Here is a 144,179-nt window from a genome sequence, read left to right on the forward strand (position 1 = left end):
GCTAAAGCAGTTATGGTATTTGGAAAACTATGGTTATTCCCTGGACCATTATATTGTTACAAGTTAATTACAATCACATGCATTACACTAATAAACAATATGCAGTTAGTTTCAGTGTATTTATAAAGCCGCATCAGGAAAATAAGGTGTGACCACACAGGAAGAGTAGCATTGCTTTGACGCTGGGTGCCGCCAGTCTGCAAAACCGAGCGGAGAACTTGCATACGACAAGGTATGAGGTACCGTGGAAAAGTACGTGGCTTTACGCCAAGTGTAGGTTTTATACATCGCGATTTGAACGTGGAAAAGTTCTTACGCAACATTTCTGTGCATACGCACCATTTATACATGAGGCCCCTGGTCATTATGAGTATTTGTGAGCCATGTAACATTACCAATACTCTAGCAGTTTTGTAGTGATTTGTCAATGACATATTTCAAGAATTCTTCGGAGTATTTATACTGTTTTATATCAATAATATAATTTTTACATCAGCTACAAATATTTTTTATATTGCCAATGTTCAAAAGGTTCTCTCACGACTAAAAGCAAATACACACACACACATACACTGTGGCGAGTGGCTGGGGGCGGTACCCAGCCGGGATGCCCGGAAGGACCAGAGGAGGGCTTATGCCTCCTCCAGACCACAAGAGGTCGACTGCTCTGGTGGCTTTGGGGACCATGGGAACTGAGCTTGGAAGCTCAACCCTATAGGGGCCCAGGGTCACCGCCAGGAGGTGTCCCAATGCCTGAGGAGCCCTGGCCCTCAGCACTTCCGCCACACCCAGAAGTGCTGGGAGGAAGAAGACCTGGGACACCCGGAGTGCTTCCGAGTGTGCAGCTGGTACTTCCGCCACACTGGGGAGTGCCGGCGGAAGCTAATGGGGAGACACCTGGAGCACGTTCAGGTGGGGATAAAAGGGGCCGACTCCCTCCATTTGAGGGCTTGAGTAGGGAGGAAGATAGACGGAGCTCGGGAGGAGAGGAGTGGAGGCGGCCTGAAGAAAGAGAGGCATTGGAAGGGCCTGGACTTTGGGGTTGTGTGTGAGCACTAATTGCAAAGAGAAAATATGAATAAACGGGTGTTGGGTGAACCATCGCTGTCCACCTGTATGTGTCCGGGCCTGCTTCCATAATACACATACTGCATGTAGATTAAGTTAGAAAACTGTGAGTGTTCCACCAGTCCTATATTGTTTATTTTATGAGATTTTACTGATGAGGATTAAATTATGCATTCTGACAACATGCAAGCAGTTAAGAATTGGTCTGTGTCTAGAATTTACCAGATTCAATATTTTGTTATACTGTAATTGACTTTTAATAAATAAATTTAGAACCATTATAATTCAAATATTAATTTGACTAAAAGGTCGCAGTAAAGAAGCTCAGGAGGCCTTCAGGAACCATAGGATCTATTTACTGCTACACTCTCATTGTTCAAGATCTCAAGGTGCATTTTTCTATTAGCGTTGTGGGTACAGTCTAGTCTATCCTGAAACAGGAAAATTGTGCCCATGTGGATTATTTCCAGAATATTTACTTTAGCTGACTACAATTACAATGTCAGTGATTTGAAATGATTAGTTATAAAGTTCGCCCTTGAAAAATGGAACGGCTAGAGTGAACAGAGTTGCTCTTCTTTATCATAACAAACCAAAGTAAAAAAATATCCAATGTAAAAACAGTAAAAAGGTTTAAAAGCTTGGTAGGCTGTGTATTTTAGTTGTTTTAATATTGTAATCTCTCATTGATCAGACTGACCACTCTCCAAGGGTGGGAGTGGAGTTGCTAGATACCTAGGGCCTCACACTTTAAGGCACCCTGAGACAGCTAAACACCATCACACAACTCTACATGCACAGTACCTTTCCATATAATTGTTAAAATATGTATGATTTTATTTATTAAATACTGTACCTATTTTTACTCACTATGAAGCCTAAAAATTACTGGAATTATTTAAAAGTGGAGGTACCTCCACCCCATGCTAACTACATCATCAGTTGCAAGCTGAAAGTTATTACTGATTGCAGCATAACTCAATTAGCTTCAAAAGTAACAAGTTACCTGGTAAAAAGAAAAAAAAAAAAAAAAAAAAAGTTACCCAATAGAAAAAATGGCAAGCACAAGTAGAGATTTCAGAAAGGTTACTACAGTAGACGAAAGGAGAAAAAACAAAGCAGAATAAGAAATACAGACGTGTGGAATTTAGAGTGCCTTTTGAAAGATTTCTGTGAAAAGTGGAACAAAAGGTAAAGGTGCTTATTTTGACAACAAGGATGTTACTAAACCATTTCAAAGTACCAGCAAGTCTAAATCATTGTATTCCATACAAAAATCAGGAAAGCAAATGGTCAACAGACCAAAATCCAGGAAAAGAAGGAGAACACAGAAGGAGAACCAAAGAACACTGCCATAAGAGCTAATGACATCACAAGATAGCTTTTGCAGCAGGTATCTTAAATAGGGCTTATCAGGTAATTGCTCATTTACATTGGGATGAGTCACATGCTCTTGTAGTAATTGTTTTAATTATCTAATGAAGGCAACATCTGACAACTATACATGACCAGAACCAGGGTGAGGGAGTAAAGACAAGTGGCAAAACACCATAAAATGTAGACCAATATCAGATGAGGCAGCTGGAAAGAATTACAAAAATGACAAAAAATGAAAATAACAGAAAAACAGCTGCAATCCTGACACTCACCCATGCTTTAGGACAGTGCTTCCCAAACTCTGTCCTGGGGGAACACTGTGGCTGCAGGTTTTTGTACCAACCAGCTTCTCTTTTTAATTGAACTCCTGGGCTAATTAAGTGATGTGTTATTTCCCAAGTTCTGTGTTTTGGGATATAGAAATTAGAAAACTAAGTTTAGTAAAAATATATATATATATATATATATATATATATATATATATATATTAAAATATACCAAGAAGTTATATAGGAATAATGTATTTTTTTTCTTTTCAACAATATCTTCATTTTGATTTTCATTCTACTTTTCCAGGTGTTCTACCTGTTTAATTAATCCAATATTTACTCATTAGTGGGTCTGACGCTAAAGTAGTTGCAGCCTTTTATGATACAGTGTTGTTTGCTTGGGGGTGTGCTCTGGTAGTTTTTAATTGTCATTATTAAGATACAATGCAGAGAAAGGGCAAAATATGATGAAATCAACAAAAGAGAGTTAAGTATTTAAATCGATAGCAAAAGCAGAAATATTTCTAAATGTCTTATAAATGTAAAATCATGCTGCTGTGCTTTTCTGACTGTAGAATAAAAGAAAAATAATACCACCTAATTAAATGAAATCAGTGCTATCAGGTGTTGTCACTGATTAGAAATCTGGTTGGAACAAAAACCTGCAGCCACAGGGGGGCCACAAGACTAAGCTTAGGAACCACTGCTCTAGAAGAAGGATATCTTTTAGGATAATATAAATAATACTTAGTTTTTGTTTTATGTGAATCCTTATATTTTACTGTTTATTTGGTGATATCACAGTCTACACTGCTTTTTTATGGGAGTCACCATTATAGAGAGTTTGGTCACTATAACTTTGAAGGAACGTGGTGCATGTTATGTGACAAGTGACGTATTGCCAGACATATAAAACATAGCTGTATTGTTTTAGTTATCCAAAGATTATTGCAAATTAAAGTTAGTGACTCAAAAAATACTGTTTGAGCAATTATGTTGAAATAGTATTCACATTGGGTGGCACAGCCGCTGCCTCGCAGTTAGGAGACCTGGGTTCGCTTCCCGGGTCCTCCCTTTTGTGGTGTTTGTATGTTCTCCCTGTGTCTGCGTGGGTTTCCTTCCAAAGACATGCAGGTTAGGTGGACTGGTGATTCTAAATTGTGCTTGGTGTGTGTGTGTCCTGTGGTGGGTTGGCGCCCTGCCTGGAATTGGTTCCTGCCTTGCTCCCTGTGTTGGCTGGGATTGGCTCCAGCAGACCCCTGTGACCCAGTGTTCACATTATGACTTTTATTTTGTTTATGACTTGAAATCTAGCAGTGTCACTTGAACATTGTTGAATGATCTTTTGGCCTTTAGTGATTTTAACCTTGGCTACCTTTGACTTTAACGTTCCACTCTATCTATTGCTTATTTTCACTCAGACCTTTAAAGAAAGCTACCGGCAATCACAAGAGTTGGCCCCAGGGTCATCTTGATTATATTCTTGGATGACACACTGCCCAATTACTTGTTGGGATGAAAACCACAAGTTCCCATTCTTTGGCTGGAATGTGACTTCCAACTTAGCAGGAATTTACTGTTTATTAGTCAATGTTTCCTCATTAGTTATGTCATTTTCATTGTTTTCCTGTATTTTAGATATTTCCTGTTACATTTTCTTTTTAGGTTTAATTTTGTCCTGTCCTATTTTAGTCTGACCAAAGCAAGAATCAAATATGTAATCAAGTTCCTCATGCACAGTAAGACATTTTCTCATTGTGATAATGCATAATGAACTGTGAGCAAGGCCTCAAGAATGAAATATTTATAGATCAGAACTGTGAAAATAGACTTGTGTGGCTCTTAAAAATGTTGTGGTTATATCAGAGAAGCAAAATGTTCCCATAAGAAACAGATGCAATGTTTTTTTTAATGTGTGGGGCTTGGCATCCAAGTCAAAAATATACTGTGAGATGGGGTCATACTTACAACTGTAGCTTTATAGGTGTATATGTGTAAAATCCTGAATCTACATTTGATAGCCTGTTCTCTTTATCACACATGTTTCATATGGCAAGTCAGATGTGACAAGATAGAAACAACAGATGTACCAAAATTTGAATAAAGCAACTAGAACTGACTGAAACTAGTGTGATGAATGGCAGGCATGGGTCCTCACCTGGCCTAAAGGCCAATATAGTGAGTTGGCAGTAAGAAAGTCAGGATATTCCCTGACTTAACCAGAAGGTTCACAGGTGATGCTAACATAGAAGTGGATATGCTGGTATCCCAGAAGGGGTGGACCAAAGATCCTTACCCAGCCAGTAGGATATACAGTATAATGGAGTGATAGGGGGAGACCACCTGTCTGGATTATATGTTTCCCCCATCACGCTAAATGGCAGAATCCCTGGGTAACAGTATTCAAAAGCCCACCCACAGAACATGCTGGGAACTGTAGTCTTGTGGGGCAGCTCTGCTGGTTTTCATGGGGGTGCTGCAGAGCTTAGCAGTCCCTACTTTGTGGGGCATCCACCTGACCAAGAAGAGCTTCTTATATGCAATGTCCTTGCAATGGAAATACTCTCAGGTCTTACAAAAATTGAACCACTTTGCCTCACCCAAGCAAGTTCTCTGTAAAAGCAGGTTTACTAAACCACAGAAAGACGAAATTTCAGTAAAGACAGAATCCATTTTTACAGAGAGAGGGGATTTCTGCAGAAAACAGAGGAGCAGACAGACACCTTTTGAAAGGCAAGTAGGATCAGAGGAAGTTCAAAACCTTAAAATGGTAAATTTATATTTTAAGAAAGATAAAGTACTAATGGTTATTTTCTGGACTTACCCATTGCAAAAGATGTGAGGTCATTAAATCATTGGTACCTTTGTACATACACATGTGAACATGTTCCTGCAAAATGATATTAGGCAAAGAGGGGCTAATTGTGTTCATTTTGGCACTGACAAGCTTGAAAAAGTCAGCAGCTTCAAGCAGGAAGAAGAAGTAGGAAGAGTGAAGAACAAAAAACAGAAGATCCTTGTCACGAGTCATTTGAATGGCAGCAATATAACTTTTGGAAATATTGGGTGTATCAGCCAACATAGTTCTATAAGAGCTGCTGATCCAGGTTGTATGGTGATTTATTACATCATTTTGGTTCTGGTTTCTGTTATTGGCACATTAATGTTAAAGACTATAATGACTGAATAAACTAAACGTGCATGCTGCTTGGCTTTAGTCACCTGGGGCCTCATGTATAACACCGTGCGTAGAACTCGCACTATAACATGGCGTAAGCACAAAAGCCGAAATGTGCTTACGCACAGAAAAATCCAGATGCAGGAATCTGTGCGTACTCCAACTTCCACGTTCTTCCGCTACATAAATCCCGATCAGCGTGAAAACTAACGCTCGTGCACGCGCATTTTGTAACGCCCCAAATCCTCCCAGAATTACGCCTATTTGAATATGCAAATCAATATAAATCGCCCTTAAGCGCAGCCTTCTGTGAAAAGACAATGGGAAAAGCACGGGGAAAATATAAGAATTTCAGCAAATACCAAGTGGAGGCAAAGGAAAAACATACTATTTGTTCAAATAAACTGTGGTATAATCAACAAAAGGAAGTTGATCGAGTGACATAGCATGTTGGAGAAACTTGAAAGCTCACATTCACAAAATCGCACAGTGCCGGAAATAAAAAAGAAGTCACATATCAAAGTTGCCGTGAAAAGAAGAGTTGTAAGCCCACTGTCTGAGTGTCATATGAAAGCTTATTAGGGTACAGAGAGAAAAGGCACACGGTGGGGAAAAAGCACGAAATGTCAACTTTAATCTCGAATTTTCCACTTTAATCACGTAGTTTATTTTGTCATTTAGAAGAACATTATAAACTTCATCTTAAAATCGTTTAATTAACCAGTTTCTCAAAATTACATCGTAATTAAAGTAGCACGTTAAATGCTTTGTTTTGTATTTGATCTTCTACTCGTATGTGCTCTATGTGTGTGAATCACTACTTGCTTCTTAAACTGGCTCTCTTCCTCCAACTGGACACAGAGTCCATTACATTTGTAATATTACAGCTCTCTGAATAACTAAAATACTGAGATGTATACGTGATATCATTAAGAGTTAAAGCACGTTATTAAACATTGGTTTTACAGCGCAGTGATTGTGCACGACCATCGATGAAATTATTTATTGCAGCAATATCAGGGGCGGCTCTAGGTTTGTGGTGGCACTGGGCAGAAAAAGAATCGGTGGCTCCTTCGCCCGCCAATGTCAGTGAGGTAGCTTATGCACGGCGGATGGCCACATCCGTTGCAGACACTAGCCGCCTCGTGCTCATGACACAAGCATTTAACTTTTGTCGAAATTTGCCTCTGCATTTTTAGCCGTGTCATTATTTTCTCTTTCTGTTTTATATTCAATATGTATTGGCGTGGCCGCCCATGCAGTTCTTGCTTTTCTTTCTCCAAGTAACCGATTGCCACACAATCAGCTCTGTAATAGACGTTAAGCCATCTGTAAGCTTAGAACACTGATTCTTTAAAAAGTTTAAGGAACATTGAAATATCTTCGTAGTACATGTTTAATTATTCTATCCTTCACGCCAGTCCCAGTGAAGAATATAGATTATTTAAATGAAGTTAAAGTTTTATCTGTATAATATAATAAACATATTTTGCTGCATTTCATCCTAAAAATGATATTGTCATCATATGTAAATACGCACTTTATAAAGTGGCTCAGGTTGTGCAATATTATAACTGTAGTACAAGTTTACAGTGAGGTAATTGTACTTATAAGTACAAACAGTTCTACAAGGAGCAGTGATTGAGTGCGTTTATAGTTCTTGGGATGAAACTGTTTCTGAACCGCGAGGTCCGTACAGGAAAGGCTTTAAAACGTTTTGCCGTGGCTGAGGTAGCGTGTGCTTGATGATGTATACCGATAATTCTCTTTCCGATCAGCTGCTGCTGTGATTCACACTCAGATACAGTGATATAAATACTCCGAGTGCTGCAGTGAGAGTAATATGGAAAAAGATGATCCGCTGTGGCAACTCCTAACGGGAGCAGCTGAAAGAAGAAGGTGCAGTGAGAGTAACAACGCTAAAGCAGTTATGGTATTTGGAATACTATGGCTATTCCCTGGACCATTATATTGTTACAAGTTAATTACAATCATTTGCGTTACAATAATAAACAATATGCGGTTAGTTTCAGTGTATTTATAAAGCCGCGTCAGGAAAATAATGAGTAACCACACAGGAACAGTAGCACTGCTTTGACGCTGGGTGCCGCCAGTCTGCAAAACCGAGCGGAGAACTTGCGTACGACAAGGTATGAGGTACCGTGGAAAAGTGCGTGGATTTACGCCAAGTGTAGGTTTTATACTACGCGATTTGAATGTGGAAAAGTTCTTACGCAACATTTCTGTGCGTACGCACCGTTTATACATGAGGCCCCAGGGGTCTAGAAATTAGGTGAGAGAGGGATGTGAAGATGCAGTACCAGTCAGCTCTGGGCAAATTTAAACTGGAGTCCCAGGTATAAATTGTCTTCTTCCCAGCTAGGCGAGACAAGAGGACAAGAAATGATATGGAGGACATATCTGTAGGTCTACATGTCAAAGTTATGATGGAGTCACCACAAAACTCTTCAATAATTAAAAAAGTACTGACTAGAACAAGTTTATGCCAGATAACGTGGCATTGAGCCTGTCAGGTGATTAATTGGAGCTGAACATTTAACAGCTCAGAAAACAGGAACATCTAACATTCAGCCCTGCATGTTTGTATAGCTAAACCTATCTTCTGAAAAGTTGGACTTGCAGGCACCATTGTACGTTAGTGCAACCAATAATGTTTCTCTTTCTCTTGCTCACTGGTTTGCTGCTGCTTGTTCTTTCCTGCAAACAGTTTCCAGCACATTTCCAGCTTTCAAAGGTAAAAAAAAAAAATGTTTACCACCCCTTTAATCTAAAGGAGAATTTTGTTACTCTGATTTAGGATCGTAAGACAACTTATAAAGAAGCCTATATCTAGATGCAGAAAAAGCATTCAATATGGTTGAATGGGACTACCTGTTCACTACATTGCGCAAATTTGAGTCCAGCCTGAACATGTTATTGTTTACATCCCCCCTCGAGTGAACGCGGAGATAGCGAGTGACGTCATCCATTCCGCAGTTGCTAAGTTACAAACGCAGCACCCTGAGGCGCTTGTGATAATTGCTGGACACTTTAACCATGTAACGCTGGATAAAACATTACCTGCCTTCTCCCAGTATGTGGACTGTAATGACCTACTATATGCAAACGTTAAAAGACGCATTGTGCGCCACCCCGCTGCCTGCGCTTGGGAAAGCAGATCATAACCTGGTTCTGCTTCAGCCTCACTACAAACCAAGAGTGAAGGCGTTATCTACAACCACACGATCATTCAGGAAGTGGTCCCCTGAGGCAGAGCAGGCTCTGAGAGACTGCTTTGGAACTACAGACTGGGATATACTGCATTGGTCACATAGTAAGAACATTGAAGAGGCTGTTGACTGCATAACTGACTACATCAACTTCTGTATGGACATTGTAGTTCCAGTAAGAACAGTACGCTGCTATGCTAACAACAAGCCATGGATTACAAGTGACATCAAGGGCCTTTTGAACCAGGAAGAAAAGGGCTTTTAAAGGCAGTGATCAGCATGAGCTCAAGCACGTGCAGAAGGAACTCCGAGTCCAGCTCAGGGCGGCGAAGGAGCAGCACAGGAGAAAGCTGGAGCAGAAGTTGCAGAATAACAGCATGAAGGAAGTGTGGGATGGGATGAAGATCATCACTGGCTGCAGCTTGAAGCGGGTGCCACCATCGAGAGACGCGGAGAGAGCAAACCAAATGAACAACTTCTTTAACAGGTTTGACCACCCTAACCCACTCTCACCTCGGAGTACTGCATCCTCCAACCATCCTTCTGCTGATACCAGCATAGGTGAGACATCCCCACCCACAATTACAGCAGCACAGGTGAGCAGAGAGCTGAGGAGACTCTGTGCCAGCAAAGCAGCGGGTCCAGATGGAGTATCGCCATGACTGCTGAAGGCCTGTGCGTTGGAACTGGGGAGTCCTCTACAGCGCATCTTCAACCTGAGCCTGGAACAGGGGAGAGTCCTGAGGCTTTGGAAAACATCTTGTATCACCCTAGTCCCAAAGGTATCATGTCCTAATGAGCTGAATGACTTCCAGCCTGTTGCTCTGACGTCACATGTGATGAAGACCATGGAGCGGCTGCTGCTTCACCACCTGAGGCCACAGGTCCGCCACGCCTCGACCCTCTGCAGTTCGCATACCAGGAGAAGGTGGGAGCGGAGGATGCCATCATCTATATGCTACACGATCCCTCTCCCACCTGGACAGAGGCAGTGGTGCTGTAAGAATTATGTTTTGGACTTCTCTAGTGCCTTCAACACCATCCAACCTCTGCTCCTTAGAAACAAGCTGACTGAGATGAGAGTAGACTCACACCTGGTGGCATGGATCGTGGACTATCTTACAGACAGACCTCAGTATATGCGTCTTGGGAACTGCAGGTCTGACATTGTGGTCAGCAATACAGGAGCACCGCAGGGGACTGTACTTTCTCCGGTCCTGTTCAGCCTATATACATCAGACTTCCAATATGACTCGAGTCCTGCCACGTGCAAAAGTTCGCTGATGACACTGCTATTGTAGGCTGCATCAGCGGTGGGCAGGAGGAGGAGTACAGGAAGCTAATCAAAGACTTTGTTAAATGGTGTGACTCAAACCACTTACACCTGAACACCAGCAAGACCAAGGAACTGGTGGTGGATTTTAGGAGGCCCAGGCCCCTCATGGACCCCGTGATCATCAGACATGACTGTGTGCAGAGGGTACAGACCTATAAATACCTGGGAGTGCAGCTGGATGACAAATTGGACTGGTCTGCCAATACTGATGCTCTGTGTAAGAAAGGTCAGAGCCAACTATACTTCTTTAGAAGGTTGGCATCCTTCAACATCTGCAATAAGATGCTGCAGATGTTCTACCAGACGGTTGTGGCGAGTGCCCTCTTCTATCCGGTGGTGTGCTGGGGAGGCAGCATAAAGAAGAAGGACGTCTCACGCCTGGACAAACTTGTTAGAAGGCAGGCTCTGTTGTAGGATAAAGCTGGACAGTTTAACATCTGTAGCAGAGTGACGGGCACTAAGCAAACTCCTGTCAATCATGAAGAATCCACTGCATCCACTTAACAGTGTCATCTCCAGGCAGAGGACTTTTGTCACTGTCTTGCTCCACTGACAGACTGAGGAGATCGTTCCTCCCCCACACTATGCAACTCTTCAATTCCACCCGGGGGAGTAAATGATAACATTATTCAAAGTTATTGTCTGTTTTTACATGTATTTTTATTACTCTTTAATTTAATATTGTTTTTTGTATCAGTATACTGCTGCTGGATTATGTGAATTTCCCCTTGGGATTAATAAAGTATCTATCTATCTATCTATCTATCTATCTATCTATCTATCTATCTATCTATCTATCTATCTATCTATCTATCATATGTACATGGATCAGACTACTTCAACCTAGAATGTGGTACTAGACAAGGTTGCCCCCAGTCACCACTGCTATTTTTATGCCATTGAGCCATTGCTTGTTTACTTTTGAAATGCTTGAGAAGACACATTTGAATGTTTTCAAATAAATACATATTTTTTCATGCTAAACGTTGTTATTTCACTTACTGGTTTAATTGACAACCCTAATATGATTTTCCATTATGAAGTGCCATGCAAGAGCTTTGCATATAATATCTTTGGATACATACACTCAAACAAAATTGAATGACAGTTTATTGTGAAACACTCTAAGACCTAGGAGAATGCAAGATATAACCATGACACACTTAATAATCTGTCATGAACTCAGAGGGCAGGGCATGGCACTGAACCACATTCCTTTGATTTACTGTATTTTTAATTTCCAACACCAAACGCTAGTTTAGAACAGGCTGCATACCAGTAGGTTAACAACCAAGGTGATGCTTGTGTTTGGAATGACTACATAAGAATATTGATGCTAGTTGAACCTTGTGATAAGTGTCCATTAATCACATATATGTTCTACATAGATTTAAAGTTTAATTAAAATAATTAACATTATTTGATAAAATGTTTTAAGATTTAGAATGAGTTGAACTGTGGATAAGGCATGCATAACACTAGATCAGGGGTCTCTTACACGTCGCTTGCGGCAACCCCTTTCCAAGTAGCTCGCCAAAGGGTTAATGAATCCTACATAAATCTGAAAACTTGATTAGTCAAATTAGGGGTGGACGATAGTTCCAAAAAATCATATCGCAATCCTTTTAACACAACATCACGATCCACAATCTGAATTGCAATCTATCTTCTCAATGTGGCATACACTTAAAAGAATATCCGTACTCAAACTCATCAAGACCCAAGTAACTCTTTATTTTAAATATCAAACAAAGTTGAATTCAATTGTTCTCTCGTTCGCTAGTTAAGCAGAGTTAAGAAACACGCCCCGAAGCTGGGGAGTGAGTGAGGAAGGCTGAGGAAGGTGTTTCTTGGATTCACACAAATAAATCGGTACCACAAGCAAACTATGATACATGGCAAAATGAGAGAAGTCACAAATTAATAGAAATGTTCAAGCAAATTATAGAAAAAAACCAATCTAAATCCGTTAAGTATTTCTCCTGTGAAAAGCGGACAGATATACAGAAAGACAGACATTGGATTTTATATAGTATATATTTGTAAACCTTCAAAATAATGTGCAGTTAAAGTCTCAACAGCATTCTCAGCATTTCTGGAGCTTAGTAGAGCCACATAACTATAAGAATCTTCACCAAGCAGCTCTAAAAATGTCTGCTTTGTTTGGGTCAACATACCTCTGTGAGTCTGCCTTTCTGATATGAATGTCATGAAATCAAAGTTCAGAACAAGACTGAGAGATGAACATTTAAATGACTCCATAAGAGTGACCCTAAGTGGCTACACTCCACCATACACCTGCCTCTCTTGTTGACTCCATGCAGTGCCAGTCATCTGACTAACTAAAAATCACATCACAAATGCAACTGGACATGTGAATACTCTTGTGAAGTGAAACAGTGACATGGAACAAAATGACAAGTGAATAAGTCATATCTGTGTATTTGTATTTGTAATTCTATTGTTTTGTTTTGACAGCGTTCATGTTTTAATTCAATAGTGTGAGACTAGAAAATGCAAACAGACATACAAAATGCAAGGTGAACTAAATATGTTTTGTGATGCTTTAACGCAAAATTGTGGACACCAACATTTTGTAAATGTTCAGGCAAAACAAGCTTATTTAGTTTGTTTGGGTTGAAATAAGCTATGAAAATAAACGTCAGAAAACATGAGTAGCTCTCGTCCATTTTCATTTTGTAAAAGTAGCTATCAGGGGAAAAAAGGTTGGAGACCCCTGCACTAGACTGTCCATATGTGAGGCCAACTGCAAGAACAAAAATACCACTGAGCCCAATTCTGTTAATAACATTTTCATTCCCAACTCTAGACGTTTTTATTGCAAGTTATATCGTGGCAGGTTCAGCAGTTTTGAAGCAAATTCACAAACACATAGATGACTGCTGTGACATATAGCTGATTGGCAGAAATCATTCATTACTAAAAAGCTTTCATTCTGTACTGCTCTATCAAGTGAGCAGAGGTAGAGATGGATGAGAACATAAAGATGTAGTGAAGGCACAAAGCAAAGGTCAAAACAAACAAAAATAAAATCATTTCTAGCATGTGTCAAAGTCAAAAAGCAGCTTGTGATAGTTGTAAACCAGAGTTCTTTAAGAGGCAAACACACACACTGCAAAGGTTTAGAGAAGTATCTCCAATCATGGATAAAGAAATACATGCTTAGCTAACTAACACATCATTTATGATGTCCTGTGAAGCAACTTCTGGCGGGCATGACCTCACTACAGGGACCTAAAATGGCAGCACTCACAGAAAAACAAAATCTACATTATGTGAATTGTAAAACATAACACTAACATAAAACGGTAACCCTAAGAATAAGTTATTCCTAGAAAATAAAGGTATAGTTTGAATCTCCATGTTGCAAAATCAGAATAAAAAATAAGGAGAAAGAATAACTTATTTAGATCAAAATAAATTCAGTTCTAATTCACATAGCCTTTCTGGTTGTATGGTTGGCATACAAAGTATTAAACTTTTTAAAGTGGGTGCCTGTTATGAATCACCCCAAGCTGAAGGTAAACACTGTTTAAAAACACAGTGTTAGCCAAATGAAACTTTATTTGTAATTATTTATTTATTTTTTAGAATTTAAAAAAACAAAATCCAACACTCTAATCACAAACCCTAACATTCCAAAATAAAAGGCAAAATTAAGAAATGAAAACCAAAAAATGAATATACTAATTACAAAAATGTAAACTTGAAAAACAAATAAAGGAAATACACTGACTTTACTATAACTCTAAAAACAAAAAAGACAAAGCCACATTTTTAAAAATCCATAAAATATCAAACTTCGAAATCTAGATTCTGAAACTTATACATGGAGAGCACAAAGAGAACAGGAGAACATAATTGCTAAGAACTAATTACGCTGCAATGATGCATTGGCAACAGATTGCTTATATTGCCCTCAGGTAATTGAAGCCAAGCTGACTTCATGTTGCAGTTTTTTGCTCCAATGTAAATCCAACAAAAGGGAGGGAACCATAAAAAACTTTAGTTATACAGGTAAAATTCTGTTACAACGAACTTCCAAGGACCTAAAAAATATTTTGTTGTAATGAAAATTTTGTTGTAATGAGATTCTGTATTTGTTACTATAGTGCTTGCTTTTACTTGCGTCCAGGCATCTGTAATCATTTCAATAGCTTCTTTTGCATTAATTTTAATCTTCTCCTGTCTACAAATTATGCTGATGAGAATTTTGTTCAGCATTTCCTTGTGATAATACTTTCAGGGTGCGAATAATGCCCAAATCCAATGGCTGAATAACTGCTGTGCAGTTGGGTGGGAAGAATTCAACCCGAACATAATCTAAATGTGGAAGCATGTTGTAGGCAGCACAGTTACCAATCAGAAGCCGATTCATCATTTTCTTCTTATTCATATTGTGAGGTTTCTGAAATCTTTTGGGATCCCCCCCAATCCCTCCCACCACCCAAAGGGAACGTCACGCTGAAGTGTGTCCCGAGGCACGATTGCCACGTCTGTGTAAGATTGTTTGTCCGTTGCCAGGGCAGGGCAACAGCAGGCTCACAGTGGTTCAGTGAGGCGCCACAGAATCAAATCCTAAAAGATCACGGTTGCGCTATAAGTCCCTGTCTTACACCCCAAAACACGAGGCTGAGTCCCAGTACTTTAGCAAAATCAGCATTATTCAGCTTGTAACAGGAACAGCACGGTTATTTATTGTAGCAGGATCTGCCACTCTCCTATACACAGACATAGCAGTCAGGCAGGGTCATTGCCAGGTTAATGGGCAAGTAATTCTGTTCCCTGCATTACCCATCGAGTTTGCTTTGGCGGAGAGATTCAGCAGAGCTGTGAGCCTGCTGTTGCCCCAACAACATATAAACAGTCTTCCACAGATGTGGTGATCACAGTTCGGGACGCTCTTCGGCATGTTGTCTTGGGAGGTCCCAAGAGGGTTTAGAAACCTCACATTTTCTTAAATGAGTGCTGCATTAATAGGAATGTTTCTTGAACGAGCATCACTGAACCACATAAAAACTGCTTCTTCGATGTCTTCAAATGCAGCAGTTCGCATACATTTGCAACCCGAGATTTTTCTTCTTTTTTTGCTCGGTCTTTCAAGAAAGTTGACAGTGTCGATGGCAAAATTCCGAATTCACTGGCAACGTCTTTTTTCTTTTTGCTGCAATCGAGAGCTGCAAAAATGGAAAGTTTTTCTTCTAATATGAACTGTTATTGTTTTTTGTGTCTGCTGTTTCTATAGGAGGGTGACAATGAGTTAAATTCCAATGGATGTTTTTCAAATGTTGATGAGCAATAAGCAAAAGGTATCACTGAAAACCACCGAAAACAAAAACAGCAAAAAAAAAAAAAAAAAAAAAGCACAAGCAAAGTTTGAAGAAAGAAATTTTTTTTTACAATGTTTCTGTTTGGGGATCATTGTGCACAACTGAGCTGCGACCACAGAAAAAACTGCCCTATAGATGATTCATTCAGGCATTTCAAGGTCTTTTGGGCACTTCATTGTAATAAAAGTATCTGCTGAATGTACTTTGTAGTAACGACATTTCTATAGACTTGTGTCATATGGGGAAGCTGTCGAGACCATAAAAATACTTTGTTGTAATGAAACTTTCGTTGTAAAGATATTCGTTATAACTGAATTTTACCTGTATTACTTTTTAATTTAAATAAACAATATATTTAAAAAATTGAAGAAAAAAGATACAAAATATTAAAAAATACCATACATCAAAACGAAACATTGATTAAATAAAGTAAAAAGCAATAGAAAAATCAAACAGTCCAAAATCAACAAAACCAAGACCATTAGCCAAGATTCCAAAACAAAGAAACATAAGCTAAATTTAAAAGCCAAGAAGTTGAAATGAAATGGAACTAAGTGGGAAAATGTGTAGGAAGCTGAGGAACAGATCAGAATGGCAGTTTAATGTCTCAGCATTGAAAACCCTGAACACTTAAACTTGGGCAAAGGGACTAGAGTACAAATACAAATAATGCAAAAAAGCAAGATCAAGAAAAACAATAGACTAGTGCAAAATACAAAAAGGACAAAAGACCAAAAAATAAGAGTACAATCTCAACATTGCAGGACATACAGTAAGGTCTGTAACCTAATTTTAGGTCTTATCCCTCAATTAATGAATACAATTAAAGAACAAAGATCGACAGTACAATGGGAAAATCATAATGACAAGTAATCAAACATTAATGAGTAATAAATTAATTTAAGAAAAAGATAGAGAATAAGATAAAAGCAGCAAATTAAGTTAGAATGTCCAAACAATCAGAGAGTCTCAGGATTTATCAAATACTTTAATACAGTGGTTCTCAACCTGTGGGGTAGGCCCCCCTAGGGGGGCGTGAAGTAACAAAAAGGGGGGCACGAAGATGTGAAAAAAGAAAACAAGAATCAAAAATATGAAAAAAACACCTGTTGAAACCAAAACAAATGAACTTAAACTACATTCTGATACTAGAACAATAAACATAGAGTTAGATAAATGTCGATAAAAGTTAAGTAGGTATAATAAAATATGCATCTACATTTCAAAAAAATGTTAGGGGGGCACGATTAAAACTGTTATGAAAACTCAGGTCGCAAAACTTAAAGGTTGAGAAACGCTGCTTTAATAGTATATGACCATTAAACACAGAGACAGAACATATTGCATTACCTGTGCTTAAAAGTCACTGTTTCAAGCTGTTTAAAGAAAGGTGGATCATATACTGGAAGCAGTTACGTGATTCCCGGGATGATGAAGTATTAGGGGACACACATCAGAATACAAGAAAACAAAATCTTAATGCTCCATTGTTTTATCCTACCATGGACTTGCAGCCCTTAACAAACTGTTACTTTTCTCACCTTGATTCTTATTTCACTTATGACTGGTATTCCTTCTGCCCAAAAAAGATATTTTCCCCAAATCCTCCCCAGACTTTAAACTTACTAGGCACAGGCAATGTGACTTTGATTTCTGGTGATACAGGTCATTGAATTAGCTATTTCTAGAGGTGATTACCAGGATGCTGCAGGTGATCTACAGTAATGCAGATGCTAAACAATTTGTCATGTATCAGTGCAGAAATCACATAATGTGAAATAAGCTCTGTGTGATATTAAAAATACATTTAAACTTCAAGAGGAGTATAAAAGACTTTATTGCATGCAAATAAACATAATTTCAGATAATGTACAAGTGTATCAACAGTAGTCTACCAAAATATTGAAGCACATTCATGTTTTTCTCTTACACATACCATACAGGAAGAAAAGCCAAAACTATTTGTACAGTTATTACATTTGGAAAGTGCACTCAGTATAACATGATGGCAAAAGTTTTAGTAATCCTTAAGATGATGAAGTTTCTGTCTAATCCAAGAGTACAGTATTAAGTACAACATTTCAAGAGTTTCAAACAGCTTGGAAACAAAGACAAATCAGAAGGTTGAAAAAGAAGTCAAAACATTTGTTTTTTTAATAATCTTACAGTTATTTTAAAGTTATTTGATTTTATCATTAGCAAAAATATCTTCATCTGCGCATGGTTTTCACATTGAAAAATTATGTACATTTCATACTTGTGAATTAAATCTGTATACTCTGTTTACTGTGTGTGTTCATTAAAAGTACACACTGCTCTGTGCAAATAAACAAAATTTTTAATTTTTCACTTTTTACATTAGTTATGTACTTTTTGCTTTGTTTTACATTGTAACTGTTGATTATTATAGTGTACTTTTCAATGTAAATAAAATAACCATATAGGTAAGTACTCATTTTTCATTATGATTCCATACTCAATTCCATACTAAGGTACTGTAGGCCATTAAAGAATATCAACTTAATAAACTGAAAAATCAGTTACACCATGTCAGTAAGTTTACAAGAACAGTTTATACAGTTTATAGTAATTACTCTTCAAGCCACTTTAAAGATGTGACTAAACTGCTACCATTTTACGTGTTTTATGTTTAAATAAATTCACACACTATTATATTACGCAATCAGTACATAACATTTTCCATGGTGTGCTTTATGTTAAGAACTTAAGGACCCTAAATTAATTTTTAGGTTTATAATCAACCATTAAACAAGGGTTTACAGTACTTAAGCACGTTAAGGCAAAGTGCTCTGATTAACATTATCTTTGCAAACTGGAAACATTTTAATGAAAACAGATAAATAAAATGAACAACTATATATAAACATGCTTTCTTTAAATATCCTGCATTTTTGAAGATGGTTAAGGTTAGTAAATACGTTTTATATATAAAATCTTAAAAGTGATAATAAAAATAACAGTGTTATTGTTTATACAGTGCTAAAAACACTCAGGTTAGCCTCATTATCAATCCTTAAAGCACTGCTAATAAACTTTCCAAACCTACAAGTAGGCTCACTACATACCTCTAGTATTTAACCCTTTTATTACCTGTGCTATCCAAACAAAGTACAGTAGTTCCCAAACAAGATACAGGATGTGAGATGGGCAAAAACTATTCTTTTAACTCTGATTGGTGCAGAAAACCATGTTTTATAATAATGTTATGTAAATTATCTCAGCATTTATTAGCCCAAGCACATTCATATTTGTTAGCAATTATCAAAGTAATATCAGGCTGTTCATATGACAGGGATCTGATGAATAAAAGTCATCAATTGGAACCATCTCAACTGTTTTTTAAAAGAAAATCACCCAACAACTTATGACAAATTTTTTTTCATTAGCTTATTCTTGAGCTACCTACAGATCACCTACAGATCCTCAAAGAATGAACATTAGTAATTTCTACTCTTTACCTGAGGCTATAGACCAAAGTCAGTTTTACATGTTTCAACATTTTGGAAAACACATGAAGAAATTGACCCAGAGTCATATTCTGAATCAGTAGTAGGAACTTAACCTCCTTGTTCTCCTAGTTGGTAGGCTATCTGACAAAAAAGGATATCATTTTGCTCATTAAAAGTGAGCTAAATGACATTTAACATATTTTAGCAATTGTTAGTGTATCAGTATTTAAGCAGAACAAGGCTGACCCGCCTTTTAAGGCGACCGACTTTTAAGTTGACCACTTCTTAAGGCAATTCAATATGTAGATCAATTTGATATTTTATACAAACTCATTAATTTGGTTATATTGCATTTGAGTGGTATTACTTTAACACTCGTAGTTTCTGTTATTTTTGTGATGAAATTTAAACTTTTTTTCTATGTTGAGGTCGCCCTTTTGAACCCCCCTGATATTTACTACGCGGTGAGGCATTTGTACTCCATCAATATTAATTATTTCCAGAGACATAATTTTGTCTATTTTTCCAGCGCATCGCGCACAAAACCAAGGGAACGATGGGAGCACCAGAACTCTGCTCACATCATGTCGCTTCGTACCGCAAGCTGCAAGTAGTAAGTCTGTGATAAGCGGAATACCGCTACGCTTTCCACTCACGGGACGGAAGGACAATCCCGACCGCTTTTATATAGTAAGAAAGAAGAAGAAGATATCGCACAGTCTGGAGTAGAAAATCATCTGTTACCTGGAAAAACGAAACTACAAATCCCATCATGCATTGCAAAATGGACGGGGCGTGTGTGAAACTCCGCGCCTGCGTAGCACTCACGGGATGGAAGGACAATCCCGACCGCTTTTATATAGAAGGATTTTAGAAAAGGCAGCTATTAAGCAGCTAAATGATTATTTCAATAAACATTCTATTCTCGACAAGTTTCAGTCAGGTTTTAGAACACATCATAATGGTTAAAGTAGTAAATGATTGGTGGGTTAATGCGGACATTGGCCATATATCTGTTCTTGTTCTCTTAGACTCAAGTGCAGCATTTGACACCATAGACCACAGTATTCTTATAAATCACCTTAAGACAATGGGTGGGCCTCTCTGGCAGTGTCTTAGATTGGTTTCACTTTTACTTAACAGGTAGAAAATACTTTGCTAGTTTAGGTGATTGTGCTTCAGAGATACATGATATTATATATGGTGTACTAGAAGGATCTGGGTCCGTTACTGTATTCAATCTACATGCTTCCATTAAGTCAGATTATCTCAAAATACAAGTTACCACAGCTATGCAGACGGCACACACAACGTTTTACTTATTGATAACGCCTGATGACCCTGATGCTCTTGGCTCTCTAATACAGTGTCTTAGTATTTACGTTTGGATGAGTAGTAACTTTCTCAAACTAAATAAAGAAAAAACATAAATCTTAGTGATTTTCAAACATGGATATAATGAGGGCATTAGAAATAAGATTGATCCCTTATGTTTAAAAATCAAGGCAGAGATGCCTCTGACCTAAACTTTAAGTCACATATTAACCAGATTATGAGGATTACATTTTTTCACTTAAGGAATATAGCAGAAGTTAGACATCTTATAACTTTACAAGATGCTGAAATATTAGTGCACGCTTTTTTTTTAGTCAACTAGATTACTGTAATGGACTCCTAACAGGACTACCTAAGAAAGACATCAATCTGTGGCAATTAGTGCAGAATGCAGCAGCCAGAATCTTAACTAGAAAAAGAAAATTTGAGCACATCTCACCATTTTTAGCGTTGTTACATTGGTTACCTGTGGATGAACACGCCATACCTTGAAAGCACTTGTAAAGGCATTAGTGCTGTCCAGCAGCAAGTTAATTGGCTGTCAGAATGCAGCAAGCTCACAAATAAACAAAGTTCCAAGGATGATATTGTATGATTGTTTATTCAACATAATTTTGATCCAAAGTTTATATACAAATCTTCATTAGGAGAACTGACATTTTCTTAATAACCTAATACGTAATTACTACAAACAGATGCTTAAAACAAATAATATAATATAAATGAATAGGCCACTTCCATCCAGTTCAGACTGAGAGTACACTAATCCAGCACCCACAAACAGTACTTGAGGGTTGAAAACCGAGCATAGTATGGAAACCAATTTATTTAAAAAGAAAATATTTTGCAGAACGTGTTTGCTGAAGAAGGGTATTGTTTGAAGTTAATGGAGAACAGCATGTTACAGAGTTGTTGGGGCTGTGGGATTTTGTTAGATAAACATGCAGACCACTGATTTGCTACACTAGCATGAAGAGTCTTTTACAGAAGGTACGCATTCTAATAGAACCTAGCAACATTTACTTTATGAGCTCTTTAGAAATGTACCGATTAAAACAGCAACTAAAATATTAACTAGAAAATAAGTATAGCAGAGTCAAAACCTTTGGAAGAAAGTGAAGGACAAGAGAAAATCTCTGCCTACCTGTTTCAAACAAGGGCATTTTGTTTGTCCTGTCTCTTGATTATGCTTTATCCCAGATCATGGCACTGTTGTGAACAACTGAATTTTTGGAATCTGCAATGTTTCTTTATAATGCAACGTTCAAAATACACATTTATCAGTAAAACACAACAAAACACCATATTCAAAAACAAAACTAAGCTATACAAGAGTTTAATAACCCTTTTGAAAATGTACATTTTGAATTTTATAAATAAATGCTTCTTTTCAAAAAGACAAATCTATTAAGTTTCCAGTTCTTCACTTGAGATACAGAAGTCCATCAAAAATGAGCTTCCTTTTCAACTACTGTAGCTCATGCTTTCCATATTTCAATGCATTTACGTAAATCCCTCAATATGAATATCCATGTGAGTGTATATTGATTTTTTTTCTGATTTAATATTAAAGCTTATAAAGAATAAAAGCCAGAAATGTATTTTCCTCTTTGGTCCTGGTATGCAAAAATATTTCAAAGGAAAAAAATTACTCTACTTAGGTCAGGGTGCAGGCAATTTTCTTTATATTTCAGGATGTTTGCCATACAAATTGGTTCACTCATGTAGTTACTGATAAGACTTTGAAGGAAAATGTAGCATTGTTCAAAATAATTTTACAAAATATTTCAATCTGTATTGTTCCAAAAATACAGCTAGTTTCAAGGAGCCAAGTCAGTGCCAAACCAACAAATCAATGCTGAATGAACAGCATGAGCAGAAATTCAGTTAACACAGTGTATTGTTCATACTGTATAAGGCTAATTAGATTTATCATATATTTCTTTAGTTGAAAATCAACCACACTCCACAAGACAAGTTGTCGTAAAGATCCCAATCTTGCTGCAGCTTGTTTGCATTGAAATAGATTTTAAAAATGTAAAGTAAGCACAAGGGCAATGTTCACATTTGCAAACTGAAGGACATTAACAAAGCTGACAGCTGTTGACTTTATTTTTAGAAACCTGTAAAATTTGAACGGTAAATAGATATCTAAATATGGTATGTGTTGGCATCCATCATTTTTTTCTCAAGCTTCACCTTGAGTTCAGACACTAAAGCTGTGCTGATGTTGGGATTTTTGCTATGAAGTGACTGTGTATTAGTTTTGGAGGCCACCGCTCCTGAAACAGTGGGCAGATGCAACTCTATTTTGTTGGGGTTGACCAAGTACTTTGTTGGAGGGGGCAACACAGGGGCACAGGGTGGAGGTGGAGCTGGCAGTTCAACATTGTTATTGGAGTTAAGGTTTTCACAGTTCTGATCATGATCTGTAATTATAAACTTCTCTGAGAGGTTGCTGGCACGACGTAACTTGAACCACGCTGTTCTGGCTGTCCTTGGGTGTTGGTCTTTGGGTCTTTTCTTGATAATGCGACGGGCAGGAGTGATCCTGTTGGATTTTTTGTTGCGTAAGAACATGGCTGTCGAGATCAGGACTGTAATGATTACCATAAAGCAAATGACCCCAGCAAGCACACCTAGGGCTTTCAAAGGGTTATCTCTACTTTGCAATAAAAATGCTGCCATAGGGCCCCTGAGCCGAGTCTGTAAAAGAGCACAAAAAGATCACATGTAAAAGAGTCCATGGGACTGAGAGAAAAATAAAGTTAATTTGCTGTAATCTTGGTAAGAAGACACATCTCTTTTCAGATGGGGCTTTTGATTTTAAACATACAAAGTTAATATTTGATAGGGTGAAAAATACATTAAATACGTGTAAAACATATTTCTAACTCTCCATTGGGTCATTATATAATGGATTTTGTAAAATCAGTTTGATGACTCATATAATTCACACCTTAAAAACATCAAACCCCTCTACATTTTACTCCTACCCTTACTCTGCACAATGTCTTAGCTACATTTTCCCAAAAGTGTGCATCCTCACTCAAGACTGCTGGGCACAGAGTCCAAAGTATATCTGTGGGTTAGGGTATACTGTATATATAAATGGGTGCCTATTGGTGGCACAGATGTCATATCACTCCAACCCATCTTATAAAACGTGGCATTCAGGTAACCCATTCATTTGCTCTCTTCTATTGCTTCCAGAATCGGACAAGAGAAGTAACAATAGCAACATGTTATTTCATTGGAAAACATTTTCACATTTAATGTTTCTTTTTTGCATAGTTGAGAGATTCTGTCAATCTGTTATGACTATTTTCTCCAGTTAGCACTTGAGTGCCCACAGTGATTTTTAATCTAGGACACTTTCAAAAGCCTATTGAAAATCAAAGATAGATAATATCATAGGCGCCTCTCTGTTTCCTTATAGAATTCTAGCATTAATAACATATTAATATTAATATGTCCCCTGCTCCCTATCTGAAACCATGTGACTGTGCCTATAAAAATATTCACCCCCTTGAGAGTTTTCACATTTTATTACTTTGCAATAATGAATCACATTGAGTTTCAGTTTGCTTGTTTGGCATTGGTTAACAGAAAAATGTCTCTGCAAAGTGGTCAAAATTAATTACAGATATAAAATGCTAAGTAATTATCTGCATAAGTATTCTCCCCCCATTAACATGAATCATCCCTGCTGTAGCCAGAAGTCACATAATTAGTTCAATGGAGATCACTTGTCTGGGATGTCCGTTGATTGTTGTATAAATACACCTTATCTGGTAGGCCCAACTTGTGGTGAATCAGTATTATGGCCTAACCTACACAATGAAGACAAAAGAAAATTCCAGACTACTCTGTGAAAAACTAATTGAAATGCACAAGTAAGGAGATAAAAAAGAAAATGTCGAAGTCAACAAATACCCTTGGAGTCCATTTAAATCAATCATTAAGAAATGTTAAGCATATGGTAGAGATGGAAATCTGCCAAGAGCAGGACATCAACGAAAACTGTAAAATCATGCAAAAAGAAGACCAGTGAGGGAGGTTACCAAGAGAGATGTGATAACTCTGAAGGAGTTACAGGCTACAGTGGCTGAGACTAAAAAAACTATACATACAAATACTGTTGTTTGGATGCTTGACCAGTTGTAGCTTTATGGAGGAATGGCAGAGAGAAAGCCACTGTTAAAAAATGCTCATGACATCTCAGCTAAAGATTGCCAGAAAGCACATGGGAGATCCTGAAGTCGGCTGAAAGAAAGGTCTTTGATCTGCTGAGACCAAAATTGAGCTTTTTGGACATCAAACTAAATCCCTTATTTGGCATAAGCAAGAAACACTGTACATTATGAAAAAAACACCATCTCCACGATAAAGCATGTTGGTGGCAACTTCATGTTGCAAGGCTGCTTCTCCACAACAGGCAGCCAGAAAGCTTGTGAGGGTAGGGGGAAAAATAAAGGCAGCAAAATACAAGGATATCTTGTAGGAAACTTGACACAGTCTGCAAGATACCTGCACCTAGAAAGAACAACAACCTCAAGTATAAAACCAAGGCTACACCAGAATCAGATTCCAGATATCAGTGCAATTGAGAATGCTGGACATTAAAAAGGCTGTTCACTCACAATCCCCATGCAACCTGACAGAGCTTAAGCAGTTTTAAAAAGAAGGATGAGGAAAAACCCAAATGTGCAAAGCTGATGAAGACCTGTTTACATACACTCAAGGATGTCATGGCTGCAAAAGGTGCAACTGCTAAATACTGACTTGAAGGTTTGAATACTTAAGTGATCAATTATTTTGTTTTATATTTGTAAATAATTTAGTTCACTCTGCAGAGATTTGTTGTCACTTTGTCATTCGTTAAATACATAGATCTTTATTTGTCCCCAGGGGGAAATTTAACTTTTACAGGAGGCTTTACATAAATAAATACATAAATAGATTGATGAATATATACACAAACACAATGTCGTCCGAAAACACACCAGAATGACCAAACACTTAAAAACAAAGAAAAGAAAACTTCTGACTTGGCAGTGCCAGTCTCAGTGAGGCACTCTGCAGACAGATTGCTGTTGGTATAAAGGAGCCCCAGTAGTGTTTCTTGACACACATCTACTGAATAATTCACTGGCTGAAAGTCCTCCATGTTAGTGTGTCAGAGAGAGGATGTGTAACATTTTTCAAAATGGCACTCAGTTTTGATTTAATTCTATGTTTTGCTTCCATAAATAAGGTTCCCCTTTTAATTAACTTGTTAATTCAATGGGCCTCTCTTGAAGTGATGTTACTTAAAGTCTTTTTCTGTTAATCATTGTCCAAAAAACCAAAGTAAATGTTACATTACTGTTTATGCCAATAAAATGTGAGAACTTCCAAGGGGTGAATACTTATTTAAGGCACTGTAACTGTTCCCTAATACACATGAATTTGACATGTGTTACTTATTTTCCTTATTAATAATTGCTTCCATTAATTTACCCATGAAGGAAAACGTGATGCAGTCAGTCTAACTATAAGTAATAGATCGCCTGCCTTTTTAATAAGAAAAAATGCGCACTGGACCGAGGTCACAGGTCAAAGGCCTCAGGCTTTGGAGGAAAGCACAATAAAAATCAATAATCTAATAATCTACCTAAGAAAATTAAGTAGTTATTATTTAGATTGAGCTGCCCATAAACCCAGTAGTGAAAAAAGACACATATTAAATTTAATAATATATAATAAACACATGACCCCAGTTCAATTTCAGTAACATACATAAATATATTTTACAAACTAGGTCACAATCCCAGTTACATTTACTAAAAGTATTGGTAAATTACTATATAACACTTATCAATACATGCATATCTACAGTATTTTACATCCTTAAATTGCAAGTGACAAAAAATCCTCCTTGTATTCCAAACAAATAAAATAAGATATTTTAGATGTTTTAACTGAGGTCAAATTCTTTGTAACTCTTAACTGGAGTAACATTTATGTGGTTTGTTGGCCATATAGTTAAAATACAACTTTACCTTAATTTAATAATCTGTTGATAATCTAGCTAAATTGTCTAATTTGCTTAGTAAAAGTTATAATATAGAAATTGTACAAAGTGTTTCAATGCTATCTGAAATTCATTATCTTTCTTATGTAGTACTTTTCATAGAGGTTTGCAGCCCAGCATACAAATGTACTTTGAATAAACATCTGCTATAAGAAAGAATAAAGATCAGATAACAATTTCACTTATTATTACAAGAAAATGTTAATACTGAGATTAAGTGTTTATGCAACAATAATGTAACGTCAGTATATTAACTGATGTTCCTGTCCTCATCATATCAATTGTACATATTCACTGTGTACTTCTAGAAATTGAGCAAATCACGTATGGCTTTATATGTCTCTAAATTTTAGAAATCCATCCACAGAATTATGCCAGTTGTGATATTTCTTTTGCAGCTCTTCTATTGGCAAAAAGTGAACCCCAAAGTAATTTTAAATCACTATTAGTTTTAGGTAAACAATTAAAAACATGTGCTCCTGTACTCTTTTACAGACAACCGCATTGAAAGGGAAATGCAAACTGACAATCTAAAAGCCAACAATGAATGGGTAATCTGAATTTACGAGGCATTTTAAGGACAAGGTCTCTTGATAATTTTTCTGATTCTGCCGTTTGGATGAATTCGAGACCTTTTCACTGATTTCCAGTATATCAATGAAGAAATAAGAATGGTTAATGAAATGCTGATGATGACCAAACTCATGCAAAATCCAAACACCTTCCATGGCTGATTCCTGAGGCCCAGAAAAAATGTTCTTACCCTTGATTTGATCTAGAAACAACACAAAACAACAGGGCTGTGATACAATACATAAGGTAAGTGCTACGTTTCACTACATAAGAAGGATGCAATGTTTGTTTGACAATTGGCTTTTGTGAATTTCTTCGACCGTTGCAAATGTATTTTTCTTGTATTTTCTGTTTTGGTAATCATTAGTTTTAAGTTACATCTTGTTGTGTGTAAAGCTTGTGTTTAATATATCAGCATTTCCCTTGAAATAAATTAACAGAAACTTTAAATTGGAAGAGATGGTTTCCAGACTAACAGCATAACATGCAGTTTTTTTTTAAAAGGAACTCATGAGATGATACAGACAACAAATATAGCATGTGTTATATATTGTTGTAACATGCGTAATGAGGAATTACATAATAACAAACATAATGTTCATCCATCCATTATCCAACCCAGTATATCCTAACTACAGGGTCACGGGGGTCTGCTGGAGCCAATCCCAGCCAACACAGGGCGCAAGGCAGGAAACAAACCCTGGGCAGGATGCCCACCCACCGCAGCAAACATAATATTAACTGCTTAAATTCAAATTTCCAGGTAATTCTGTTTTTTCTATATAAAACGCCCCAAGAACAAATTTGTACAATGTCTTTAATTGTAATTGATATTTTAAAAATATGTTTAAAAATATTTTTAAAGAAGTATTATTTCAAGAGTAATACATGGCTAATTAGGTATTACAAACTTTGTATTTTGTACACAGACTCACTAAAAAAGTACTTAATATTAAAATTATCAGTTCGCTAGAAGCAAGGTGGTATTTTTAGAAAAAACAAAACTTACTAAGACAATATGCTTGAAATAAAATATATTTTTGATAACAATACATTCATTTTGTTTCATAATTGTGTCTGTGTAACATCAGCAGCTTTGAAAACTGCTTCACTTAATGACTCAACTAGTATATTTTAGCATTTATGTGAAAATACTTTACAGTATATGTACAAAATATTTACATTTGTTATTATAATAAAACGTTTCTAGACTAGGCTGCTTTAACTCTGTAACTTTTAAAATAACAATCTGTTTACTTTTCAGACGTTTAATAAAAAATTTTACCATCTTCCTTGCATGTCAATGAAGTGTTTCACTGATATGACATACTAGACTTACCTCTTCTGTGATATCGATCTTCACCACTGCTGTAGTACTAAAGGATGGTGACCCTCTGTCTTTAGCTTGAATCACTACAGACCATTTGCAGTCCTTTTGTTTTGTAATATTTTGGACAATATCCAGTGATTTAATGTAAGGCTTCAGCTTGATTTCCCCAGTTGCTGCATTTATGTCAAAAATATTATCCGGATCAGTTTGCATTATGGAATATTCAACAACATTATTTGGCTCCTCAGCATCATAATCTACAGCCTGCAAAAAATAAAAAAGGACAATTTTAAGGCTACTAATGACAATGTTAGCCCTATGCCAAGCCGTCCAGACTACACAGTTGCATGGTACAAGGAACTGTAGGTTAAAGATTGTTCTGGAACTAAATGGCCTCTGCTGGGCAGGAAGCAGTGTTAAGAACATTTAACAAAGATCTTCATTCTTAAAGCGAAAACTTTTCTAAATGTAATAGTAATCTTGTTTTTCACAACTGAAAAATTGGAGAAAACTTTAAAGGTGAGCCTGGGAACAGGGCAATAGGCTTTATGCTAACTAATTTAGAAAGGATTTCTGGGTAGGTGTGTACTGTAACTGATGAGGCGATCTAATATGAAGTAGTCCTCTAGATTTTTGGATTAAACTGTGATAATAGATATCAGAGTTGGACTGGACATGACTAATGACTGGCCACCTAAACTCTGTGGTCAGGATGACAGTTCAGATAAGGGCTCATTAGTGAAGAGGGATGTGAATTGGGAAAATAACAGCATGAAAGGACGAAACAGAGTTCAAAACATCTATCACAAATGCAGGCTATGTAGGAATTTACCAGGACTGAGTGCATATGAGAAAAAGGCCACGTCAAAAATCCCAGGAAAATCAACTTGGTAATTTCCAGGTCAAAACTTACTACAATTCTTGGAGATGTCTCTAGCTGGCAAATTAGTGAACAAAACAGTAAAGTTGCAGGGTAAAGCATGCAAAACATCCTTCCTTCTCATGTATATACACAGACATTTTGAAGTAAAAAAATCATGAGAGACTTGACTGGTTAGCTTTCTTTTCCTTGTGGGGGTTTAGTTTAAAAGTAAGAGATTTGGAAAGAATACATTTAAATGGTTTTAAAAAAGCAGAGCTACTCTTCATGTAAGCAATGAAGGAAAGTGTCAGTGTTGTATAGAGTAACTAACAGCCTTGCATGAGTAAAAGTTAAGATGTTTTAATGGAAAGTAACTTAAAAGTAAAAATTGTCCATGATAAAACTATTCAGGTATAAGTTTTAAAGTGTCTGATATTAAGTGTACTTAAGCATCAAACTACAATTAAATGTAAGATTTTCTCCCTTTTTGATATAGTCAAATGTACATTGATCAGCTACAACATGAAAACAATCTGCCTAATATTGTGTAGGTTCCCCTCATACATCCAAAACAGCACTGACCCACAGAGGCATGGGCTCTGCTCCGAAAGTGTCCTGTGCTATCTGGCACCAAGACATTAGTAACAGATCTCTTGAGTCCTGTGTAAATTATAAGGATCAGACTTGTTTTGTCAGTACATCCTGGAAATGTTCGATTGGATTGAGATCTAGGGAATTTTGAGGCCATGTCAATACATTGAACTCTTTCTCATGTTCCTCAGACCATTCCTGAACAATTTTTGCAGTGTGGCAGGGTGCATTATCCTATTAAAAGAGGCCATTGTTATCAGGGAATATTATAGTATAGTGTTCTGTTCTGTGTGTTGTATTGTATTGACCCCCTTCTTTTTGACACCCACTGCACGCCCAACCTACCTTTAAAGGGGTCTCTCTTTGAACTGCCTTTCCCAAGGTTTCTTCCATTTTTTCCCTACAAGGGTTTTTTGGGAGTTTTTCCTTGTCTTCTTAGAGAGTCAAGGCTGGGAGGCTGTCAAGAGGCAGGGCCTGTTAAAACCCATTGCAGCACTTCTTGTGTGATTTTAAACTATACAAAATTAAAATGTATTTTATTGTATTGTATTGTATTGTCATTAAGAGACATACATTGTCTGTAGCAATCTTTAGGAAAATGGTATGTGTTAAAGTAACATCCACATGAATATCAGGACCCAAGATTTCCCAGCAGAACATTGCCCAGAGCATCACATTGCCTGTACAGGCTTGCCTTCTTCCCATAGTGCATCCTGCTAACATCTCTTACCCAGGGAAACAACACACTCACACCAGGCTGTCCGCATGATCTAAAAGAAAATGTCGTTCATCAGACCTTGCCACCTTCTCCTATTGCTCCATGGTCTAGTTCTAATGCTCATGTGCCCAGTGTAGACACTTTTGGTGGTGGACAGGAGTCAGCATGGGCACTCTGACCAGTCTGCAGGTAAGTAGTCCCATGCACAACAAGTTGTGATGCGCTGTGTGTTCCGAGACATTTCTCTCATGTAAGGTATTAGATTTTTCAGCAATTTGTGCTACAGTAGCTCTTCTGTGGTATCAGGAATCAATGAGTCTTGGGCACCCATAACCCTGTTGCTAGTTCAGCGGTTGTCCTTCATTGAGTCACTTTCGGTAGTTACTAACCATTGCATACCAGGAAGAGCCCACAAGACCTGCCACTTTGGAGATGCTCTGACCCAGTCATGTAATTTTCAAAGTCACTAAGATACTTACACTTACCCATTTTTCATGCTTTTAACACATAACCCCCAAGAACTGACTGTTCACATGCAGCCTAATACGTTGCATCCTTGACAGTTGCTATTGTAACGTGTAACAAGATGATCAATGTTATTCAATTCACCTGTAAATGGTTTTAATGTTGTGGCTGTATATCTATATATCTATATATATATATATATATTTACAGTATATATATATATATATATATTGTCAGGGATCCAAGGGGCGATGCCCAACTTGGATCACGTGAGGGCCGCCACCCTGGTTGCTTTGGGGGCCACGGGTAGAGGGTTTGGAAGCCCAACCCTGTAGGGGCCCATGGTCACCACCAGGGGCCGCCCCAATGCCTTTGAAGACCTGGACCTCAGCACTTCCGCCACACCAGGAAGTGCTGGGGGGAAGAGAAGAATGGACACCCGGAGAGCTTCCGGGGATGCAGCCAGCACTTCCGCCACACAGGGGCGTGTCGGTGGGTGATTGCCGGAATTCACCTGGAGCACATCCGGGTGCTAATAAAAGGGGTCGCCTCCCTTCATTCGAGGCTGGAGTCGGGTGGAAGCAGGACAAGGCAGGAGAAGAGAGAGTAGAGGCGGCCTGAAGAAAGGTGTTGTGTGGCCAGGACTTTGGGGGGTTTGTGTGCACTTTTGGACTTTGTAAATAGGATTATTGTAAATAAACGTGTTTGTGGGTGAAAACAACATGTCCGCCTGTCTGTGTCCAGGCCACGTCCACAATATATATATAGTGATGGACCGCCGGCAGCCCAACCTGGCCAGGACACCAAAGGAATGGAAGGATGAGGGAAGGCATCCTATTTAGCGCAATGCCTCCCCCAGAACACTTGATGGCAGCCTCCCTGAGTTGCAGCAATGCCTCTGATTCCCTTTGTGCTCCATAGAATTTGGAGTTTGGCGTGGCCCTGTTCTGTGAGTGATCCCAGGGGGTATTGCAGGAATGGCTGAGCCCTTTGGTGCAGCACTTCTTCCACACCTGGGTGCCCTATAAAAGGAGCCAGCTGCTGCTACTCCAGGAGCCAGAGTTGAGTGGAAGAGGATGAAGCTTACCAGAGGAGAAGTGGAGGCAAAAGAGAGAGAAGAAAAAGAAAGTGCTGTGTGCTGTAGACTGCTTTGTACGGTGGTGTTGTGGAGAGCGAGGGAGAAGAGCTTCCCCACGTATGATAAAATGTGTGTGCCCTGGTATCTGTTGTGTCAAGTGTTTAGGGAGCTGTGTAGCCACTAGAGGTCACAATATATATATTAAAAACTTTAAAAAAAAATAAAATATAATTCATGTGAATCGTTTGTAATCGGTAATGTATGTTCGGCATAACTGTAATCTGAACGTGTGTCATTCAACATGAGTGGACATCTTGATGATTATGTCCTAATTCAGTAGATTAGGTGCTAATGGGAGAGGCATTCATACTTTCCTGCCTTAAGAGGGAACTAATTTGTTCCTGAAAAGTAAGTACATTTTATTTATATAGCACTTTTCAAGGACAAATGTTGCACAGTGCTTTACAAACAGTAATCACACACTCTCACTCATTCAAAAGTGAGACAACAAATTAACAAATTAAAACCAGGAATAAAATACATACACAATAAAAACTCTTTTGTAAAGTATATTTTCATATCATAAACGCCTAATTACAATACATTTAAGTGGAAAACATTTTCAAGCTCTCCCTGGCCCCATAGGAGATCACCATTTTTCTTCAAACAACGACGAACAATTTGGAAATTGATAAAGTTAGTTTAAAAACAACTACAGATATCAAAACAAATCCTAATAAGATGTTGCCCTTCATTAAATTATATTTACCTAGATGTTATGCCTTCTAGTTCCACATTCAAAGAAATGGTATTTTAGATTTTCCTGAACTTTTTTAACAAATTCACAATCTGTTTTGGAGCCATGATGCTAAGGATAATGTAAGAACCCATATAAGCATCACACATGACAAAGTGAATGAACCACAGCACATTAATTCATGAGTAGAATACATCTCACTGCAACCTGCAGATCTGTTCTGCCCTGTTTGCCATCCCAGATTCTCCATATATACAAATTTTCCTAAAGCCAGGGAAGCCTGTATTATACACAATTGACTGAGCAAAACATTGTGTGTATTTCCGTAGCCCTTTTGTTTTCTATTTTAAAAGTGCAGTGACAAAAGTATCAATTTAAACATAACCAATTGCGTTTGAAAATGTAGTGAAGTAAAAGTACATAGAAAATATTATAGGCAAGTAAAGTAGAGTCTCTTGCATTACTATACAACACTGAAAACTGTTTAGCCCAGTTTTTACAGAAGTAGTAGCAGTTGTAATATTCTCACATGTACAGAATACAGTGAAATTCTTACTGGCATGTCTAACCAACATGCAAAACATCGTAATTTTCTGTTTCCATTACAAACAAATAATACTCTAACTGAAGCTATTACTGTTATATTTATATCAACACATAAAACATCTGTTTTGTTTATCTTAATTTGTTATTTAGTGTTGTGTCAAATTTTCAGTCATTTACTGATCCTCTTGCCTTCAACTTATGCTGTCTTCTTTAATATACGACTCTTTATATTTAATTTCACACAAAATTTAAAAACATGCAGCTTTTTTCATAGAAATATACTTTAGATTATGTTTTGAACAGCCAAGGGTGTGACATGCTTTTGATCATCAGTGACACTGTAGGAAGCAGAGTACTTCTGGGGTGGAGACTGAGCTGTGTACAGCTTTCTGAAATACTAAAATGTTCAGATATGATCTTATATGGTGTTATTGTAACACTGTTTTCAAGGTAAGTAAGGTTTAAACCATCAGACAGTTAGGTTCAAGAAAAGTTACACTGTTCTCATTTTGGCAACAGGGTGTCTTTCAGGTATTGTGTTTGTTCACATTAATTGATTTGAATTTTTGAAATATTGTCCAAATCTATGCTATCACAATGAGTAATGGCTGAAAAGAAGACACAGAATGATATTCATTCAGCCAACTTCATTCTGATCCCTTACTTTCTATAACAGATTCATAAGAAACAAAAGAGTTTCCTGACAGCAGCTGCCACCAAGTAGCAATACCCAGGCTATTGAACTGATGCTGTGAGTGGAAATTGTGAACTTATCTCCATTGCACATATTATGATCTAATAGTAAGACACCAGCTATCATATGGCTTCGTAAATTAGATTCAACCATTACTAAAGAAATTGTAAAATCTTCACATTTTCTGTGAGAATCCTCCCAGCAATTTTCAGATAAAACATAGATTTACATAATTTAAATTTTCTCTGAATAATTATAACCTGAATATTTTGAACATACATTTGTAATTTAAATGCATCAATCTCCATTTGGTTTTTATTCATTAGTCTATTGATGCTGTATCAAAGACTTGTTTAAGCCAATAAAATGACATATTTCACTCCTATTTGGCATCACTACTGGTTGTTTGTTACAATATAAGCAATTTCCTTATACAATTTACCAGTATTTTATGACATTTTTATTGCTTAGTAAATTAGCTTTTTTAAATTGTCTAAATAAAATGTCTATTTTAGAATATGTGACTTAACAGTAATGAAAGCTATCTGAAAGTGTGTGTTTTACTGTAGAATTTTCTATTTTTCAGTGTTAGGGCAATGAGAACCTGTTGTCAATCTTCTTAGAGTGAAATTCAAGGACCAAGGCTGGTGAAAGAAAGAAAGAAAGAAATGTTCATACCTCTACTTTTACTGGTGCCCCAATAATCATTGTTTTTTCAAAAATATTGTCGTTAAACTCAGGACAGTGGTCATTCATATCCAGTACTGTGACAAACACCTCTGCCAAGCTATACTTCCCTTCTGTATCTTCTGCCTTCACATAGAAATTGTACTTTGATTTCACTTCAGCATCAAGTGAGGCCCATGGTTGTGTGTAAATGATACCTGTTGAGGGATGAATAAGAAATCTGTAAAAGAAAAAAGATGTGTAAAAAATTCTGAAAAATCTGTATTTTTTAAAAATTCTTACAGAAAACCTTGGTCATGTTGCTAGACTGACTGAAAACTCTAAGGTGTCCTTGTGAAGTTTGGTACCTTATCCTGAGCTGTATCCTCTGATATTCAGTACTGCAGGTGTAGACTTTTGATTCCTTCACACCTCTGATCAACAAAAACTAAGATCTGATAATGGATGGATGGGTGTCAGGATCTAAGTTAGGTATTTTATATACAATTTAAGTATCATAGACATTATCTAAATGTATTGTTTTGTTTGAAAGTGTGATTATGTTTCAACTAGTACGCAACAATTATCTTTCTAACTCCTAAAGCAGACTTTGTTTCTCCATAACCATAAAATTGTGTTAAGTGGGTTCTTAAAACAGACTGTTGGATTTGGACTGGTAGTTAATGCATGTTTGAGTCCCACTTTGCACCCAGTGTTCCTTGGTATAGACTGTGCTTCTCTGTAATTGTACACTTTATTAATTAATATTAAGAGACCACTTTTTTATTAAAAAACTAGATAGCCGACACCTGCCATAGCATACGGCGGTGTAAGAATAAACGGTGCGTTGCCTTCGTGAACCGTTTATGTCAAGAAATAACCCACTGATAGGAACAGGCAGTTACCAGATCCCGGAATAGAGATGACATTGTACAAAAAACCATTGACAGAGAAGATATTGTCGTTCATTTTATAACAAAGGCTTAGGAAACAACAGTCACAGTATAATGAAAATAGCAAGGTGTATGGGAGGCCGCAGGCAGCGTGGGGAAGTGTTTGGAAGAGGACGAATAGGAATCAAGAAATGCCATGTCCGCTGCGTGTGGGCGGGACCGGTTTTGAAGAGGAAGGAATGCGGTAGTCCAAAGGTGGAAAAGGAATCAAGAAAAGTGGTGTGGGGGTGTATGGGAGGCCGCAGGCAGCATGTGGAAGGGTTTGGAGGAGGATGAATAGGAATCGAGAAATGCCGCGTCGGCTGTGTGTTGGCTGGACTGGTTTTGAAGTGGAAGCAGGACGAACCAGAAGAGAAATATATATAAGAGATACATTCTTTAAGGAACTGTATATAAAAAAGATTTTATATAGTTCTAGCTTCATATTCTACAAAATCAGTTCATCATTTTCTAGCCTGTTTTGTTCTGAACAGGGTTGTGGAAGGTGCTGGAACCTGTCCCAGTTAACACAGGTTGCAATGCAGGAACACACCCTGGATAGGGTGCCAGTCCCTTGCAGCGTGAACAACCACACACTCACACACTAGGGGTCAATTTAATGTCGCCAATCCACCGAACCTGCATGTCTTTGGACTGTGGGATGAAACCAGAGCACCCAGAGGAAACAAACACAGGCATGGAGAAGATGTTAATGGTGCCTTTTCAAATACTAAGTTGGATTTATGTACAGTATATCATCACAGAACTAGGAATGATGAATATTGTATTACTGTAAACATTTTTGTTATTAAAAATGCACAGTGGGCAGCATACTGTATGCAAAGACTTGATTCACATAGTGCCATCTTTTTCATGAAAGGGGAAATGACAAGAATCCTGATTAGCTATGATAATTTTTTTTGCACCAAAAGATAGATAAATTGTAAGGCATTTTCTTTTTCAAAAATTAAGCTTTGTTGTGACACTGATAACTGAAATTTAAATTAGTTAAAGGTCATTTTTCTGTTTATTGCTTATTAGAAAATATTCTCATATATAGAAATAAATTACCTTCGATTTGCTAAATTTTAGTGTGAGATAAGGCTTCATCTGGTATCATTGCCTTAGTAAATGATGGAAAATAAGACTTTTTTTTTCTAAAAATAGCTATATGTTTAGCACCATTTGCATTTTCATCCGTCTGTTTTCCTTTCCTTTACAGTTTGTGTCTTGTGAGACTTAACACATTGCTTAGTAGCTGTAAGTTTTCACACACCAATAATTGCACTTCTCCTATGAGGTGCAGACAGTGCATAAATTTGCATATGACTGTCTTCCCATGGTTATCAAATTCTAGAATCTTCTTATCACCAGCTGTCAGATTTCAAGTTAATTGGCCCTGCTAGGTGAAGCAACTGCATTATTCTTTCTCAATCCAATTACCAGATTAGTCAAAGCTTCTAGTGTGAGCCTTAAAATAAGCTCCTTTAAGAAGCCACAGAAACTGGCTGGTGCAGCAGAAGAAAATCTGGCTTATATAGCACACTTTAGAAAGAAGCCCTAATCAAAAGTTAAAAACAACAGACCAATGTACCAGAAAGGCAGAAACAAGTACAGGGTTCAGACTCATAAGTCAAACCTAAGAAACAACAAAGGATGTGCAGAATTGTAAATGATTTGTATTTACCAAAAATCGAGAAGTATTATTAGTCATTGATATTCTGTCATCTAGTTTAAAACCAGTGTTACAGTAATAGGGAGGTGGACTCTGTCTCTACAGAATCAACCACGCAACAACAGACATTCGTACCAACCAAAGAAACACTAGCATTGAGCTAATGATACAGCGGAATGAAAGTGACAGGCTTTGTTTATTGAGTAGAATCAAGTCATTTCACATGGTATCATTGTTGTAAAATTCTTTTAACAGCCATTTAATCTGTAGTCTGTAGATGATACAAAGGCATCGCTAATTCATGTTGTGCTCAAAAGATAAACCACAAACACTAAAACTTAGAAGCAAATGTGTTATATAAAGAGAAAACCTTAAACTAGTTAGTGTTACAACATGTACAATGCTAGATAGACAATATCTTCACCATTATTTTAAAATCAGGCATATTTGCATCTTTTCTTAGTAGCTATATAATGTTTTTTGAATGGAGCAACATTAATTAGAATAATTTTTTCTTGCTGAAGAAAAAATTGCATCCCGTTTATTGAAATAACAAGTAGTCCACGGTACGTATTTGTAATTTGCTCTCTGCTTATTCTCACACTTATGTAAAACCCCATTCCTTTTGCTACAGTATATATTGTAGTAGACTCCTACTTTTTATTAGACTCCTCTTTAATTATTATCAATAGCCTGTTTCTTGAAAAGCTAGTCAGTATCAGATAGGCTATTGAGTAGTAGTATATAAAGTGCTTTCCAATATGAGTGCTCTTGTCATATGTTCAAACATGAGAACTTTTTCCAGCTCACTTTCTCACCAGGCAAGGAATGTGACAGCAAGATTTCTAGGTCTAATGCTGGAAGTGATATCCTAGTACTATTTTTGATAACAAAATGCAAGGAGCTGCAAGCTTAAAAGAAAGTGTGAGATTCCTAAGGGTGATTTTAGGACCACAATATTTGCTTTGATTAGTTTCTTCTCTTAGCTATTTATTTTTAAGGAATACTTTAATTAAGTCCCTTAACATCCTTTCAGTCAGTCATTGTAAATGCTTATTGTATAAAATACTCTCAACATACAAGTCTAGTTACTTTTTGCTTCTTATTATATAGATCATTATGTGACCTTGAAGGCCTAGAAAAGTGGTAAGTGGATGCATGATTATTTCTATCCTTTCTCTTATTGTAGACTAATTTTACTTCTGTTTTGCAATTTCATACCCTTCCTAATACCCCTATTTAAAACCCATTAGTCTTCTCTTTTTTCCAAAAATGATTATACTCGTGCACATGTCGTCCTAGGATGTAAGCTCTGCACTGAAACACATTTTAAAATTTCCTAGTTAGCAAACATCTTATTAAATTTTGAATGTGCCTTAGCTGTACCAAATAATTATATTGCCTATACTAATAAATCATTAATACTAATTATTTGCTTAATTTTTGTTTAACTGTATATCATTTTCACTCTTTGTGCTGTGTGCTTACTCCTGGTCAACATCTTGATCAAGACAATACACTTCTGAGAATGTTTATAATTCAATACAACAGTCATAATTAAACAAGAATAAAATCCAACAGTTGTTCAGACTTTCTTGACTTCTCTCATTGCTTGTTTTGTCTCACAAGCAAAGCCCCTTAAGCTTGCACCATCATTGTTCACTTCTGCCGCCACGGCTTTATTCAGCATAACTACAACATCCTTCTTTCAGAATGCATGTTCCATATATCAATTCAAATCACAGAACTATTTCACTATACTGTATTTGTGCATTGCAGATCTGAGTGGGTACTCAAAAGCTGCCCCCAGTCCAGTATGGATTATACTGTATATAAATGTATTTTATTAAATAAACAAATATAAGGGGGAAATTAAGGGAGGATTCAAAGATTCATGATCTCTTGGCACTTTCTAACAAATTCTTGACCCCTTTCTATCAGAATGGGTGTATGTTGCACTTGCCACCTCAAACCCAATAAAGGACATTCTCTTCTAAAATTAACAACTTCATTCCTCTCTGCCTAGCCTCCGATCCCCCAGCCCCAAGCCTATTACCACTTTTGGTGTTACTTTCGAGCCTCAAAGACATAAAGACATCAGACTAGAACTCCTCTACTGACTCATGGTGTCCATGCATTTCACAACATCAACATGGCTACAACAAGACAAAATGCCATGGTAGTTCTTCTATAAGGAAAGGAGTGCCATTGGTAGCTCTTTCTAGTCTAGCATTTAGTGTTATGTATTGTCATCCCAACCCTTAACAAGACCACCATCACAGCATATAAATTATGGCAAAAGATAGAACTGTTCTTCCAGGAAGAAGCGAGCAGAATGACTGAACAGAAGGACTGAGAGAAGATACATAGTCGAACATTAAAGCCACATTCATAAGCAGAGAAATTAAGCACAAATGAAATCCTGGTCATAATGCTGTTTTAACAGGGACAACATTGATAAGAATACTTTTTTTCCTTACTGAAGAAAACATGGTAAATAAGAGGTAATCCATAGTATGAAACTTTGGCTTTGGCATTCTAAGGCCTACTCAGATTAATTAATCCAATATACTGTAGTATACTTTAGCATGCATAGAAAACTGTTGCCTAAAACATTTTTTATGCATTGTTTTTGAAAATTAGTAATAAAATTTAACTTACAAATCGGATCCAGAGCCATAGATTGAATACTTGACCTCTCCCCATAAACCAGAGTCTGGATCAGCAGCCTGCAAAAAGAATGAATAAATAATCATAATAAAACATTTTATTCTAGCTCAGTATGCCAGAGGGCCAAAGCATGGTGGAACTGGGGTTGTCACCACTCCATCGCAGGCAGGGATAGAGGACCACAATGGCTGTAGGTTTTCATTCTAGCCACTTTATTAATTAATGGCCAATTTTTGCAAACTGTGATAATGGAACACACTTTGCACTGACAAACCTTTTAATTAAATAAAGTAATATGTATCATTAACAGCAAGAATTGGCCTTTAACTCTAAAATTGACTGCAACTAAAACGGAAAGCCATTGCAACACGCAGACCTTAGTTTGAGACCCCTACATTGGAGCTTGGCAGTGCACTCAGAACTTCAGATATTTCTAATATTGTTTTTCTTTTTTTGAGAGCATCAACCAAATGTTTTTTGACCTGAAACATCACCATATGTATTGTTGCTGACTGTTTAGTAAGCAAAATACAGTAAGTTATTTAGATCATGGAATATTTTAAAAAGTCATTTATAATAAAGGTAACAAAGAATAATCCATTAGTGTCAGTAATTGACTACTAAATAAGAAAGTGATTAGAGTGAAAACCTGTAGACATTGCTGCCCTCCAGGATCTGTGGTTGAGACCTCTGATCACAGGGTAATGCATACACCCATTTTCACACTCACAATGCCAATAAAAATTCCACAATTAATGCAGAATTCACGTCCTTGTAATATGGAAGTAAAAGCAGAATATGAAGAGAAACAGACAAAACACTGGAGCAATTGTAAATAAAGAGTCCAAGGATAATGAACTATTATGCTATTATACCAATAAATTAAAAGGAAATCAACAAAGCAGTCTTTAAAAGTTAGGCAGGTTTGGTGAATAACATTCTACTTCCTCAATTTTAGGGACAATGTGCAGTGACTAAGGAAATCGAATGGAAGTCAAAACTGTACCTATCCAAGTGTCATCAGTACACTTTTCAAAATAATGTTTCTTTACTGGGTTGTGAGGTTTTTTCACAAAACCATTGCTTGACAAAGCTCCATTTCATTCCGCGAAGGGCTGTTTGCATTTGAAGTTGGTTCTTTGTGCTTTGAAAAACTTCCTAATACATAGAAAAAAGCTGAAACCTTTACTGTGTGGTAGGTTACCTAGCAGGACACATAGTTCTACTAACAGACTAAGAAAACCTGAATTTAGCCTGTGGTATTGTTGCATAAAGCAAGAGTCCTTTTAAAGTCCCGACCTATTGGTATTTTAGAAATGTGTCACCATCTATTCATAATTATTTACTGTATGGAGCCTGTTTTGGATCTAAATAAATAAAGGTTCTCTCTGCTCCAATTCAAATAATACGAGGTACTTCATGTCAGGAATGCCTTTAACGTGTTTAGATGGACACATGTTAAGATGACCCAAGGAACAAATTTGTTATTGAGAAGCATGCCATAGATTTTAAAAATCTTTTTTTGTGGAATTTTCAGGAGAATACTCAAGGGTGGTAACAGAATTTGATATATACGTGAGTCATTTCATATTTTTAACACATGAACTACACCAAAACCCAAAATGACAACAATCTTATATGTAAATGTCTAAGCGTGGAAGTGTGTGTGTCTGTTTGTCTGGCTCGAAAGTGAGAGACTACAGCATGAAGCTCAAAGAGCCGGCAAGACCGGTCCCAAGTTAACAAGTCAGAAGAAGAAAGGATGAGGCTACAGAATGAAGCTGAAAGAAAGCAGCTCTGTCACCAAAGTGAAACCATTGAGGAAAGACAAACGAGAGAGAAGCTCGCTTAGCCACTGATAGACAAGGGGAGCAAGCATGTCCACAAAATGAAACCACCGACTCTTCATTTAAATTTTTTTTCTGATGATTTCAATAGTTTTTAGGAGCCTGGGCTTTTTACAGCATGGGCTTATGCAGCTAGTAGTAAATAAATTTTAAATCCAGAATATATTTCCTTAAGTGATTTTGTTTTTCTTTTGCCTACTTGATCTCTGCTCTAAATCTCTTGTGAAAGCCTTTCCTTTATTAGTCACATTTTAGATGCTACACTGTGTACTCGACCTCTTTTTCGAGTGGAATCGTGCTGAAGTCTTACACTGGTGTGTGATACATTCCTAAAGCAATACGCTGTGTCCATTGCCACAAAATGGTAGCACCTATTGAAAAACTTGGGAATAGTAACAAATCAAAACATAAAAATTAGAAACACATTCGAACAAATGGTAAATACTGTGATCCAAGTGAGAATAAAACATTAGAAACACATAGAGGCAAAGTCAAACACAACACAATAATTAGCTCATCTATGCAATCCTGACATGAGTAATATTTATTTTTTGACATTTATGTTTTGTTTTGAGGGGTTATTAATTTTAAATTCTTGTTGTTTTGATTTTTACCACTCTCTTGATGATGCCATTATGATACCATTTTGTGTTTGTGCCCTTTTCCACTGATTAAAACCACAGGTATCATCATTTTGTGTGGAGGATGCAGTGTGCTGCCATGCAACATGATATGTGCGAGAACTGCGCATGATATTGGCACAGCTGAGCTATAAAAAAAGGAAGGCATAAAGAAAAAAATGCCATTAGAAACTCGGCGAGCGAACTTTATATAGGGAAAAAATATTGATTTTCATTTATGGTTTTCATTCTGGTTTTACCCAAATAATGAGTTAAAAAATTAGAAATGAATTTTTTGCACCATTTAAGCTACACTGACTGTACTGCTGGCGGCTCCTGACAGAAAACCTTAAAAAGATCTGTGCTGCTCGCTGCCGCGTTTGTTTCCTGGGATCTCATGTTCATCCTACCATAAAAGTTATTCCAGTATTCCTCTCACATCCCCAGTGATGCACAGATAAGGGTAATTGGTGATTCCAAATTGGCCCTATTTCAGTGTGAGAGTGTGTGTGTCATCCTTGTGATAGACTGGCACCATGTCCTGTCCTGTTTTATTTCTTATACCCAGTGTTGCCAGTACAGAATACATTTTTGTATACTAAAATAATTTCAGGTTTTACCCACCATGGAAGACAATCTAAATTGCACATTACAAGTTTGATTGTTTTGGAATCTCAAACATTTTGACAGACAGACACTCATTTTTAAAAGTTATTTCTCCCAGATTTTAATGCAAACATTTTTTCTAGTTATATTTTCAGTTTGGGCGGCACGGTGGTGCAGTGGGTTGCGCTGCTGCCTCGCAGTAAGGAGACCTGGGTTCGCTTCCCGTGTCCTCTCTTCGTGGAGTTTGCATGTTCTTCCTGTGTCTGCTTGGGTTTCCTCCGGGTGCTCTGTTTTTTTCCCACAGTCCAAAGACATGCAGGTTAGGTGCATTGGCGATTCTAAATTGTCCTTAGTGTGTGCTTAGTGGGTGTGTGTGTGTGTGCCCTGCGGTGGGCTGGCGCCCTACCCGGGGTTTGTTTCCTGCCTTGCGCCCTGTGTTGGCTGTGATTGGCTCCAGCAGACTCCCGTGACCCTGTAGATAGGATATAGCGGGTTGGATAATGGATGGATGGATATTTTCAGTTTTGTTTCACTGTAAATGTAATATTTGTAAATTATTTAAATAATTTTATAGCTTACCTCCTGTGCTTTATAAATACATTACACTATATCAACACATTGCTTTCTTCCACTTAACCTGTGATATGGCATTTCATATTAGGTATCAAGGATATTCTATGATCATTTGTTTTGAATGACTAAATGTGCTAGTAAATAAGCATAATCATATATGAAACATCCCAGTTCTATCTGTCTATCTCTTTGTTAGTACTGTTATAGACATTACAGTGCCACTAGAAATGATAATGCCAAAGTGTATAACTTTGGACAGTCAGCCTTTCTGCTTATCATGCTGAAAATCACGACATTTTTGATATTTTCATTCTTTTCTTTTTCTGATTTCATCATTGGCCGCTTTTCATACTTCACACTATAGGTTTTTGTACTTGTTATAGTTCAGGGCATCTCCTAAACACTCTGCAGTGATGACCAACTGTGCTAATCATAAGAGAATCTAGTATCAAAGGTACAATATACTAAATTGTGCCAGATCCTCCTTTCTTTAATCTAACAGCCTGATCTATAGGGTCTTTCAATTTTTGTGCCAGTGAATGGGAGGGGGTCGGCGGGAGCTTTACTGTAATTGATTACACCTAAGTACACAATTCAACTTATTTTTGGAGCAAGTCATGTAACTACAAGAGGTGATCAAAATGTTTTCAGTCTGAACTCTGGTACTGATTTTGTGCTCAAAGATGAGCTTCTTTCTGCTAAAATACACTAATGACCCAAGCTCTGGAAACAGACAAAACATCACTATGGACCAATATGTAATGGAGAATACAGAAGGTATGATGCATGTGATATCAGACACTACTGGGGCTGGTTATTCTTCATGAACAATTAGACATGATCAAAATGATCTTGAAAAGAAGAGTCACCACATCCATTGGTCCAAAGAGACTCTTGACCTAATGAATTTAGAAGAAGTGTTTCATAACTGGGGGTTGAAACTTTAAAAGAATATCATGAATTGGAGTCCCAAAACAATGTAAGTATAGTGATTTTCCAACACTGAAGAAGTTCAAGATTCAAACTAGTCCCAATAAGATGATGTGCACAAGTTTTTGGGATGTTGTGGGTATAGTCCACATTTATTACATGCCTTCCAAGGTCCACTTAAACTAAGCAACATTATGATGTTTTACTTTTCCATTTGCAATCAGAATGAAGTGACATGGAAAGCTGTCAGCTATCCTCCTTCTTTTTCACGACAGTGCTCCCTCACACAGTGTCTGGTTGTTAAATTCAGCTCTGCAAAATGTGAATGAGATGCCACACCCTTTCTGTTCTCTCTGTTCTCTAGACCTGTCCCATAATATTGTTACCTGTTTCCCCATCTGAAGGGCTACCAACATGGTGCATGCTATGGCAATGATGAAGACGTCAAGTCAGTTTTACAAGAAGTTGCACAAACATGAATCAAAAATGTGAGTATAATAAGTCCTTTATGGGGACTGATTTAAAGTGTACACAGGGGAATAACTTAAATGTGACACAGTCTTGTAAATGTTTTCCTTCAGACAGGAAGACAGCTACCTGTAAGAACAATTTAGATTTCCTCTAGTACCATCCCTTCTAGTTCTAGGAGTGACAAGAGCATCTCGATTTAAATATGGCTTCACTTGCAAAGCAGAATTAGAGGATGGCACATCAGTGTGGCAGGGATCTGAAGCCCGGTATTTGTACATCGTTTCTTTGCCCTGTTATCCTCAAAATTAAAAGGGGATGAATTTTAGTGCCACAGAGCTTTTCACATGTCTGTCTCTTTCAATAATCAAGGGAAAAATCTTTTGTTTTAGCGGCAAAGAAAAGCTTAGTGAATGTTATAGCAAGTGCGTTAGTGGTAAGGGATATTACATTGAAAAAAAATTGCTTTTACTGGTGTTTTTCTTAATACAGGCTCAAAAGCTTTAGATTACCAGTACTAAATGTACTTCTGAGTTCGACAATACCAAAGCCTAACTCTAACTCTTTGTCTTAGTTTACTTTGTATTTATTATTAAAATGGTTGTAAACGCTGGACAAAAACATATTAAAAGGTTGCAAAATAAGTCATTGAAAAAAAGGAGGTCATTATCTACTTGTATTAAGTACATATGCCTACTTATGAGGCTAGCAAAACTGGGGCAGTATAACATGCAAGTATAAAATGGGCTTAAAAGTTCAATAAAAGGGCAACACTTCTTAAAAGTGTTCATGAAAATGAAAATATGCAGAAATCAATTTATACACTTGGAAGTTTGGGAAACATAAAACAATGCAAAGCTCAAACAAGATGCCTGGAATTTGCTTTCGTTGGGAAACTGAAAATAACACCAGTCTTTAAAATAATCCTATTTATTTCTGCAAATAATTTTCAAATTAAACCTATTCATCCTTAATACATACATTTATGAATACATTTAATATAGACAATACATAACTATGGAATAAATAAAGTAGTAGTAAAACTGAGCTGCATGTACAACCATTTTTCAAACCATTTCAACATCCAGTTATGGTGTCTTAGTTCGTGACTGTGCTTGTTTCAAGCATTCATATGTTCTTATATGCAAAGGTGATTTGGGTAGAGGATCAAAGGTCTAAGCTCACTCACTACTTATGGACTTTCATGTTACTAAAAAATTAACAGTGATTCTGCTACCTGCGACTTGACACTATGAAATTACAGGCTGTACTCTTATTGAACACTTTTGCAATCACCGTAGGAGAAATGTACAGCTAAATGCCACTACGAGCGGGTCACAACAAGAGAGTGACTGATTTTTGTATTCCTAACTCTGTCTTTAAGTGTTCACCTGTGTTGCACATGCACTTCTGAGGATCATCTGCCCAGCTCATCCATGGTAAGTAATACCACCACAGCATGTGAGGGGACACTGACACTAATGGTATCGTCAATTTCTGTTCAAACAGCACCAAGAAGATGCCTAGTGAGGGCAACTGACTCCTACCCTTCTAATCAGAGTATTAAAAGTTTGAGGCCCTGTGGACGAAAGCTCAACCCAAAATGGTGCTCTGCTCCAGACCTGACACACTGATTAAAAGGAATTGCAAGCTCAACCATGCTTGGACCTATGGCCACCACCAGTGGGTACCTGGACTACTTCTGGGTGCCCATGCAGCACTTCCTCCACACCCAGGAGTGCTGCTGGAAGCTAATTGGAGCGCACCTGGAGCACGTCCATGTGCGGTATAAAGGACACTGCCTCACTCCATTTGAGGAGCCTGAGTCTGGAGAAGGAGGACAAAGCTTGCGAGGAGAGGAGTGAAGGCAGCAGAGAAGAGAGAAGATGACAGAAGAGAAATTAAGAAGGGACTGAAGAAGAAAATAAAAGTATGTTGTTTTTGCACTTGTGGTCTGCTGGTCTGTGTTGGTGCTTAACTTCCACAATATATATATATATATATATATATATATATATATATATATGTGATATATATTGTGGACCAGCAGGGGGCACATCGTGCCCAAACCCGACACAGACAGACGTGGGACACAAGTTCAAGGCACACATGTTTTTTATTTTCTTTTTTCCCTCATGGGAAACGTCTTCCCCCGTCTCCCACAAGCACAATACAGTCACGGCACAATACAATTCTTCTTTCTCTTCTCTTTTTCCACCTCCACTCCTCTGGACAAGTTTCGTCTACTCCCACCCAACTCTGGCTCCCCAAGTAGTGGCTGCTGGCTTCTTTTATAAGGAAGTGCTCCAGGTGCTCATTGTTTCACTTTCAGGCAGCACTTCCGGGTGTGGTGGAAGAGCTGCCCATAAGGACAGCAGCAGCTGCAGCACCCCCTGGCAGCGCCCACGGATCCTAATAGGGCTGTATCACACTCCAACTCCCATGGAGCCCTGCAGGAGTCCGAGGCATCACTGCAACCCAAGGGGGGCTACCATCTAGCACTCCCGGTTAATACCCTGCATATACTCCCTCCCCAGGTCCTTTTAGAATGATTACATCCCGGTCGGGATGCCACAAAAAAAAAAAATATATATATATTGTCACACACATGCACATAGGAGGCAGCTAAAGGACTTGAGTGAAGGCAGTTCTGAGGCATGCCGGGATGTGGCAGAGTGCAATGACTCTTTTTCTCCCTTTCCTGTACACCATTCCCGGGAGATTCCACCTGGCTCTTTTGACGTCACTTCCGGGACCGAGCCAATGGAAGTAGACCTTACAATCTCCGGCCCCTCTGATGTCACGTCTGGGCTTGATCCAATGAGTGAAGAACATGTGCCCGATCTTTATGACCTCACTTCCTGTCTTCCCCTTTAAAAGCCTGCCCTTTTTCCCTTTTCCCTCAGTCTTGTTATGGACTCAATGGTATGCACATCAGTGCTGTTTACTGTAAGAAATAACGACTTTTGTAGCCAGGATACCAGAATATACGGGTGGCTGCCCCAAACCTGCATCTGAGTATGTCTCATCTTTGTAGCTATATATATATATATAGTCTATATAGTCTATATATATATATATATGTGTGTGTGTATATATGTACAGTATATATATATAAATATATATATATATATATATATTGTGGCAGTAGGGGGCGCTAGTGCTCCCTTAAACCCTCAGGTACAACTCCAGACACCAGGTAAATGTCCAAGACTCTTTATTGTTTTCCACAGTGCACCAAGCACCTTCCACACTACTCATTCAATAAATCAATTCTTCTACTAATAAACTCTCACAATAAACCACTCCTCCTCGCCCAGACACTTTGCTCCTCTCCCACCCAACACAGCTCAGTGTCTGGACTGAGGCACCGTCCTTTTATAGCCCCTGACCCGGAGGTGTTCCTGTCCCAGCAGTCCACAGTTCCTTATTCCTTCTGGGTCAGGGCAATCAGTCTTTTACTTCACCCCGGGAGCACGCCATTCCTTCCCGTCACGTGACCGTGACGTACTCCCGGGTCATAAGGCACAACAGAGTTCACAAGTCCCCCCACAGTGACTCCTGGTGGTCCCCAAGGTATCCAGCAGGGCTGTGTATAAACACTACAGAGTCCATAAGGCCCTGCTGGACCTCGGGGCACGATCCTGCTGTCGGGAGAGCTCCTCCTGTCGGCCTGGGGGTGCGGACCAGCCTGGGAAGCCGGCAGTCCTCCACAATATATATATATATATGTTAATTACTTAACATTCAAAAACTGGCAGACTGAAATATTTTAGATGCATCACACTTATTGCACAGTTCAAAAAGTGCACTTTCTCCCTCTCTACCTAAGGTGATTACGGCAATCAACCATAGCCTTTCATAAATCTGTCAAATGTGTTTCACGGCCACTTTGAAGATAAGTTCCATACCTTAAGTTGTTTTGATGAAAGAAATTATGTGTAGCGTCACATGCATTTTAATTGTTAGATCTTGCCAGATTTTAATTGTTAAACCTCTTCTCAAGAAAAAGGCAGAGTGTGACAACAGGAGCAGAGGTGGAGAGTGAGTCAGGCTGCTGCAGAAAACACTTGATGGAGTAAAGATAGCTGCACCTTTGCCCCATTATTGCTATCTGGTATTGTTGTGAATTCCTGCTCTAAGAAGAGGAAAAAGTTCAGTGATATGTTTATTAATGATATCTGTGACACCAAACTAAAAATAAAAAATAATAAGTAAAAGTTGTATCAGGAAATATTTAATATTTTTATGCTTCTTGCATTGCCCTACCTTATGTTTACTGTAAATAGTATTTAAAACAATACAAATATGTAGTGATGTGGGTTATGAAAATAGGAGTGAATGTATGGAACCTCTAAGCCGTTAGAAGTCATTCAGTTTTTGTGTTTCCCGACTATTTATTTTTGGGACCCATTAGTTTTTAAAAGTTATGGTTTTTTGTATTGAATTACATGTTTTTAGTATATTTTTGTTAAAGAATGCATATTTTGAACAATGAAAAAATAATAAACAAATGTAAGGTTTTTCAATTCATCTCTATAGAAAAATGAAATGTATCTCAATATTTGTAAAACATTTTCAGGTTGAGACATATCTTTATAGCAAATATGACAGAGCTTGATTTCACCCTGAACCAGACACTGGCTCAAAAGATACACACATAACTAAATAAACCTCTAAAATATTTGAGACTTACTGTCACAGAAACTACATTGGAACCTCCAGGGGAATTTTCAGGAACTCTAGCAATGTAGTAGTCTGAGGAAAATTTAGGAATGTTATCATTGGTATCCAGCAGATGTATGATAATGTCAGCTGTAGAACTGAACCTTTCCGGGGTTTCAATTTCAACAGCTAGAAGCTGTAAAAAAAAGAGAAAAAAAATGACACTGAAATCCGTCAAATTAATAACAAAAAAGACAATCTGTCCAAGGATTATATAATCAATGGCAGTGTGAATTGAGTTTTAAATATAATCTCAGATAAAATCCAAAAATATTTAGAGAGGATTAGATGCAAATTGGAAACCAGCTTGTATCCTGTGGGATAATGGAACTGTGAAAGCCTTTTCATATTGCAAGGTCAAAAGTGCAGCCTATACTGGCATTATATATTTGGTGAATCAATATACAGCAAACCTTAAAGTGACCCTGCAGGTCTGTGATTTTTCCTGAATGCTGCTTAATATTTTGCTTATGCGTGTGTCACCAATTCTTACCTTGAATGCTAAAAGCTGGTACTTTTCATAGTCTATTGCAGCTGAATTTTCAACTATTATTGTAACTTGTGCTTCATTCAGTACAGTCTGTGGGACAACTCTAAAAATACCACCAGGGCCCACCAACCTCAAGTTAAATTTAGCATTAGCACCCTACAAAAGGAAGAATAAAAAAACAGAAGGTTAAAATTATTATAACAAAAGCAGAACATTTTTCTTTGTCTAGTTCCAGTTAAAATCTTCAAAATAACTAAAATTAATGATAAAAAGCATCTTTCAGAGTGTACATCATTACTTTAAGACTTTTAACACATAACATGATAGAGTGGAAATGTATTATTTAAGCTTTACTGTGCAGTAGATGATTTTTGTTAATATTTTTGATCTGTGATTGATATACCAAACCACACAGGACCATCAGGTTAAGGCGTGCCCAAATATAAGACATATGTTATGATCTTATGCTTTTGAACCCAACACAAAAGAGCAATGCAAAATAAATTTAACACCAAACATTATGATCTATTTTACAGTGAAACATCTGATCAGATACCCTTTTGCGTTTAAGGTGAAATCTGGCTTCTTCGCTTTCTCCAAATCTCATAACATAATTACTCCATGATGCATCAAATGTTTCCAATCCTGATCTTGACTATGGCAAGTCAATGTCAGTCAGTCATTCCCCATAATCAACTGTTCATTGGGCATTTCTAAATGGAAAGCCTCCTGAGCTCATAATGAGAGTCAGCCTTTCTTTGAAATGCCATAAGCCTCTAGTTTTCACTGTGGTCCTCTGAAAGGCTAAGCATACCAAACAAGTTAAAGAGAGAACATCAAGATGAGCGCCTAATGCATATTTCTCCTTCCTGAAAATAGGCAAAATAAAGTGTCAGTCCAGCTTATAGTGAGTCGTCACCCAGCTTATAGGGAAGGGATTAGCTGGAACTACAGAATATTCAGGGCACATTATTTTCTATCCTATTTCATGTCTAGAGGTTTCACTAAACCTAATATTAACAATCCACTTTTACTAAAATACTCATTGTTCTTCATGAAACAAGTTAAACAAATTTTCAGTGGATTGAGGTTGATTGCATATTTATTATAACATAAATGATCCAAACCTTAAACTGAGAAATTGCTGTATTTATTTGTACTTTTATATATAATTACCTACAATTGTCAAATACCAGCTCCTGAAACCACAATCTTGTCAAAGACATAGATCTTACTGACAACTAAAAGTATTTTATTTTATACTGTGTAATAGGAGAAGACATTGGACTGAGATTCTGGTCGGGATGAAGGGTGTGCCTGTTTCCGTCCAGAGCTATAAAATGGATGGATCAGCTGCACCCATGACACCTAGCAGGGTTGCCCAATAGGACTACAATTCCCAATGTACTCCATGGCTGATTGCATGGATGTACTAGCACAGGAGTGCTGCCACCTAGCATACTGTATCAGTCTATTATATAATCTATGGCATTTTCCTCAGATCCATCCATTTTATAGTTCTGGACAGGAACAGGCACATCCTGCATTCCTGCTGTAAACTCTGTTCAATGCCCTCTCCTGTTACAAATGCTACTGTTTTATAGTCATCACCACCCAGTTAACCTAATGAGTGACTTGTTCAGGGTCACACATTCTTTAAAAGATGGAGCAGGACAAGCAAAATACAAGATGGTAACAAAAACAGACAGACTGCTAAATAATAAAAGACTAACAATTCATTGTGGACCTGCAAACACAGCCAATGGAATTAATAGATGAGGGAAACCAGTGTAATTATCTGGTTTTGCCCCACCAAACATGCTTGCTCTTCCTCTCTGCCAGAGATCTGTCATTCATGTCCCCCCAGTTTTTTGACAAGAAATGACTACATACAGAAGCCCCACTTAAACATTACTTCCAGAGATAACTAGTATTGTTTCTAAGATTGTGAACAGCCATATGAAACATCTGGGACACTAATTCATATTGGTTTCCATTGGCTCCTAAAGAATCTACAGCCTTTTCTCTCTAGGATTACATTCACCTAGTGCTTCTCCATTGGATAGAGCTATTTAAATTCTCAGGTACAGGCTCTGGAATAATATGGGCCCATTCCCATTAAAGCATTTTTTCCAGTCATACTGGCTACTCTGGATCTCACAGGACCTTATCTATCTCACTCTCTTCTTAAATCTTACTTTGACTACCATATCTATCTGTCTGTCTGTCTGTCTGTCTGTCTGTCTGTCTGTCTACAACTGTACAAGCAGCAAAGCAAGACTCATCCTTGAACAAGATACCAGTCCACAACAGAGCACACCCATACGTACACATATGAACACATAATATTATTTTTTTAATTTTAATTAGTTGCAATTGAAAAGACAAATATGTACTGGGAGTATGCAGTAGGTCACCCAGAGAAGCCCAATGCAAACACAGGGAGAACATGCAAATTCTTCAATAATGCTAATGATATCAAAATTTGTTTTTTATTTTCTATTTGTTCAAGTTTAGTTTTTCAATTTACATGGTCACGATAATGAACTCTTTGAAATCTAAGGATTAATTAAAACATTTTTCAAATGCCTAATTATTGTATAGCAAATCAAAGTAAAAATCATTTGGTTACTGTAATGTGTGCTTTAAATGTTTATGCATTCATTTATGTGTCTTTTGTGTATTTACATATTCACCCACAGATTGCATTAATGCACATTTTGCACACATATAAAACAGTAAGCTTATAGTAGTAAGTGAAGATTATCTAATAAGAAGCACATTTTGAAGACTTAAGACAAATTCCATTTGTAATGGAAACATCCAGAGACAAACAACAAAGCAAGATATATCCGAAAGTAAAGCATAAGATTTCGTACATAGCCGAAAACTTGCTAGTATGTTCTAATTACAAAGAGGAAAGGGAAAAGAGGCATGTATTGGTTATAGGGCTAATTCTTGTAAATGACCAAGACACAAAGTTAAAGAGTCAAGAACTGAGAAACATACAATGTAGCATAACATTCCCAAACTTCCTTAATCCAGTTCAGAGCCCTGGAGGACCAGAAGCTATCACCAGCATCACTAGGTGCAATGTGGGAAACACACATTGGGAGGGTCCGGTGCAGGGAACATGTGCACACCCACAAACATTCACTCACTCACTAATATTGGGACCTGTTAGAGTTTTCCATTTCCTGAATCTGCATATCTTTGAGATGTAGGATGGAAACCATTAGAAGAACGGGGAAACAGAATATGTGGTCCATGAGGTAGTAGTACTAATCACTGCCTCACCATACTGTCTGTTGGGTGTCACAGGTGGCTGGGTGCGGTCAGCAATCAGCCGCCGCCCTGCAATCAAGGCTGGAGTTGGGTGAGGAGGAAGACGAGGTCGGTGCAGAGGAGGCGAGGAGAGGCCAAAGTGTGATTTGTGTGTGGGAAGAAGAAAGTGGCTATTGAGAGCCTGGACTTTGTGGAGACTGTGGGGTTTGGTGGCTGTGCACATAAGACTCTATATATAATAGGACTGTAAATAAACGTGGGGTGTTGGCTCAAACGGTGTCCGCCTGTGTGTGTCCGGGCCGCTCTATTTCACATGGGATATAAATTTCATATGCAAATAATTCTTCTGTACAGTTTCATTATGTCATTCCACCACTACACTAGATGTCTATGGGCATATTTTACCACTGCATGAATCAAAATTTAACAATGGACATATCCAACATTTGTTAAAAAATAATCTTTTACTATAAGATTGTTTTACATCTTTATATTTCAATTTTACCTAGGTATTATTACTTATAGAAACATAAAAAGTGTCTATATTTATGTGTTTCACATTTCAAGGTCAATTAATGTTTACATATTTACAGCAGCCTCAGTCTTCTTTCTACTTTCGTGAACAATTGTGTTATATAATTTAATTCAAATGAATATGTATGCCAATAAGCTAATTTAATTGAAATAAACTAAAAACAATGAGAGATTATTTAAACCATAGAGGGAAATCTGCTAATGGAATCATCTTTGTAGTTTTAAAAGGAAAGACCTTTATTACAGGATAAGCACAGCTGTCTTTTTAGGGAAAGCGAGGCTATAACCTCCGATTAGCAACTACTTATGATTCACTAAAACTCTATTTTATTTGTATTATCCTATTTCCTATAGGGAATTATTTAATCACTTGCATAACATAATCTAGTTGCGCGCCAACAATCTGCATAAAAAGCTCCCTTGGTGTCGTAAGCAAAGGACTTCACAGCATCTGCCTTATCGAATTATCAAAGGACGTTTACCGGACTTTTTGCTATGAGCCTTATTAAATGATCAACATCGCTAGAAAACCACATACAGTATTCTACATGATAAGCGAAAAAATACAATTAGCTTAACGACTCATCAAATTAAAAATATGCATGCTACTTCTGGCAAGTGACAATATGTGTTGAGCATATTGTTAAGAAAACGCAATTGCTGATCCTAAAGGTTATCTTGCAGCTGCAATATTACTAACAACAGGAGTTGTTAAATGAAAAACTCCCCCAAGGACGTCTGAGTGTACAATGCATAGAGCATTATTTACAGCTTTTAAATTATGCTTAAAACTTTTTCCAGGCATTTCAGAAACCTCGGCACAATTTTAATTAAAGTTAGGGCACTCTAAGACCTATATTTACAATGAATGTAAAAAATTTTAATTGAGATTTGTTTGTGTTTTTTATACATGAATAATTTTACAAGATTTATGAACTTAAAGTATCTGAGCGAAAATGGAACATATATTTTGGAATGAGCAAAAGCCTATAAATATCCACACCTGATCAGAATCATTAACTGTAATTTTTAGGCCTCTTAATATCTCTCCTTCTGGTGGATGTTCATACATGTTAAGTTCAAACTTGCTCTGAGGTCCATTCTCTCCATAAAACGTTGGAGGGTGGTTGTTCAAATCCACTACTCGGATGGTCAAAGTTGTTGTGCAGTGAGCACCCAGCTTCCCATCTGGGTCAATCTCTGTAGCCTTAAAACAGAAAGACAAAAATATGTTATGAAAGCCATTGTAAAGCTTTTGACTCTTCTTTTCAAAGAAAGTAAATGCATATTAACTTGGGAAATATAAATCTGGTACAGTATATATGCTCGGTTTCTTAGAACTTGGGTTTAACTTTGCTCTAACACAGGCAGGGATTTTTGATTGGGTGGAATGATAGTGCAGTTGAAACGACTGCTGTTTCATATCTCCAGAAGTCTGAGTTTAAATTCATGTCTAGTGATTACTGTGTACATTTCACTGTATGTCCGTGTGGGTTTTTTCTTTGGTTTTTATTCAAACGGAGTGCAAGTTGTGCTGATTTGTGACTCTGAATTGTTACAGTATGGTGTGCATGTGCCCTGTAACTGGCTGGATGTCCACCCAGGGTTGGTTTATCAAGACAGACGTCTTTCTCCAGCAATCCTGAACTGGATTAGATGTGTCAGAAAACTGATGAATGGAGGGTTGGAATTATGTATCTTTGTGTAGTACTTTAAAATATATTTTTTTAAATGTTTTTTTGATCTCTTAAAAATCACTGAAGGAAATTTTTAACAAAGCTCCTCTATATGTATTTAAGACAACACTTGGGTGCATCATTTACTAAAAACCTACCTGTATTTTAAGTTCATACAGCTCTTTCTTGAGATGGATGGGGTCATCAAGAACAATAACAGAACCATTTGTGTTACTTATAACAAATGACCCATCACTTCCTAGAATAAAAAGTGAACATAAGCAACAATGTTAATGTAAATGAAGTTCACATATACATTTTTCTTATTGCTGAATGAATAGATTTTAAACTGAAAGATTTTCTGTATAAATAGCTCAGCATTTCTCAACCTTTAAGTATTTGCAACCTGAGTTTTCATAACAGTTTTAATCGCGCCCCCCTAATGTTTTTTTGAAAGGAGCCCACTTATACCAATTTGTTCTCTTTTAATTAATGATTTATCATAGATGCATATTTTATTATACCTACGTAACTTTTATCGACATTTATCTAACTCTATATTTATTTTTCTAGTATCAGAATGTAGTTTAAGTTAATTTGTTTAGGTTTCAATAGATGCATTTTTCATATTTTTCATTCTTGTTTTCTTTTTTTCACATCTTTGCGCCCCTCCTTTTTGTTACTTCGCGTCCCCCTAGGGGGGCCCGCCCCACAGTTTGAGAACCACTGAAATAGCTGATATTATTTGAGATGTTAAATAATTCTGAAAGGGAGACAAGTTTATAATTATGTTATCCTAATGGCAACTGCCACATTGCATTTTTCATGGAATTACTAGCTTACAAGAACAAAAGAATAACATAACTTTAAATGGCTAACATAGTGCAATAATTCAGAAAACACTTATTACTTTGTAAAGAAGAATAGCGGGAGGAAGGCTTGTTATAATGATTAGTATATCAGATATTATGGAGCTGTTGTCAAGTAAATCACTAAAAATCATTAAATGAACAAAATAAAAAATAAAACCAATATTAAAATCCTCTTGATTTTAAACAATACCTTACTAATAGCTGAGTTTACTCCTAAAGCAGTGATATAATTAGAGAAATGTTTGAAAGGCATAAAGAATGCTTTGTCAGGTTTACATTTTTTTTATTAATTTTTGGTGAGTGGCCCTTCCCCTTTATTAACTGTAATAGCAAATAATCAATTTTAATATTGTTCATTTCTGTGGCTATTTGTAACATAACCCCTTTCATTATTTTCTGAAAATATATATTATAATTGGTCATAGTAGTGCAATGCAAAATAGGCGGATATTCACATAAATGCTTTTATATAGTTAAATTTCTTACCATCGATAATTGAATAGTTGATACTGTTAGGGTTTCCTCTGTCTCCATCATGGGCTGTAAGTGTAAAAACTTCAGATCCCTGGTAATAAAATGAAGCAATAATTCCTTTTTAATCTTTCCTTGTGCTAGCATCATTCTGAGACAATGGTATTATTATGATGGTTACATAGTGCTATCTTTCTGCGAATACAGTCCATAATACAGTCCATAAGTATTTAAATATTGACACAGGTTTCATATTTTTTTCCTTGTACACCACCACAATGGATTTGAAATGAAGCAATCACAATTGAAGTGTTTAGACTTTCAGCTGTAATCCAAGGAGTTTTGCAAAAATATTGTATGAGTCGTTTAGGAACAATATCAATTTTTCTGCATAGTCCCCCCATTTTCAGTGGCTCAAAAGTTAATGGACAATTGACTGACAAGGTATTTGAGCAGTCTTTATTTCATTAATTATTAAGCAGATAAAAGTTCTGGAATTGACTCCCAAGTGTGGCATTCAGAAGCTGTTGCTGTGAACTCACAATATGAGATTCAAAGAACTGTCAATGCAATTAAAAACAGGCCATCTTTAAGCTGAGTAAACAAAACAAATACTTCAGAAAGATAGCAGAAACACGAGCAGTTGTCAAATCAACCATCTGGTACATTCTTAAAAACAAGGACCATGCTCTTGAGTTCAGCTACTCCAGAAGACCTGGACAATCATAGAAGACAGCTGTGCTGGAAAACTACAGAATTCTTTCCTTGGTGAAGAAAAACCCCCTTAAAACACTTGGACAAACCAAAAACACTCTCTGGTAGGTAGACCTATCATTGCCAAAGTCTACAATCATGAGAAAACTTCATGAAAGTAAATATAAAGGGTTTACTACAAAGTGCAAACCACTGGTAAACCTCAATCATAGGAAAGGCAGATTAGACTTTGCCAGAAAAAATTTTTTAAAAGCCTGCTCAGTTCTGGAATAATTTTCTTTGGACAAAGGAAACTATGATCAATATGTACCAGAATGATGGAAACAGAAGAGTATGGAGAAGAGAAGAAATAGCTCATGATCCAATGAATACCACATCATCTGTGAAACATAGTGGAGGCAGTTTTATGCCATGAGCATTTATGGCTGTGAATGGAAGTCAGTCACTGGCATTTTTTGATGATATGACTGCTAGCAGAAGTAGCAGAATAAATTTTAAAGTGTGTAGGCCTCTACGATCTGCTCAGATTCAGCCAAATACTACAAAACTGATAGGACTATGCTTAACAGTACAGATGGACAATAAGCCAAAACATAGTGTGAAAGCAAACAAGTCCTTTTCAAAGCAAAGTAGTGGAATATTCCTTAAAGGCCAAGTCAATGAATTGACCTCAAGCCATGCATGCATTTCACTTGCTTAAGACAAACCTGATGGCACAAAGTCCAAAGAACAAGCAGCAACTGAAGACAGCTACAGTAAAGGTGTGGCAAAGCATCACTAGAGTCGAAACCCGGCACCTGGAGAAGGTCATGGGTTCTAGACTTCAGGTAGTCATTGACTATAAAGGATTTTAAACCAAATATTGAAAATGATATTTATATTTATGAGTATGTCACTTTGTCCAAATACTTTTGGGCCCCTGAAAATAAGGGGACCATGTATTAAAATGTCTGCTTTTTCTAAACAGCTAATACAATATTTTTGTTAAACCCCTTGAATTAAAGCTGAAAGTCTACACTTCAATCCCATCTTGATTGCTTTGTTTCAAATCCATTGTGGTAGTGTAAAGAGCCAAAATGATGAATTGTATCACTGTCCAAGTACTTATGGACTTGACTGTAGAGTGATATCACATGCCATTGCAACAAATAGCTGAATATCTAAAACAGGCATGTTGATGTAATTGTGACAAGAAACTGTATTATTACGGAAGGCATTAAGGTCTTTAAAATTTTTATATACACAATAAGGTATTTGAAGTAAACAACATGGCTATTTGTCATATATATATATATTTATATATGTATATATATATATATATATATATATATATATATATATAAAAAGAGACTTTTAAAAAGCTTCTGCACTGTTATATTTTCGTTGGAAAGGATGAAGGCGGGAGGAGTAGTAATTGGGCATTAAAAAGTTGGTACGACACTGGGAAGGTGACTATGTAAAAAAGTGCTTGTAATTTGTTTTCGAAATTCTTAATAAATACAGTTAAAAAAAGTGCGGAAACTTTTTGAATATCCCTCGTACATTCACCAGCCACTTTATTAGGTACACCAGGTTGGACCCCCCACTTTCCCTTCAGAGCTGACGTTAATTCTTCATAGCATAGATTCTACAAGGTGCTGGAAAAATTCCTTGTGGATTTTGGTCCATATTGACATGATAGCATCACTCAGTTTCTGCAGATTTGTCAGTTGCACATCCATGATGCGAATCTTCCCATCCACCACATCCCAAATTTTCTGTATTGGATTGAGATCTGGTGACTGTGGGGGCCATTTGAGTACAGTGAACACCAGTGTTATGTTCAAGAACCCAGTTTGAGATGATTTGAACTTAGTGACATGACACATTATCCTTCTAGAAGTAGCCATCAGAAGATGGGTACACTGCGGTCATAAAGGGATGTACATAGTCAACAACAATACTCAAGTTGGCTGTGGCATTTAAACAATGCTCATTTGGTACTAATGAGAGCAAAGTGTGCCAAGAAAATATCCCCCACACCATTACACCACCACCACCATCCTGAACCACTGATAAAATCAGGATGGATCCTTGCTTTTATGTCGTTGACACCAAATTCTGACCCTACCATCTGAATTTCGCAGCAGAAATCAAGACTCACCAGACCAGGCAATATTTTTTCAGTCTTATGTTGTCTAATTTTGGTGAGCCTAAGTGAAATGTAGCCTCAGTTGCCAGTTTTTAACTGACAAGAGTGGTACCCATTGTGGTCTCCTGCTGTTGTAGCCCATCTGCTTTAAGGTTCAACATATTGTGCATTGAAGATTATCTTCTGTATACCTCAGTTGTAATCAGTGGTTATTAGAGTTACTGATGCCTTTATATCAGGTCATACCAGTCTGGCCATTCTCTTCTGACTTCTGGCATCAACAAGATATTTTTGCCCTGAGGACTTCCGCTGACTGGACATTTTCCCTTTTTCTGACCATTGTTTGTAAACCCTAGAGATGGTTGCATGTAAAAATCCCAGTAGTTCAGCAGTTTCTGAAATACTCAGGCCAGCCCATCTGGTACCAACAACCATGCCACCTTCAGAGTCACTTAAATCACCTTTCTTCCCATTTCTGATGATCAATTTCAACTTCAGCAGGTCATCTTGACAATGCCTACATGCATAAATATACTGGGTTGCTGCCATGTGATTGGCTGATTAGACATTTGCGTTAACAAGCAGTTGAACAGGTGTACCTAATAAAGTGGCTAGTGATTATATACACACACACACACACGTTTATTTGAACAAAAAGATGTACTGAAGGCATTTTGTAAAAGAAACAAATGTGATCAATGAACTTACAGGAAATGTGTCCTCATATACATATCCATAATATGGTGTGCCAATGAAAAATGGTGGTGTGTCCTGGACATCAATTACATTGATCGTTATGGTGGTTGAAGATGAATGCACTTTTTCCTTTCCCTTGTATTTCCCACCACCATCCTACATCAAAAATTAATCTCTGTATTAGCAGGTGCAAATTGTGTCTGAAACTATAAGACATCCAAAAGCTTTTAGAATACAATACAGCATTTTATGAAACAGGCCTCAGACAAACACAAACACTTTAAAGTTTTTCCAATATTCACTTCTATTTTAGCAATAATTTGAAAATATTTCAAATGTTAAAGGATTTCTGAAAGAAAACATTGTTTAAAATGTGGTGCTGCTGTGATTTGAACTCGAACTTTATTGTCAGGCAGCTTAGTTGCTAAGAATGTCTCTTGGTGTTACATCCATACCCAGTTTTGTATAATGTGACTTCATGTCCATGTCCTAGCCCAAAACGAGAAATTGAGAGGACCTCTTCCGCATTTAGATTTTCCAGATTTGTTTAGTCCAGACTGGCCATGTGAACATTCTCATCAACAACAGCAGCTCAGCACCTCTCTTTATCTGAGTACTCAGAACATACAACCATAAAAACAGATTCTATAAGTATATGGCCAACTTTATATGCATACATTTGTCTATCCATGGACTGCACAACAATGTTACATCAATTCATCCTTTGAATTCCGATGATAAAGATTATACCTCAATCACATATGATCAATGAAGTCTCCCAGTACGTGGTACCCTATCAATCACTTAACAATATTCTTTAGTAAATCAGAATACAAGAATTATTATTTGATAGATGCAAACACAAAAAAGTCAAAATTTTCATTTCTGTAACACAAATTCTATCTATAAAGCAGCCATTTTGGGGCTTAGCGAGAACTACTCCGCATATCTGGGCTTTCTGTAGCAGGGCAAATCTGAGAGCATCCTCAGTCAAGATGTGTGTCTCAGCGGCTACTGTGTGTGTAAATCCAGCTACAATTAACAACTCTTTCCCCACACAATGAAAGGGTGATCTGCACACGTACAGCCAATATTTGTTTCCAAGGTGTAGTCCATTTAAATTTGCTACATATGCTGTATATATCTGTCATTTGTCTGACACTGTTTGTATCATTCCATCCTTTGCCTTCTGGGTAGTGAAAGACTGTCTCTAAATAGGTGTGAGGTTCATTTGGTCATTGAGTACTCTCCACTAATCACCTTAGGCCTGTTTCCAGGTGGCTCCTGGTGTTTTTGGTTAGAATGAGGATTAATTTTACCTGTTCTTTGGATTTCATGTGAGCTGGAGTTAAATGTGATAAGTAAGGCTTTCAAATGTTTATATATATATATATATATATATATATATATATATATATATATATATATATATATATATATATATATATATATATATATATATACAGTGGGATGCAAAAGTTTGGGCAACCTTGTTAATAGTCATTATTTTCCTGTATAAATCGTTGGTTTTTACGATAAAAAATGTCAGTTAAATATATCATATAGGAGACACACACAGTGATATTTGAGAAGTGAAATGAAGTTTATTGGATTTACAGAAAGTGTGCAATAATTGTTCAAACAAAATCATGTCTGAGTTTGGCAAGAGTTTGCCTTGTTCAGGACCATCTACTACCTTGACAACTACATCTGGAAAATTTCTAACTCTTGATAATGCAACATATAACTGACCATGGCTGAATACTGGTTCTGGCAAGTAAATGCCAACTTTTTGTAAGGTTTGCTGTTCTGAGTCTCTCTCTTTTGGTGTTTTTCTGATGCTCATTTTCTTTTTCTTCAATCTATCTATTTGTTCATATTTTTTTTTTGTCTTTCAGCCTTTCTTTTGTTGATGTTTACTTGTTGAGCTGACCGTTCTTCCAGATGTTACTTATATAGGATTTCATTGTCTGTGTCTTTTGTCCTACTTGACGTGTCCTTTTTTTTTTGGGTGGCATGTTGTTAGTAGATATGTCCGTAATATTTTCTCTTACAGTAATACTAGCTTGTATGTGGCTGTAATATGCGTCAGTGTATTGTGTGCCTTTAAATTTCTCTAGCAGTAATACTGGTTTGTATTTCCGTAAAATGCCTGTAATTTTCTCTGACAGTAATACTGGCTTTGATGTCCGTAATATGACTTTAACTTTCTGTCACAACATTGGGCAATCAGCAGAGTGTCCCCAGCAACTGATGTAATGTGTTGAGTGCAGTTGATAATCATGACTGTGTCGTCTCCCCAGCAAGTACTGTGCAGTTTCCCAGCAAGTATTTTAATCTGTGCTGGCGTGTAGCTGATTATTGTATGTGTGGCATCTCCCCAGCAACGGATTTTATGTGCGCAGCCATGACTACCTAATCAGCACTCTCCCCAGCAATTATGAAAAATTATTATTTTATTTGCTTATTATGCGCTGCCGCGGATAGGCCATTCACTGTGTGCCCAGCTTCGAATGTGTGTGCGACCAAGATGCCGTGCGCATGGGCGGGACACGGTGCGATGTGCCAGCCCCGCTCATGCGCACTTCACCAGAAGACACACACACACGGACACCTGGATGCACGCAGAGCTTTTATTAAAGAGGATATATATATATATATTATATATATATATATATATATATATATATATATATATATATATATATATATATATATATATATATATATATATATATATACAGTATATTGAGAGGTACTTTTCATAATTGTGGTTTAGTGATTAAGGATACCTCATGGATCCAGAATCTTGGGTTTGAATCCCACACTTGGTTATCATCTGTGAGGTGCTGGACTGTTTTCCTAGTGATTTCAGGGTTTTCTTCACAAAGCTATGAAAACTGGGTTAATTTGTGACAGTAAACTAGTCACATGTGAGAGTGGAGGTGTGTACATGCGTGCGTGTATATGTCTTTGTATGAGTGAGCTCTGTGGTGGACTTACGGCCTGTTCAGTGATGAGTCCTGCCTTGTGCCCAGTGCCGCTAAGACAGGCCCAGTCCCCCTGCTATCAAGAATTGGATTAAGTGTTTTTGACAATATTATGCTATTAAAGATTGGTGAAGATATTGCAGATTTATAATTCTATGGAGCCAACTGACAATAAGTTATACTGGGGAGATAATTAAAGGCATTGTCATTTTTATTTTTCAGATTTCTCGATATCATTTCCAAGACTATGCATTTCATTATTTTTCGTAATATACTCTAAACCAGGGATCTCATACTCCAGTCCTGGAGGGCCCAGGACATTGCCTTCAGGTTTTCATTCTAACCCTTTTCTTAATTAGTGACCTGTTGTTGCTGCTATTTAACTTCTTTTTAACAAATTTTAATTGACTTGTTCTTTAAGATTTGTTCACCAGAATTTCTTCATCGTTCCTCTGAATTACTTCATTTCTTTCCTTAAACAGAAATGAAATATGAAGTGAGTGAGCCAACAGATGACCAGCTAAGTCAGGTCCTCAAACCCCAAACAATTTCACTCCAACCAGTTGCTTAATTAGATTTCAAGTCTTGTTGTTAATGAAACCCAGTCTTTAATTCCATGGATTAATGCTGCGCTCACTGTGCAATGGCATACTTTACTTTTCTAAGAGCACTGTTAAAATGCTTTGGAGACCTGAGCAAATCAACATTCCTGAGACCACTATTTTTATTTTCAGATATTGTATGATGGTCACAGTTTGCTGGTCATGTTTTGGTTGATTTTGTGTCTCATTATTTTTTGGCTGCTAATTAAGGAAAAAGAAACAATTACTGGATCTGAGTCTTCAAGAGCAAACCAATTAAAATGAATTCAAAAGAAGCCAAAATAGGTCACTAATTAAGAAAAGGGTTAAAAATGAAGACCTGCAGCCACTACAGCCCTCCAGGACTGGAGTTTGAGATCCCTGCTCTAAACCCACATTTAATTATATTTTTATGAAGAGCATTGGGCTAGATTAGATTTGCGGATGCTTTACATATACAGTACTGTATATACAGCAGATATCATGTACAAAGATGTCTTTTTCAAAACACACTTTGAAATAGCAGCAGAGCGTTACTAGTAGTATACACAGTAGGCTTCATGACAATATGATTACATCTACACAATCACACAGTATACATGCGTGCTATAATACTGTTGACTGAGTATTATATTAAACCTAGAATGTATTCATCCTCTTATACTTTACTGAGTAAAGTGACATCATGGATTTATATTACCTTGGCTATCACCGTTACAAAATGTGTCCTCGATTTTTCAAAGTCTAATGTTTCTCCTCGCTTGATTCGGAGCACCCCACTGTGCCTATCAATAGCAAATTTACTTGTCTGAACATTCTGAAAAACACAAACAATAAATGCATGCAAGTGACCATCTAGTTAGTGGCATGACTGAATCTTCATTCATGTTATATATCACTTTTTAGGCAAGTAAAAAACAGTTTTACAATTTGAATTATTGGCTTTAGCATTCTATTTGAGCAGATTACAGCAATTAAGTAATACACTCTTTAATATAATTTTTGAAAATGTGGGGACACACACACAAAACTTAACACTAAAAATAATGACATTACCATGAATACCAGGATCACAGTCACAGCTGTCAATAAAGAGTTCAAGGATTTTTAAATGGTAACATTAATATTATCATCCAAGTCAATCTGCCTCATCCAGATAGAATAAATCTGTTACAGTACAGTATATCCAGATGTCCCAATTATTGTAAATTTATCAAGCTCGGTTCTGGCAAGGCTGCAACAAGCAGAGTGCGAACAAATGGCATCATCGAGCACTGGCTGAGTAACATGAAAGCCTCTTTTCATCCTTTTGTAGAAAAACCATGTAAAAACCCTGTAATTTCATACTAACTGTTTTAAACTAAATCAAAACAAATGGGTACAATAGTGTGTACAAATATTTATGTTATTTTTTTGCCTTGGCTAATTTGCAATAGCTATTTTGTATTAAGAACATCAGAAGAATAAAACTATCAAAAATATCACTTATATTTTACTAACCAAGCATTTTAAGAGGCAACATTTGTTGTATTTATTATTTTTTTGTGTCAGGAGTTAAAGATAAAGGTAAAAAAGTTGAAGATAACAGTAAAGGTTGTCATATAAAAATACATTTCTACTGGATTGTCCTAGGCTGTCAAGATTACAGTAGAACAATGCTGCCTCACAGCTCCTTCAGCACAGCACCACCCTAATGCCTTCTGGGACGACTATGGGTCTTCTCCTTATGTTCAAATTTCTTGCCATTAACCATAGACATGCTCCTAGGTGAACAGGAGACTTTACACTGCGCTGCTGTGAATATGTGAATAAATGGGACAAGTCCCATCCAAGTGTTGACAGTGCTTTGTACCTGTTACTGTTAATGTATTTTTGTTTGTGGCCTCTGGTGTACTTGAGCAGGAAAAGGCATACTAGTACAAGAAGAGTTTTTTTGTCTTTGTGATCTTCTTGGCACTTTGCATTATTAACGTGTTTGAGTACTAACACTGGCACAATTTGTTCTGGACTTGTAAGATCAAATATGATTCTACTTTTTCTTCCTCTCCATCTTTTCCCAATTCTATTGGGGGTTAATGTGCACCCTTTTCCATCATATCTTCTTTTATTTTATCCATCCCCAAAAAACACACCAATAGCCCACATTGGGATTCTGCATTTACAGGCAAATCTTTAATAATCTAATTCTAAGTGTTTAATTTCTGTTTGAGAGCTCTGGACACACCAGCCCACCAAACTGGAAGTGGCCAAGATGAAACTTTCCAAAAATCATTTGTTGGAGATGTCTACCTTAATTCCTTTGTTTGAGTTTTCTAGAGACAAGATGCCTGTCCAAATCTATCACTTGTTTGGATCAACCAAGACAGGAAGTAAGTAAGTATTAGGAGCTGACAGTTAACATATAGCCTATGTCACTGAGAGGAAAGTAGTGTAGACCTGGAAAAAATATACCAGTGCAATGATTTCATGCTGACAGAAATTCAATAAATAAATGAACCTAGAAAGCTGTAGCTGCGAGGCAGCAGTGTTTACCACTGCACTGCCATACAGTCATGACATAAAAGTTTAATGCATTCACTTAGTAGCTATGAGAACGTTGAACAACAATACTGTGAGGTCAGAATGATGGTTGAGTTTTAGTAAATTCTCCAGATTTTATCATAGAGGTCTTTGAGGTCTATGGATGTCCATTTTGATATTCTTTTTAAAAAACATTAAAGTCCCAGTGTAAAGGTCTATTTACCTGCAGTGAATAAGTGACACTTCCTCCAGAGCCTGTATCTTTATCCACTGCATTAAACTTGAATATGCTGCTTCCTGAAGGTTTGTCCTGCAGAAACCAAAACAGAAAAGCCATCCAAATACAGTGAGATTGTCAAGTAAAGTTAATAAAGTAGTGTCAACAACTCCTTGATCTAATAGTCACATATCTTAACACCCTACTTAACTGATCCACTTTGAGACAGGCTGGAAAGGGTGGTATCAACAGGGTCACGGCTCAGCAACGTGCTTTTTTGAAAGAGATAACTGGTCACTGGCTGCATCATTGTTCAAAATAAACAGGTCAAGGCCAGATGTTTATGTACTTATTAAATGTGATATATGCTTTGAAATGGCTTCATGGAAGGGACTACAACAAAGAGCTCCAACCTGAGAAGAGGCATGTAATATTTTCCGATACAATAGGGCATATTGTCCTATTGTATTATTGACCAGGCTATCATTAAACCATTGATAAGCAGTTTGGAGTTACCTCAAGGTCTTCTTCCCAATAAGTCTGGAGTATTTGGCATGTGCTGAACTGGCAGGGTGAAAAGGCTAGGACTGTGGCAGAGAGAGAAGGAAATGGGAATGAAGTTAAAAGGAAGATTGGTATGAATTAGATAAACCACACCATCTGTTAGAGCTGAAATGGAAACAGTGAAGACAAGCCCAGAGAGAAAGCAAGGTTTTCTTTTTATTGTTTGTTGGTATTATACATTGTGTTGCTTCCGAGGTTAACCCCTTTGAGTTTAATAAGTTTATATATTTTAGCCTACATGCATTATTTTGATTAGTTTAAAATCGAGTTATACAGTATACTGTATATATATATATATATATATATATATATATATATACAGTATATTTGCAGGCTCTGTGCATGTAGAAAATTGTGGGATGAGAGTTGTATGTCACAGTCATTTACTTCTTTTCCTTTTAAATCCCCAGTGTAGAGGTGACCACCTCTAATATCATTTCCCCTCTGAGGCCAGAGGTTCTGCCTCTTCCACCCCACACACTAATTATGAAATGGTTGGATCTTTGGGGAGACCAAGTTGTACAGCTGGAGGTACAGGGGGTTGTGCAACAAAGTAACTTGGTGGGAATAAGAAACATTTAGCTAACAATAAGAACAAGGCATAAGAAACCTTGTGCGCTGAAAGTTCCCACAGACCCTGCTCAGATATTTATGACATTGAAGATTACTTGCTAATCGTCAAGCAAACAGCAGTACAACACCATTGTAGGAGTTTTGTATGTCTTATCTTCGATTTATTTTTGGTCAGTAGATTCGGTTGCTCTGTCTATTGGATTCTGTATTGGGACTTGTCTGCTTTAGGTTGACCTTTTAGGCAAATACTATTGTCCTTTTTTGTGCCTCTTTTTCTTTTTTTTTCTTAATAAATTAGTAACTTACAAAGATTCCTGTTTGGATTGTCTTTACAAACTAGAGTTTTATGGTTCCCTCTCCTGTGTAAGCTATTTTAAATTTATTTTGGGATTTTCTTTACTTTTTGAAATTTTAAAGTCAGTTCCCTGTTTTGGGCCTGTATAGGCTGAAGCCTGCAGGTAGTAGTTGGGGACTGCTTGACGGGGGTAACACCATTTCTGGGAAGGCAGGTGAAGGTCATGTCCTTATTTTTTGGAGCTTTTTGGCAATGTGTGGAACTCCCTATCCCAGCAGATATGATGTGAGGAATCCATGGTATAACTATTGATTCAAACTTTTTCACATTCTGTTAAGAAGGTGGCCATTCATTGTGCCTTCAAGCCATCCTAGTGGGGCTTTCATCTACTTATTTTTTTAATCAGCCACTGACGCTGTAAAGAAAAGATTTCTTGCCACCATTATCAGACTCAAAAAGCCCTCCCTGACACTGTATTGAGATACCATGTAACCTACACTCTAAGATGGACAATTCCTGAGTTACACTCCAATTTTCATGAAAATATGTACAGTTCAGTCTCTATATATATTGGCTTTGCCAAAATTTAAAGTGGGAAGAATGACTGTCATACTGTTTGGCAAGAAAGAACATCTGAAAGCTTGATAAGTACAGGAGATGGAAGAATACAAAATCTAAGTCAAAAGACGGGATAAAGTCAGGTACTGGAAAGACAAAAAAGATTGTGTGACAAGAGTTAATACATAATACAAAATCAAAGTTCATTTTCCCAAATTAGAATAAAAGCATACTAAAACAAAAAAAGCTTTTTTGAAGAAATCCAGAATCTTGGATGGTTATGCCCCATTTAAATACTGTTGCATAGGTGGCATCAACAACTGCTTTTTTTCAGTAACCATACCCTAGCAACTCACCATTACAATATGACAATAACAATGCAAAATAGTAATGATTTGTGCGGTGGGCTGGCGCCCTGCCCAGGGTTTGTTTCCTGCCTTGTGCCCTGTGTTGGCTGGGATTGGCACCAGCAGACCCCCGTGACCCTGTAGTTAGGATACAGTGGGTTGGATAATGGATGGATGGATGGCAATGATTTGCCAAAACAAAATGATGCCGCAGAACAAGCAGTAAGTAATAATCAAATATAACTTGTTCATAATAAAAACGTATTGCAATAATAAAACTAAGAATTCCATTAATTCTCCAAGTGCTGAAAAAACTATAACAATAGAAAAAATATATAAAAAAAGATATTAATTAAACAACCCCAATTCCCTAATTCAAGATAATTGTGTTTAGACTAAATGCGATCAGTCATTTATTAGGATATTTGATACTGCTGTGGGGTTACAGCTCCCATTTAGCACATACTACAGTGAAACAGTGCTGGGTACAATGGGATAGTGGTGTAATGTTTGCTTGTAGCCCTTTTTTAATAAACAGCTACTGAGACAATATGGACTCACCGCGGTGGCCTAGGCCATGCAAAATAGGAAAAAGGAAATGTTTCATTAAAGAAAAAGTTCAATAAAATGAGTGGAAATCCAACCAGGATTACCACTGTGAAATGCAGGTGTGGCAATCTGTGTGGTGCGGAGAGATCATATATTGTAGTGTTCCTTGCTATTTCTGACCATGAGCCACCTCCTGTCATTAAATAAAATTTCAAAAACTTGAATTATTGCGGGAAAGCATCTGTGTGCCAAAATTCAAGTGTGTGACTTGAAAAACAAAGTGGTGCATAAATAACCAGCATAAATAGTGCTTTGTAGAGACAGAGATGCTGTTCATAATGATTGTAGCAAACTGTAACCTTACTTACCTCCGGTACATCCACTATAAAGGATATGTTGCCAAAGTGTGGTGTTTCATCATTGGTATCTGTGACAAATATTCTTATTTTTTCAACAACCTGGAATCAAACCATAAATTCTGATTATTTCAAGGATAATGAGGAATAAGGAATACTAATTTCGAAAGACAAGCAACCTTTATTTTATATTATGATTAAACAGATAAACAAAGCTGCATCATGAAATAAAGGCTCCGCAGTGGAAATGTTTTTTTTGCAACTTTCTTTTAATTCTTTCAATATTTACTCATTGTTGCCTTCTCTCATTTTTTTATATAATGCTTCTGGAGCTGTGGTGTTAGAGGAATCTGTGTTTGCATATTCTCGATTTTTTTGTGTAGATTTTTTCATTGTTGTCAATTTATTAATGTTAATGGCTGACAAATAAGTATAAGCAAATACAATTTCCTTGATGCATTAGGTCTCTTGCTCTGTTGGAATTCTGTTATCCTTTGAACAAAAAAATGCCCTCGAATGGTGCTGCATACATCAGATCAAGTTGCTGATCTACAAAACCTAAATTGGTTGCTTATTATTCACTGATTATGAGCTCAGCAAAAAGGAAAACTAGCAGACTGCAGAACTGGGGAAAAAGTGTCCAATGATCAAAAAATTGAAAAAAACAACAATTAGCAGAGAACAAAAAATATCTGCAAAATTATCTTGACAAGTTTTACTTGTGTACCTTATAATTATTCAAATTGTGTAAACTGTTGTAATTTTACATTCATTATGAAGATTTGAGAACCAGGGGCTTTTCCACATTCATGAAATGTTTAAATTAATTATTTAAATTAATTTTTAAAAAGCGTAAGTATTTGGTTTTATTTTTTGAAAGTGACCGCTGGCATTTGGAACATTAATTATTAAAAATTAAGATAAAAAAGGATTTTACAAATGCCGTAGCAGGCTGAAAGGGAGATTGAAAAGGACAAACAGAGATATGTTTAGATTATCCTAAGATTAAATGGCTTTGCAGCCCAGGACAGAAAAGATCTGATTCTCTTCAATCTGATAAAACGTCAGCAGAATGAGAATTAAGAGTTACAGTAAATGACCAAAGAAGCTAGAGAAAAGTGTATCAAGTCACAGATTAAACTGAGCTGTAAGAATTTATTAGAATCTCTCTAAACAAAAGTACAAAATATTTAAGTTTATACAAAAATTCAAAGAAAATGGATAGCTGAAATGGCATTCTTTAATAATTCATTAGCTGCCTTCTTGATTTGAAGAATCACTATTGAATATTTGATTTTTACATCATCTTTACAGCAAAACATAATTTGAATTAGCTTTACAAACAAGAAATAATTAAAAAATAATGTAATGTACACTGAAAAAAGTATAACATTGATGTTGTTCATTCAATATTAATTTTCTCATTCAACCAACTTAACATTAGTCATTTAGTGTTGAGGCGGCACGGTGGCGCAGTGGTAGCGCTGCTGCCTCACAGTTAGGAGAGCCGGGTTTGCTTCCTGGGTCCTCCCTGCGTGGAGTTTGCATGTTCTCTGCGTGGGTTTGCTCCGGGCGCTCCGGTTTCCTCCCACAGTCCAAAGACATGCAGGTTAGGTGGATTGGTGATTCTAAATTGGCCCGTTTGTGTGTGTCCTGCGGTGGGTTGGCACCCTGCCCTGGATTGGTTCCTGCCTTGTGCCCTGTGTTGGCTGGGATTGGCTCCAGCAGACCCCTGTGACCCTGTATTCGGATTCAGCGGGTTAGAAAATGGATGGATGGATGGATTTAGTGTTGAAGCTTGAAATATTTGGTTTCAGATCTCAATCAATGTAAAAAAATGTGTTTGTACCAAAGTAAGTTATGGTGGAGGGAATAAACATAAAAAGTCTATTTCAGTTAACCTAATATTTTAGGTTATTCGTGTGCTGTGTGGGAGGGGCCGTTTGTATATTCTTCTGGTCAAATTTTCCAGAGTGCTGGATTTCCAACTGCTAAAAAATGAAGAACACTTTCCTGAGTGGAGTGGCCATGGCTATACAGGTCTGGTCATTTTTAACAGCAGACTTTTATAACGGAGGACTTCTGTAAATAACCCTGTTTCTCAACTGTCAATTTTAAGCATAAGGACTCGTAATAAAACATACTTTCAAGAATGCTGTAGAAACGTTTTTGTTTTTTGTTGTATACTTAAGATTTACACTGCAAAATGCTTGTGTATTTGCACAAGATTTTTAAATAAATGTAAAAAGCACAGTACTGGAATATGTTCATAATATTTCTAATAGCATAAAAACAGTTTACGACCAATAAACCATTTTAAATTGTAACAATTTAAAAAATAGATTTACTTCAGTCTAAAACAAGTGAATTGCACCCAATCACTCTAAATGATTTGCCTCATCTTAAAAATTGTGGGTTCAATAAGATCAAAAGAATTGTATTGGTTCAGATTGAAAATATTAAGTGTGAATCATTACCTTAATTATTTTAAGTTGAATGGAGGTTATACTTTTTTCAGCGTATATAGTGTACCATACAGATGTTTGTAGTCTTCCGCCTATCAATTTTCTGTTTTCTCTAAAACAGGGTCAAAAGTAGCTTGTTTTTTCAGTAATGAATACAAACACCATACCCTCTATTTGGCCTTCATACTCTTTGACATGCCATCTCACTTGCCACTAGCCAAAACTGGGCCCTAAGCCAAATCTTCTTCTTGGGCCCCCTCACCGCACTCCTAAATTTTTCAGCCACCCTCTCCTCGAATCCACTACATTAGTATTTCACATAACAGCTTTAGTTTGAACAATACATATATAAATAAAAAATAAGCACACATCACAAGCATAACTATGACTTTTTAACATGAAATAAAAACAACTTTTTAAAAATAATCAAAACTTGAAAATTAGTGTTTAGGGGTTTTTTCAGTCTTTTTGTTGCATATCATAGCAGCACATGTCTACATTTTAAGAATGCCTGATCCTTTAGGTCATCACATGATGTCTTCTGTATGAGGTCTGAGCTGATGTTGATGACAGCCAAGCTGCTTATAAGTTCTTGTGCCAAGGATGACCTCATGTATGTCTTGATGAGCTTACATGTCGAAAAACATTGCTCAACAGATGCAACTGTAACTGGGAGGGTGGCTGCAATCCAGGGGGTAATCCATAGATATGATAATGTTCCTCTAAGTGATTACCAAGAAATGACAGTGTCTCCACAGCATTTGTGTGGTGTTATTGCTGGAAGGTTCATTATCTCCTGTACATATACCGATTGATTTGTTTCCTTTATAAATTAAATCCTAATTAGTGATAATACTAAAATGGTTCAGGGTATCAATATACTGTTACACTTTGTTACTTGATATAGCCAACAATATTACTTGTGACATGTGATATAACAACAATGAAAAATTGTACCGCTATTAATAATATATAAAATAATATTACTAATAATAATGATAATAATATAAAATACAACTACTAAAACTACTCTGTAACCTGCTCAGTTTCTAAGGCTCCAGAAAGTTCCACTGTTGCAGAAAACATCCTATATTGTTTCTGTTCCAAAATAAGGCAGGCGTCTATTCACTTGATGACAGCAGGTCAGTGTCACACATCATGTAGACCTCTGAGGGACTCGTCCTGGACTATATGAGTCCTTTTTTGGTAGACCACCTGGACCCACTACAGTTTGCCTATTAGACAAAAATTGGAGTGGAGTGGAGGATGCAATTTTCTGTTTGCTCCACAAGGCATAATTTCAACTGGACAAAGTTGGCAGCACTGTGAGGGTTATATTTTTTGATTTCTCTAGCACCTTCAGTACCATCCAGCCATTACTGTTAAGGGGTAAACTCAGAGATATGCAGGTTGATTGGTCTGTAGTGTCCTGGATAAGGACAGACTGCAGTTTGTGAGACTCAAGGACTGTATTTCATGATACAGATGTCAGCATTGGAGCACCACAAGGAACAGTCCTGTCTCCTTTTCTCTTTGCTCAGTACACCACAGACAATAAATATAACACCAGGTCATGTAACACCATGTCACTTGCAGAAATTCTCAGATGATTCCCCACTTATGGGGTGTATTGATAAGGGGGGTGAGACAGAGTATAGCAGTCAGGTGGAGAACTTTGTTTCTTTCTGGATAGAGAATTGTTTGTACCTTAACATCAGCAAAACAAAGGAGCTGGTTATTGACTTTTGCCCCACCAAAGAACCTCTATGTCCAGTCACTATTCAAGGTGTGGATGTAGAGGTGGTCCACTTCTACAAGTACTTGGGGGTCCACATCAATGACATGGTATATAAGAAAGGGCAGAGCAGACACATTTTTCTTTAATGTGGAAAGTGACATCCTTAACATTTTCTACAACTCTCTGATGGCCAGGGCAATTTTCTACACTGTGGTTTGCTGGGCTGGTAACATCACTTCAAGAGAGGCCCACCGAATTAACAAGCTAAATGAAAGGTTGTGGAAGTATGGAACACACTCTGGACCCACTGGAGGTAGTAACATAGGAGAGAACTGAGGGCCATTGTGAACAAAGCTGCACATTCTCCCTCTGACACACTAGCACTGAGCACTTTCACCCAACCAATTATTCAGCAGCAGTGTGCCTAGAAATGTTACTGGACCTCCTTTATACGAACAGCAGAATAGTTCACTGTGACTGTGACTGCCAAGTCAGAAGTTTTCTTATCTTTATTTTTAAATTTTTCATCCTTTTTTGTCATTCAAGTGTGTGTTCAGGTTGTAGTGTATATATATATATATATATATATATATATATATATATATATATATATATATATATATATATATATATATATATATATATATTTATTTACAGTACAGGCCAAAAGTTTGGACACACCTCCTCATTCAATGTGTTTTCTTTATTTTCATGACCATTTACAGCACTCCATCACTCTCCTTCTTGGTCAAATAGCCCTTACACAGTCTGGAGGTGTGTTTGGGGTCATTGTCCTGTTGAAAAATAAATGATCATCCAACTAACCTGACTTCTGCACAGCACAACTGCTGGTCCCAACCCCATTGATAAAGCAAGAAATTCCACTAAATACCCCTGATAAGGCACACCTGTGAAGTGAAAACCATTTCAGGTGACTACCTGTTGAAGCTCATCGAGAGAATGCCAAGAGTGTGCAAAGCAGTAATCAGAGCAAAGGGTGGCTATTTTGAAGAAACTAGAATATAAAACATGTTTTCAGTTATTTCATCTTTTTTTGTTAAGTACATAACTCCACATGTGTTTTGATGCCTTCAGTGAGAATCTACCAAAGTAAATGGTCATGAAAATAAAGAAAACACATTGAATGAGGAGGTGTGTCCAAACTTTTGGCCTGTACTGTATATATATATATATATATATATATATATTTGTAGCTGGAGATCCACAAAGGAAGAAAATGAATAACGTATCATAAAGTACTTTTTATTTCTGAGCGGTATACTTAGGACAAACATCAAAACGAATCACAACACGTATACAGGAACATCGCAACGCCGTCAGAAGAAAGGACTCACTATCATTGATCTATACGCATACTAAATCAACAGGACATACATTTAACTGGGATAATGTACAAATAAAATTTAAAGCCAGTACTAAAAATGCCAGAGAGCTGGCTGAATCTTGGCTATTAAATGAGAACGCCATCAAAAGACACTTGGACATAAATCCAGCATATGCAAACTTAAGAAGAACATGTTCATAATAAATAAAACTTTACAACCAATACCCCCCCCTGATCACACTGACTTAGCCACCTGACCCACGTAATTTTTTGCTATAAATTGCCTTTGATTCTTGTAAGTCTAAGTATTATCTTCTGCTCAGGAATAAAAACTACTTTATGATACGTGATTCATTTTCTTCCTTTGTGGATCTCCAGCTACAAATATGCAAACCGTATCACAGACCTTCTCTTCCATATATATATAGTCACACACGAGCGAATGGGGGGCAGCTAAAGGACCCGATGAGCCACGAGAAACCACAAGACGGGGGACTAAGGCAGCGTATTAACGCTTCTCTCCTTGTTTTGCCAGGAAAGATGAGGATGAAAAAACCACGGAACCTTGAATTTATTCCAAAAATGTCCTCCCAACATCCCAACTCCCCCTGATGACTTCACCTCCAGTCACTCATGGATGACATCACCTCCATCTCAAGATTATCCATGTCAGTCTTCATTACTACTTCTGTTCCCCATCACATAAATTGCGCCGTGTATCTGACTTTCTCTATCACCTGTTTATTGCAAACCTGACCGTTGTAGTGATCTATCTATCTATCTATCTATCTATCTATCTATCTATCTATCTATCTATCTATCTATCTATCTATCTATCTATCTATAATAATAATATATAAAATACTATTAGTACTACTAATAATAATAATAAAATACAAACTTCTAATACTACTACTACTGAATGTAGCAACCCAGGCTAAATGATAGTCAACTCTTAAACTGATGGCTTATGAATGTTACCTTTTCATAAATACACCCTGAGAGCTATAAAAGCGAAGTACAAAATAAAAAGATTATAAATAACATAAACATTTGTAACTTTTATTTTACATATAACACAGACAAATTAATAACAACTTAACTTTTCAGCAAGATGCTCGTTGTTAAGTCCAATATGTCACCATTTTCCTTCCCCTTTCCCGGGGCAAGACTGCACAAGTAATTATGTGAACCAAATGACACCCAATACCTTGCAAACCCTGTGATCCAAGCCCAAATTTAATTTGGTCCTTCCAATAAAAGCAAAAAGCAATAAGGCATTAGCTAAATGAGTAATGATAGCTATCAATAAAATGAACAAATAATTGAATTTAATTTCAGAGCTAATTGCTCTTTTTGTATGTCAGTGTTGCTTGTCTGGTTCTTTTCTACAATTCAGCCAATACCTAACTAGTAAATAAGACAGCCACGTCTGCGTTGATGAAATTTACATATGTATCCCCTATGCAACAGCAATCACAGTACTTTATATGTTGACTAACATTAACAGCCTTTAACAACATCCATAGGTCCTGAAGTCTATATGGTGGTAATAAATAATCCACAACCATGTGTCAGGTATGCACTGTAACATCAGTAATATCTGTTAAACAATCAATATCAAAACTATTACATATAATGCTATTGTTGCTCCTTTGTTACTCCAGTAAACCACTAGCTTTACTGTAGTGGCAATTGGTATAATGTTAACTAGTTTACTGGAAGCTGGACAAATTTAGATTTCTAAATATGCAGCACAAGGTGCTTCTTCGTGCTTTTTTTCTTTTCTGCGCTCCTGATTGGTGTTGACTTGAAGCCACCACTCTACTCATTAACGGAAAATCATCACAACAGGTAACTGTCAACAACATTTAATCAATTTAATGATTCATAAAACAAAAATAACACCATTAGGCACTCCCTTCCCCTATCAGTCCTTCAATCGTGAGCCCCACACGCAATGTGTGATGTGTGTCTTGGAAGGGGCAGCTCAGCCCCTTCGGGTATTTATTAATTGTTTCCTCAACACTGATTTATTTATTTGCCCAATATGAGAAAGCTCATTTGATCAGTTGACCCCTGCCTGTCTTTTTTCTGACATGTTTTGTGCTCAGACTTCTCCGATGAAAAAATTGAACTACCAACAAAATGCTCTTTTTCATAAAAAGACATTCTCATTAGCCACACACTCCACTTGACAATCAAATACTTGCTACTGATACCTAGAGTATCATAAGTTATGATTCTTCAGTCTGAGGACTGGCTGCATTCAAGGTCACAGAGTGAATCAGCAGTGAGGATGAATCAGGCAATTTTATGGTTTACAGTGTAACACCTTAGTCATTAAGCTACAGCACCTGCTATACATATTCTGAACAGATTTCGAAATTCAATAGTGAAATAGCAAAATGCCTCATAGTAGAAAATGTCAGACATAGTAATTTGCAACAGTAGAATACATTACTTGAATGGCAACGTAGCATTTGCCAAGTGGAGAAGGATGTGAGCAGATCCTGCTGCTGTCATAAAATTCTCTTTGAAAAGCAGCGGGACAAAAAACTGCCAGTGGGTCTGTATTGCCTTAAAACTATACCATATGAAAGTTCAAACCCACAATACTGAAGTATGAATTAAACAGTACATTAAAAGAGGAAAGTGGACTGCAAATATAAGTCAAAATCTGAAACGTGTGAGTTAATACCAATTGAACAACCCAGTACTCTGGACTACCAGAACTTTAAACTTTTCAAGCTATTCTCAAACAAACTCTTCTCTTCCTTTTAAATGACTGCTATAGATTGATATTAACTTCTGTTATTTTTACTAACTTGAACCTTGTATGTTAGTTTATTCTTTTAGAATCCTTAAACACATTGTTGCAAATACTTTTTGGAATTTATTAGCTCAGGTAATTAGGATCAGAGTGGACAAACAGCTTAAGAAAGAACAACACTTATTGACTAGTCATGTAACTATTATTATTTCCACGTGAATTGAGGACTTTCAATTTTCAATATACTGTATGGTGCACAATGGCAGGAAACGAGAGAAGGGAACAACAAAAGAAAGAAGAACAGACCCAGACAAGACATTTGAATTCTCAAAGAAACTGGCTTCTGTAAAAGACTTCTGAAGACTGAACAATACCTGAAGCAACTCTGCACTTAGTCATAATTATATATTAACAAGTCTCCTTTTTGAATACATTTCCTAACCTTTTAGGAAAACCTTTTAACCTAACCTTTTAAAACATATTTCATACTTTTGCTACCATTGGTTTAACTGTATTTTTATTAATTTTGTTTTCTCATAATATTTATTTTATACTGTTTGTTTTGGTGAAGGTATTTTGTTTGGAGCATCCGGTGTGGGTGATTGCCATATTCCCACATAGGTTAGCAGCTGAGAAGAGACATCTGTAATAAAAAGCAGCACAGAGAACAGCCACCTGCTTTGGTGATTGGTGCAAGTGTAGCTTATGTCTAAAGACAACTGCTTGGTCATTGCTTGAAGTAGCTGTCTATGTGCAGATAAGGTTGTACACATGGGATGCTATAAAGTAGTAATTTCCGTGATAATGTATTTAAGGTATAGTGATAGGGGCACCTGGTATAGATGTTTTCCATATTCCTAAAAGTGATGGCTGCTAGGGGGGACACCTCCAATTAAAAGTAGTGCGGTGAGCAGACACATGCTTTGATGATTGGAACATGTGCAGCATAACCATCTGATCTTCTTGTACTGAGCTAGTAAATCTTTTTGCTTGAACAAGCTGACCACATTCATATAAGATTGTACCCATTGGATGCTATGAAATAGATATACCTAACACTCATATAAACAGTATATGCTTAACAGCAACTATAGTGGCGGTGTACCAAAATAAACATAGGAATTTCCAGTAAATATATTCAGGGTTCAGTGATAGGAGCATCTGGTGTGGATGATTGCCATATTTCCATAGGGGTTAGCAGCTGAGTGGGGATGCCTTCAATAAAAAGTAACGCGGAGAGAGGGCACCTGTATTAGTGATGTGCACAGGTGTTCCTTAGCCATTTCGCCTGCTTATGCTGAGTTAGTAAGTATCCTTGCTTAAAGAAGCTATTCACATGCAAATACGGTGGCACAGGCGGAGCACTGTAAAGCTGCTATATTAAAGTAAGACTCCTCTCATTTCTCATGGAATATACTCAAGTGGGATATTCTCAACTGCCCCATATTGCTGCATTATAATGATTGAACCTGCCATAAGGAGTAAGCCTAAGAACTATGTACAACAGTCACATTCATTCAGGTCGCTAATCAAACTTCAAATACACTGATGAGTGTTGATGCGTTGAGAAACTCAATTGGTCTATGAGAGAATGTGCCCAGCATGACAAACCACAAAAAGTCCTGCAGTACTGCTGCCAGTGCTCAATTCCAAAGGATAATTTTTTCAGTTGTAGGTAACACTATTCCATATTACCCAGACAGTCATTTTATGAATAGACATTTTTATTACTGGAGAAACTGGACCACACACAACGAGGGTTAGGCAAAAGTATTGAACCTCCTGGCATCATATGTATCACCTACAGGACTCACTTTTTGATATGATGTCAGTTTAGAATGGCCAGTAAATCTAATACCCACATTTTTGGGTACAAATGTTGGCGTTCCTGGAGAAAAAAATATGGAAGCACAAGGAAAACAAACAGACCTATGCAGTAACATACTAAAGCTACGCTGCAGCGTTGGCAACCACTTCTCCTCTGTACTAACCCCTTTTACAATAATTATTAAAGTTTATGATAGGAAATGTATATCTTTTAATGTGTGCAATAAACAGTTGGGAATATTCTATCAGTCTGTAGTGGCTACCATGCACTGTGGGTGGTTGGGGGAGTAACATCAACACAGAGGAGGCCAGGTGCCATAATAAATTGATCAGAGGATGATGGCAGAATTAGAAGACACTATGACTAATTCTGCTCATCCATTCCATGACATGTTGTCGTGGGACACCTTCAGTCATAGACGTTTTCCACCACAGTATGGTAACAATTGTTACTAGGACTCTTTTTGCCCACAGAAATCAGACTTTATGATGCCTCCTCCCATTGAACCCATCAATACCCTTGTCAATTATTTAACAGACATGCTGACATTGGAATAGCTCTTCTTTAAGAACACTATACACCATATCCATTAAATCACTAACACATGCAGTGGCATGCAAAAATTTAGGCACCCTTGCTTAAAATGTCTGTTGCCATGAATAGTTAAGTGAGCAGAAGATGAACTGATCACCAAAAGGCATAAAGATAAAGATGACACCCACATTTCTTTAATATTTTAAACAAGATTACATTTTTATTTCCTTCATTCACAGATACAAAATAGCAAAAAAAATGAAAAGGGTCTGAAGCAAAAGTTTGGGCACCTGACATGGTCAGTACTTTGTAACACCCCCTTTTGGCACACATCACAGCTTGTAAATGCTTTTTGTAGCCAGCTAAAGGTCTTTCAGTTCTTACTTGGAGTATTTTTGCCCATTCTTCCTTGCAAAAAGCTATTAATTCTGCAAGGGTCTTGGGTTGTTTTGCATGCACTACTCTTTTGAGATCCATCCACAGATTATTAATGATATTTAGGTTGGGGGACTGCCAGGGTTGTGGCAAAACCATCAGCTTGTACCTCCTGATGTACTCCATTGTAGATTTTGAAATGTATTTTGAATCATTATCTGGTGGGGCCCATCATCTTTTTAACTTCAAATGTTTACTGATGGTGTAAGATTTGCCTCCAGAATTTGATAGTATGTATTTGAATCCATTCTTCCCTCTACCAATGACTTGTTCATTGTGCTATTGGCTGCAACACAAGCCCAAAGCCTGATTGTTCCACCTTCCTGCTTAATAGCTGGAGACATGTTCTTTTCCTGGAATTCAGCAGCCTTTTTTCTTCAAACATACCTTTGCACATTGTGGCCACTAAGTTCTATTTTGACCTCATCAGTCGACAGAACTTGTTTCCAAAATGCATCAGATGTGTTGAGATGTTCATTTGCAAACTTCAGGTGCTGAATTTCGTGGCTAGGATGCAGGAAAGGTTTTTTTTCTTCTGACTCTACCATGAAGGTCATATTTGTTCAGGTGTTACTGCACAGTAGAACATTGCACACACCACTCCAGATTCTTCCTGATGGTCTTTTGTAGTCAACTGGAGTTTTTATTTGCCTTTCTAACAATCCAACAAGAAGTTCTTTCAGAAAGTTTCCTTGGTCTTCCAGGCCTCAACTTGACCTCCACTCTTCCTGTTAACTGCCATTTCCTAATAAGATTATGAGTGGAGGAAACAGCTAATCCTACATATAATTCTGAAAAGAAATGAGTCATCTATCACTTTATGCCTTTTAGTGATTTTCTGCTCACTCACTGTAACTATTCACAGTAACAGGCATATTAAGCAAGGGTGCCCAAACTTTTTCATGCCACTGTATTACTCTTCAAGGATGAATTGTCAATGCATAAATCAGTTGAGCAAGTTCATAGTGGTCTATTCACTGTATAAATACATTTGGGGCATGAAATCAATCTAATTCAGCTAGACATTCACGTTCAATAGCATAAAGATTTTGACTCTTCTTTTTAAAACTTTGTCATCACATCAGCAATTCGAAAATTTTGCAGATTCTTCTTTTTTTTTTCTTTTTGATGACTTACCAGTAATATCCTCTAAAAAAATAACACCTAATTATATGGTACTTAACTAAAAGGAAGCCACCAGATTAGTATAGTGCAGTCTCTTTCCTTTTTTGATTATTTCAAAATGATCTGTCCTGTTATCTAACATTTGTAATAAATTCAAGTTTTTAATATTTGAGTCCACCTGAGAACATGTCAGTATATGAATGCACTACTGTAACCTGAACAGCAAACACTCAAGTGATAACAGTTAGATTGCATACACCCAGTTTCACTTTTAACCATTTGACTAGGTAATGTTCTTTCTCATGTAACTTATAAAGAATTAAAATGGTTGTATTTAGAAGTATAAATGGAGTGAGCCAAATGGGCCTGAAATAAACTGCTCAGTGCCACCTAAACATATGAGGATTCAATTAATATGCCAAATTTATTATGCTGACTCCATTGTTAACAAATCTTTAAACAAAAAGTGATAATTATCATAAGAGCTCAAAAACTGCAAACAACTAAGTGCCCAAATTCGAGGGTGATCTGTTAAAAACTGTAATTGAGCAATGGCACAACCTATTAATATGAATGGTGACACCATAATATGAGTCATGGTATTCTTGTTCAAATAGGAAGCACATAAAAAGAAACTCATTTTTTTCAATAACATTGGATGTTTTCATCATTTTCAAACAGAGGGTGGCATGGCAGTCAGCACCGCTGCCTGACAGCTCCAGAAGACAAGGATTGAATACTATCCTGGTCACTATTTCTAATGTGTATGCTCTCTCTGTGTCACCTGAAATTTTTTTCGGGGTGCTCTTTTATTCTCACTTCCCAAAGTCTTTGCTTTTGATAAACTGCAGAATTCAAATGTATCCTATGTGAGTTAGTTGTGTCATGTTATTTTCTAACCTGCTTAATCCCGACCAGGGTCTTTGTGCTGGAGCCTATCCCACCTAGCATATCCATGGCAGAAACTAACCCTGGATAGGGCGCAAGACCACACACTCTTACACACCAAACAAACACTAGGGCCAATTTAGTGATGCCAGTTCCCCCAACTAGCATCAATTTGAACAGTGGGATAAAACCGGAGCACCTGGAGGAAACCCACACAGACATGGAGAGAACATGCAAACTCTACACAGGTATGAGACATGAACCCTGGTGTCCTTAATATGAGGCTATAGCCCTACCATTGTTCTACCGTGCAACCCTATATTAGTTGGTGTGCCCTGAAATTGACTGATGTCAGTCTAGAGTTAGCTGCTGCATTTGCTTTATGCTACCAAGACAGACTGTGGGTTTAGTCGGTTTGGAAATTGAAAATTGGATTATTTATTGCACAAAAAAAAGTGAATAAATAGTTTTTAGAGCATGAGGTAAGGTACAGCATGGTATACTTTTGATTTGCCACATTCTGCTGGGAAAGTTCAGCTTTTATTTAATGTTTCAATTAGCTATCTGATTTTGAACAGGCATAATTAATATACTGTAATATTTTCAAATCATTATAAACAATACACCATTGACAGTCTACTCCATAGTGAATTTCATTGCCATTGCTCATTGATAGTCACTAGTTTAGTATTATTCTAATTATTATCATTATTATGGTATATTTCACTAGTTTAGTATTACTCTAATTATTGCCATTATTATGGTATATTTATTTGGCATAAGCATTTACCAAAGGTCACCTACAAGATCAAGTTACATTAGTATGATATCCAATTTATTTTTAACAATAGTACCACAAACAGGTTAGATAACTTCCTCTGGGTCACACACAATGAGCCTTGAAGTGGGAATGTATTATTTAAAGTTAAATGCATTTCCTTTGGCAAGAACTAAAAACTGCATATTTGGCAGTTCCTCATAGCCAAATGAATGCTGAATGCTGTAGATTGACAGCTGAATGGTGGTGTGGTACGTAACATTGCTGTCTTACAGCTTCATGCTCCGGAGAAAAATTCTATCTTGTGCCCAATTTAAGATAAATTTGTTCTTTAAGTGTTTCTTTTTCTGACTGACTATGAGGAATCAGAGTATTAAACACTGACAAAAGATATTAGTAAAATTTTCCTGATGCTCAATGTTGGCACATAGAAATATGATTTGGAATGAAAATGATGTCCAAAGTAAAAACATCTCAAAATTATAAAAGAACTAATTTTGTACCTATTTTTTCGCTGATAGGTGTAAAATAATCTTACATGTTTGTCACTATTTCTCGATTTCCCCAAGTATTGTCCATATTATTATTACTATTATTCACTGCACATTAATAAATAATAACAAAATTTCACAAAGGGCAAAGAGTAACACAGCAGATTTTCTTTAATCCAGTGTGGCCCATTGACTGGAATTTAAAACACTGAGATGGTCTGTTTAGTCTTTAGCCTCATCTTTCTGGGCAGCTGTCCTGGGGCCTCATGTATAAACGGTGCGTATGTACAGAAATGCTGCGTATGAACGTTTCCACATTCAAATCGCGATGTATAAAACCTAAACTTGGCGTAAAGCCACACACATTTCCACGGTACCTCATACCCTGGCGTACGCAAGTTCTGCGCTCGGTTTTGCAGACTGGCAGCACTCAGCGTCAAAGCAATGCTACTGTTCCTGTGTGGTTATCCTTTCCTTTCCTGACGCGGCTTTATAAATACACTGAAATTAATCGCATATTCTTTATTAGTGTAATGCATCTGATTGTAATTAACCTGTAACAATATAATGGTCCAGGGAATAGCCATAGTATTCCAAATACCATAACTGCTTTAGCGTTATTACTCTCACTGGACCTTCTTTTTCTTCTTTCATCTGCTCCCGTTAAGGGTTGGCACAGCGGATCATCTTTTTCCAGATTAATCTCACTGCACCACTCGGAGTATTTATATCACTGTATATGAGTGTGGAATCACACCAGCAGCTGATCGGAAAGAGAATTATCAGTATACAGTATCAAGCACACGCTGCCTCAGCCACGGCAAAACGCTTCACAGCCTTTCCTGTATGGACCTTGCGGTTCAGAAACAGTTTCATCCCAAGATCTTTAAAAACAGTCAATTAGTCCATCAAGTGCTCCTTGTAGAACTGTTTGTACTTATAGGTACAATCACCTCACTGTAAACTTGCACTACAGTTATAATATTGCACAACCTGCACCACTTTATAAAGTGTGTATTTACATATGATGATATCAGTTTTAAGATGAAATGCATCAAAATATGTTGATTATATTATACAGATAAAACTTAAACTTCATTTAAATAATCTGTATTGTTAATAATTAAACATGTGAGGACACGGTGCCGCAGCGCTAGCTAGTTCACAAATTGACCCTACCTCGTGCTGTATTCTTGCTGGGATGGCGTGACACTGGAAGGACAGAAGGACAGAATAATTAAACACGTATTACGAAGATATTTCAATGTTCCTTAAAAGTTTTGAAGAATCGTCATTGTAAGCTTACAGATGGCTTAACGTCTATTACAGAGCTGATTGTGTGGCGATTGGGTATTTGGAGAAAGAAAAGTAAAGACAGGAATTGGGAGTTAGTACGCTTGAAAGAAACAGTCCTGCTGCAATAAATTATTTAATCGAAGGTCGCGCATGGCGCAGTAAGCATCTTGCATGAAACATGAATAATCACTGCGCCTCCATGTTCCCATGTTTAATAACATGCTTTCATTCCTATCATCATGAAAAAGATATCACATATACATCTCAGTATTTTAATTATTCAGAGAGCTGTAATATTACAAATGTAATGGATTCTGTGTCCTGTCGGAGAAAGAACGAGGAAGCATGTAGTGATTCACACACATAGAGCACACAGAAGATCAAATACAAAACAAAGCATTTAACGTGCTACTTTAGTTACGATAGGATTTGAGAAACTAGTAAATTAAATGATTTTAAGATGAAGTTTATTATGTTCTACTTTAATGACAAAATAAACTATGTGATTAAAGTGGAAATTTTGAGATTAAAGTTGACATTTCGTGCTTTTTTCTCACTGTGTGCCTATTTTTTTTTCTCTGTACCCTAATAAGCTTTCATATGACACTCAGACGGTGGGCTACAACTCACCTTTTCACGTCGACTTTGATATGTGACTTATTTTTTATTACGGGCACTGTGCGACTTTGTGAACTTGAGCTATGTGTTTCTCTGACACTCTGTCACTCGATCAACTTCCTTTTGTTGAATATACCACTGTTTAAACCAACAAATAATAAGTTTTTCCTTGACTCCACTTAGTATTCACTGAAATTCTTACATTTTCCCCCGTGCTTTTCCCATTATCTTTTCACAGAAGGCTCATCTTAAGGGCTATTTATATTGATTTGCATATATAAAGAGGCATACTTCTGGGCGGAGCTGGGGCGGGACAGCAGGTGCGTGCATGTGCGTTACTTTTCACGCTGATCGGGATTTATGTAGCTGAAGAACGTGGAAGTTTGCGTATGCACAGATTACTGCATCTGGATTTTTTGTGCTTACGTCATGTTATAGTGTGAGTTCTACGCACGGTGTTATACATGAGGCCTCTGGTGAGGGAAAGTTTACATTTTTGAACTGCAGATTGTCTATATTACATTTGAATAATTTTGCTGAAGCGAACCAGGGTTAACTGAACTTACAGGACTTTAATTACAGGCATCCAGTCAGTTTCTTTTCCAATTAGTTTATGACATGGGAATGGGTAATTAGTATAGATACAACATAATCTGTTTTAATCAATTTTTATCGTGAGAATGGATGGACGCTAGGGCTAGGAATTAAAGAATTAGTTTACAGCTTTGAGAAAGGAAGGAATGTGGAGGTACTTAAAAGATAAAACATTTCAATCAGTCATTCATCATCAGGACAACATAGCCCAATCAAATGTATACAATGTCACGTGTCCCGTAACCCCATGTATGCATTTTAACATAAATAATTGCACATTTGATGGACCAGGAAGAAAAAGAAAAATAACAATATAAGGGTGACATAAGAAGCAACCTCAGAGATTAACAGACATGAGACCATCTGATTTGGACATCAGAAAATGTAACCTATGAATAGCACTGGCCACTAAACCAAAAGCCACCCAGGGCAACATCCATCCTTTGACACTTCTGATTTTCATGTTTTTCTAAGACTTTCTATATCCAGACTTTATCTATTTTATTTTCATCTCTTTGGGATTTTTTATCTATACTAATAAAAGGCAAATCCCTCACTGACTAACTGACTGACTGACTCACTCACTCACTCACTCACTGACTCACTGACTCACTCATCACGAATTCTCCAACTTCCCGTGTAGGTAGAAGGCTGAAATTTGGCAGGCTCATTCCTTACAGCTTACTTACAAAAGTTAAGCAGGCTTCATTTTGAAATTCTACGCATAACGGTCATAACTGAATCCTACTTACGTACATATATATGGCCATAGCCTGCAGCTCGGTCACCGTGTGAGGCGGAGTTGCTTCCTCCATCACCACGCCTCACACGTTGTTGGCTGCCTGCCTATATTGCGTCCCCCATACCCACGCCTCCCACGTAATTGAGTGCCTGCCCATATAAGGCCGTCCATCAGCAGCAATCCAATAGACACGCTGCCGCTACGAGGCGTTTGTCAAGCCTAAGACGAATACAATATTCACAAGATACAAGTTTAGTGAGAAGACGCAAGGTATAAACGAGACTTTTGATCACTTTGTAACGGAGTTGAAATTGCTGGTGAAGGACTGTGCTTATGTAAACGAAGATGAGATGGTCAGGGATAGAATAGTGTTTGGCACAAACTCAGCAAAAGTGCAAGGGAAACTTTTAAGTGCCGAGTCTGAGCTAACATTAAATAAAGCCACGGACATCGCAAGATCGCACGAGATAGCACAAGCACAGCTGAGAAACTTCGATGCATGTACTCTGAGCGGTTCACGTGAATTGACAGTGAATGCAGTACGCAGACAATGAGCAAGAGCTCCAAAGAGTGCTGAACATTACACAATTGAGAAGGCAGCAAAAGAATATGAAGTGAGTGACGCATACAAGCATATTCAGAAGTGCAGCTACTCTGGAAACAAAGCACACGGAGGAAAAAGTCAATATCCAGCTAAGGGGAGACAGTGTAAAAAATGTGGTAAATTGAACCACTTCGCTAAAGTTTGCAGGACTGGGAAAGGTAAACCCGTGCATGCAGTGTATGATGTCTCAGATAAAGAAGAAGACGAGCTGTTTATTGATGCAGTAAGAAAGGAACAACCCTCTGAAGCTGAACAAGCCTTTGTAGACATATCAATAGGAAAGCAAGGTGTAAAGCTTAAGTTTAAATTAAGTTCATAGACACGCCGCTGCTAAATATTCGCAGGCAAATCCACAACTTAATACCGGGAATGCCTGTTAAACATCTTAGATTCACGAGTACCGATTTGGGTAGTGAACACTTCAATGAATGAAACCTGTTATCTTTACAACGGTTGACAAACACGGAATGTAACTTGAACACAACACATCCTCCAAATACGAACCTGATTGAAAGAAATAATGATAATCAAATCCTTGATGACAGCAACACTCATAACAGTCACAAAACAATTACATTGACAATCATGTTACATTATTTTTAAAATGTTTCCTTTTCTTTTTCATAACTTCTTTAACACACTACTTTTCCACTGCGAAGCACGGGTATTTTGCTAGTACATTAATAAATACCATGTTGCTTTTACATTTTCTATACTTTGTCTTTTATCTGAAGTGACTGAAATAATAAAAGGGTACCAAGTGTGAGTCAGATTGCTACTTTGTTATTCACCGAGTTGATCAAGGCTATTGAAATCGCTCTTCAATAATAACCATAAACTAAGTGAGATATAGTTTTATTAATAAGTAGCAATAACTAAATGTGCTGCACTTTTATGTGTCACGACAACACCCACATGTTTTTTAGACCTGGTGATAGTGAATCTCTATACAGATAACCTGATGCAGAATACTGTAGAGTGTCTTGAGACTTTGACTGGCTAGGATCTTTATATGTACCTGTACGTAGCTGTGTTCCAAGGGCAATATTGTGGAGTAAGTGGTAATTGGCACCATTCGAGACTAGATGATAAGACATTTGACAACAAATGTTCCTGGTAAGTCTCACAAACTTCATGATAGTACAGCCGCCTTGAAAAAGTCACATAACCAGTCAGCATACTATAATTTTATAATTGTAAAACACCTTGATATAATGTTAACTACCAATCTATAAAAATAGTGTTATAAAATGAAATGTGTTTCCTTGTTTGTTAATACTACCAATCTATTTTTCTAGTTACACTCGTATTGTTATTTTCTGCTTCTGAATCCAGGAATGGCCACAATTGGACTGATGTTTTTTTAATTAGTTTATTAAATTGAGGAGATTTACATGTGTCAGTACACAATGGTTTGTACAGAACATGTTAATTACTATGTTAAACTATGTAAATATTAATGGCACAATACTCCCAATAAGTGTTAAAGAGAGCCTCATCTCAGCTGTAGCAAGTTCAAGGCAGGGACAAACATTGTATGTGGCGCAAGCAAGGCCCATACTCACTCATTAATTGTGGCAATCAACTAACTGGGCAAACTGCAGGTGCTGGTCTTCTGCTGTCCTATTAGAGTTGTTCTCTGCAGCTGCTATTCAACGTTTCCTACACATTTAGAATGTTGTAGCCAGGCTGGAATTTTCTCCCCCATACTCTACTCAGACAGAAGCTACAATTCAGATCAAATATTGTCTTCTTATCTTTGGTGTCCTACATAGTTGTAATCCTCATTAATATACAGTATATTTGCATTATTCCCTATAAAGCTTATATTCTGCATTGGTCTGCCTCCTTACTTCCTCTCTACTGACACATCAAAAATGATTGCTTATCCTTACTTTGTTTTCACAAGTTTTCATTGACCTTCTCCTAACTGTCATCATTGATTGGAACTGCTAAAGCTTTTTGACATTTGGCTCTACTTTGGATTTCTGGAACATTTTTATAAGTCTAACTGCCCTCAATTGTGTTGCTATTTATAGTGTCATGGTGTTGAACACGAGAACCTAATACGGTGCAGTGATTTTTCCACCTCTACAGTTAACAATAATGTTTTTATGTTGGTTTTAGATCTTCTTCATCAGCTCAACTAGTTAGAACACTTATGTGTTTAGTTCCTGCTGAGGCTGTGAGTGTAAGATAGGGGCTCAATCAGTGGTGGAGAATAAAGTGCTGAGGGTCAACTAAATCTTGTTTTCTTTTCTATTGAGGTGTTTCTGCTATGTGCAATAGTTCATTACTGCTCTACTTTAATGCTATATTGACTGTGCAATCTTACAGAGAACTCAAACTTATTATTGCAGCTTGATTTTTGTGAGCCGCCTTAGGTAAAATCATCTTACACAGTAATAAATAATATTAACACTACGTAAATAAAATGTTAAGAATTACAACAATGTCAAATAAAATTAAGATCATAGAGGTTGAGCTACTGCAGATTTTGAATGCAGAAAGTAATGACTGAAAGTGCTGGTTCTTCTCTAGACCTCAGAAAGCCTCAGGGAAAAAAAAAATGTTTTTTTTTTTTGTATTTTCTTCAGGATTTAAAAGGAATTTGTTTTGCAAGACAAATCCATCTATGCTTCCAATATCATCTGTCCAAACATTAGCTGCAATGCTGAGCTAGATAAGCAATTACTGATATAAAAGGATGGATGGACAATTTTTTGCTTATTTTGTAGGCATCTAATTTTAGTCTTCTTGCCATTGCTTATCATGCAAATATTACCTAGCCATCCAACCCAGAGAACAATAGGATGTTAATTGCTTAAATAACTCTGCAACCAGAGGTAGTCTTGCCTTTATTTTATTACATGGGAAAGTACAGAGAGATGATTGAAAGTGTGCTTTGAGATTTGTGTTCACATATTACCCCCCATAGTATTTTGTGTTTGTTTCCTTTGTTTTAAATCATTTTTTCTATGGTAATGCTTCTCTCATTTTCTTTTCCCCTTTAACTACTGAAACCCAAGTGTTATTTTCTACAGTAATCTCCTCAAGTTTACTAGTCTCTAGTCAATTTTCCAAATTGGCAATTTCAAAATTGAATAAGAAAGCTGAATAACTGCCATTTTACAAATAGTTGGACTATATATGTATTACTTTTTTAATTTTGTTCTTGATAACTAGCAAGATTGTGTTGTTTTGGACATGTGCAGAGGAGAGATGGTGGGTATGTTGGGAAAAGGATGCTAAGGATAGAGCTGCCAGGCCAGAATGCTAAGGATAGAGCTGCCAGTCAAGAGTAAAAGAGGAAGGCCTAAGAGTAGGTTTATGGATGTGGTGAGAGAGGACATGCAGGTGGTGGGTGTGACAGAGCAAGATGCAGAATACAGGACGATATGGAAGAAGATGATCCGCTGTGGCAACCCCTATCGCGAGCAGCCAAAAGAAGAAGAAGAAAAAGTGATAAATCATTGCTCTTACTATGCAATGAGTAAGTGGTAGTTATAGTTGTAAATGAATGAAACATGTAGATGTACCAAAAAATAAATAAAATAAAATAAGCAAGTATTGAATGAGTTCTGAAACTAATAAATTAGCATGTTTTACTTATGTGCCAGACCTGTGTTGATGTTTGTTCACTAAATTCTACAGATGTACAGTGTACCAGTATTCAAATTATCTATTCACAGCTATGCAAAAACATAAGAGCTTTGTATAAAATTCATTGGCATGAATACATAGAAAGTGTATGGACTACATTTGCCTGTAAAAAGTTTTACCAATAAAATGCCACAATAAGAATAACACAATGACAATGCCTCAATAATACAATGAAAGAAACAAGGAAAAAAATGTCCCCCAGCAATAGGGGAATTAATAAAAATTGTGGCATAATATAACTACAGCCTCACGTTGACAATTCCAGCCTTGCATGAATCATTTCTGTGAACGGTATGGAGAGAAGGTCTGGAATTCCAATAATACACAGCATCAGCACTCCATTTTCCAGCAAATGCTTTATCAAGGAATGACCAGTCATCTTTAAAACAAGACCAAAAAGAGAACAAATTTTGCTGAGCTACAATACTTTTCCTTCATCACAGGGTTTGTTCATAAAAGACTTTCTGAAATAAAATATCAGCTTTAAGTTGGATCATTGATGTTTCACGTTAATTATTTCAAAAGAGACAAATGTATTCCAAAAAAGCATCAAGTAACAAATGCAAAAAGCTGCTAAACACTCTGTGGAGCTGGTTTAATTTAGTGCAAAATATATAATGTTTTATTTAAAATAAATGAAATGAAAATGTGGCAAAACTATACCTATAATGCAAGGAAAAACACGGTATATCAATTAAGAGAATTCACAAAACCATGTAGATTAAAGAGTAATTGAGCTGTGTAATTTATTGTGTCACATTGTGTACAATCCTTCCCAACAAGTCTAAAACTGGCACCTATCCATATGTCAGTATTAAATGCTGCAAGTGAAAATTATGATGGAGGTTGATATAGCACCTAGAAAAGGTGTAGATTGAATAAGTTTGTTTTAAACTGATAAGGATACAGGAAATATTTATGAGAAAAAAACCAACAGATGGATATAGTCAGACAATCAAAAGTGAAGAATATCAAGACTCGAGAATATCTTCATCAATGCCAAATCAGTAATCAGGAACCAATGTCGTAAAGACAAAAGAGATCATTTGCTTAAGCAAAGAAAAGTAAAGTAACACTAAATACTTCCTAACTCGCGGTATGCTTAGTTGAAGTTTTGATGGTTCTTAATTTGTATCCTCTCAATGGCTTAGTAGTAGAATCCTCTAAAAAATAAAATTAAAAAATCTTTAAAATCATATACAAATTTCTACTTCCAAAGGAAAATAAATTGATTTAAAAGATGGATACAAGCACTTAAATCCATGAATCATTGGAAATGAAAATCAACAGCTTGAAGGTAAACACTGCTACTCAGCAAACGTTTGATGAACTGAATATGGAAGTGTTCTCCAAGTGGCAGCACAAGCAATTGCAGGGCAGAAATTAAGAAAGGTGCCATGAAAATAATCAAAACAATAGTTAGGGATAGGCGTAGGGTCACCTGCCAAACAGATTAAACATGAAATGGTCAGAAAAAGTTTAAAACACAAGAACAATAATGATGTTCCATAAGACAGCTAAAGTTCCAAACCAAAGTTTTGTAAGTAACTAAAACTAGTACTTGTGAAGTTTACACTTTGTATATTAGATTGAATGTCTAAAAAAGCCTGGATGCAGAGTGTTGTGTGTTGTCATCTTTTATAATGATGGTGCGATGATGTTAAACACACCAGCTACTTAATGTCAAGTGCCACATCCAGATGATTTTGCAAAGGCTATCATTATCATAAACTATATGGCCACTGCCATTAAAATGGTAGCACCCATGAGAAAACCTGAAACAAAACAGTCAGTGAAATTTATCAGTAATATAAGTAAGCAATGACGGTGCCATGCAGCTTGATATTAAGAATGCTTGTGACCTAGAATACCAATTAAAACACAGTGAATGTTTATGGACATATATATTGAAGACACCACAATCCCACATAAGCATTGACCTCAATGAGACAGCGTTACCTATGTCTACCCTCTTTCACAAGCTTGCATGATTATTTTACTACATCTGATGACATCAGAAAAGTATTCAAGCTAACTATGATTTATTGACTTATTACCTGCCTACATTTTAGTAAAATCTCAGCATTATGAAATTGACAATATTCATGAGGGTTTTACAAGACCAAAACAGAACAAAACAAATGGTTTTCACTGTATTACCAACATATTAAAGTACAATTTACTGGCTCAGCTTTGAAAACAGCACCTTTATTGGCAAAAGGATGGTTGTTTTAAGCAACATGTTATCACTGATGGGACCAATCTATATCCCCCAAGATTACAGCCATTAAGGAGATATACACTAGTTACCCATGGAAAGGTGGAGTACATATCCCAGCACTGGGTGCAAGACAGGGAGAAACCCTGATTTGGAGGACAGTCCAGTGTAGGGTACATGCAAGCACAGAGCCACACTAACCGACAGCAGGTCAATATAAATTCATTTAATATATGTAAAATATAAAAAGAAATAAATGATCAACTGTCTGCTTTATTTTCTGTATCAATTATACATAGAAACATAGAAGCAAGTTTGTGCAGAGAAATTTTCTTCTTGGCCAAGCCAAACTCTCAATCCTCAAAACCAGAAGAAACAAGGAGAAAAACTCAATGACAACTGATGTGATGTGAACCTAATGTTCAAACTACTGGTGAGATGCAGAGTGAAACTGGAGCTCACTTACCACAGCCTTACTGGAGATATGCAGACCTTCTGTGATTTATGGGGACTTGGGGGCTTTATGTTCTGTTGAGATGGGCAAGTTGGTGACTGGGTGGTGACTTATTTCGCTGTCAATATTTATACATTGGATGGCTGAATGTGCAGAATAGAAGATGTAGTGGTAGTGGTAATACAATGCTGTGTGTATAATAGTGATTTATTTTCAGATTAGTAATGGGGAGTAGTAAGCTGATCATGAATTGTTTATTTATTATGGACAATTATTCAAATGTATGTGTGGTGTAGGAGGTGTGTACAGAGGGAGTAGTGGTATAATATACTAATTATGATTTTTTTTTATTAAGGACAATTATATAACTTTATGTGTGGGTTAGGATGTGTGTACCGGGCAGTAGTAGTGGAGTAATGTCATATTTATTAACTTTCTTGTGAAATTGTTACTTATTTATTAACTGCATAATACTGCATGCTTTCTATTATTGTGCAAAATAAAGATTATTTTAAAATAAAAAAAAATTTATTAACCTTACAATTATGTCTTTAAGATGTGTTATAAAATCAGAATTTATTTAAAAAAAATACAAAATTCACACGCAGTCAATGTGCAAACTCAACACACACTGTGCCAGGGTCGAGATCTCAAACACTACTAGGCATGCGAAAGAAACCGCCAAAGTGGTAGTCAGCCTGAACAAGGTGACACCTGCATTCTGGTAAATCCTAAAGGCTTAAGTGAGTTAATCTGGGATGACCAGTATGATACATCATTCAAAAAGGTGAAACAGCTGATTATAAGTCGACCAGATCCTGCATTAAGTATTTTTGATTGCAACAAGAAACTAAAATTCTAGGTAGATTACTGTACTTCATTTACAGTCTATAGTAAGTGCTACTTTTCTGCATGTAGGTAAGGCCAATAACTTCTCATCCATATGCTTCAGAAACAATGTCATGTTCTTGAGGACAGCAAATGCAGGTCCCTCTAAGTCTATCATGTGCAAAATGCTTGCAGTGGTGTCTTGTAATCCACAGATAATTAGGTTCAGAGATTTGCTCTTATCTTCATTCACTAACGGAGTGAAATATTTCAGGTTCTGTCATCTTGTCATGCAAAGCATGCACCTCAAGTCAATTTTATTTATAGAGCATATTTAAAACAACAGAATTTGACCAAAGTGCTCTACAGTTACCATACAAACTCCAATAAATATATAGATACAGTAAATAAAAACATCTAAATATATAAATAGATTAAACAAACAATATTCTCAAGCAACTTTAAAAAACTAAAGCAAAAAGATTTTCAGATTGGCTTTAAAACTACCCAAAGTTATCTCTGACCTAACAAAGGGGCAGACTGTTCCATAGCGTAGAGGCAGTTAATGCAAAGGCATGGTCTCCTCTAAGTTTAAGTGTATACAGTACCTTGGCACAACCAGTAACTTCTGGTCAGAGGACATAAGTGATCTCAAGGGAAAGTAAGGGTGTAAGAGGTCAGTAAGATTAGTGGGGGCTAAAACATAGAGACTTAAAAAAATAATACAATTTTAAACTCACTCCTTTACAGTAGCAAACCGAAACCAAGTGAAGAGAAGCTAAACTTGGTGATGTGAATTTGTTTTCATATATCTGTTAGAAGCCTGTCCACAGCATTCTGGACTAGCTAAAGACAATCAAGGGATGACTGATTGACTCCAGTGTAGAATTAGTTGCAGGTTGAGAAGAGACAAAAGCATGAATTAGTTTTTGAAAATCAACAGCAAAGACTGCACCAATAGTTGATTTTTTTGTACAATGGTGACTAAGTTGGTATGGAATTCAGAGTGAAGGACATTATCAGCAAGGTCTAACTATTTAGGAAAATATAAACACTTTGACTGTGATTTTCCAGCACTGATCTGAACTACAAGGTAAAACAAATAACCAACTCTGAATCATTTCACTGCAAATGTCCATTTAAGACAAGACCATCTAAGGTATAAAACTAGAACATACTGTACATTTTCTGAAAAGGAGTAGGGGTCAAAGGAACTCATCATATTCTATATCCAGACAGTGTAAAGAAACAAATGAAGAGGCCTAGTAGATACTAGGATACACAACACAGAATTTAAACTGCAAATAAAAACAGGATATGCTTAAGATATGTAACACGCTTTTGAAACATCATCAGAACGTAATTACAAATTGGTCCCCATATTACAAAGAACACATAGTCCAGAGGAAAGTAACCAAGCTGATTCCAGGATTTGGGGGGTTGGGGTATGAGCTATAAGGAAAAATGGAAGGATCTGAACTTTATCAGTTTAAGAAAATAGAGGTTAAGGGGAGACAATAACATTTTTTAAATTATAAAGAGAATCAGTAAGGAGGTTCATGGCCTATTTTTTAATGAGTTACTCTACAAGGCACGTTCAAAACTTGGCTTAATTCCTTTTTTGAAGGAGGTAGGTGAATACTGATTGATGAGCTACAATGGACTGAACAGCCTGTTCTTGTTGCAACTGTTATAATGTTCAACACATTGTAAAGTGTGTCTTTCTTGATTATTTTGAAGAATGGCAATCCACAGGGCACAAGTACTCAATGGATGATATGTAGAGCATAATAAGGATGATGTAAATCAAATTTGTGTTGTACATCTTGATGATTCACAACATGTCAAGCTATTATAACATCCATCTGAGAATTTGAAGCACCACATTCATTAAAACAACAAATTATAGAATTATTTGTGGTATAATGGCTTAACATTTCCCAGGACAGTCCCAGACAGTACCAGTACGCTAAAGCTGTTCTGAAATCTCCCGATTGTAAAATGGCCTGATTCAAATTTAAAACTTAGGTTTTATTTTGTCAATTAATTGTACATAAAAAAACATTTTAGACTTCTCAGGTTGTATGGCAAGCCGAATTAACATTTAGAGATATCTCAAAATGGATTTTAAGATATCTGGAAATGCATTTTAGATATCTCAAATTGACTTACAGATATCTAAAAATGCATCTATTTTAAGATATCTAAAAAGCATTTTATGATATCTTAAATAGATTTCAAGATATCTTGAAATGATATGCTGTACATTTTGAAATATCTGAAATGCATTTTAAGATATCTTTAATACAATTCGAGATATCTTGAAATACGTTCCTGTGCATTTTGAGATATCGCAAATACATTTCGAGATATCTTAAAATAACTTCCTGTGCATTTCAAGATATCTCAAATACATTTTGAGATATCTCAAAATCACTTCCTGTAACATTTCCTATTCTTTCAATGGGACTTCCTGTCTATTTTGAGATATCTCAAAATGAATTTGAGATATCTTGAAATACACAGGAAGTTATTTTAAGATATCTTGAAATGTATTTGAGATATCTTGAAATGTGCAGGAAGTCATTTTAAGATATCTGAAAATGCATTTCAGATATCTCAAAATGAATTTGGGATATCTTAAAATGAGAAGGAAGTTATTTTGAGATATCTCGAAATATAATTTAGATATCTTAAAAAGCATTCAAGATATCTTGAAATTCATTTTTTCAGATATCTTAAATACATTTTAGATATCTAAAATTAATTTCATGATATCTTAAAATGGGTCTCTGCTCCATTTCAGATATCTAACAATGTATTTCAAGATATCTCAAATTGTATTTCAAGATATCTAAAATGCATTTTAAGATATCTTTAAAAGGACACTCAATTATTTCAAGATATCTCAATAGCATTTTCAGATATCTACAATACAATTTAAGATATCTCAAATACATTTCCAGATATCTTAAAACAGCTTCCTGTCCATTTTCAGATATCTCAAATACATTTTAAGATATCTTATAATAAACAAGTAGTCCCATTGAAATAATAGGCAATTTTACAGGAAATGATTTTGAGATATCTTAAAATGCATGAAAGGTCAATTTAAGATATCTGAAAATTCATTTGAGATATCTTTAAATGCAGACACAATTATTTTGAGATATCTGAAACTGTATTTGAGATATCTTGAAATACATTTGAGATATCTCAAAATGTATTGCAGATATCTTAAAATGTAAAGGAAATTATTTTAAGATATCTCAAAGCGAGTTTCAGATATCTTAAAAAGTAAATTACATTTTAAGATATCCAAAATTCATTTTGAGATATCTCTAAATGTTAATTTGGCTTGCCATACAGGTTGTTATGATTTGAAAAGTGTATACTACTGATAAAGATATTGTCATTTTAGGAAACCTGCACAGATATCAGAGCTTGAAAACATTTGAGTAAAAGACTTAGTCTCGTATAGTAAAAACACACATGAATTTCAAGTCCCCAGCGCAGCTGTTCATGTGTATCCAGCTGTGTCTAGTGCTATTAGGTACAAACCAGCATACTTTATGGAAAGGCATATGAATGGAAACAGAAGCCCCATCAACCAAACCACAGCTGCAAAAAGAATAAGACATTACTATCCATTAGAATGGCTACTGCAGACCATTAGTTAATACAGTATCCAGCTCTTTGACACTCATATCACGTGCAAGCTACAAAATAACTGATGTACAGCAGAAATCCCTGCCACTTGCTCTGCACAAAAGAAAATGAGTGTGATACATGAACTGGTGTGAGCTCTGATAGTGATAGACAAACCTCCATATCTATTACAAGATACACTTCAAAACATTCAAGTGAGCATAGAGAAAAAGTTAAGGTCAGAAATATTGTGAATTGAGAGGTGCATTAAAGTGTAAGTGGATATCTATACACTTAAAAATGATTTTTTAAACATTTATTTTATATACATTATCCATTATGTTTAGGTCAATAAATCTGTTTTTATAATATTGTAAATTATCAGGCAATCAGAAGTCAAAGATAAGAATACATTTCTCAGAAAGTTCCAAAATGTGAATAAAGCAAAATGAAACAAACCATTGATTTGATTTATATGTCAGAATAGGCAAGAATATATTTTTCTCTTTTGAGTAAACCTTTTCCAGACTTATATCTGATATTGTTGTTGCAGTAAATGTCAATTTCTGTTTTGAGTGCTTGGCAGATGTTGTTTGGGATGAGGATACAGACTAACTGAAGAAGGATTGAGGCACAGCAGACCTATTAAAGAGATGCATTTTTTTAATTGATTGTTGTGAAATAAATTTTGTCCTTAAGGTTTTTGCCATTTTTACACTTTTATTTAGTAGACATGTGTACACTATTTATTTCTTGACTTTTATATAGTGCAACTTTCAGTTTATAGTTGTACACTATGAAAAGATGTATAGTTGCATACATTAAATACTTGTACACTGTAAGAAAACAAGCTAGCACAATTGAGTTTGAAAGGCCAATTTCCAAAGTGATTCTTTGTTTAGTAATTTGCCTGTTGTTCCTCTAATCTTTATGCTTCCATTTGCATTGCTATAAAACCACCACCCAAAATCCAGAATGCTTTTTTCACTAGTTTCTACCAAACGTATCTATTTAATTTAATTTTACTCACATATTTCTTTGTAATGATCTATAAAATAGAAGCTTACTGTTGACTGGGCATACTGTATATATTAAGAAATACTATAAGTTACATTTTGTATCATACAGTATGTTTAAAAACCAGTTTACACATCATCAATATAATCATCATAATAAACTAAATGTCAAAAATGAAGAAATGCAAATTAATTGTATATTATATGATAAAACTGTGACAAAAATAAATATTATTTTAATTTCTTTACATTGAGTAGACTGGACAATGTGAGCAGCAAGTAGCCCCTTACTCTAGAATCTTATTAAAAAAGGATATTTTCATAGTCAAGCAATATTTTATCAAATACTTCTAAAGTACACATATGAATTTCAGTATATTCTGTACACATAACAATACTCCTTTGAATAACAACATTAATTACTTGAAGAACCTCCTCATAAGGAAGTGTATATACAGTGCACATACCTTATTCTGGCTATCAGAAATACTAACAAGAACTTCAATTTCATCCTCCTCCTAAAAAAGGAAGTTGAAAAATATATTTAAAAAACAATCTGCAGAAATGATGCAAAATATATTAATCACTATATTAATCTACAACAATATATAATTGTTTAAAATCAAATATAAGATAATTATCACAAACTATGTGTAGACAAGTAAACTAGATTATGAATATGAAATTTTATTGCCAACTTAGTTTGGTCTATCAATCAATCAATCAACATTTATTTATATAGCACATATTCATACAAAAAAATGTAGCTCAAAGTGCTTTACAAAATGAATAGAAAAATAAGACACAATAAAAAACAAACATATTTAAGACCCTGCCCCCATACATTTTCAGCTCAGTACAATATTTCATAATTTTACAGCTTTTTTTTCAGCAGCATAAGGTGCGAGGTATGAAATGTCCTAAAATGGGATGCAAGTCTTACACACATCCCACACTTAACTACCACCAGTTGATCACACATGTATGACAAATAACCATATTAAATCTACAGAAAGAAGGAGAAAATATAAAATCTCTACACTGACAGTGACCAGGCAAGAAATCAACATAGAGCACTTGACCCATGACATAAATACTAAAATGGGAAAAAAATATTTAATTAATCATTTAAGTAACAGTGAGGATCACCAAGATATGCAGTTCTGCAAGTGAATGAGCAGATTTAAAAAAGCAAAATTAAACATTTCAAATGTCATTTAGTCATAAAGTAAAAGTCATAAATGTTTAAAATAAAATACATTTTATTTGGTCAGTCTACATAGTTGCAAAATCTTGTATTAGTGTAATGTCACTGTTTTATATGCTAGAGGATGCCACAGGATTAAAACCAACAAACAGCACCAGTGCCCACCACACTCAAACCCCTAATTGAATTAATATGGTTTGATGATATCAAATATACGTACCTCTCTGTCAAGTTCTCTTATTAAAGTTACATTTCCAGATTGAGGATCCACCTTAAAGTATTCCTTCTTTCCTGGTTCAAAAGATATACCAAATGTCACCGAATCACCTTCGGGATCAGTTCCATTCAATATATACACTTGAGTACCTGGGAAACAAGATACAGAATGATCATTAGCAGTTACTGCACCCGCTCCCTCTTTGTGTACTGTATATATAAATATGTAAATGGATTCACCTTATGTGTGCAAATGTACCGTATCAAATAGATTTTTACTGCACCTTTTTAAGATGACATGGCTTTAGTCCCACATCACCCATGTCTCCACTCTTCTCCTCAAACAATATCACTGTGTGTTGTAAGGTCCTTTACCCTGCAATGGACTGGTGCCCTGTCGAGGGTTTATTCCTGCCTTGCCCTCTGTGCTAGCTGGAATAGACTCCAGCACCCCAAACGACCCTGTTCATAACTAAACAACTGACAGACTGGTCCTTGGTTAGTCTATAGCTCTGCTTTCCTAGGTTTGAATCTTGGACTAGGCCTTATATGTATAAAGTATGAACACCTTCCTTTAATCTACCTGGCTTTTTCTCCAGGTGCTACAGTTTCCAACAATGTGAATAAACCAACTGTAAGTGAATATGCCCACAGTTTTGGTGTCCGATCTACAGCTGGTTCCTGCTGTGTCCCAAATACTGCCAGGGCTAGGCTCTGCTCTGTACCACCCTTAACTGTGTTAAGAGGCTTTGATGATGGATATACACTGTAGCTGGCAAATAATTTTTATATAAGGTTTACAAAGTGAAGGGGGAAGTCACATTATAAACCTTCATACTGTAGGTGAAAGAGGAGCTCACTAACAGTAACAGAACTCTGAATATTTTTCCAAAAATCTCAGTTTTCTGCAAAACACAAAAAGCAAAGCTTTCACACATAAAATGTCTGTTGCTGCACTTGTGTTGACATCTCTGCCAACAGCAGCAGCTGTGTGGGGCAGCTTGATGGCCAACAGGAATGTGGGGCAGGCCAGCATGGCTGTCTTTGCACGGCGGTGGCAGTCGCAGTGTAACACAATCTGGTTTGTACCTCTTGTCATTGTAAGTGGCAGTCCTCTCAGGTGCATCAGCTACACGAGCATGTTCAGCACTGTGATCAGTTTATGCTGGTACCTCACTTTCGTTTTCGATCTCCAGGGGCCTCATGTATAAATGGTACGTACACACAGAAATGTTGCGTAAGAACGTTTCCACATTCAAATCGCGATGTATAAAACCTACACTTGGCGTAAAGCCACGCACTTTTCCACGGTACCTCATACCTTGTCGTACGCAAGTTCTCCGCTCGGTTTTGCAAACTGGCGGCACCCAGCATCAAAGCAGTGCTACTGTTTCTGTGTGATTACCCTTTATTTCTTAGAACCACATTCCTGACACGGTTTTATAAATACACTGAAACTAACAGCATATTGTTTATTAGTGTAATGCATCTGATTGTAATTAACCTGTAATAATGGCCCAGGGAATGGCCATAGTATTCCAAATACCATGACTGCTTTGTTTTAGCGTTGTTACTCTCACTGCACCTTCTTCTTTTCTTTTTTTTCTTATTTCAGCTGCTCCCTTTAAGGGTTGCCACAGCGGATCATCTTTTTCCGTATTCCTCTCACTGCACCACTCGGAGTATTTATATCACTGTATCTGAGTGGGGAATCACAGCAGCAGCTGATCGGAAAGAGAATTATTGGTATTCAGCATCAAGAACACGCTGTCCCAGCCACGGCAAAACATTTCAAAGCCTTTCCTGTACGGATCTCGCAGTTCAGAAACACACTCAATCAATTGCTCCTTGTACAACTGTTTGTACTTATAAGTACAATTACCCCACTGTAAACTTGCACTACAGTTATAATATTGCACAATCTGCACCACTTTATAAAGCATGTATTTACATATGATGATGATATCATTTTTAAGATGAAATGCATCAAAATACAGTATATTGATTATATTATACAAATAAAACTTTAACTTCATTTAAATAATCTGTATTGTTAATAATTAAACATATGAGGACACGGTGCCACAGCGCTGGCAAGTTCACGTATTGTCCCTGCCTTGCGCTGTATATTTACTGAGGCTGGTGCGACACTGGAAGGATAAACTGTACTGTACGTACTGTACTATGAAGATATTTCAATGTTCCTTAAAAGTTTTGAAGAATCGTCATTGTAAGCTTACAGATGGCTTAATGTCTATTTCAGAGCTGATTGTGTGGCGATTGGGTATTTGGGGAAAGAAAAGTAAGGACAGGAATTGGAGGTTAGTACGTTTGAAAGAGACAGTCCTGCTGCAATAAATTATTTCATCGAAGGTCACACATGGCGCAGCAAGCATCTTGCGTGAGACATGAACAATCACTGCACCTCCGTGTTCCCATGTTTAATAACATGCTTTCATTCCTATCATCATGAAAAAGATATCACATATACATCTTAGTATTTTAATTATTCAGAGAGCTGTAATATTAAGAAATGTAATCGATTCTGTGTCCTGTCAGAGAAAGAGAAAGAATGAAAGCATGTAGTGATTCACACACACACAGAGCACATTGAAGATCGAATACAAAACAAAGCATTTAAATTGCTACTTTAGTTACAATGGGATTTGAGAAACTAGTAAATTAAATGATTTTAAGATGAAGTTTATGATGTTCTACTTTAATGGCAAAATAAACTACATTATTAAAGTGGAAATTTTGAGATTAAAGTTGACTGTGCTTTTTTCCCACTGTGTGCCTATTTTTTTTGTCTATACCCTAATAAGCTCAGACGGTGGGTTACGACTCCCTTTTCATGGCAACTTTAATATCTGACAACTTCTTTTTTATTTTTGCACTGTGCGACTTTGTGACTTTGTGAGCTTTCGAGTTTCTCCGACACGCTATGTCACTCGATCAATTTCCTTTTGTTGATTATACCACTGTTTAAACCAACAAATAGTATGTTTTTCCTTTGCCTCCACTTGGTATTTGCTGAAATTCTTATATTTTCCCCCGTGCTTTTCCCATTGTCTTTTCACAGAAGGCTGAGCTTAAGTGCTATTTATATTGATTTGCATATTCAAAGACGCATAATTCTGGGAGGAGTTGGGGCGGAACAGCACGTGCGTGCACGCGTGTTACTTTTCACACTTACCGGGATTTATGTTGTGGAAGAACGCAGAAGTTGGCGAACACTCAGATTCCTGCATCTGGATTTTTCTGTGTATAAGCACATTTCAACTTTTATGCTTACGTCATGTTATGGTGCAAATTCTACGCACGGCGTTATGCATGAGGCCCTAGATCACTTGCAGCGAAATTGTAGTCTGACAAATCCGAGTCTGATTCAGCAATAATACGCAAAAGTCATCCACAGAGTATTTAGCTTTGCGCATTCATTTTGGTATCTCACCAGATCTGAATGCCACTTTAGAGGTTACTGGCTCTTCAGTACTCACTCACGGACATGGAATCGAGGTCAAATCAACGAAAACTAACTTTCCTTCTAGCAAAGACAATCGAACTAAAATGTAACAGCGAGATTTGTCTCAGCTGATTTACAGCTTATTACCCTCCTCCCTACCCTACCCCCGAATTTCAACAAAAGTCGACAACCGTCCAGAAAGAGTTAAGATACAATAGCCTCCGTCATAGCAGGCTGCTCTGGAAATTGAACCTACATCCTTGAAGAAGGCAAGAGGCCTTTATTTCAAAACAGCAACATTTTATAATGAACAGCATTCCAAAGTGCTTTATAAATACATGTATATAGTACATATATAGTTTAATTTGGAGCTTAGGTAAGTTAACTGACTTACTCATGTTCACACAGTGAGTTGGAAAAGGGAGCAATACTAATAGCCTAATTATTTAAATATCATTTTCTTATTTAACATGTGTGGGCCGGGACGCCCAGGAGGACCGGAGGAGGGCTTGTGCCTCCTCCAGACCGCGAGGGGGCGTCCGCCCTGGTTATGTTGGGGGCCTCGGGTAAAGGGCTTGGAAGCCCAGCCCTGTAGGGACCCGTGGCCACCGCCAGGCGGCGCCCTGGTGCCTGTAGAAGTCTGGAGCCCAGCACTTCCGCCACACCAGGAAGTTCTGGGGGGAAGAAGACAGGGGACACCCGGAGGGCTACCGGGTGCGCAGCTGGCATTTCCGCCACACTGGGGCGTGTCTTCTGAGGAGTGCCGGGAAGCAGCTGGAGCCCATCCGGGTTCCTATTTAAGGGGCCGCCTCCCTCCAGTCATTGGCGGAAGTTGGGTGGAAGAGGGGCGGAGCTGGAGAGGGGACTGGAGGCGGCCAGGAAAGAGAGGCATTTTGACTGTGTGGCCTGGACATTTGGGGGAACGGTGCAAGAGGCACTGGGACGTGCACTAATTGAACCTGTAAATATTGTAAATAAAGGGTGTGTTGGGTGAACTAACGATGTCCGTCTGTCTGTGTCCGGGTTCAAGTCCACACATGTTAAACATTGCTAGTGGAGAGTTTGCAGAAGGCCAGAATATCAACATGGTTCCAAGTCACATGGGAGTACAAAATTAACCTTGGAATGGTGGTTTAAAACTGCCCTTTGGTAGAGGTCAATGTAAGTCTAGAAACAGAAGGAGAGCTGTAATGAAGGGTCACAGCAGGACAAAGAGGACAGAGTTAAGAAAGAGTGAGACAGAGAAAACAGATTAGAAAGCAAATGTTTTGAAGTACTTTGGGGCAAACAAGTTAGTGTACCAGTTTACCAGATAAGATTTTGTTCTTGTCTAACCTTTTTGTGCTATGCATTCTCCCTAAATGATCCCTTTCATGTGTGTTTTATTTTATAATAAATAGAGGCACTGTTTACCTAGAGAAAGTTGTTTGAAATTAAACAGGGAAGAAGCTAGAAATGCCTGCTATCATCCTTCTAGTAAGATCATAGTTGAAGGACTTTACAGAGCTTATAATCTGCTAAAACAATTCATAGCAGGCCCATCCTCACACCTTCACTCTTAAAAATAACAGTGCTTTATTGGCACCTTTCTAGGTTGTGTGGTCCCTAAGAAGTATTGCTCCACAAAGAACCATGTCATTCAGAGAAGGGTTCTTTACATTTCAAATTGGTTCTTTTGGCTCTGAAAAAGTTCCTAATATGTGACAAAACAGAAATCTTTCATATTTAGTAAGGTACCTACCAAGATATTACCAAGTCAAAAAGTCCATTTAACATTAGAGATCCACTTGTATTTCACAAATTTGTTCTCATCCAGTCATACTTATTTATGGAACCTGCTAAGGGATCTAAATAAATAAAAGTTCTTTCTGAAATCTTCATATGGCTGGTGTTTTTGTGAAGCCTAGGGCCACAAGGGATCCACAAATCAGTTTGTTTCTTAGTGCTGGTAAATGGGGTGGGTTACATTATGAGAACAACAATACAGAATTCACAAAGACCGCCACCAGAACTGTTAGCCAACAGGGTGCTGGCAGAAATTGGGCTACTGTTGGCCGAAGAAGGGGAAGAAGAGGAGGAAGACATGTCCAGAAGCAAGGGGGAAAAGAGGAAGGTAAACAAAGTGGAAATGAGGGTAGGAACTATGAATGTTGGCAATATAATTGATAAGGGGAGCGATTTAGCTGATATGATGGAGAAGATTGATATATTGTGAGTGCAAGAGACCAGATGAAAGGGGAGTTAGGCAAGATGTATTGGAGGTGGGTTTAAATTGTTCAATCATGATGTGGATGGAAGGAGAAATAGGGTAGGGATTATCCTGAAAGAACAGTATGTCAAGAGTGTTTTGGAGGTGAAAAGAGTGTCGGACAAAGTGATGATTATTAAGCTGGAAATTGAAGGTATGATGATGAATGTTGTTAATGCATAAGCCCCGGAAGTTGGGTGTGTGAAGGATGAAAAAGAACAGTTCTAGAATGACTTGGATGAAGTGGTGGATAGTGTACACAAGGGAGAGAGAGAGTGGTGATTGGAGTGGATTTCAATGGACATGTTAGTGGAGGGAACAGAGGAGATGAGGAGGTGATAGGTAGGTATGGTGTCAAGGAGAGGAATGAAGAAGGTAAGGTAGTGAATATTACGAAAAGAATGGACATGGCTATGGTAAATAAATTTTTTAAGAAGAGGGAGGAACACAAGGTGACCTACAAGTGTGGAGGAAGATGCACACAGGTAGATTATGCAGGAGGGCTGATCTGAAGAAAATTGGAGACTGCAAAGTGGTGGCAGGGGAAAGTGTAGTTAGGCAACATAGGATGGTGGTCTGTACGATGACATTGGATTTCAAGAAAAGGAGGAGAGTGAGGACAGAGCCAAGGACCAGATGGTGGAAATTAAAAAAGGAAGACTGCAAGGTTGAGTTCAGGGAAGAGGTAGGACAGGCACTGGGTGGCAGTAAAGAGTTAACAGATAGCTGGGCAACTACAGCAGAAGTAGTAAGGATAACAGCTAGAAGGGTGCTTGGTGTGACTTCTGGACAGATGAAGGAGGAAAAGGAAATCTGGTGGTGGATAGTCTGTATAAAAATGAGCATACAGAGGAAATGGTTGTTGAAGAAGAAGTGGGATAGTCAGAGAGATGAAGAAAGTAAACAGGAGTACAAGGACATAAGGCATAAGGTTAAGTGAAATGTAGAAAAGGCTAAAGAAAAGGAATAGGACGGGTTGTATAAAATAAAAAGGGGAAGAAAAGGACCAGTACCAATTGGCTAGACAAAGGAACCGAGGTGGGACAGATGTGCAGCAGTGTGATAAAGAATAAAGATGGAAACATACTCACAAGCAAGGATAGTGTGTTGATCAGATGGAAAGAGTACTTTTAGAGGCTGATGAATGAAAAGAATGTGTGAGAGAGAGAAGGATGAATGATGGGGAGATAAGGAAGCAAGAATTGCAACGGATTAGGAAGGAGGAAGTAAAGACAGCTATGAAGAGGACGAAGAATGGAATGGCTGATGGTCCAGATGACATACCTGTGGAAGCATTGAGGTGTATAGAAAATATGGAAATGGAGTTTTTAACCACATTGTTAAATGCAATCATGGCAAGTGAGAGGATCCCTGAGGAGTGTAAAACGTTTCTAGTATTGATTTTTAAAAATAAGGAAGATGTGCAGACCTGTAGTAACTACAGAGGGAAAAAATTAATGAGGCACAGCATGAAGTTATGGGAATGAGTAGTGGAAGCTAGGTTAAGAAGGGAGGTGATGATTAGTGAGCAGCAGTATGGTTTCATGTCGAGAAAGAGCACTACAAATGCAATGTTTGCTCTGAGGGTGTTGATGGAGCGGTATAGAGAAAGCCATAAGGAGTTCCATTATGTCTTTGTGGACTTAGAGAAAGCATATGACCAAGTATCTAGAGAGGAGTTATGGTACTGTATGAGGAAGTGGGGAGCGGCAGAGAAGTATGTAAGAGTGGTACAGGATACATATGAGGGAAGTGTGACAGTGGTGAGGTCTGCGGTAGGAGTGATGGATACATTCAAGGTAGAGGTGGGATTACATCAGTTCTGAGCTCTTTCTTATTTGCAATGGCAATGGACAGGTTAACAGACAAGATTAGACAGGATTCCCCACGGAATATGATGTTTGTGAATGACATTGTGATCTGTAAGAAAGAGTAGGGAACAGGCTGAGGACGCCCTGGGGCCTCATGCATAACGCCGTGCGTAAAACTTACACTATAACATGACGTAAGCACAAAAGCCGAAATGTGCTTACACACAGAAAAATCCAGATGCAGGAATCTGTGCGTTCACCAACTTCCGTGTTCTTCCGCTACATAAATCCCGGTCAGTGTGAAAAGTAATGCTTGTGCACGCGCCTGCTGTCCAGCCCCAACTCCTCCCAGAATTACACCTCTTTGAACATGCAAATCAATATAAATAGCCCTTAAGCTCAACATTCTGTGAAAAGACAATCACAAAAGCAAGATGGAAAATGGAAGAATTTCAGTGAATACCAAGTGGAGGCAAGGAAAAACGTACTATTTGTTGGTTTAAACAGTGGTATAAACAACAAAAGGAAGCTGATCAAGTGACATAACGTGTCGGAGAAACTTGAAAGCTCAAGTTCACAAAGTCGCACAGTGCCTGAAATAAAAAAGAAGTTGTCAAATATCAAAGTCGCCGTAAAAAGGCAAGCCGTAGCCTACTATCTGAATGTCATATGAAAGCTTATTAGGGTACAGAGAAAAAAAAAAGGCACACAGTGGGGAAAAAGCACGAAATGTCAACTTCAATCTCGGAATTTCCACTTTAATCACATAGTTTATTTTGTCATTAAAGTAGAGCATCATAAACTTCATCTTAAAATCGTTTAATTAACTAGTTTCTCAAATTACATCATAAGTAAAGTAGCACGTTAAATGCTTTGTTATGTATGTGTTCTTCTATGTGCTCTATGTGTGTGAATCACTTGCACTTCTTAAACCAGCTTTTTCTACCTCCGACAGGACACAGAATCCATTACAGTCGTGATATTACAGCTTTCTGAATAACTAAAATACTGAGATGTATACGTGACATCATTTTCATGATGATGGGAGTTAAAGCATGTTATTAAACATGGGAACATGATGGCACAGTGATTGTGCGCGACCTTCGATGAAATAATTTATTGCAGCAGTACTCAAGGGCAGCTCTAGGCTCATGGCAAACCTGGGCAGAGGAAGAATCAGTGGCTCCTTCACCTGCCAATGTCAATATGGTATCTTTAGCCACGTCCGTTGCGGACACTGCATAGCCGCCTCATGCTCATGACACAAGCGTTTAACTTTTGCCGAAATTTGCCGCTGCGTTTTTAGCTGTGTTATTATTTTCTCTTTCTGTTTTATATTCAATATATATCGGTTTGGCGGCCCTGTGCAGGTGCACAGTTTGCACATGCCTAAGGCCGCCCCAGCAGTACTGTCTCTTTCAAATGTACTAACCTCCAATTCCTGTACTTACTTTTCTTTCGCCAAGTAATCGATCGCCACACAATCAGCTCTGTAATGGACGTTAAGCCAGCTTATAGCGCAGATTCTTCAAAACTTTTAAGGAACATTGAAATATCTTCGTAGTACATGTTTATTTATTCTATTCTTCATACCAGTCCGAGGCAGGAGGCAGGCAACACTGTATCCTTTAATTATTAACAATATCCATCCATCCATCCATCCATTTTCTAACCCGCTGAATCCGAATACAGGGTCATGGGGGTCTGCTGGAGCCAATCCCAGCCAACACAGGGCACAAGGCAGGAACCAATCCCGGGCAGGGTGCCAACCCACCGCAGGAAAAACACACACACACAGCACACACTAGGGCCAATTTAGAATCGCCAATCCACCTAACCTGCATGTCTTTGGATTGTGAGAGGAAACCAGAGTGCCCGGAGGAAACCCACGCAGACACGGGGAGAACATGCAAACTCCACTGCGCCACCGTGCCGCCCTATTAACAATATAGATTATTTAAATAAAGTTAAAGTTTTAGATAGATAGATAGATAGATAGATAGATACTTTATTAATCCCAAGGGGAAATTCACAATTATCTGTATAATATAATAAACATATTTTGCTATATTTCATCTTAAAAATGATATTGTCATCATATGTAAATACACTCTTTATAAAGTGGCTCAGGTGCAATATTATAACTATACTGCAAGTTTACAGTAAGGTAACTGTACTAATAAGTACTAACAGTTCTACAAGGAGCACTTGATGGACTGATTGAGTGCGTTTAGAGTTCTTGGGATGAAACTGTTTCTGAACCGCAAGGTCCATACAGGAAAGGTTTGAAGTGTTTGTCATATGAGGCAGCGTGTGCTTGATGCTGTATACTGATAATTCTCTTTCCGATCAGCTGCTCCGAGTGGTGCAGTGAGAGTAACATGGAAAAAGATGATCTGCTGTGGCAACCCCTAACGGGAGCAGCTGAAAGGAGAAGAAGAAAGTGCAGTAAGAGTAACAACGTTAAAGCAGCTATGGTATTTAGAATAGTTTGACCATTCTGTGGACCATTACTGTATATTGTTACTGGTTAATTACAATCAGATGCATTAAACTAATAAACAATATGCGGTTAATTTCAGTGTATTTATAAAGCCGCGTCAGGAAAAGAAAGGATAACCACACAGAAACAGTAGCACTGCTTTGACGCTGGGTGCCGTCAGTCTGCAAAACCGAGTGGAGAACTTGCGTATGACAGGGTATGAGGTACTGTGGAAATGTGCTTGGCTTTACGCCAAGTTTAGGTTTTATACATCGTGATTTGAACGTTGAAACGTTCTTATGCAATATTTCTGTGTGTACGCACTGTTTATACACGAGGCCCCTGGAGAGGTGGAGATATGCTCTACAGAGAAGAGGAATGAAGGTCATTAGGAACAAGATAGAATACACGTGTGTGAATGAGAGGGAGGTCAGAGGAATGGTGAGGAAGCAGGGAGAAGAGTTTGCCAAAGGTGGGTGAGTTTAAACACTTGGGATCAGCAGTACAGAGTAACAGGGAATGTGGAAGAGAGGTGAAAAAGACAGTGCAGGCAGGGTGGAATGGGTGGAGACGAGTGTCACGAGTGATTAGTGACAGACAGGTGAAAGGGAAGGTCTACAGGATGGTAGTGAGACCAGCTATGCTATACTGATTGTAGATGGTGGCACTGACCAAAATTCAGGAGACAGAACTGGAGGTGACAGAGTTAAAGATGTTAAGTTTTGCAGTGGGTGTGACGAGGATGGACAGGATTAGAAATAAGTACATTAGAGGGTCAGCTCAAGTTGGACGGTTGGGATACAAAGATCAGAGATGCTGGATATATTGGGTGAAGGATGCTAACAAAAAGAGCTGCCATGTAAGAGATAAAGAGGAAGGCCTAAGAGGAGGTTTATGGATATGGTGAGAGAGGACATGAAGGTGGTGGGTGTAATGGAGCAGGAGCAGAGGACAGGAAAATATGGAAAAAGTTGATTTGCTGTGGCAAAACCTAATGGGAGCAGCCGAAAGAAGAAGTCATGTGTAATGGTTAGAGGGGAGATGACTGAATCTTGTCACAATGCTGATAGTGGTGCATAGATAACTGTTGAAATTGTTCCCTCACAGATCAGTGGAAATGAGGGGAAGATATTTTGTGATCCACACAACCAAGAGATAAAATGAAATGGATACCACCCACTAGGCTCAAAATGGGTAATTGGCATGAGTTACCAGAGAGCACAGAAATGTTTCCTGACACAGACAGCCAGACTGGTTGAAGAGGTCATCACAGACCACAAACAATGTGCTATGTAGAAAATAAAAAGAAAGTGTTTTACTTTCATGTAAGCCTAGGGTTATCCCTGTAAAGTGACATACTATAAACAAGTAATATATAAACTTCCAGCACCATCTGACTTTCAGGAAATCTGCAGTACCATTAGTAGCCACCAACATGCCACAAAAACCACTAACAATATGTTAGTAGAACCTGAGTGTCAAATCTACCACACTATACAAAGCATATAACTCTACGTAATAGAACAGAGAGTTCACTCCTGTGATATCATGTGCCTGAATTGGATGCCAAGAGCTGGGACTGGTAAGCTCATCCTCTGTGTCACCTTAACTGTTTGAAAACTCACTGTCCAGAAATCATGTCTTCATTTGCTTTATCTGCTGCTGAGTAATCACAAGAAAATTACTGAAGTGCTGCCAAACAGACTTTGAAGCTCCTTGCAGCCACTACCTCTGCCCTTTTTGTCCAATGATCACCATGCAGGGTTTGTGCACCACAAGACAGCCAATTCCTTCAAATTGTAAGCAGGAAGCAGCTAAACTGAGACAAATGTGCAGCAAAATGGTGGAACAAGAGCTAGTGTTTAGAGCACCATTAGACAGACACACCAGCCCTTTTTTTTTTGGAGCTTAGCAGTCCTCTCCCACCCCACCTGACATTCAATATTGTGAACATACATTTGCAACACTGCATCCAGCTTTTCCATGTAGACTTGCATGTCAACTGATCTCTCTCTTTGCCTCATGGAGATTAAGTGTCTGTACATAAATAGCATACACTGTTTCATAAAATGTTCCCATAAGATTTCTCTCTCTCTCATTGTCTCATGGACAGCAAGCTTGTCTATATGTAGAGTATACTAACGCTGTGTTATTAAATGTATTTTTTCTCTCTCTCTCTCTGTATCATACACAAATAATATAAACGTTTACTTTCAAGTCTCCTGAAAATTTTATAAAATATTCCATATTCCTTTAAAGAGCATGAAGCCTATTGTATTTAGAGTAGATTAGCTCTGTTTCAGATTGTTTCTGTTCTTAGCTTTGCTATCCTTTGTTTAAATCATTTCCAAATATGGTTATTTAGATTTGCATGTCAAACCGATTAAATGCTCAAAATCCATTAATGAATAATGTAAACAAACAAAGCCCCCGCGACCCTGACATGGATTAAGTTAGGTAACAGTTGGACACAGTACCTTAGGCATTACATTTGTGATCAATAGTTGTCTTTCAATAATAATAGTGCAAAATAGCATCTGGGAATCTTCAAGTAAAAAAAAATGAATACCCTAATTACATTTCTAATAAGCAGTGCAACTATGGAAATTACCAATTATAATTATTATTCAATTCAATTTGATTTGTTTTGGGTTATTGTACCTTACAGTACAATTATATAAAACAGCATACTGAGTCGTACTGCAGAAAATCAGAAGTGAATTAAGTATTCATAGTTTACTCCTACTTTAAATGATGTCATGTAAATTTATTAAGATAAAAATAACTGCAATATTTGCATACATAATTCGGAATTGAGATTTATGTTGTCTAAATAATTGTGTTTTATTTATATAGATATTGTTATAATAATAAATATGCATTTTAATAGCCTAAAAATTTGACTTTACTTACCTATGGGCAAATCTTCTGAAAGACTAATTAAAGCCATGTTTCCATTGTTACTGTAAGGTCCATTATCAAAGAAAAAGGGAGCATAATCTGCTTGAGCAGCTGTAAGAAAAGAAGCCAGAAAACAGTTTGATTTCTTTTTATTGGTGTCCTAAAACTTAAACATCAATTTATTTTTAATTCCAATTCTGAACAATGTTATATTTAAAAATTACATTATCAGTATAAGTATTTATGCAACAACTGTTTCAAATATACAATATATCAAATTGCAAATAAAGAAAATACGTGTAAAAAGGGCAAATATATATTCTTTAACATTAATACAATTAGTTCATTGACTATATTTTAAGTTACAGTCTTCTAATTGCATCTGTGACTTGTATGGTTAAGAAACATAACATGCACTGATTCATCTTCACAGCTTACTAAGCAGATTAGAGCAACATTTCATGATATAAATATAACATGCCCAAGGATCAGCAAGTAATCTATAATTTCAAAATTTCATTTGAAAGCTAACTTACCTAAATAAACCTGAATTAAAGTCAGAAAGAGAAAATAAACTGTCTTGATATTCACCATTCTTGCAGTAATAGACACAAACTCCAGTTCTAGGATTATTTCTGCTCATGTGATTTCGAGGTGCCCTTCAGGGGAGTGTTATGGCTGACTGTGTAAGGAGGAATAACAGATGCTGAGATGCTAATCCAATGACACTTCTTTATTCTGGTGGAATTTATAGACACTTCTGCTACACCCTAATTATACCAGTTCATTTCAGGGAAGCAGGGGGACCATCTTGACTCATGAATGTCTCATGTATTGTGGCACATGCAGGTTTAAAAATCATCATAAAATGAATAACATTTTAACAGATAACTAACAGAAATGTTTTCAAAACAGTAAGACATCTAATTCCTAAAGAAAAAAAAAATCAAGGTGACTGGCTTTATAACAAACAGGCTCCCATGCTGCAAGGTAAGCAAAAGCATTTTCTACTTTATTGTAAAAATTGCTTAAATTACTGCAAATTGTTGTCTGCAGCAGCAAATGCCAAATAAATTAAGTAATATTTAATTCAGATTCGCTTTTTCTTGGTTGGTTTGATTACTAATACACAAGTAACTTACGCTCAATTTAATTCATCAGTCCCTTCTTGTTTTTTTTTTCATTTACACTAAATTAACTTCTAAAAGCTACTACTAAAATTGAATTCCTTTTTAATAAATCGTGAATTTGTTTTAAGGGGATAATAAGTCTGTCATATATTTGTTTAGGAAATAATCTTAATAATAATACAATTTTTAAAGTTTTTAAAGTATATCTCAGTGACGCTTTCATAAAAATCATGCGAGTATAAATCACTACATTTTACAGGAAAGCATCAAACACTTGTTCAAATAAAAAACGAAACAGCTTAAATACTTCGAAACTAGTAATTTAAACGTCCAAAGTGTATTGTCTTGTGGACGTGTAAGTTTAGAATATATTTCATACGTTGATGTATGATTACCATCAACATTTAATTAAATGAAAAACTCCCAACGCCAAAGAGCGTAATGTATAAAAATAATGAGATAGGAAAGAGAGGGAACCCATGAGACGCAAACTGGGAACTGACTGGGCAGTGGTCGAAATAAGCAAATTAAAAAAATCAAGCGATGCCTGGCTTAAGACAAGTGAGAAAAATACATTTAAAAACAGGGCGCAAAATAGTACTGCGTATTTCAGCTTTTGTTCTTGCATATATCATGTCAAGGGATAATTTTGATGTAAACTTATAATAATTTCATCTAAGACAAAATGAAATCTTTTTCATTTGGTGACCGTCTTATAGGTACAGCGCAGGTAGTTATCGAGACCTTCGCATGCTGTCTCGTACACTCGTGGTATTAAGGGTCGCTAAACTAATGCTCACCGGGTTTATCAGTACACCTGTATCTATTGAAAACTGTCCGGACACTCGATCGGGTGCAGGTTTGTATTAATCGCTGATCAACTCGCTAATCTTCCATTTCCAATTCAGTATCACGAGAAGCCGGAATTTTCATTCGAACGATCCTGTGAAATTCCACGCACACGAGAACTCTGCAATTCCACACAAGTCGGGTCGGGTCGGATGAGCTCTTGTTTTGGACTCAGTCTGAGGTATCAGGTAGTCGTGGTAGGATTGTACTGTTCGCTCTAAGAGTGACAATAATTGTTTCGCTCTCTAAGTCGTTTTGAGATGAAGTTTACCATCTACGAAATGTAGTGAAACAGACCCAATTTACCTGTACATGAAAAGTTTTTTTTTCTTTGTCTCTCTCGTTCAGGGTCACTCTCAAATATGTGTCTATTGTGTTATTATTATACGTTCATCAAACCCAACACCTAATTAATTACACTCACCCGCCCCAAGCTTGTTAGATTTTTGAGACATTAACACACCACAACCCCCAAATCCCAACCTATAATGCCACGCCCATCTCCAAACAATACTTCAGGTGCCCCCTTACCATTTAGGTGTGGAGCCGGATCTGTATGAATTCCAGCTCTTATCATCCATTTTGTAACCTACTGATCCAGTTCAGAGTCATGCTACCCATCCCAGCAGCAATGTGCACAAAGCAGGATCCTACCCAGGATAAAGAGCACACCTGGGCTTTCTAAATAAGGGCAAATTAATGTAACTTGCCTGTCTTTGTTTTGTGGGTGAAAACCTGATGTACTCACGGGGAGAAAGTTTCCACAGATGATTATGACAGGACCAGGACTCAGACCAATGCTCTTGAGCTGTGAGCATCTCTAACCACTGATTTAAAAATAAAATGTACTCGTCAGTTTATATTAATGGGTCACCTGAGGCTGGAGCCCGATTGCAGGACTACTGGGTGTAAGTACACCAGGATGGGAAGACAAACTATAACAGACAGGATCAGTCATTTTAACACACATATCTTGTGATATGGGAGGAAAATGGAATACCTGGAGAATAACTACTTGAAAACTGGGAAAATCACACAAATTCCTCATGGCCAGTGAGTATGCCATGACCTGAATGCTATTCCCTGGAGCTGGATGGTGACTGTGTGTTCTATATGCAGCACCACAGAAGGTTACATTGATTGTTCACTTTAATAGCAAGTCAAGTCTAGTTGGGGAGCATTTGCCACAGCCAGGTGTTACGTGGGTGACCCCTTGGCTCGGTCCAGCCACTCGGGTACCCAACAATAAGGATCTTACAAGCTGGATCACCCTCGGGGAAATGCACCACATGGCTGTAGTGCCGTAAGTGACGCTTCCTCACAATGCAGGTAATATGCTTCATTCTGGACTCCATGAACAACCAGTCATTTGACAAAAAGTCAAACCAACAGTACCCAAGGATTTTGCGGAGACACACAGTACCAAAGGAGTTCAGTCTTCATCTCAGGTCACTGAGTAGCATACATGTTTCACAGCCATATAGCAAGACAGGAAGAACCAGGACTCTAAAGACTTGGACCTTTGTCCTTTTGCATAGATATCGGGAGTGCCACACACCCCTCTCCAGCGACCTCATGACCCTCCATGCTCTCCCAATCCCTCTACTGACTTCATAGGAAGAGTCACCAGAGACATGACGGTCACTGCCAAGGTAAGTAAACCTCTCGACAAGGTCGACACTCTCTCCACAAACAGACACACTGCTGATGGCTGTGCCTAAGAGGTCATTAAAGGCCTGGATCTTGATTTTAATTCAGAACACTCGCAAACCCAGACACTCCTCTCTCAAGAGCCCCGACCAGAACCTCCATTGACTCCAGCGTGATCTTCTCCAGGCTGGTGGTAAGCCTGTCCTCCTGGCTTTGCAAGTAATCTGGAAAGGAAAGGGTGATCAACTGGATTGTGGCAACTACAGGGGAATAACACTGCTGTCGGTGCCAGGTAAGGTCACTTCTAGGTTCACCCTCAATAGGATCAGTGATCACTTGTTCACATACCAGCGACTGGAGCAGTCTCGATTTACGCCTAAGATGTGTACCATCGACCGTATCCTGGCACTTACGTTTCTCATCAAGCACAAACACAAATATCACCGGAGTTTCTTTGCAGCCTTTGTAGATTTTTGTAAAGTATTTGACTCAGTTGATCGAGCTGCCCTGTGGGACATCCTGCAACTTCGTAAGATACCCCCGAAGTTGATGGATATCGTGGTTGGCCTGTACACTGGTACTGTAAATGCTGTGTAGAGTTTTTCCAGCTGATTCTGGGGTTTGTTAGGATGTGTTCTTGCTCATAGCCTGTTCAGTGCTTGCATGGACTGGGTGTTCAGCAGGGTTGTGGGGTTCGGCAGGTGTGATGCATCTGTTGGTGAAGAAAGATTCACTGATCTTGACTTTTCCGTCAATATACCCACCAGGACCCATATTTTCCCCTAAGGCTATTCTACATTAATTTTGCAATGAATTAATGAAGGTGACAGTGTGGTACAGTGACTGATGCTTCTACCAGTATGTTATGCCAATGGGCTGGTATGATTTCCTGTGAGCCTGAGTGTGAATTGAGATTGATTTGTCTTATACCCAGTAATGCTAAAAAATCCCAAATCTGCTAAATCAAACACGCTTTGTAGAGTGGGGTTCTCCCTTACTTTCTGCCAGTTGTTTCTTAATTGCATCATCCTAGATCATGTGGATGGAAAAGAAAACCATGTCTGTTCCTTCTAGAAACTTCACAGCGCAGACCTTTGTGTGTATGACCACTTTGATATTCCTCCTTTAGCAAACTTCTGGTTCCCACCTGTGTGTAAAAAAGAACACAGCAATAGAACACATCTTGAATTGCGTGGATCCCCTCAAGTTGATCCTAAGATGTTCCCTGTGCTTCTGTGTCAGGTATCATAGGGAGATGGTATGAAGTGCGATAGCATAGATGTCTTTGGGAAGAGAGCTTGAGTATTTGGAGTATAACCCATGCAAACATGGAGAGAACAGGAAGATATTACGCATCCATTGCTTGGACTGAGATTCAACACAAGGACTCTGAAGCAATGATGCAACAGTGATAATCACTGAGGCAATTATTTACTAGATAATACATAATTACAAATATACTGTTTGTAAAATTTTAATCAAAATGTTTAACTAAATATAGTGTATAATAATTAAATAAATATAAACATGATAGGTCCTATAAATGATTGGAATGATTTATAAAAACATGCTTGCCTTTGCTGTCTGACATATGGGTAGAATGTGTCAGATGCTCATCATAAAGTGCAACAGAATGTGTTTTTGCTTAGTTAGGCTGCATATGCCATGTGTCTGTGTGAAGAGGTGGCTTGCATAAACTGAGACATTTTCCAAAGTCAGCAGAAACAAATGAATACATGCTTCTCTTAGAGTCCTGGCATCCTTGCATAAAAACATGTTTGAAAAAATAAGAAACTTGTTTCTTTGCAATCGTGCAGTTTTAAAAATTTCAAAAAAGTAATAAAGTGTACAGTTCCTTTAAAAAAATGTCATTTTGATTGTTTTGCATTATGAGATTATATATCAGTGAATCCTTTTGCTATCATTCCAATTAAATGATATTATTATTAGTTATCAATACTATAGCAATGACCAGTAGGTAGCAACTGAGAATACTGGAAGTTTAAAAAGCTTTATTATTATCAGTCTAATGACTGAAGGTAAGACTTACATTAGATCAAACTGAGTCAGTATTTATAGAACTAAAAATAGCAATAATTTTTTATTAGCTTTCTTAGAGTGTGATATATAATGAAACTTTATAACTTTATTGATTAGTTCTAATGTACCCCTAACCACTGTTGAAAACACATTTATTAAATACAAGGATGTTTGTGGGTAAAATAACCAACTGTAAACTTTGTAAAATAGGCTATATGGCTGTATATCCTACTACTAGAAGAGTGTATTATGTGTAGACAATTGTACATTGAATCTGTATAGTGTCATGGCATATTATTCACTTCAGACTCCCTAATTAGATCAGCTCCAGTAACTGAGATTTCACATGCAGACCTGAGTTTTCATTCCTGGACCTTGCCTGACAGAAACACCTCTCAATCAGGAAGTCAGTACTTCCAAATGACTACTGAATAACTTACATTTTATTTACTTCTACGGTGAGTTTATTTTGCTCTTATTTTTTAAATATATATTGTGGAAGCTATTATGTATTATAGGTGTCTGTAGCAAATATATACATTATACATTTGACTAGCTGAAATACCCAGTGTTTCCCAGGAGGAAAATAAAGTGTTTTTTTTAATTGTTTGACAAAAATATAACAAAAAAAACCCCACAACTTTAAAAATTAAAATAAACAATGAAGACTCACTAATCTGCTTGTCTTGCGGTCTTGTATGCATGTTCCAGTTTACGCTCAGAATCGGCCAACTCTATTTAATTTCAAAAGCAACAGGGGTGCGGTGGTGCTCAAATATAAAGAATGCTGGCAGCCACCTCCAGTTCGCCCACTGGTGGTCGTTCCAAATGTCAACTGGATGATAACATGCATACAAGACCACAAGATCACCTCCCGCCCTACCCAGAAGGGAATGGGTAAGGGTTGATTTCACCCTACAGTATTTTTAGTCGACCAATGAGAAACATGTGTACCAAGTTTCATGAAAATCGCTCCAGCCATTTGGAAATGATGCTGCAACATACATACATACACACACACAAACATTGACTTATATATATATAAATTACTGAAAGGAAGGGCGGACTGTGTTATCTTAGCTTGTGTTAAGTGTCATATAAAATAAAGGATATTTAATTACAAACTATTTTTATTTAGTTTGATTTTGTGAGATATTACCAAAATAACATTTATTTCTACCTTTTAATTCGGTATTACTTCTTTTCTACTATCACAACGAACCAGAATGAGGCAGATGTGCTTCTTTCAAGTGTTTGTTTATCTTAAGTAGTAACTCAGATTAATTAAGAAGGCATTTGTTTTGTTGTGAATGGCCCTATGCTGACCCTGTTTTCTGCTTTATATTCTACATTGTGTTGACTTAACCAAAATGCCTGAAATCCCATAAACTTACCACTCTGTGGTCAGATACACTACTTCAGTTCAGCATTTCCTTCCCACTTTCCTTATAAAACCACAGGCAATTAGACAGAGTGAAAACAACTGGCAGGAGAATGAGTTACACTTTTAACTATGTATTATAGGTTATATATTTTATTATAACTAGCACCATGCAAGCAAATATAATGTGGCTTTATGAACCATGGGGTACAGTGGTAACTCTGAGGCTAGGTATCTACACCAGTAATTGGAAGGCTGCCTGTTTGAGTCCTATAAATGGCAGAATACAATACAATACAATTTATTTTAGTATAACCCAAAATCACACAAGGAGTGCCACAATGGGCTTTAACAGGCCCTGCCTTTTGATAGACCACCAGCCTTGACTCTCTTAGAAGACAAGGAAAAACTCCAAACAAATCCCTTGTAGTGGAATAAAATTGAAAAAAAAAACAGTTGGAAAGGCAGCTCAAAGGTTGGGCATGAAGTTGGTGTAAAAAAAGGGGAGTAAATACAATACAATACGCAGAACAGAAAACAAGTAATCCTCGATACAATATACAGTAATAGTGCAATAGAATATTACAAGTACAGAGCAAAATTCAACAGTAGATGATATCACATAACATGATTCCAAAGGATCCTAGACAGACAGACAGACAAATAGATAGATAGATAGATAGATAGATAGATAGATAGATAGATAGATAGATAGATAGATAGATAGATAGATACATAGATACATAGATAGATAGATACTTTATTTAAGGGATTGCATTGGTTTCTAATCCTATGAATTAAGAACAGGAAGCTAATATAAACTGAGTAAGTTCTTTAGTACAAATATCCAGCATTAGCCTTCTTCACAGGCAACTGCAATAGACCATATACTGTACATGATATTCATCAATTTTTAGGAATAATATATTTGTCACATCGTTATAAAAAATGCTTGGTGATATGAATAACTACACATATGAGTCATCATTTAGCAGTTTTGTGTCGTCACTTCCCACTTTCTCTGAAATGTTGTGTATGCTTGGGTCAGAGTTGCACCAATTACAGTATACACACGTTCTCCAGTCACCTTTTCTTTTGTAAATCCTATCTTTTGCAAGGAAAGATGCGTATGCATATTTCAGGCCTCTTTTTGTGCATACACAAGTTTTTAAAATCTGATCCATGGGCTGGATCCCGCCTTCTGCTCAATACTAGCAGGATGGGTTCCAGCCCACCACAGCCCTGATTTAATGGAACCAATGGATGAATGGATGACTGTTTCTTTCTAATTTCATAGTCCTGATTTAGTTTCCATTTTCTTCTTAGCATCGATTTACAATGTGCAGGCTGATCTTATTTTCTGATTCTTTGATGTTTATCTTTATGTTGCACTTTGGTATTGATCAAAGTTCCAACTGGCATTGACCACTTTTAATAAGTGCTTGCATTTCACCCTTGTAGCTTAAAAGCATGCTTATTATTTACAAAAAGTAAAACCAAGTAAAGAAATTTTTTATAGACGATGTTGAAAACAATAATGTTTAGAGTATAATCTAGACATCCGCATGACAACACAAATGCAGGAATTAATCTGTAATTGTAGTATCATGGCCTTGTTGAATGTTTTTTCAGGACAGTAAATATTCAACACTGGCAGCAAGACCACCTCTACTGCACAGTCTCATAACTGGGTACAAAGATTCTGATATGAATGCATGACCTTTGTTATTAGTTAATAAATCCTCATAATTCTCCTCTTCGAACTTCCCAGTAGACCCAGTATGTGTCAACCAGTTAATGCCTTTGACTGATGAGCACTGATAATGTCTCGTCAAGAGAGTGAGAGTATGCTGGTTGAGTGCACCTTAATACTAGAAATTAAATATTTCAGAACCAAATAATTTAGTGAAAAGATTTTCTATTCATAAAATAAAAATGTTTGGTGTTAAATGGTTAAATATCCATTGCTTCTCAGCTGTGCCGGTTACACTTCATAAGTACTTGTTCTTTTCTTTTATTGCCACTTCTTGTGATATGTATACCCAATTCTCAGTGTTCTGACCAACATATCTTTATATTTTATATTTTAAATCTCCTTAACAACTTAATAGAGCAGTTTAATTTGTGCTTGCTCTTATCAGGACAAATCAAAAATTACATAGCAATGAGTCATGTTAAAAAATACAAGTTTACAGAGGACTATGCTTATAGAACACCTGTTAGTCTTTGCCATCTGTGCAAATTATTGCAAAAAGGGCAGCACAGCGGTACAGTAGAATCAACACTTCTTGAACCAAGATTTGATTCTCGGATTGTTCATTGAATATTTCACATCAGTAAATTCTCCCCTTGTTTAGACACATGCTCTGCCCTATTCGCACTATTCTCACCATTCAAAATATATACTTGCCTTTAGGTTGTGACAAGAAACCAAAAAACAATGTACACACAGAGTGGATGTGCAAGTGCCACATATACAGTTCCTGGGGTTCAAATTCCACCTAGGTGTTTTGGGGGATAGCGGTGGAGCATACTCTGACCTGACAGCACCAAGTACAAAACACAAGCCAACTCCAGAAAGGACATTAGTCTAACACATAGCACATAAGGTCACAATCCCACACTCACTCACTTTCTCATACAGCAGTAAATTAGAAATGCCAATAACTGACCTTTGGGATTTGGAAAGAAGCTCTCATAACTAGAGAAAGCACACAGATTATGCAAACCTCATTCAGACAGAACTCAAGCTGGTATTTGTACCCATCTAAACCACCATACCACCCTCACCATAACAACATAAGGAAAATGAGTTCATATTATGAGTGCATAAATAGATTATTATAAAGAATCCTCAAAATGAATAATATAAATTCAATGGTTCACTATTCAGTAATCACCTTATGCACACTTTACACCATTTATATAGTAAAGGAACTGAGCAGCACACATTTCTCAACTCTGATTTCCTATAATTTATTCATGTATTTATTCAAACTCTTTAAACATGTCTTAATTCCTTCTGTCTTTGTTCTTTCATCTCATCCACAGGAGGTACAAAATAAGAGTAACTCCAACTATCCAGGATCAGCTCAGATGTCAATCCTCCAGCATGGTGTGCAGCTTTCAAATTATCCTAACAGCACTTTTAATTTCTGCTCTTAGTAATAAACTAACACTGAATTTCATTATCTGTGTACAAATACACTATTTCGAGCTGCCCTATGGGACATCCTGAGGGTTTGTGGGATCCCCTCGAGGTTTCTGGATATCATGGCCGGCCTGTACACTGGTACCTGTGTTTTTCCTAGTTGATTCTGGGGTTTGTCAGGGGTGTGTTCTTGCTCCTACACTGTTCAATGCTTGTATGGACTGGGTGTTGGGCAAGGTCGTGGGGTCCAGTGGTTGTGGGGCATCTGTTGGTGTGGAAAGATTCATGGATCTTGACTTTACTGATGATGCTGTGATCTTTGCGGAGTCAATGGAGGCTCTGATTGGAGCGCTGTGTGTGTCTGAGCTTGCTAGTGTCCTGGATAAAAGCCAAGATCCATGCCTTTAATGACTTCTTGGGCACAGCCATCAGCAGTGTGTCTGTTTGCGGAGAGAGTGTCGACCTTGTCGAGAGGTTTACTTACCTTGCTACTTACATTCATGTCTCTGGTGACTCTTCCTATGAAGTCAGTAGATGGATTGGGAGAACATGGGGGGTCATGAGGTCGCTGGAAAGGGGTGTGTGGTGCTCCCGATGTCTATGCAAAAGGATGAAGGTCCAAGTCTTTAGAGTCCTGGTGCTTCCTGTCTTGCTATATGGTTGCGAGACATGGACGCTACCCAGTGACCTGAGATGAAGACTGGACTCCTTTGGTACTGTGTCTCTCAGGAAAATCCTTGGGTAGCTCATTGAGTCCCGAATGAGGCACATTACCTGCATTGTGAGGGAGGGTCAGTTACAGCACTACAGCCATGTGGCGCATTTCCCTGAGGGTGATCCAATTTCTAAGATCCTCATTGTTGGGGACTCGAGCGGCTGGACCAGGCCAAGGGGTCACCCACGTAACACCTGGCTGCAGCAGACAGAGGGTCATTTCCGGAGGGTTGGACTGGACCGCGTGTCTGCCTGGGGGGTTGCCAACTGGGATCCCGAGTTGTTTCGTGGTGTAGTGGGTGCGGCAACGCACTGTACCAGTGCATGCTCCCTGACTTGACTTGACTTTTGCATTATTTGGGGGGCATTCTATCATAATACTCATACAATTAATTATGTGAGATTTTATACTGATGCATCAATGAACAACTATAAGTAATATGTGGTAAATGTAATAAAGCTAATCATATTAAAGTTCAGTATATTTTATAAAGGAGATTAAATTAAATGTCTCAAAATGCTCTGACAAACTCTGTAGTGAACATTATTGAGTAAGTCAATGTAGTTTGAATTTCTTAGCAGAAATTCCTCTGAAGATTACTGCATGCTCAGATGACAGGAGTATAAGATACAGTTTTTCTTTTGTGGAAACTGCTCTTCACTTAAGTGGATGGCCAGATCAAAGTCCAGAACTGCTAAATCAAACATTTATTTGTCCAAGGACCGGTTGTTACAGAGGTGTCAATGAGGCTGGAGGCAAATAAACATGTGGAGGGACTTGAACAGTTTAAATCTTCTAAAGGTGAAATTACTAAAGTGTAATTTATAAGACTCATTCCCAAAAATTAAACAATAAAATTTAATTCATTTCCCTGTTTATTTAAGTAACAGATGCATTTTCTGCTATGGCTGTAATAAAAAAGAAGTGTCAATAGGCAATTAGATCAGATTTACTAGGAAATTAAGGAGAGAGACAAAAAATGTACAAGCTCAGACTGAGGTAAAAAAAGAGATTAGAAAAACCAAGTGCCAAACCACCGAAACAATCCAAGTCAAAAATACCCTGGACTTATATTTTTTCCCTAACATAAAAAATAGTTGAAAGAAAAATGGTGGCATATTAGATCCAATACATGGATACTAGAAACTGTGTGCCTCCATCTTTTATAGGTGGGCCATGGTGACACAAGCTTCTATATGATCACATTACCGGGAAAAGGCATATCGATTGTAAAGAATATCAGCAGAACAATGCAGAAATAAGCAACTGATGTCAGAGTCCAGAAATAAGCTGTGGACAGTTTAATGCCACAGCATTTCAAGGGTTAATTCAGTCTATCAATGAGCTAGAAGCTGGAGAGAGAAAGAAAAAGAGGAGGTGAGAAGAGAGAGACTATTTTGACTGTGGTTTAGGGGTGTGCAAGTGGATAAGTTGTTCCACCCAATAAACATGGGTTTAAGCCTGTATGGTTATGGCTATGGCTGGGACAGTGTTTCCCAACCTTTGTGGTGTAGCAACCCAGGTTTTTACATGTCAATGGTGTGGACACTTTTTCTCTAGTGTCATTTCTTGTGACTGAAGACAGAGAGATATAATTAAAGTTAGTAAAAAATATTTTATTAATACACACCAGGCAAAGGTAAGAATGACAGAGAAGCACAGTCCTAGGACACCTGCCCTTCATCTGCGCCCAGGTGTCGGTGTCCTAAATCTTTTATAATGCTAAGCGCAAAATTTGACCTTATGACTTTAGTTGCACAAGAATTTCAAGACATTACATCTTTACAATAATTTTGTTTGGATCAGTAGTTACACAATTTTAAAGGTCATCAGTTGGGCACTTGTAACTTCTTGTTCGTTACAGAAAACAGAAGCTGCACTTGTCGCAAGACAGACTTCTCGTGGCCCTTGTCACGCACACCAGATTTGATCAATAACTGATTTTTATTTTTCCACATTCCCCTTTTATCAATCTGGGCATGACAAAGAGTGAAGAAAATTCAGAAGGTGGAGGTAAGGGATGGGGAAGGAGGAGGAGAGGGGGAAAGGGATGAGGAAACTGAAGAGGCAATTTGGAGCATATGTTCCTCGTGTAGCATATAGGCCTTGGCTATAGAAGCAGTGAAATATTTGGATATTATATAGCGAATAAGAGGAACAATGCAACATCCGATAAGTAAAAGGACAATGAATACTACTGCCAAAGAAATAAATACTGATTTTAGCCTTTGGCCCCATGACCCAAAGGTGGACATGAACCATCGATCCCAAGGGTCAGAAATGCCTGAGTTAGTGGCAAGTTCATTGGAAAGAGATGTTAGGCTGGCTAGTGCTCGAGTAATGGACCCATCAGGTGCAGTATTATTAGGGATATATGTACAACAAGCATCACCAAACATAGCACATACTCCACCTTTCTCAGCAAGTAAACGATTTTGCCAAGTCATTAGGGAGGTACGATCTAATTGTTCATGAATACCTTCTATAGCATTTCTAGTAAAATTAAGGAAACGCTGCTGGTTATAATATAAGTAACCATCTATTCTGGTCTCCATAACCAGTTTCTACTGAGAACGTGCTTGTTAAGGTGGTTAGATTCAAAGCCTGGACTAGGGGTTTTCCTCGCATGGATGCAGTAGTCAAAAACTAAGTAGGAAAGGGGGACAGAGGAGAGGGAGCAGGTGTCTTGACCTTAATTTGAAAGAGTCCTCGGGGATCATGACCACTTGCATATGCAGCTAAGACATAAGTTCCTGAATCATGCAAAGAAGGATTCTTTAGAGTAATGATTAATGGGTTACACTGATTCTTAGCACACTCATGAGAGGCATGTCCCTTTAAAATAGAGAATCGAGTCTTTAGGCCATACTGAGTAGCCTGCCAGGGTTCATAACCCCAGTCATTTGGTCCTGTGTTTGCAAACACATCACTCCAGAACAATTGCACAAAAGTCAACCTGGTATGAGGCAGTTTCCTCAACCTGGAAAGTCAGTGTCACCCGTGAAGTGGATAATGGAAGAAAAAACAACAAGAGTATGTATATTATGGGTGCCATCTTTTGCAGTGCGGCGTGAATCCAGGCGGGAAATCCTTCAACCTTTACAGCGTGTGGTGTGGACAAAAGAACTTGGAACGGTCCTCTCCACCTAGGCTGATGCCAATGTTTCCTCCGGTGTCTCGAACCAGGATCCAGGTGCCCAAGGGAATCGGCGAGTCCTTAGATGGAGGGCTGGTTCTCCAAGCCTGATTAACCTGCTCGTGGACTTCCTTCAGGGACGCTCGGAGGCCTGTAAGACTAGAGAGAAGATCATTGTCCACAGTATGCAGGTTCACATTTCCTATAACCATGCCAACGGGCATGGGTCGTCCGGTCAGGATTTCAAACGGCGATAGCCCCAATTGCCGTGTGTCCGTCCCTCAATCCCATTAAAGCCGGGGTAAAGCATCTGGCCAGGATAAATTGGTTTGTTCACAAATTTTTGCAAGCTTAGCTTTTAGGGTGCCATTGCATCGTTCCACAATACCCCACTTTGTGGATGATATTTGCAGTAATGATGTACATTGATCTGTAGCCAGGTAGTCAATTCATTTATTATGGAATTCACAAAGTGAGTACCATTATCTGTCTGTAGCTTTTGCGGGATGCCCCATCTTGGAATAATTTCTTTAATTAGTGCTTTAGCAACCGTTTTGGCATCATTGCGTTTTGAAGGGAAAGCTTCTACCCATCGGGAGAACACATCGACAATCACAAGGCAATATCGGTAACCTTTAGACGGTGTTAGTTCAATGAAATCCATTTGGAGGTGTTCAAACGGACCCATTGGGTTAGGAGTAACGGCGGGACTTACCTGAGTGCCTTTTCCTACATTAAACCTTTGACATAATGCACAGCGTCTACAGAATTGCTCTGCATATGTAGAGAAGCCTACAGCTTCCCAATGTTTTTCAACATCTTGAACCATGGCATCTTTCCCAGCATGGTCGAGGCCATGGGCTATTTTGCCATACCTGGAAAAGAAGCTTTTGGGAGAAAAGGTTTGTTAGTTTGCTGATGAGTCCAGACTCCATCAGAGAGGGATCCTTCTTTGGACCACTTTTTCTTTTCAATGTCCGTGGCTGCACTCTGTAAAGAAATAATTTGATTATCGGGGTCCTTGTCATTTCTCTGTTGGAATAAAGAGATTGGTGTGTTACTGTATGCAGCCTCTTTAGCAAAGTAATCTGCCAATTCATTTCCTTTGCTGACAGGGTCCTGTTTTCCTGTGTGAGCTTGACATTTAACAATCGCTAGTTTTGATGGTTTAGTTATGGCTTCCAAGAGGGATTCGATTAACTTTTGATGTTGGATGGGCTTGCCAGTACTGGTCTTAAATCCCCTCAATTTCCATAATGCCCCATGATCATGGCAGACTCCAAAGGCATATCTGGAATCTGTATAAATTGTTATGATTTTTCTTCGGACAGCTGACATGCTCGGGTGAGCGCTATTAATTCAGCTGCTTGTGCACTTAAACTTGATGAAATTCGATTTGCTTCCAGCAGGCGGTCCCCTTGGACCACTGCGTAACTAGTTGAGGGTGCTCCGTTTTCCAATCGCAAAGAACATCCGTCTACAAAAATATTTTCTCCAATTTCTAAAGGTGTTTCTTGTAGATCTACTCGAGGCTTTACAACCTTTGTTATTTCTGTATGGCAATTAGTGTATTGCCCTAGCAGTAGTGAGATGGGAGGTCTTAGCCTGTACTAAAATGGAATGTACAGCGTGAGGCACCTTTACTGTTAGGGGGCTCATGAGCACTATATCTGTACTGGCTAGCACAGCTTTAGTTATTAAATGGTCTGAGGTATCAAAAACACCTGAAGCAACATGTACCCAGTCTGTTCTATTAAGACATTGTTCTACCCATGGTCCGATTTCCACCCAATGGACAGTGCTTGATTTAGCTAAAGAAATATGAGGTAAAAAATATTCTGTGAATATGTAAGATGTACAAATGCAGCAGCTTTTGTGGGGGAAATGAAAATGCAGGGGATGTGAAGGGTTTCGGGGCAGGTACCTGATGAAAGAAAAGATTCTAGCCAGGGGGTGTCTACTTCTATAGGGAAATATTGGGCAGTGCAATAGGGTGTCAGGGGCTTGGAGATTGGGAAACAAGCAGGAGGGAAATGAGTGAAGGGCTTTAAGAAGGATGGTGTGTGGGGAAACATTTCATTGAAATGGAGAGAGTTTTGTCATGAGATCCCTTCCTAAGAGGTTAACTGGACAGAGCTGATTTAAAAGAAATCAGTGTGTTAAAGTGGAATCACTGGAATGCAGCTGAACTCGAAGAATCTCTTGAGGCAGGGACCTCCTTCAGCGAAAGGGCTGAGCGCGTGGCTCCTGTGTCCACGAGGAAAACAGTTTCAGTGCCATTCACCAGCCAGCAAAGTCAATAATGGATCAGTCTCTGAATTATGGGTGAGCAAAGGTAGTTGAAGAGAAGGGCTGGGGATCCCTGCAGATTCCTATGTCCATGAAACATCAAATTGTTCAGGTGGTGGAGGAGGGGGTGGGCACTTGTGAGGGCAATTGCGGCAGAAGTGTCCCATTTCACCACACCCGTAACAAGCATATGGTGTAGCGTTTGGATCTGGAGGGAGGCAGCTGAGTGGATGATCCACTTGGATTAGGTAACATATATCCGCTACCTTGTCCCCGTCCACACCCTTGTCCCCGGAAAAATCCTCCACGTCCACGACTTCTGCCGGGAGTGGCCCCACCAGTGTAATAGTTCATTTGTGCTGCAATCAGCTTTGTCTGGGTGTCTGACTCTTTCTGCTTGCTCTGTTGTTCAGCATGCGCTGCGTGACGTTTACTTCCTCAAACGCGGCAGCCTCTCATCTAATACAGGATACCTTGTTTTGAATGTCGCTTCTAAGTCCGGAAACAAAAAGAGGAACTGCAGTTTTAGTTCGGTTGTCTGGATCTTCAAGGCCGGAGAGTGTTGCCATTAACTCTTAAATTCAGTGTGCCCATTCATCTACTGTCTCTTTTTTTTCTGTTTGGCAGCCGAGATAAGAGACCAGTCTCTGCCTTTCTTATACTTGTCCTTAATATTATTTTAACATGTTCCCATTGCGTAATAAAGGGACCTTCATCCCGGCCCCGAGGCAACGCCTCGTTCCACTGCCACGGTTTCCGTTATGCTGTCCATGATTGACAGTCTCCCATGTGGTGCCAAGCTTTCTCCACAGCACCTGGGTCCATTCTGCGGCATTAGGCTTATACATATCATACAGCTGCTGTAATTGTTCTATGAATTTTTTAAACACACCGATGACTTTGGGATCAGGCAATTCGGACACAACGTCCTTCAGCTCTTGAATGTCTCAGTTACGATGTATCATTACAGTAGTGGGGTTATTAGCTCCTGCAGGTTGCATTGAATCATGTCGGGGGGGTTCTGGGATCTCAATCAGGGGCATTCAATAAGGGGCCTGTGGGTTTGGGGGACTTTAAGGGGGATTGAAAGGTGGTGTTTTGATTAGGGGGCTGAAGGAATAGGGTTTGACTTCTAGTGCGTTGTGAAATGGAGGTTCTAGGATCGTGAAACCCACCTGCCGAACCCATTACGTTACTTTTGTCATTCCCCGGATCAGTGTGTAATGAGGGATCATAATGATATTCTTCAAAGAAACCAGACCCCAAGGGATCATCTTTTAATTCTGGTGCGGTGGGCGCTGGAGGTGGTGGAGGAACAAGTGTGGGATATAACGGGTCTTTTTTTTTTTCTAGTTCTAACTTTCTGCAGCCAATAATTCATTTCTGTACTGCCTTTAAATTACAATCTTTAATAACCAACTCCCATCTGTCATACATAACACATACCTCTATTACAACATCCTCATACACTTCTACATACAACACCCTTGTGCATTTCTACATAATATTTTTCTAATTTCCTGAATTTCACTTGCGTCTTCTGTCCCTTCTAATGTCCACCGCTCTGCTTATTCCATTTTTTACATGCCCTTTTAAAATCCAATCCTGTGTTTTTCTCTATTAACTTTCTAGGTACCCTTTTTTGTGCGGCGTCTGCTGATCCTCCGAAAACAATCCTTCCAGCATAAAGACTTTGAACCCGGGGCGCCGGTTGGCAGGCTTGCTGTTATGTATTCCCATTTTTTCCTTTGCTTTTCCCCCCCGAGCCCTGTGCCAGATTTATCTTTCTATCCTTGTCCTACTCGTCCCTGTCCGATGAACTATTGGAATGCTGAGTGTGCCACTCACCCGCCCCAACGTTCCCTTTAATATTCCCAGGGGAAGTATACTACACTATTTCCTACGTTACTGTCACAGTGCACGGTGAAAGCAAATATTTATTTCTAGTACGTACTTTTATTACTCCCCTTGTTTTTTTTAACCTGTTATTCTTCTATTCTATGCTCTATCCTCTGTCCAATAGATTTGTCCGGGTTTATGGGTGTGCCACGCACCGGATCCCGTCCTAAATCCCCCTTTTTTTAATTCCCAGAGGATAGTGTTCTATACTATCTTTCCCAACAGGAGTGACCTAAAACAAGGTATTTCTTTTCCATTTACTATTCCCGGTCACTTTTATACTCTACAGCAAGCCCGCCCCAGCTTATCTTTGTACGGAAACCTCCGGGTTACTTACCCCAGCCTGGGTGTTAGTCAGCTCTGTCAGGAAAATCCTTCTCAGTCACCGTGGTTGTACCAGAAGGAGACCGGGGACTCCTCACGCAGGAGTCGTCTCAGGACAGGGCAGTCCTAACTTTTATCGGAGCTGCTTACTCTGCTGCCGGTGTACACTGTAGCGGCAGTCTGCTTCAAGAAGACAGATCGCTGAGATCGTCCCGCTCGAGGAGTCAGCCGGCCGTCTCCTGCCCCACGTCTGGGCGCCAGAAAACTGTGGACACTTTTTCTCTAGTGTCATTTCTTGTGACTGAAGACAGAGATATAATTAAAGTTAGTAAAAAATATTTTATTAATACACACCAGGCAAAGGTAAGAATGACAGAGAAGCACAGTCCTAGGACACCTGCCCTTCATCTGCGCCCAGGTGTCGGTGTCCTAAATCTTTTATAATGCTAAGCAAAATTTGACCTTATGACTTTAGTTGCACAAGAATTTCAAGACATTACATCTTTACAATAATTTTGTTTGGATCAGTAGTTACACAATTTTAAAGGTCATCAGTTGGGCACTTGTAACTTCTTGTTCGTTACAGAAAACAGAAGCTGCACTTGTCGCAAGACAGACTTCTCGTGGCCCTTGTCACACACCAGATTTGATCAATAACTGATTTTTATTTTTCCACAATGGGTTCGTGACCCACTGAGAGTGGGGTCCCCCTCAAAAATTTAGTGCAATTGTCTGAGTCGGGGAAGTGGGATGGTCCCCATCGGTGAATCGAGTGCAACTGTAAAAGCAAGGGAGGGTGGGTACTGCAAGATCACTAGAGCATTAGATGAATCAAGCATGTCATCAGTGGTTAACCTCCTTGGTGAATCGTCAGAACAGTGGTTGGGGAGATCATCCAGAATTGGTTGTGATCCAACTTCTATGCTGCTGCTGTGAAATTGAGCACAATCGTTGGAGAGGAGAGTAGGGGGTGGGGTTTTGTGCAAGGATGGCTATAGCCTATCTGTAATGCCAACACGGCCCACAGGTTGGAAAACACTAGAAAATACTCTAACTAAGATTAAATGTATCTTTTTTCTTTAATATTTTCTGCTTTCATTGTGTTGGTAAATCCCTTGTGTGGTTTATCTTGATAATACTTGTAATATGTACCTGTTCTGATATATATGGCATCTCTCTTTTTACCAACCAACCAACCATTTTCTAACCCGCTGAATCCAAAGACAGGGTCACGGGGTCTGCTGGAGCCAATCCCAGCCAACACAGGGCACAAGGCAGGAGCCAATCCTGGGCAGGGTGCCAACCCACCACAGGACACACACAAACACCAAGCACACACTAGGGCCAATTTAGAATCACCAATCCACCTAACCCGCATGTCTTTGGATTGTGGGAGGAAGCTGGAGCGCCCGGAGGGAAGCGAACCCGGGTCTCCTAACTGCGAGGCAGTAAGTAGATTTAGTAAGTAAGATTTTATAGTAGGTAAAATTGTTATGATCTTATTTTAATTAAATTTCATTATATTTTTTACAAGTATAATCTACCTCATTCCATCATTTGAGTTTTGGTTAAATTTAGTTAATTCTTTTGAATTTTATGATGATGGATTGTTATGATTGGTGATATTGTTATAACACCACTTCATTTTTGAGGCCATATTGTTTACTGTTGCTGGACATGTGACATATTATGTCATTACGTTTCACCAAAATAAGATGGCGGTTTACGTGTCTTGGCACCCATGCTTTGAATCTTTCTAATTATTTACCAATTACTTTCTCTCTTACTATTCTTGTAGTGTAGATAAGGCTAACAGGTGTTTCCACAGATAATTAAGAATTGTAAGTTGGACTTCTTTCTTAATTACAATTCTGCTTATTAGTTTGGCTTTGAAATTTAGTTCTCTTTGTTCACTCTTGGTTCTGATTTGGGCCTGTTCCCCGACTATGATAGTGCTTGTATCTGCTCTTAACTTCACCTACTGGTGTTTCCCACTCTCAGAAGTTTGTAACAAAAAAAAAAAGAAACAAACATTTAGTTTAATTTGTAAAAATCCTTTATGAAAAAAGGGCAGTATATCAATTATAAGGATAGTAGCACAATTTTATAAAGGGTATATTAATAATTCACAGTGTAGCTTAGTAGCTAAGGAATAAACTACAAATCATAATGTCCATAAGTATGTACAATACCTGTCACTTTAACAGACTGCTTTCTATACAAAATAGTTTTTGTCAAATTTAATCTACAAAACAAGAATAAAGAGAAGCTAGAAAGCTATTAACAAAAATGAGTTAAAAAATGAAGTTTAAAATCTAGACAAACAAATTTCATTGTTTAACACTATAGCTTTGATGTTAACCACAACCCTGTCAGGTCAAACCCACTATTAGAGCAATTCATTTCACTTTTGTTACACTTCCTGTAAAAACAATTGTGTTTCATTGTACTTTTGATTTTCTTTTTGTCAGTTTGATGAAAAACATCCACTCATTAATCCATTTTCTGCATCTAATTTTCTAATTGAGGGAAACATGGCAGGAGTTTATAAATAACATCAGCTATACAAAAAGTATTACCTTTAAGCCAAATTAATAATTGGAGCCAAATGCTGAAAAAATAGTTTATTGATTTCCCATATGCTGTGTATCAAATTGGTTATTTTAGGCAATGGAAAGTGTAAATTAAATATAAAATCTAATGGTTGGAACAACATACTGTTCACAGTTTGTTAGTTTTAATGAATGTTACAAGAATAAAAATAACATGTAATTAGCAGAAATGTGTAACCTTTTCATTCTTGCACCTGCTTTCCAAATAATATGCAGAGATAAAAATAAACTAAATGCTAAGCTGACTAAACTATGGGGTTATAGCTGAAATCTATTAGTGATGAAAAAGATAATATGGAAGAAGCTCTATTGGTGCATTGTTAATTACATTGTTTGCTTATAACACCATAACTACTAAATAAAGGTAGAACTAATTTGTTTTTTTTTAACGAAACCAGAAATTATTTGCCAGATGCCCCCGGAGCAAAGATGAACTAAAAGTAGTGGTGAACGTTTAGCATTATTAGCAATAAGAAAATATTTCCCATAAAAATACAAAGTACTAAAAATTTGTTTTTCTTGAACTATTGACCTTCCATTTGCTACCACCTGATAAACACCTTTAAAAATGAATGGTTTGATATTTCTTCAGTTCTTAGCAAATATATTCCAACTAACTGAATTTAATGTAATTGATTAAATATGATAATAACTTTATGCATGAAATTGATTGTAAATCTGTTCAAACAGGTGCAAGTAACTGTTTTTGATACCAATGTGAGTAACACTGGAGCACCACAAGGAACAGTCCTGTCTCCTTTTCTCTTTACGTTGTACACCTCAGACTATATATATAACAGCAGGTCATGTCAATTACAGATATTCTCAGGTCATTCTGTACTTATGGGGTGTATCGATAAAGGGGACGAGACAGAGTATAGGAGTCAGGTGGAAAACTTTGTTTCTTGGTGCAGAAAGAAATGTCTAAAAACTAATATCAGCAAAACTAAGGAACTGATTATTATATTTTGCTGTTTCAAAGAGCCTCTCGGGGAGTGGATGTAGAAGTGGTTTACACCTACATGGACTTGATGGGTCCACATCAGTAGCAGGTTGGTCTTGTCTCATAATACAGAGGATCTACAAGAGAAAGGACAGAGCAGACTCTTTTTCCTTAGGAGACTGCATTCTTTGAATATGGGTAGTAACATTCTTCAAACCTTCTACAACTCTGGGATGACCAGTGCGATTTTCTACGCTGTGGTGTGTTAAGCCAGTAATATCACTTCAAGAGAGGCCCACTGAAGCAACAAGCTAATTAAAAGGGCAAGCTCAGTTTTAGGAATGCCCACTGGACTCCCTGGAGGTAGTAGCGAAGGATAGAATTAAAACAAAACTGAGTTCCAATATAAACAAAGTTGCATATCCTTTCTCTGACACATTAACACTGATGACTTTCAGCCAACGAATTATTCAGCTAAATTGTGTCAAGAAACACTGCTGGAGCTCCTGTATGTCAATGCAATATGGCTGTTTATTGCCTCACAGTGACTGTGACAGTCAAGTCAAACAATCTTTCTTACCTTTTTATTCATTCTGATGTGTGTTCAGACTATAGTGTGTGTGTTTGAATATATTTATCTATCTATTCATGTTTTTTTATATATATTTATTTAAAGAGCTTTGTAAATGGCCAAATTTCCTCCAAAGATAAATGACGTTCTATCTGTCTATCTATCTAACAACAATTAAGCAAAATACTATGTACTCAGGGAAGATTAATACTAAATCAACAATTGCAATACAAAGGAGCCACAGTAAAAGAAGTGTTTCTAAATGTTTCTAAATTGTAAAATCCATCCATTCATTTAAACCGTTAGCTGTGCTATCCATCTAAGACAGGTGGAAATCTAAGTAATCAATGTACCTCAATGTTAATGTTTGCAGTACACCATGCAATGCATTTGTCTCTTTTTTATATAATTTGGTATGGGATTCGAAAAGGCAGTGTTAATTTTTGTGATGTGCCATCTTTTGCAATGACAGAGATAAAGCAACCAGAAGGAAGGACACACAGACAGGCAGACAATTATCCTTTTATTGAGGTGGATAAATGACTACTATATGTTAGGTTTGAAAAAGACATAGTGGGCACAGAATTAGCAGGCCACCATAAAAATATTCTGGTGATTCATTTTCTTCATTCTTCATTCATCAATGTGTCCCTCCATGGATATGCCTCTCCAGACCATCACCATCACTGACCCCCCCACCAAAGTGAACTGAACATGCTGAACGATGTTACAGGCAGCATAATGTTCTCCACAGCTTCTCCAGACCCTTTCACATCTGTCACATGTGCTCATGGGGAACCTGCTCTCATCTGTGAAAAGCACAGGGCGCCAGTGGTGAACCTGACAATTCTGGTATTTTATGGCAAATGCCAATGAGGCCACCCTTATGAAGTCTGTTTCTGATTGTTTTGCCAAAGACATTCATACCAGTGGCCTGCTGGGGTTATTTTGTATGCTCTGGCAGTGCTCATCCTGTTCCTCCTTGCCCAAAGGAGCAGATACCGGTCCTGATCATGGGTTAAGGACCTTCTACGGCCCTGCACAGCTCTCCTAGTGTAATTGCCTGTCTCCTAGAATCTCCTCCATGCTCTTGAGACTGTGCTGGGAGACACAGCAAAACTTCTGGCAATGGCACATATTGATGTGCCATCCTGGAGAAGTTGGACTACCTGTGCAACCTCTGTAGGGTCCAGGTATCACTGACACTGACCATAGCCAAATGCAAAACTAGTGAAAAAACAGTCAGAAAAGATGAGGAGGAAAAAATGTCAGTGGTCTCCACCTGTTAAACCATTCCTGTTTTGGGGGCCGCCTCATTTTTGCCCCTCTAGTGCGCCTGTTGTTAATTTCATTAACACCAAAGCAGCTGAAACTGATGAACAACCCCCTCTGCTACTTAACTGACTAGATCAATAATCCAGATGTTTCATTGACTTGACACTATACTCTGATTAATAAGTGTTCCTTTAATTTTTTTGAGCAGTAAATACATCTGGTTTTAATAACCCATAGTAAATCATCTTTACTGAGGGTCTACATTGCTTTTCCTGTTTAACAACCTGGTAAAAAAAATATTGGAATTCATTGTTCACATTTTCTGAACATAAAAGCTATCTTTCTTATTTGAATTTATCTGTTGATATGAACTTAAAATATTTGAGAATTTTTAAAAGACTGATTAAATCAAAGGATGAAACAAATAAGTGCTAGTAATTAAAACCTCTCCATTCAACCATCTATCTATCCATCCATTTCTGACCTCACTCAATCCATAAGATTTTAAATAAAATATTATTGCTCTAAACAGTTACATAAAGAACTAATATTGAAAGTGTCAAGTAGCTGATCACTTTTATAATCTTCCAAAAATATTCATATAAAAGGTCTAAGGACAGTTTTGAGAATTCATACCAACTCTGCCAAGTAACACAAAAATGGTGTGTAGTGCCATCAAACTGTATAAAGGAGAGAAGTCAAGCATTAAAAATTCTTTATTAGACACTATAGGCAGAGATAATTCTAGTGACCAGAATAATTTCATTGTACTTTAACAAAGATTCTACAAGGGTCTGGAATTGTACTTTGTAAAAGATGGAGCAGGAGACAGCAAAGAGGTTTGGGGTTCTCCGGCCCTGTATATTCACCGCCTGCTGGCCCGGCGTTATGCCGTAGCGGGCCAAGATCTCTGGCTTCAAGAGGTCGTAGTCCGCGGGCTCTTCCTCCAGGAGGTCATAGTAGGCACGCTGCGCGGGTCCCTTGAGGTAGGGCGCCAGAATGGACGCCCACTCGGACCGCTGCCACTCGTTCCGGGTGGCCGTCCTTTCAAATATCCCGAGGTAGGATTCTATATCGTCCGCCTCGGTCATAGTTACCAGTGGGGGAGGCTTTGCTTTGGACGGCTCTTGCCTGTTGCGTTGCGCCTCGGCCAGCCTGGCCTTCGTGGCCTCTAACTTCTGGGTGGTGTTGGTTTGCGCCTGCTGCAGGGCCTGGAGTTGGGCATTCATTGTCTGCAGCACGGTATTGAGGTCCTGTCCCTCCGTCATCTCGAGGACTCTTGTATCCTGCCGACTACGCCAATGTAAAAGATGGAGCAGGAGACAGCAAAGAGGTTTGGGGTTCTCCGGCCCCGTATATTGTCGGGATTCCACAATCAAAAAAAACACAGGTCAAAATCATAAACAATAACTAGTTCATAAGCGTGACGCCTAACCGTGGCGTCTGCGGCCATTTTATAGGGGAGGAGCCGGAAGTGGAAGAATGCTGGGAAGGACCGTGAGGGAGGACGGGAAGGATGACGTCATGGCAAGATGGCGGAGTGCCGTAGTGCGGTCAGCCGTCAGCTATGGCGGAGGGAGGTCTTTTTTCCTATGAGGAAGCAGAGGGAGAAAGTTAGTACCCTGCATTCCCTGCCGGTGAACACGTTCCCAGGTGCGCTCGAATCCGTCCGCGGCCTCCTACTCGCGCGTGCGTGACATGATCCCCCCCTTAGCCCAGAACCGTCAGGTCGGGCGGACCTAACCGAGAGGTCGTGAACCCGAGAGAGGGCATCGGCATTGGCCTGAATGGTGCCTCGCCGATAAGTGACAGCGAACTTATACGGTTGTAGGTCCAGAAACCATCTGGTGACCCGCGGATTCGACTCCTTGTGCAGGGACATCCACTGAAGAGCAGTGTGATCAGTCACCAGAGTGAATTCGCGACCCAACAGGTAGTAACGGAGATGGGTCACTGCCCACTTAATGGCCAAGGCCTCCCTCTCCACTGCCGCGTACCGGGTCTCCCGGTCCATCAGTTTCCGGCTTAGATACTTTACGGGGTGCTCGACACCATCGACGCTTTGGCTCAACACGGCACCCAGGCCTGTGTCCGAAGCGTCGGTCTGGAGTACAAAAGGGAGCCCAAAATCTGGCGACCTCAACACAGGTGCCGACGTTAGGGCCTTCTTTAGGTCACTGAATGCGTGTTCGGCCTTGTTGGTCCACACCACGTACAGGGGAGCACCCTTCTTTGTCAAGTCAGTCAAGGGTGCTGCTCTTTCGGAGAAACGGGGAACAAACCGGCGGTAGTAACCCGCTAACCCCAAGAAAGCCTGCACCTGCCTCTTGGTATTCGGACGGGCCCATTCCAAGATGTCTTTAATTTTAGAGCACTGGGGTGCACCTGTCCCGTCCACTAGATAGCCTAAATATTTGGCCTCCTTTAAGCCAAAAAAACATTTCCGTGGGTTGATGCGGAGACCGGCTCCACCTAGTGTTCTGAGGACAGCCGATACCTGCAATAGATGTTCCTCCCAGGTGCCAGAATAGATGACGACGTCATCCAGGTAGGCGGCACTATAGGACTGGTGGGGCTTCAGCACTCTATCTACCAGGCGTTGGAAAGTGCGGGGCCCGTGCAGTCAAATGGGAGTACCTTGTATTGCCAGTGCCGCTAGGGGTGCTAAAGGCTGTTTTTCTTTGGGGATGCGTTAAGGGAATTTGCCAATACCCTTTAGTCATATCCAGTGTAGTCAAATTCGAGCCGTACCCAGCCTCTCAAGGAGGTCATCAATGCGGGGCATAGGATAGGCATCGAACTTGGAGACTTGGTTCAGACGTCTAAAGTCATTGCAAAATCTCCAGGAGCCGTCGGGCTTGGACACGAGGACGATAGGACTGGACCAGGGGCTATGACTTTTCTCTATTATGTCCATGTCCAACATTAGTTGTACCTCTAGTTCTACCTCAGCGTTTTGCCTCCGAGTCTATAGGGCCTCTCGGACGATCACCCGAGGGTCCGTGACAATGTCATGGGCAATCAGCGAGGTCCGGCCAGGTGACTCGCTCACTACTTGAGGGGATGGCGGAGTGTTTGGGTTTAACTCCTGCCGCTGCCTGGGGGTTAGGGCAGTTACGCTCGTAAAAAGGGAGAGTGACCTATGGGAGTCGGGAAGCTCCTCCCTTTCTTTCCAAGGTTTCAACAAGTTGATATGATAGATCCTCTCACTTTCGATCGGCGATTGGGTTGTTTCACCAGATAATCGACGAGGCCCTTTCTCTCCTTAACCTCGTAAGGTCCTTGCCAGTGAGCGAGCAATTTAGAGTGGGAGGTAGGAACGAGCACCATAACTTTCGGTCCCCAGGGCGGAACTCCCTGAGGGCGGAGTTCCAGTTGTAACACCGGGCCTGCGCTGCTTGCGCACGAGTCACGTGATCTTTGAGGATTGGCCTGATTTTTGTGAGCCGGTCGCGCAGTTGCGCTTCACGCTCAATATGTTGGAGGAAGGAAGGGGCTCCACCTCCCAGCCCTCTTTTAGTATGTCCAAAATTCCTCGGGGTTGACGTCCATATAAAAGTTCAAATGGGGAGAAGCCTGTGGAGGCCTGAGGTACCTCCCGATAAGCAAACAGCACGAGCGGTAGAAGCTGGTCCCAGTTCCTACCGTCCGCACTGACTACCTTGCGAAGCATCTGCTTAAGCGTCTGATTAAATCACTCGACCAGCCCGTCAGTTTGAGGGTGATAGACAGACGCTTTCAGGTGCTTTATTCTCAGTAATCTGGCCACTTCCCTGAGCATTATCCGAGGTGAAGGGTGTACCCTGGTCGTAAGGACTTCCTTGGTATACCCACTCTAGAAAATACATTAACTAACTCCGTCGCGATGGTTTTAGTATTAGCGGGCGCGGGGAACCGCCTCTGGGTAACGGGTGGCGTAATCCACCATGACTAATATATATTTGTAGCCACGGGTAGAGGGTTCCAAGGGTCCTACTAGGTCGACCCCTATTCTGTCAAAAGGGACATCAATGAGGGGAATAGGGACAAGAGGAGCACGGTCCCTCCTAGGAATCTGGCGAATCTGACAGTCCGGACAGGACTGGCAGAAACGCCGGACCTCCTCATTAATCCCAGGCCAGTAAAACCGGAGTTTAATCCTCTCCAGAGTTTTCTCGGCGCCGAGATGGGCAGCTAGGAGGTGGGCGTGAGCTAGCTCGCATACCTCCCGCCCGGAAGATGCACGCGGCACTAGCAACAACTTCCGCACCTGCGCCCTGCGTGGGTCGCCACCCGATACACCAGATCATTCTCGAGGCCAAAGAAGGGTTCGCGTGGTGAGGAACCGTCGGCCTGTGAGCTGTTAGGCAAAACCATGGCATTCCGGGCAGCCCGCAGGGAATCGTCATTCCACTGCTCCCTCTTGAATGATGCCGGCGTGGACCGAAAATGGTGATCCAAACTATCGAGAGGGTCTTGTGTTCTGGGCACCGGGAGTGATCCCTGGCTCGTCCCTTCCCCGGGGGAGTCGTCCGGGTCAGGGCCCGTCGCAGAGGAAACATCGCCCGAAGTGCCAACACCATTAAGGCGTGCCCCAGAGCACAGCGTGGAGACCGCGGGAGGGGCGCCTTGCCCCCTCATTATTAGATCCAGCGAGGCCCCGGGAGTGGTAAGTGTTTTACCGCATGTTCTTTTCGACCACTCATGTCCCAATATCACCGGATAGGGGGGTTCGGGCAACACAGCAGTTTGACTGGGTCCCCCTTCCAGGTAATACAACATTGTGCTGGAACGATAAGACTTGGTCCCTCCATGCCCGCAAGTGACCTGCAAATGCCGAGTCAACCATTGTCGCGGCAACACATAACGGCGAGCAACAATGGTTATGTTGCTTCCGGAGTCAAACAAAGCCATCACCATGTGCCCATTCAATAAAACCACTCCCGTGTTCGGAGTCGCCAAGGGGTGCGGCGGGGTACAGTACCTTTCGGTGAACGCCAAGGTGCAGTCCATCGGCTCCGCGGAGATGTTTAAAGGGCAGGCTGGCAGCAGGTGGCCGGGCTCACCGCATTTGTAACAGCCGGCGGGCCCGGTTTGTCTTTCGGTCTTGGTGGCGCTTCCGCAGCGCGCCGAGTAGGCTCGGGGTTGGCCGCCCGTCCCTGTCGGTTCCCCCGGGCGGACCGTTCTGCCTCCCCAAGTCGGAGGACCGCGAGCTGTCGCTCAAGAACTTCCAGGAGACCTGGCATATCTTTATAGGGTTGGCGCCGGACCTGCTGGGCGAGGGAATTGGGCATAGCGTTCACCAGGCCCTCATAGGCCACCTGCTCCACGACTCTCCGAGCCTGGGGTCCTTCCGGCCGTAGCCAGTGCCCCATTTTGCCCCAGAAC

General features: G+C 38.1%; 1 protein-coding gene across 2 annotated transcripts; it reads right to left on the reverse strand.

The window, feature by feature from the left end:
- Nucleotides 1-21,017: 21,017 nt before the first annotated feature.
- cdhr1a (cadherin-related family member 1a) lies at nt 21,018-115,498 on the reverse strand. 2 transcript variants are annotated; one of them, XM_039772371.1, is made up of 17 exons: nt 115,384-115,498; nt 114,860-114,958; nt 101,944-102,089; nt 100,984-101,034; nt 70,448-70,537; nt 67,200-67,286; nt 65,157-65,273; nt 60,898-61,041; nt 57,360-57,438; nt 56,160-56,260; nt 55,329-55,532; nt 50,510-50,662; nt 49,988-50,152; nt 40,239-40,306; nt 34,983-35,211; nt 28,603-28,857; nt 21,018-23,320 (listed from the first exon to the last, which is right to left on the reverse strand). In XM_039772371.1, the coding sequence occupies exons 1-17, from the start codon at nt 115,439-115,441 to the stop codon at nt 22,766-22,768; spliced, it is 2,601 nt and encodes an 866-aa protein (XP_039628305.1). In that variant the 5' UTR covers nt 115,442-115,498; the 3' UTR covers nt 21,018-22,765. The 2 variants fall into 2 exon arrangements, with proteins under 2 accessions (XP_039628305.1, XP_039628315.1); XM_039772381.1 differs by having other exon boundaries at nt 115,439-115,497.
- Between the last annotated feature and the right edge of the window lie 28,681 nt (nt 115,499-144,179).

Source organism: Polypterus senegalus, chromosome 1 (genome assembly GCF_016835505.1).
Source record: "Polypterus senegalus isolate Bchr_013 chromosome 1, ASM1683550v1, whole genome shotgun sequence".
Classification (NCBI taxonomy): domain Eukaryota; kingdom Metazoa; phylum Chordata; class Cladistia; order Polypteriformes; family Polypteridae; genus Polypterus; species Polypterus senegalus.

Bases quoted from the DNA above. Each gene is read 5' to 3' on its own strand.
- cdhr1a (XM_039772371.1), bottom strand. From the start codon at position 115,441: ATGGTGAATATCAAGACAGTTTATTTTCTCTTTCTGACTTTAATTCAG. The intron at 50,663-55,328 runs GTGTGGATATTT...TTCCTTTTGTAG, and splicing joins CAGTTAATGATTCTGATCAG to GGTGCTAATGCTAAATTTAA. The intron at 50,153-50,509 runs GTAAGAATTGGT...TTTTTTTTACAG, and splicing joins ACCAGCTTTTAGCATTCAAG to CTTCTAGCTGTTGAAATTGA.